The following is a 144,179-nucleotide window of genomic DNA, read 5'->3' on the forward strand; positions in this document are numbered from 1 at the left end:
AAACTTGATGTTAAAATGTTTCATAATAACAGCCTAGTGTGTTTTACCACAGGCTGATGATATGGGGTCATCTTTGAGTCTGGGTACTGCAGGGATGGGTATCCTCCACATCCTGAGAGGAATAAGTCTGCTGGTGGATACACGGCCTGTTTGTACATCGGTGAATGCCGAGGGACAAGTGCATCTTGCACAGATCCTGAATTGCAAAGGTAAACACAAAGAAATGCACCTCTGGCTTCACAAATACCCTGCAGTATAAGCTGAAAAGTTTCATAATCATATATTTTTTTAGGTAACATGAAAATGTCATATCTGCTCTGGGAGCGTCATCCGTTTATGTTGATCCAAAATCTAGACAAGTCCAGGCATGTGTGAGAGCAGGAGCAGTGTGTTTTTTGGACATGTCTCAGTATTAGAAATACTACTATTATCAGCTGCCTTATTGTAGCTGATGCAAAAGCAAGACAAGGTGATATCCACTAAAAACTTCTTCACCGAATGTCTCATCCTTCATTTTATACATAAATACAAAGATCTTGTTCATTAGATATGTAGCTGACTTTCCTGTTGTTAGGCAGCTCATCCAAGGCAAGTCCTACTAGAGAAGTACATAAGAATATTATGAATAAATAACAACACACATTTAATCGAAAATTTAATATTCCCTCTTAATGCCCTGCAGCTAGTCAGAATAAATGCAAATGAGGGAAAAATCTGCATTATAATAATAATAATAATGACAGCTTTTTATTTTTTAACCAAAAGCACAGAAAAAACATCAGTAATGATCTTTTGTGTTAAAGGTATTAACATAACCAAAGGAGGAATACTTTTAAATAATAGAAAGGCAACTACAACAGGTAGAGGGGAACTATGCAAAGCTCAGACTTTATTATGGAGTAATAAGAGCAACATATAGAATTATCTATAGCGCTTTCTTGTTTGATGTCAAGCACAGCTGTTCATTGATTGAGAAGCTTTCCTACTGGGCGTGAAACAACCAGAAGGGAAACATATATGTATTTCTAGTTGGGAGTGGTTCCTGGACGTTGTGGGTTTCTTAGTTTTTTGCACACTTATGGGTGCACATCTAATTTTAATAATAGACAAAAGTAAGCTGAGTAAATACAAATTTCATGTGTCTTTTACATTACTGTGAAGGAGTTTTGGCCAACTGGTCTTTGCAGGATTGTTTTAATTCTGTCATGCTCTATACTGATTGAACTGATTCATGATCAGTTAAACTTTCCTTATCCACTATTGTTTTTCCTGTTATAAATTGTTGAAATGCAAGCACTGTCAAATATTATCAAAATGTTGCAATTTTATACCCTTAAAAAGCATCCGGCAACACTACAGTCTTTTAGTCTTGTTTAAACACTTGTGACAGATCAGTCATGCTGAGGTTGGAAGGTTTTCATATGTTTTGGCTCACAGCAGGGTCCGAGTTAACATTTGAGATCTACTAGGTTAAAGACATTCTTCCTCTCCCTCATGTCTCGACTGAGCTCTGGATACAGAGACGTTCTGCGTCTGCAAGAGAAGGACCCAACTGTTGTCTGTGAAGCGCCGGATCACTGTCGTTGCTCTGGCTTCTTAGACAGCAGATCAGCAGTTTGTATCTGGACTCTCTCATACCTCTCTAAGGTATTCCTGACCTTTTGGCAGCCCGCTTAAAACTTTAAGACAAGGGCCTTATTGACTGTCAGCAATGATTTATGTTAGTAACGACTGAGGGCGGGAGGAGAGTGAATAAGAGTCATGGAAAGAAGGTAACAGAGCAAAAACAAGCAAATTGGCAACAACTACCATCTTTCCCTTTATGTATAAAAATTCACACAGGGAGGGCAAGATGGAATGGATTACAGCAAAGTTACTTGTTGCTTTGCTCATTTTTTTTTTACTTGATCCACAAACCTTCTGTTAACCAGAACTAAGTGGCCAGTGGATTGGAGTGTTTTCTTATTACCCTTCATTTGAAAAGGCCAACTCAAAGGGTGCCTAAGTTACTAATTACACTAGTTTAGCTATTGGTGTTAAATGTTGCAATTATACCAATGACATTTCCCAGAAATAACACGCAATCAGCCATTTAAGACCTGCAGAAAACTTAAAAACACCTTGTTTGCTCTCTCACCTCTAACGTGATTTCAGATTTTGCAGTCTTCCTGCTTTTCTTGCCCAGTACACATATCTGTGCTTCTGTGCATTTCAGTTCACCACAAATATATATATATATGTGTGTGTGTGTGTGTGTGTGTGTGTGTGTGTGTATTGTGTGTGTGTATTTCTCTACTCCTTAGATGTTCTGACTGTTGCAACATACCACACATCAGGGCTTTTCTTAGATGTCTTTTCTTAATTTCAGAATACAAGATGTCAGGAATTCTGAAGCATGTTTTTTAGGCAATACACTTGTAGGCACAACTTTTCAAGCTCTTTATTTTTCCAGTTTTTCTCAAGATCTTTAGCCTGCTTTTTAACACAAGATACCACCTTTCCATCCAGATTTAGCATAAATACAAGGATGCAGGAAAAAGAAAATGTTGAATTAATATTAATGAATTAATATCCATCTACTGCTGTGGTCAAAGTATTACACATGGTTGGTCAAGATAAACAGTTTCCCAATTCGGTGCCTGTAATTGAATGCAGAAGTAGAAAGCATGAAACATGGGTTTAAAAAGGGCAAGGCACATCCCTAAGAGTGAAGAAAAAAAAAACATAAAGAAAAAATGGTATTGATGTTTTGCCCATTACTTTTTTTCTTTGGTCTATTGATTTGACAATGTTTTCATCTCCCGCTAGTTTTCATCTCTTCAGGGGAGCAAAAGCTTCAGTGAATGCTTAAAACACAAGTCTCCCTCAAATTGAAAAATGCCCACAAAGACAGGCAGATCATAACCATTTTATGCCAATCCTTTTAATGATCATACACACACAGACAAGTGGTCTCTCCTCAGGGTGAAAGTGTCCAAAGTCTGAGGCTAGACTCTGACCTCGGACTTTCAGTCTTTTGATCATCACCTGCTTATATACAGGATTGGGTGACTAGACGAATATACTGGCTTTCTGCAACGGACAGACTCAATCAGAAATTGTTTTTAGGGACCAGTGTTATTAAAGGGATTTCTATTATTTCAGTTTGCTAATTCAGTTGCCTCCTTAATAATGTATTCGATAAATAACTTGTAAAGCACAACAGATCAGCAACTTTTTTCCGCGATATATCTTGTAAAATTCTTGAAAGAACATTAATATTGGATTGCATTTATATAGCGCTTTCCAAGGCCCTCAAAGCACTTTACAATTCCACTACTCATTCACACACTGGTGGAGGCAAGCTACAGTTGTAGCCACAGCTGCCCTGGGGCAGACTGACAGAAGCAAGGCTGCCATATTGCACCATCGGCCCCCTCTGGCCATCACCAGTAGGTGGTAGGTGAAGTGTCTTGCCCAAGAACACAACGACCAAGCCAGACAGAGCAGGGGATCAAACCAGCAACCTTCCTGTTACAAGATGAGCTTCGCAACCCCCTGAACCACGGTCGCCCCTTAATCTCAAGGTTAGAATTTTTTTCAGTGAAGCATGTCACTGTGTTTAAAGTTATTTAATGCACCATAAAGAAAGGCAACAACGCAGTTAGCAGTGGTAACTGCTCCAGATGAAGTCAGATGAACTCTATGAAGTGTTGCTGACTTCAGATGTGCTACTAAAACGGTATGGCCCCTGATCTGTTCAGTGCCACATTGAACTCAGTGGTAAACACCACTTTAGATTTAAGTCAAACAATCAACATGTGATTCACTTACAGATTGTCAGCTTTTAATTCAAATGGTTTAACAAAAGTATTGTATTAACTTTTTAGGAATTACATCAATTTTTATACAGCATACACCCCCTCGTCTACAGGGCTCAAAGTAAGTGGATAATTAACTGACGATTGTTTCATGGCCAAATGAGGCCTCTCCCCTTGTTCTTTTATAACAGCATAAGCAGAGAGAAGATCTGCAGTTGATTGAAATTGTTTACTTTGGAAGCAGAATAGCTATCCCTTTATTATTTAATAGCTTTTCAACTGAATTGTCGATTTAATTCAAAAGAGAGGTCAATGCACCTGAAGGAAGCTGGAAAAAACAGAGAAATGGCAGAAAAATTGTCTCCAAATCAACAATCTGGTACATTCTTAAGGAGGCATGCACTGACCAGCTCAGCAATGCAAGAGTCTGAAAAATTTGTGCCATTTTCTAATACAGATGGTTCTGACTGTAAATGAAATACAGCCATACTTACTATGCACATGGTAAGCCAGACTTACCATGTGTAGTCTTGAATTTACAAAGGTTTTTCATCATAATACCTCGGGGAAATTAATATCAAGCACCACACAAAAGCATTGCTATACTCTACAGTTTGCTATGATCAAAGAAAAAAAAGATAAGGAAAATAAATAACTGAGAGTACTGACTAGCATGAACTGTATGGAATGACAGTTAAAAGGGATGCTGTGGACAAGTATCTTCCCGTGTGTTTTATGTCTCAAACACACCTTTTTTTATGTCAGTTGCTAACATTCCCATTGTTTGCCTCTTGTCTGAATTGATGTTTTTCAATTTCTTTAATCCTTTTTATTTTTCGACTCTATCCTATTCGCCTTTTCTTCCTTTTTTGCCATCTTTGTCTCCATTGAGATTTCACTTCTCTCGCCATGTTCACTTCATTCTGTGTGCTGATTGTTTCTACACTGAACCTTATCTGAAACTCCCTGCAGGATTGGTGCTGGGTAGAAGTGCACACACAGACACAGACACACACACACACACACACATATCCAACTCCTTTCTTTCTTACTACATACAGCTATTACACACAAAAACAGACGTGCAAAAACAAACTGAACAAACTGTCATGAAGCAACACACAAATAGCTTAGCAGAATTTCCTCTCTTGGTTTAGAAGAATTGAAATGTCACTGCAGTCATGATCACAAATCAATAAACCATTCTCAGCGCTGCCATTTTAGTGTGTGTGTGTTTGTACATGCTTTCAGGCCAAAACTCATGAAAATTTGGACATACCTCCCCAGTTTTCATTCAGTTTGTTTTAATCCCCTTAAACATCCCTTAACCAAGATGACATGAACTTCACTCATCTGCAGGAAAAGAAAAAAAACTTTGGCAGAAAAGAAAAAGATCTAAAAACAAGAAGCTCGTGCTCTCTGCAGTATTTCCTTTACAGGGAGTAGGTAGGCATTAGATAATATGTATTAATTTTTACATAACGGTACCTGATTAACACAAGCATACTGTATTATATTATCCTATGACATCTCTAACTAACTAACTAGACAGCTCACTCTCTTGATAATACATCAATGGACCTTGACGAAGAGGTCAGAGGGCCAAAATAATCTGATATTTAGATTGTCCATATATATATTCCCATATGCCATGTCAATAAAAACAATCACAGTATGAAACAGTTTAAAAGCTTCAGATCAGTCTATTGGCACTGAAAGACATGTCAGAGGTTAAACGGGACATTTATGTGATATTTTAAATATTTTAAAGGATGCTTCTCACCTATATTTTTTTCATCTGTAGTGTGTCTAGTCATCTTCTCATTGCGAGCAGGTCAGATTAAAATTTAAAAAAAATAATTTTGAGAATTCAGAAAGATTGGTAATGATATGGTGAAAATGTGCAGAGGGATATGTGGATCACGATACAAATCTGATTCATTCACAATTAATCCACGCTGACTTTGCTACGATTTCCTTCGTAAATATGGGATCCTCTTAGTTTCCACATGCTGAAGCACTTTGTGAATTAAGTATTTAGTTCTGGATTTTCCTTTGATCGGTGCTACAGACTGGTATCCTCCTCAATCTCCTGCTGGCTGAGTTCAATGTGTCACTGAACTCCAACATAGCAACGAACACCCTAATTTCCCTTGGGAGTGTTTCGCGTGCCCCAGTAATGGTGCATTGCCTTTTGTAAGGCCTAAGTGAAAGCATGAATAATTCTGGCACTATATTACACTTGATATGTTGTTGGAAAAGGCACGGAAGGTGATACGGGCAATGCAGGGCAGAATAAATTTATTAGTTATGCCACCTCAGCAGGGATCTTCTGCTGCAGCCGTTGAGATGCTCTTAATGGTTACTTTCAGCACAGCTTTGTATATTTAAAAACTTGATGGCAACAATAGACAAAAGTAACCAACATTAAAGAGTTCTTCCTGTATTGTTATTTTTGAAATAACCAATGATATAAAACAATAAAAATGACAATGCTAGTAGTAAAACAGTTTTAAAACCCTTTTTGTTAATTGGGGTTGACTCAAACATAATAATTTCTTGTTAATCAAATATTAAAAACTAACATAAAAATGCATTTTATTGTACAATGACCAGTAATATACTGCTGTGCCCCCCATCCTCCGCACAGGCCTGTTCTAAGCCATGGGAAAATCTTGCATTCCAGCTGCTCCAGCTCCGTTTCCTCTTGGCTGGATGTCCTGAGCAGTGTCTGCTGCTTGTACATCAGCATTTAAAAATGATTGATGGTTCCCATATCCTGTGAGATCAAGTCACTCTGGCCGATGTCAGACTTTTATATTTGGGAAAATGGTCTAGACGCTTTTCTGTCCGTGCACTTAAGATATGAGACCTGACATGCACTTAACTTTATGTACTGCAGACAAATAATAGTGAATAATTCCTGCAGAAGTTAGGTCTTAATAAATCAAACAATGTAAGTCTCTAATGCATTATCTTGTCATATTTGTGACACTATTTCGTATGGTGGCCTCATCCGGCGGTAAGCTGAGAGATCACAGACAAAGCCAGACACTAGAACATTTTAGAGGAGTTCAGATAAAGTCAATGATGTTCAAAAAAGTAGAAGAAATAACAGAAACACCTCTGTGAATACTGCAGTGCAGTTCAATAATACCACAAATCACACCCTCAATAAGCTCTATGGACACCTCTATCATAGAGTTTCAGCAATAAATAGCCATTATTATATACAGTACAGGCACTAGCTATTTGTTCAGTGCACCTGTTCAATTACTCTTTAACTCATATATCTAATCGGCCAATCACATGGCAGAAACTCAAAGCATTTAGGCACATAGACATGGTTGAGACAACCTAAGTTTAAACTGAGCATCAGAATGGGGAGGAAAACTGATTTAAGTGACCTTAAACGGGCTTGGATGTAGTTGGCAATGTGAGCGTTGGCATATAACTGTCTCCAGAGTATCCCTGTGACACACTGGAGATCTGTCTTGGTTGCACCCCACCTCTCGCCCTATGGTAGCTTGGATAAGCTCCAGCCGCCCCATGACCCTGATAAGGATAAGCGGTAAATCTCTGGGTTTTAATGGTCCAGAAAAGCAAAAATATCACGTGAGTGGCAGTTTTCTGGTAGAAAATTCCTTGTTGATGTCAGAAGACAATGAACAGACTCCTTCAGGCTGGTTGGATGTAACTCAAATAACCACTCATTGTAAACAAGGTATGCAGAAGAACATCTCAGCTTGCACAACATGTTGAACCTTGAAGCAGATGAGCTACAGTAGCAGAAAACCACACCACGTGGTCCTTCTGCCAGCTGAGAACAGGAAACTGAGGCTACACAAGCTCACCAAAATTGGACAAGAGAAGATTGGAAAAAGCTGCCTGGTCTTATGAGTAAACATTAAAACAAGGATCCACAGTGCTTTGTATCAGTGGTTTAAGCTGGTGGTGTAGGTTTGTGCTTGACTTTTCTCGGCACTCTTTGGGTCCCTTGATCTTCATTTAAACTCTGTCTTCATGACCACAGTGTATCCATCTCCAGAAGGACACACCATGCCAAAAACAAAAATCACTTAAACTTTACTTGTACAACACAATGAGTTCATTGTGCTCAAATTGCCTCCACGGTCACCAGATATACACTTTGGATGTAATGAGATGAGATTTGCGCAGCCAACAAATCTTCAGCAATTGTGTGGTGCCATCATGTAAATAGGGAAAGAAAATCTCAGAGAAATGTTTCCTTGTTGAACCTATGCCATGAAGAATTAAGGCAATTCAGAAGGCACAAAAAGGGCCATACTCAGTATTGGCAAGGCATCTAACAAAGTAGCCAATGAGTGCAGATAAAATGTATAAAACCGCATTTGTGCTTTATTCATTAGTGGTTAATAAACCATCAGCTATGTATAATAGTCCAGGTAGATGGCAGAAAAACAAATTACTTGGCACTTCCTAACCAAGTAACAGACACAGCTAAAAGAACCAGCAGGCAGCACAAACAAAAAAACAACACACACAGACAAAGGCAAGAAATATTAATTGTTAAAAGCCGTCTACTTAAAAGAACTAAGGGATTGGCAATGTGGCCAAATTACCACACATCAACAACACATCTGGCAGGAGCAGCTATATCTTCCATTCGCATGAACATCTGTATACTTCGTTCTTCCCAATTTAGAAAAAGTTTACATAAACAATATACTGTATGCTTCAAAGCTAGCTTCAATTCACTTAAAATTAATGCCAACAACAGCAGTCAGACAGAACAGACAGAAGCTAGAGAAATATGTCCGCCGTGTGTGTTTCATCCAGGCAAACAAAGCTTGAAGTCCCTGTCCTATTATTTATGCATTAGACACAAACAACGTCGGCAGGAGGTTGTAGGGCTAAATTAGCAGCCATGAATTGTGCAGGTAGTCTTTTCATTTAGATACAAGCCACAGAACTGTGACTTTGAATTGTTTGTCACTTTCAATTGTGTAGAAAACCTTAAATAACCCTTTCCATTTATAAGGTTAGCTAACTCTCTTTGAATAAGCTAGCTAGTCTCACGCACCTTTTGTGACCTTTCATGTATGACATAAAGTTTCTGCAAATTTGTTTTGCATTTTGCAAGATTCACCTAAACACTACAAATAAGGCTGAAATATAGTGATTAGAGAGCAAACATCTATAGGGAAGCAATTGCATCAGTTTGTTGCAACTCAATTTCTTTCTGTTGGTCTCTCGACGCTGGTTGAATGTCAGCGCTGCCAAACATCTGCCCAGATGACTTTGGTGCACAGGTGGTGTAGGAGTGACAGGTTGTGGATTCTCTGCTGACAGAATTTGGCACACATTAGCTTCTGTTATTTTTTATGTATTTTTTATGTATTTATTTTGAAAGTGAAGCGGGTGAGTGGATGTAATGCATCAATCCTTTTGAACAAATGGCAACAAAACTATGGTAAAGAAGAGCTCTGGGCTTGTGTATTCAAAAACGTGGCTCTGTGAGTAACATCTCAAGAAAAACAGAGTAGACTCAAGAGAAGAGAAACAATCAATTAGGAAAGAAGAACAAGAATAATCTCTCTCTGAATGAGATCAGCGACTGCATGTGTAACACAATTGGAATTCATAACCAAAACTTGGAAAGAGTGATTCACATATGCTGCTAATACTTTCCCCAGAGCAGTTCACGCTTTAACACACACCTCACCAAACCTATTTTACCCCATAGTGAGAAAACTAATCATGTCCAACAACTATTCAGCTGTCAAGCCCTTCCTCTGGCAGTACCACAAATGTCGCCCTGTTCGTCTCTTATGTTCAGCCATCTGCTGGAAGTCCCTGAGTCACCTCAACACAGGATCATCACCTATTCTTCTCCTTTTAAATCAAACAGACTCCACTGAGGATTTTTCAGTGCAAACCTAATCCATCATCAATGCCTGACATTACTTCGCTGCATCAGAGCCAAAGAAATTCATCATCTTCACCTCTCTTCACACAAACAATGCAAAACTTTAATAGATTTGGCAGCCTAATATTGGAGACTATCCTTCTATTCCAATGCATGCCAAAGTTTTTTGAAGTGCCTAGCCTCATCACGCTGTTTTTGACTGCTGCTTCTTTTTAGATTCTTAACGTTGCCAGCGTGACATGCGCTTCTCTACAGACACCCAGAGCTGACAGCACAGATATGTGTTTCAGTGTTGAGGCCACGATACAGGATTCACGGTTTAGAAAAAAAAAAAGGTGAGTTCTCAAAAAGTGAAACTGAGCTTGAGAACTACACCTACGCTTTACGTTTACATTTTAAAGCAGCTTTAAAATGATATCTGTCCATAATCTGTATTGTCTTGTAAACACATCATGTCTCCAAGAATCATGTCTCAACGGAAGTAAAGTAAATGAGACTGCATCAACACTGGAAACAATTTTCTCGTTGTAAATCTCCAAGGCCGAGGGCTCAAATGTTGCTTGCAGACTCTCCAGTTGCCTCCAGTTCACATGCCAATTAGGCACAGTCATCGGCTATCTAAAGATTCCAAAAAAAAATTATTGGGATGGATTGGTTTCACAGTCATGTAGTAAACGTGGGCGTATCTTTGCATTTTCAAGCTAAAGCTAGGGAAACGGTCTTTCTAATTATCTCAATTTTAGGAATTCTAAAGGACCGTTCTAGAGTTCTGGGACATTTTTTGGCCCACCAATGAAGTTGAACATAATCTGTGCCCTACATACATTTGTTCTCTAAATGACACCTGTCCTAAGACAAGTGTCATTTACACTACTTGCTGAAAAAGTTCCTCCAAAATATTACTTGAAAATCAGACCCCCCCCCGACCACAGTTCAGTCCTCTTTCATATATTTTGTGTCATCCCAATGTTTCCTGATTAGGCAGCAACACCCTCATTGGTGTGACCCTGTAAACCATATTAGCAAAAAAACAAACAAAAATAAATTAATCGCCAAACTTCCTTCTTTTAATTTATGTATTTGTTCTTGACTTTCAAATAAACATGTGTTAAAACATAGAAAATACTATTAAACAACAATTCTGTGGTCCTGAATATTTATTTTTCAGATGTATGGCATAACATAGAAAAATGAGTCATACATTCCTTTGGCCCTGTTATCTTGTGCACACTGTTTCTCTAAGTTTAACCTTTTTACTATATAACAAAATAAAATCATAATTGTTAATATTATAACCTTAAATAGTTTTCTTGGTTTGCAAGGATTTAATCTGTTTAATCTGTCTTTGTAATTATTTTATGAATAGTACATTTTATCAAAGATAAAATAAAAACTTATATCAGTATTAAAAAAAACATCAGTGACTATTAATAGATACCTTGGGCAAAGTAGAAAGTTGGTTAAATTTATATAAGCCTTTTCTGGCACTGAGACTGATTATCTTTAACTTAAAGGTCAAAGATTTGGTAAACGGTAGTTTTAAAATCTACTTTGAGGTGCCAGAGTATTAACATTAGCAGTATAAATGCTCACGAATGGACCATATATGTCACGGCGGGGTGCGCCGGTGTGAAGAATGAGGTAGACCCAAGAGCAGACATGGTGGAGACAGAACTAGGCTTCCAAAATAAGGCAAACCTTTATTGTGGCTGAAGGCATGACAAAAAACACTAGAGAACACTGAAACTGGGAAAACTAAAAAAAACTGAGAACACTGTGTAAACTAAAAAGGCTAAGACACTCTGTGAAAGAACTATGGAAAAACTATAAACACAGTAACTAAGCAGGCTATGAAACACATTGTCACAATAAGGGAAACTACGAAAATATGAGGTGAGGATAACAGACGATCTGACACTAACTGAGCGGAAACACACAGACTAAATACACATAAGGAATGATCAAAGGAAGTAGAATCACATGGGGAAAACAGCTGACAACAATTAACATAATGACAGGACACGTGAAACTAAATACAATAAACACAAAACTCTTTCAAAATAAAACAGGGAACATAAGGAGACACAGACATGACTTGAACTTGACAAACAAAGAAAACTTGGACATGAAACATGGCAGAATGTAACTAGATAAACTGAAATGAAACTAGACTAAAAAGAATAACAAAAACACCAAGAAACTCAGAATACTGGGTCACATGACCCAGGACCATGACACATATACACTAATCTTTTATTTTACATATAAAATTGTGGATAGTAAAGCACAAGCATAGTGGTTTTAAAGAAAATATATCAAAAGTGTCAAATAAAACTAAAAAATACAAGCTATCCCAAGTCTTTACCAACACATTTTGTTTCATATAACTACTTGTTTCACATTAGAGAATTTTGGTTGAATATGTGTCATATTTTTGTTCTTCCACCCATTTAACTTCCCGGTGTAGACTGTGTCACAACAAAACATTTAATAGACATTCAAGGAAAGAGTTTTGTTATTCGATTTTGTGCCCTGACAGTGTCTCTCAGCCCACTTAAATTGAATTCTAAAGACTTTTTTTATTACAAGAAGTAAATTTCAATTCTGAGAAGTGACTGTAGAGTTTATAAAGATTTTAGCTGAACTGAATCAGCAAAGATACTGAAGTACAATTTGAGTTTCAACTAAATTCAGTTCTGTAAATTTGCTTTTGGCAGACATTCGAATGAGACGTCGCCGCCACGGAGGGCCAGCGATCGGCTCGAGGTTATCTAGAGTCACCAAAGCGGCCGGGGCGTCCTCTCGGGGGCGCGCCGGCCGCATGGGTTTTGGGTCTGATAAATGCACGCATACCCGGAGGGTCAGCGCTCGTTTGCATGTATTAGCTCTGCCACAGTTATCCAAGTAACGGATGAGCGATCAAATAAACCATAACTGATTTAATGAGCCATTCGCAGTTTCACTGTACCGGCCGCATGTACTTAGACCTGCATGGCTTAATCTTTGAGACAAGCATATGTCTCTGTTTGCATGTTCTCCCCGTGTTTGCGTGGGTTCCCTCCGGGTACTCCGGCTTCCTCCCACCGTCCAAAGACATGCAGCTTGTGGGGATAGGTTAATTGGATAATCCAAAAATTGCCACTAGGTGTGAATGTGCGAGTGAATGTGAGTGTGAATGGTTGTCTGTCTCTGTGTGTTGGCCCTGCGACAGACTGGCGACCTGTCCAGGGTGTACCCCGCCTTTCGCCCTATGACAGCTGGGATAGGCTCCAGCGCCCCCTGCGACCCTGAAAAAGGAAGCGACTGGATGGATGGAAATTTGCTTTTGGATGCTTTTATAAGGTATTGTGAGTGCGCTCACCACAAAATGGACCATTTTAGCCCCTTGCTAGGTGGTTGCCCGGCAACATGATAATATTAAAATATATAATGTATAATTGAGCTTTTGTAGATATAAATATGATGTTATTATCATGAAATTAAAACAACAGGATGGATTGTTTGGTGTTGCAGGTGCAGAAAGTCAGAAAAAGTCATTTTAGAGTGTTGCTAGGTGGTTGCTAGGCAACATGATGGCATTATAACATATGTAAATTTGTATATAGGTTTTGTGAATATAAATTACTTGATGACATCAAATCTAAATGATGCAAAGCATTTACAAATGTTAAAGATACTAATGCTAAAAACAGGCAATTTTGGTTCCTTGCTAGGTGGTTGGCAATATGGTGATGTCATAATATCGGGGGCCTAATATGTACGCATATGCCAAGTTTGGTTGCTCAGCTCCTGATTGTGTAAAAGAAGCCTGTGCACAAAGAAACAAACCAACACACAGACAGAGATTTTGTGTATTATATAGTGCTATCAGCGTTAATCTCGTTAAAATGACATTAACGTTAGCGAGTTAACGCGGCTCGCTCCGTGCGAGGGCTGCACGTGTTAACTCACTAACGGAGATTTACCTCGTTAATGCAGTTATGGCGTTAACGTCATTTTAACGAGATTAACGCAGACAGCACTAGTATTATAGCAAGATTCTATTTCAAATGATTCAATTCCTGAAATTCAAATTTTTAGTGCACTTCTTCAGGTAAAACAATTCAAAACATTAAACTCTTAAATTTAACTGCATTTAGTCAAGTTGAGGAATTCAAATATTAAAGATTCAAATTCAGTATTTTTGGCCTCATATTTCAACCAACAGATCAGATTTAGCAATGTGTGTCTTTCAAGAGACACAAATGTAAAGTGCGGAATAAAAATACATTTATTACAGAAACACTTGACATCAAACAGATAAGAGATGAGCATGTGTCTGAAGTTCCCAAGCCTGAAGTTAATCCATCCACAGAGAGTTTTCTTTATAATAGCTCCCCTACAAATAAGACAAGCAGTGAAAGTCTCTCAAACAACACCCAGACAACAAGCAGCACTGTCCACGAGGCCTCCATAGCTGCAGAACAGACCACGCCAGTCAGTCTCCACCAGTCCTGACCTTTCCAGGCCTCTCTGTAGTATTAGCAACTCACCAAACAGAGGGAGCAACTCTGTTTGGTTTCTAAAGTCCAAATTAATTATGGCTGCCAGAGGGCTTTGGTACTCCATAAATGTAAGTTGCTGACATAATTGATATTCTTTTCTCTTGGGAGCGCTGTCTCTGCCTGTCCCTGACTTGCTGTCTGCTCTCTTGGTACTTGCTGAGAGTGACTGAAGGTCTTGTAGGCTAGCCAGAGCTATTGCTTTTTTGTTTTGATAGTTCAGGATGAATCACCCTCATCACCCTTCAGACAGGTGCCAACAGTCATGGCATCAGCTCATGAGTGCAATGCAACGTAGGCACCTGGGTAATTGGGATTTTTTGTTTGTTTGCGTTTGTTGCGCATTCAGGCGCAGAGAGCTTTATCAAAATGATGCAATTTTCACCCACGTTTATTAAATCAGCACCAACACTTTTCTTCCGGCTACAAGAGAATGCATCATCCCGTTGCAGGGTAGACGACTGTGTGACAGTCATACAGTATTAGAAAAGCATAAATATGTACAGTGTTTCCCCCAAGAAATGTGTTCTCGTACAGATTCATCATGACTCAGTTTGCACTGCCTGGAGCAAACCTGTGCCTGCTCACATCTTTTCTTTGACTTTATATGCAAAAGTGCTTTTCTTGAAATTCATCTCGCATTCACCATGAACATACCTTAAGGCTCTAAGAATCTCTTCTACCCGGTCTCGTGTGCTTCACCCTGTCATGAGTGCAATGGATTTAATGGGCAAGGTCGTTTGGGGAGCATTGCTATGACCTGGATTCACACAATAATGGTTCTATTGCACAGAAAGTGGGACATGTGACATTCGAAGAAAGAAAAATATCAGTTTCAAATCCCTCTGCTTTCGTCTCAAGAGCTGAAAGTCTCAAACAGGGAAGCACTGTAAACAGGTTTTTCTCTCACTGTGTTTTTCTTGTCTGTTTCTCAAGCATGACTATATACCTCTGAGTATGGATATACGCGTGTGTATTTGTATTACTCGTGTCTTGGGGACTTTGGTGTGTTTACACAGTCACAAAAATTAGAAAATTGTTCCATTTTAAAGTGAAAACCTAGTTGAATCCTGGGGTGAAGTATAAGACGAGGTGTGGGAATATCTACGCCACATGTTCTCAAGTGATGGAAAGAAAACTGTGATTCTATGAATGCCTGGTTCTTGCTTTTTGCTACCTGGACTGACATATTGCCAGAGTGCATGGGCAAATTGCAATGTCAACCATTCCTGTTGATATCAATCTTCTCAGAAATGTGAGTTCATGTGTGTGAAAGCGTATAAACTGCATATGTGTGCCTTTTGGCACATTCAGCCCTCAGCAAAGATATTTGCACTATACCATCAGTGGGGTGTCTGATTGAATTCATTCTGCGGTGTGACAGCGACTCTAATAATGGTATAGCTCCCTTAAAGTCCTGATCTTGAAATCGTTAAGCTAGTGTGAGATAACATAAAGAGACAATGAGACATCCTGAAGCCACAGGAGAACTCTCGCAGGTAATTTGATTTTCTTTTTTCAATCAACTGAAATTTTCATGAAGTTAATTGATAGAAACTGCTCACAACATTGTTTCTGAAGTCATCCTCACTTCCCTTATAGTGCCTGAAATTTTTTGCCTGGTACTGTGTGTTTGATGTTATTTTATTTCGTCCTTCCCATACATTTTTCTGTATTCTCGATACGCTGGTGCGGATGTCGTTGCGTATGTGTGTAAAGCTTACCCAAATGCATGCTGTCTCATCATGTTGTTGTACTGCTCCTCCATATAGTGTTTGTGCTGAATAAATCAGCTAGGAGCAGGGAAGAAGTCAATGATCCCATCGCCTCTCAGTAAGAGGTTATTACAGGAGAATATCTCTGCCACTGCCACAAAACCTTCACCTCCAGTGTTTGAGGTATTTCTTCTTTTTAAACTTCACAAGGTCCTATATTCATGCTGTTATGAACCATAAAAAACTGTTCTTATCCAGCTGTTAAGTACACAATCGAATTGTTACTGTAAAATTTGACCCCTATTTAACATCAATATTATTAATAGTAATTATTATTTTTAATCATTAGGTTGTCTTGTCCCATCGTCCTCCCTTCACCCCCAACCAGACGCTTGTCTCCTCCTCCCTGAGCTTGGTTCTGCAAGAAGTTTCTTCCTGTTAAAAGGGAGTTCTTCCTTCTTGCTGTCACCAAAGCGCTTGCTCATAGTGGGGTTATCTGATTGTTGGGGTTTTCTCTGTAATTAATGCTCTGTTATTAAACCTTTTCATTAATAAACTTGAGATCTCGTTATTTTTGAAATGGTTGCTTTGTAGACAAGGACAGGTCTGCAAGCACTCGCAGTCAATTGTTATTATCAGAACAATAAAGTAATAAGATGGCAATAAAACAGCAAAAAGACAGTTTGTCTGCTCTCAGTTCTGGACTGAATGGTTTCAATCACAAATCTTTTGCCCTCTGCTGGAAATCTGTCGTCATTCATATGCACATTAAACATAAATTCCTATTAACTACTTACATTCAGACCCCAGCTGGAACCTCATGGATTTGAAATAAAAATCCCTCAACAGTTTGTGATGTAGTTGCTGCAGGAACTTGCTTTTACTTAGGAATAAAAACCAGTATACTGTACAGCCAGTTCACTGGAGTCTCATATTGCAAAGAGATGTGCCACAGATGAGTTGCATTCATCAGACTCAGACTGTTGTCTCTATGTTTATAAATTAGATGATAATTATTTGCAAATCTTTGCCAGTCTCTCTGAGAATGATTGCAGTCAGTCCAAGTCAGACTGCAATTGTTTGGGGACAGGTTGCCTACCACCATCTGGCCTGGCAGCTTCACAGTGGAAATTTGAAATTATTTAATGCAATCACCATTTGATAGATGTAAAAAAAAAAAAAAAAAAAAAAAAGTCCCAATAAAATGGAAAGAATATTTCAATCTCAGGTGACAGTGTTGTTTTTTTTAATTACCAAATATTCATGATAATATGAATGTAGTGGTTTGACGCTATTCCTGTGTATTCTTGTTGTAATATCTCAAGATTCATAAAAAAGAGAGACTTTAAGGTGAAAAAAACCTGACTGATTATTATCTTAAGCAGTCATTTCTTTGATAAGTGTCCGAACATTCAGTCCTTCTTTTGCGCTGCACGTTGTGCAGCAGAATGTTGCTTAGCCAGAGTTGAAAAAGTTAAACCTGGCTCGGAGATTTATGCAAGCTTCCCTTTTCCCTCTAAAATAATGTCTGAATATCACATCCTCATTGTTACGCCAATGGATTCATTCACTCACGTCATGCCAATCCCTCTGTCTCTGCCAGAGAGGCAACCAAGCATTGCCAGTCCCTTGTGCTAGTCCTGGCTCAGGATACAAGATCCCTGCATGTACATGCACAGACTGCATATGTGAGTGCCGATGAAGGTCCGGTACCTGTGTGCATGCATAGAAATGCATGTTTCTGTCTATGCATACACTTATGTGCATCCCATTTTATTCCCTGAGAATTCCATCCATTTTTTTCCCCATATTCCTGCCTTTTGTTAAGGCGATGGCTGTGACACCTGGACTTAGCTTGTCAGGCGATCAGTTGAAATGTTTTGTTTGTTCGCAAATTAATGAAGAGTTTGCTCCTAAAATGTGTCTCAGAAATGCCAATGACCTGGTTGACATTTGTTTTTGTGCCACTAGCAAGTGGTAATATTCACTTAATGACACTTCAGCTCATGAGAGAACACACGCAGCAAAACAATAACCATCTTTCCATTACATTTGCAGTCTGTTTATTCCACTCTCAAGGTGACTCGGGTGGATTCTGGTCACCCCCTGACCTTGCCATTAACATAATGGCTGATTTTCACCATGACATACATAAAGTGGATTATGCTTACCTACTCTAAATAGATCTGTGCGCCCCAGGGGATTCATCCTTTGGATTTTTAACAACCTCTCTCTGAGCACCATCTGCAGGGAAACCATTTTTACCCATTGTATCTAAAATTCTAAAGGTTAGATTGTCATAAGCAATTTCCTGCCTCCTGCAGAAAGAACCACTTTACTATTGACAGCACCCTGACCTTCTCACAAGCACCTCATTCAAGTTATAATTTACACTTATATACAAAACAGTAGATTCAATTAAAAAATCAGTGCAATACTTAATACATTACAGATATGCTTATGCCAATATTGATTAAATAAAGAGAAGATTGCAAGTGGATTCTGGCTCCACTGCACCATAAAGGGGCCATTGAAACTCTGTGAGAAGGATTATTAATGAACATATGCCTGGTTGAAAGGCATATATCGCATTCAAACATGCTAAGTGTTGTTTCTTATTCCTATTGCGCTCTTCCCAGGGTTTCCTTCCTCCTTAGCAGCTGTGCAGACAATGTTGCTTCCATAAAAGAGCCTGGTTGCATCCTAATAAACAGTTAGCAACCAAGGTGTCTTTGAGTGCACCACTCCTTCAGAAGGTCTTTCTAAAATATATATATATATATCAAACATCCATAATCCTGCATGAAAAAAACTTTCTAGGCAAGAGAAGGCATATTTAGCTTGTCAGCTACAGCAGTTTTATGAAAAATACCTACTCAGACTTGAAGAACTGTTTTAAATCCAGGCCATTGCTTTCTACCAAGGATTGTAGCCTGAAGCACACTACAGCATCTTAATATTAATATGCATTGTTAATATACACTGCCAAGCCCAAAAATGAAATACTTGGTTATAACTAAGCAAGCCGTTGCATCCATCAGATTATTACATCAGTGGTTAAAATATTCTGCTGGAAACAGTTATTAGACTGCGTCAAGCTAAGAAAACAACTAAAGAGAGTGCTAAAACTAACACCTGATTAAGAAATGTGTAGTATCATCGTTGAGGAGGAAACTTTGCTCAGGAAAAAATTGTGCATCTTCATGATCTTTTAAATGTAGAAATGAAGAGATGGCCCTGACCAGCTCCCTTAGAGTAACTCTCTGTCTCCTGGAATCTCCTCCACGCTCTTCAGACTGTGCTGAAAGACAACCAACATTATTGATGTGCCATCCAGGAGCTGGACTACCTGTGCAACCGGTGCAGGGTCATCATGCTACCAGTAGTTACACTGACTTCAGTCAAATGCAAAACTAGTGAAAAACAGTCAGAAAAGATGATGAGGAAAAAATGTCAGTGACCTCAACCTGTTCCAGGGGTTCTCTCATTGTTGTCGCTCTAGTGCACTTTTTGTGTCAATTTCGTTAATACCAAAGCAGCTGAATCTGATCAACTGATTAAATACCTCAGGCAGCAGAAACCCAAAGAAGAAGAGGCGGTAGAAGAGGAACCATCATGGAAGGACAGGCCCCTGCATGGCATGTACCACCAGCAAATAGAAGAAGTGGCTGATATTGAAAAATCCTACCAATGGCTGGACTGAAAGGTAACACAGAGGCACTAATTATGGCAGCACAGGAAAAAGCTCTGAGTATAAGATTGACAAAGGCTGAGGTTTACCACACCAGGCAAGACCCCAGGTACAGACTGTGCAAAGATGCCCCTGAGAAAAACTGGCACATAACAGCAGGCTGCAAGATGCTAGCAGGCAGGGCATACTTGGAGCAGATCCCAGCAACAACATGTGTCCAGAGGAGGGCGGTCCTAGAAATAGCAAAGATACTGTGCAGGATCCTCAAGCTCCCAGACCTCTGGTAGAGGATCTGAGGTTGAAGGATAGAGACCGTCCACAGTGTTTGATTCAGGTTTAATGCTATGAATGCATTCCTAAACTCGTTGAATAGACAAATATTAATAACAGTAACAACAGTGTTGCTTGAGTCATTTTCTGTGTTTGTGCAGTATGATATCAGTTCTCTCGTGCTGTGTTTTGTTGACCTTCATGTCAAATTTGGAGAGCAGTGAGTAGCTAGTTTGACCATCCCTCGGATAAGTGCAGAAGAAGTGAGGGAGTGCTCTGCTTGCTGATAAAAAAGAACCACTGAGTGTACACAGCATTATTTGCAGGTGGTATTTGCAGCTGCCAAAACGTTGTCTCAATAATCCAAATATTTAAATATCAGTGGTTCTGAAAGACATTAGTCCATATCTTTGACCATTTTTTAACTGACCCACTTTTTTCCCTCTATTTTTCTAAGTAAAAGATGCAACTTGAAAGGATTTTTTTCACCCCTTTCTTTTACACCCTCCATTTTCCCTTTTGTCCCTCTGCTTAAGGAAAAACTCCTCTTTCCTGTTCAGTTACTCTTGGTCCGTCTGTCAGTTTTTACTGATGTCAAAAATAGACCTTTTCATTCCTGTTCCTGCCTCTTTCCCCTCCTTTTTGCTCTCGCTCACCTCTCTGTTCCACTCTCCCTCTGTCTTTCATAGGTGTCAGAAAGACGTCTGTGTGCTCTGAATGTGGAGTGGAGGTGATGTTTGGATGTTTTGAAGCAGAACTGTCTGTCTAACCGTCTGAATACAGAGACCTATTGATTTCTAGTTTACGAAGGGATCAGAAGCTAATCTGTATGGCCTACTCACATACACAGAGATACACGCATACACGCCTGTGCGTGGACCAAGCGCTCACTGTCAGTGAGCTTTTCTTAATAACTGTCCATGCAGAGATAAACAGTAAAAACAGATTAATTTCTGATGGCTTTCATGGGGAGTCATGACCTTCACGTGGATATATAAGCAGCTGAATATGCTCAAATGCACAGGTACATGTACGCGGAGTAGGAGTGGGAGTTTACTGTAGGGCATAAGAAAGATAAAATGTAAAACCCAGCAGAGTACCAATAAATTAGAGTTTCTGAATATATGAGAATCAAATTTATCATCTATTTTATTTATGATTTTATGGTTGGTTCATTCACAATGAAATACACGAAAATGTGTGCATGGTGCTGAATGTGCTCACACTTTAACGTGTGATACACACAAAACCAAGGCAGTGACATGAATTGTCTCATCATTTTCCATGCTAAGTGATTTGGGAGGCTCCCAGGATGAGTCACTCACAGCCTGACACTCCCAATAACACAGCTCTGCTTCATGAATTCTGCACTGTCTCGCTCTCTTCTAATCACTACTCCATTCATTCATCCACTTCATCCGTATGTTCCGCCTGTTGTCATGATGATTTGGGGTGAACCTCACGTGGAAGAATAAAGCAATCTGCACTAAACCAGACCTATATCCTCATCTGAAACCAACTTCTGACCCTGAAGATTTTTATCTAATCATACTTGGAGTATAAATTGAATCTGAATTTGACGTAATAGCAGAAGTTGTCCAGTAATGCATCGATAGGATTACAGTAAACCTTTAAAAGAAGGGGATTGATTGCAGTGATCTGCGGAGTGTCCCGGCTTTTGAGCTGAAGCTGAGAAGATAGCACTAATAGGGAATAACTGGTATGTCTAAGTGTTGCGTCGTCTGTCATGATGATTTGTGATGAAATTTAGATGTAATAGTGTCCCAAATGGAGCCAAACTGTTTCCTGAACTTAAGCAGCATTATCTGCCTGACCCTAAGGCATCTGCTGCTGCTCCCGCTGTCGGAGTGAGAGTTGTTTCTCTTACAGCTTTAACTTTTCAGCCTTTGCACGCCTCAAAAACTGGTGCAGCATCCAAAGTTAGGTCACTAGCTTATTTAAATTGGGTACAAATTGTTCTGGAGATGTTTCTGTCAGAAAATGGATTTATAAACTTCTTTGCATGAAAAGGCTGTTGACAAGAATGGATGGATGTCTATTTTCGCATTCTTACATATATCTCACACTGCATACAGTCGACATGGGGTTTGACAATACGAGCCAACAGCCAGTAAATGCTGGTAAATTTTGACTGCTGTTGTTTAGCTGTGTGTATTCTGCCACCATGGCAAGTGTCCAAACTGGCATATGGTGGTTCACTTAAAGCACAAAATTACTTTGGCTGCTAGAATAATAGAAGTGACTGACGAATTTTGGGATGCAGAAACCACTATGGCCGACATCCAAGAGAAGATTTGTTTTCTGCTTAGAATATAATCGAGTAGGACAGGAAGTTTATAGTTGCTTGAATAGACAAAGCACATACATGCTTGATTAGTCCTGAAAGTTAGCGATGACAAGTTTCATGGAGAAAGACAAGTTGTTCCTCTAAGGGAAAAGGTCACATGGAATTTGCTACAATGAAACTGGAAAAATAAAGGCTCAATCATCTAAGAAGCAACACCATAGGTTATTTCTGGAAGATGATAAAGCAGCCTGATGATATAAGGATGACCTTATAAGTAAATGCACATAGATTCTGTGGTTGTAAGGGACCAGATGGAAGAGGATTCAAATAAACACCAGGAGGCAGATCCAAAATCCAAATCTTTAATCCGCACAAGCAGTGGTCATACACAGGTGAACAAGTAAACAACTCTTTTGAAGGGCGGGAAAAAGTCACACACGAAGGGATCAATTATGAACACAAGGAAGATGCGAAGAACACTGAGCCAAGAACCAAGAAACAATGGACAGAAAGCCTAAATAAAATCAATCTTGGAACTGGGGAGTGACATGTAGAAGGTGGGGTCAATATCTCTAAATTTTGAATGATATATTTCAAAATTTCCACTCAGAAAGTATCTTGACATTTTCATTTACCTCTGAGTAACTCACAATTTTGAGATATGAAACTTGAAATTTCAAGTTATGTTGAAATTTGGAGATTTTAACCCAAAATGAACAAATGAAGTTCATTCTGAATATCTCTAGGTCTGGTATATTAAGTAAAAGTTCTTGAAGTGAATATGTTGGATGCTGAGAAGTGGGAAGGTGCAAAAATATAAGAGTAACTCTGATAAGAAGCTAATCGTAGCATGCCTGAGATGATAAAGCCTGTTTCGAACTCCTAGTGTCAGCAATGTTAAATACCCACAAACAGTGATCTGACAATAGACAAACCACTGACTTGCTACAGAGTACAAGCGATCTGCACAAACAAATCTCCTGGCAGAGAGGCAGCTCCTTCAACTCCTAAAGGCTTTAAGAGATCTGCTGCTAATATCTAAGGGCAATGGGCACCATCAAATATCTTTTACTCTACCTAAGACTGCATAAGTAAGACAGACACAGGGAAATTCAGTGATTAAGAATTCATCATCAATTTCGATATCACTTATTGATTCTCGCAGTTGCTAAGCAAAGACATTACATTTTTGTGAATTAATTGCCTGCTGCGTGGTCAAATGTTTGTGCATAGATGTATTTCCCCTCTTTGTTATGATCATTGTTATTCAAACAAAATGAATGCATTACACATATTACACAGATCACTGTTCTTAAAGGTAATACATTACTTTAATGCCAGGAGAAAAATAACTTGTTGCACTACTCGTTACTGTATATTACTTTGGCGTTTCTCTGTAAAATTACCTGAAATGCATTGTCTCATGATTTCCATTAAACAATATAAACCTACAGGCTACAGTCCCACACACCAACACAAGAATCCTTATCCTAATGAGGACACACATATCTCTTGGTACTTATGTATAAAAACAAAGCTGAAAGCATTTAGCAAAGATGAAAACCAGCACAAAGAGACTTTAAAGCGACCGCCACACTGATTCTACTTTAGAAAAATGAAAAGGTAGAAATGGAAGCTGCAGCCTGACTGCTCATCACTGCCTTTGTTACCTGTTAAGGTTCAGGGTCTGGCTGCAGGGCTGGGGTTGTCATTCACTCAGGTTTAATATCACTCTGGTTTCTTGGCTAGCTTAGCATTGCTGTCTGCACAGGTGCTTGCAAAGAGCAGTTATGCTATGTTACTGCAAATATTTCTGTCCTGGATGCAGTTTGTAAATAAATAAAAAAATAAAAGTGATGTTGTAAACCAACCACTATTTTTCTCCTCTGGCACTCAAACTCAAATCAGTTGATTGCAGCAAAAAGTGGAACCAAGCCAAAATGATTGGCTAACAATTCCAAGAAAGTGAACTACAGGGAACCAGTTCTCTACAAGAATTAGTTCTTTACTCCTATCCCTACCACCAAGTACATAAAAAAACAATTATTTTTCGAAGGATACTTATGAAACAAAAAAGGTTGCTTTTCATAGTGTCTGTAGGTATTTAGCTTAGAAAAACTCCGAACTGCACACCCGAAGCTCTCTGACAAAGGGCACTTCATGAAGTCACTGTGAAAACATGTTGGATTTTTTGCACCTAACAAAGTTAATAGTTGTTATTTAAGTTAGCTAAACATACCAAAGAGGTAGGCAGGTCCTTCAACCCTCTGCAAAAAATGGATAAATAAATGAATGACACCATAGTGTTCAACTAAAATAGAGCCTGACCGTTCAACTTGTGGACTGATGTTATTGACCAATTTCAGCTATTTGCCAGTGTATCGGTATCAGCATTAATAATGGTGATTTTTTTTAAAATTAGAAAGTAAACAATAGGTGAGACAAAAACCCACTGACTGTGTTATTTGTGTTGAAATTGCACAATTTGTCCACCAGAGGGACAAATTGGTGAACCAGAGGGACTTGCTGCAACCTTCCTGTTGGCAGCAAGTTTGGATTTCCAGTTGGCTAACTTGTGACAATCAAGTTATTTTTTTGTTTGTTTGGGTTTTTTTGACTGCATCATCACATTATCTTAGTACGGATTCATAAATAACGTTTAATCTGTCTGAAAGAAAACAGTTTTGCCAGATGTATCCAATTTTATATTCCTAAATTTCAATATTGATCTTTGTTATTATTTTGAATTAAAATGTGTATAAAAATTTGCTTTGGTTTGGTTATAAAGTTAAAATTATTCTCCAGTTTTAAAAATGACTTTAAAAAGGACCCTGTTTAGCTGAGAAGGTTGAGCGGGCAACCTGCGAGGCTAATGCAGAGACCTAGGTTCAAATCAACCCTCAGGCTATTTACTGTGAGTCTTTCTCCTACTGTTTCAGTCTTCTTTTCACTGTCTCACCAAATAAAGGCTTGAATCACACAATCGCACTATTTTATATTCAAACTACACTTGTCTTACCCTTTTTTTTCTTTAGTGCTTGACAAGTGTGGATCTAGAAAAAGTAGAAACCACATATTCATTCACTTTACAAACACAATGTTTTGTCCTCTGATTTATTGTGGCTTCATACTTGCCAACGATTTTTTGGAAAAAGATGTATGCTGGTTATTTTGTGTCTGTCAGGGATGGAGAGCCAGAGGGTTTTAAAGTGATGAGTCGTGTAAGAGAATATAAATACAGGACACCAACAACAAAGCTCAGTCGGTGCTCTGCCACATGGTGAGATGAAATCATATGATGCCAGAAGACTGTCCTATTTCAAAGTTTTTCATCTGTTTTAACAGGAAACCATCTTCATTAGCGTACCAGACTTGCGAAGCACACTGACAACGCCCATTATGATGAAAGTACATTGTTGGAGTCCAAAACAAGTACAAGCTGGGCTTTCACGTTATTTGCTAGCTTATTTGATTATTTAAAGTGTGTCGACTCTACAACTTGATGTATACTTTTCATGGTTTGTGCAGCATTTATGTTATTGTGTACACTCAGTGGCCACTTTATTGGCTACACCCACTTTTGCCTTCAGAAATGAATCTTACGCGTAAGTTCAACAACTCCTCACGCAAGTCACTCCATCCAGTCCTCCACCATATCTGCACCACCAGCTAGACTCTGGAGGGTCTTGCCCTAATTCCTGTGACTGCTGGGATTTCATTGTGCCATCAGAGTCTAGCATCCAAATAGCATAATTAAATTCTCTATATCAATAAATCAGATTCAATTCAGTCTAATGATCTGTCCTTATTGAACTAAAATGATAGCATCACACAGCCACTGCAGATTTGTCAGCTGCAGATCTATGATGTGAATCTCCTGCTCTACCACATCCCAAATGTGCACTACTGGATTGATGTTTGGTGACTGTGAAGGCCATTTAAGATTACACTGAACTCATTGTCATGTTCAAAAAAACAGTCTGAGATGAATGTGTGCTATCCATCTGTTCTTCATACCTTGGTTGTAACAAGTGGTTATTTGCCTTCCCATCATCTCGAAGTGGTCTGGCCATTATCCTCTGACCCCTGCCATCAAAAAGACATTTTCACCCAGAGAACTGCGGCTCACTGGACGTTTTCTCTGTTTCACATCATTCTCAGTAAATCCTAAAGATGGTTGTGTGTGAAAATCCCAGCAGATCAGCAGGTTCTAAATTCCCCGGACCAGCTCGTCTGGGACCAACAACCATACCACATTCAAAGTCACTTACATCACCAGCAGGTTGCATTAACCAAGTTTGCATACATAAATAAATTGAGTTCGAGCCCTGTGTTTGGCTGATTAAATGCTTGCATTAATGAGCAGCTAAACAGGTGTACCTAATAAAGTGTCCAGTGTATATGTCACAAATACTTTATACTTATATACAACATATTTTGTGTTCATTTGGCAGTTAAGTGGATGATGTTTTTATTGAATTTCTCTATCATGTCAAATGATATAATGTGGGATTTATAATGCACAAGAGATTGCCTACTGTAGACTGAATATCGCGCCAGGCCAGAAATAATGAAACGGCTGCTTTGAATCGAAGCCAAATACCCATATTTAGGAGGACTCTGCATCATTCACTCGAGACTTACAGTAGTACTTGAATTGTTAAAGTATAACAATAATAGAATAAAAATAATCAAGGCCTTGGCACAGAGCGTACCCTTAATCTCAGTTTGAAATCAGCGTTCAAAACCAGGTTTTAATCTTAAATTGTGATGTTTTTGCTTGAAAATGCAATCCACAGTCTTATGGACACACACAAAGTAGTACAGATGTTTTTTAATGACTTCATTATCATCATAACAGAAAAATACCTGCAGTAGTCTTTATAGTAAATGGTTTCTTTGGGTATGGGGAGAGTCTGGGTGTACTCAAATAAATTTCAGAAAGGTGCAGACCCAGACAGGTGATGTGTGGTTTTGCCCCATTTTCTGTTTCATTTCTTTGCCAGAATAGATAATGGGATTGCAGAGTGATACAGAAAGAAAAGGTGAGGTGAAGGTTGCCAATAGTAATAGTCATTATTGGAAAATCAACATTTCAATCTCAGACCATGGGGATTTTCTCAATTATCTGCCATGCCCTTGAACAAGACACTCAACATTTCTTGTCACTTTTAGTTACTTTTACTCATCAACTTGTAAGTTGGAGAAACACCCCCAGAAAAGATCCCCAACGCTCCTGCCATGAACTCTCCTGACTGACTGAGAAAGAGAAAGCCAACGATACTGAGCTCAGAGCTGATTTTGAATGCAGATACTTTTGTCCAGTTCTTTCATCAAGTGTGGCAACATGGCCAAATAACAATAACAATGCCTTTGATTGCCTGACTTACGAGGGAGGACACTCCAATCAGTGCAAAACAAGCTTTTCATTTTCTGAGTTGTTGGCAACATGAGAGACGCGTCATGGACTCCTTGATGAAAAGCTCCTGTTTTGGAGCCAAAATTGGGCTGGTAGTAATTTCACACTGACAGGAAAGACACAACCTCTGCCTTCTCGAGTTTAATGAGATAATTTGACCAAGAAGTTTGGTTCAATGGCTAACCCCATGAAAAGTTTGAACTTTCAGATTTTGTGCAAAACTCTTGAACAATCACTCATTTCTTTATATTTTGTTAGAAAAATGTGAAATAGTTGCCTTGGTTTAATGAAAAATCTGCAAATATATCTGGAAATACAGTCGATTAGGCAAAAACAGAGTTTGTACAACTCTGACGAACTTGAAAGTGAATATTTGGTATGAACAACTTCATTCTTCAGCACAGCCTTAGGCAAGGTTTCTTGTAATTTTTGTGAGTAGTCTTCAGGAATAGTTCTCCAGGCTTCTTGAAGGACATTCAAAGCTCTTCTTTGGATGTTGGCTGTGTTTTGTTCTGTTCTCTGTAAAGATGAACCAATACTACTTCAGATCTGGTGTTACTTTTATGCATTTGTAATTATTCAATTTTGACAACATCCCCAACAAAACTGGCTCAAATGCAGCACCAGACCGTGAGTCTCCACCGTAGTGACTGCCGACACTCACTGCTCTACCTCTCTCCTGACCTTCTCCATACACAATGACGACAATTTCAAATTTGGATTCATCACTACATATGACTGTGCTCACTTTTAGTTCAGTTCTTTTGGCATATTTCAACCTGATGTAGCATATCTCAGCTTTTTCTTATTGTTTCCATTCCTTAAGAATGGCTTCATGACAGCCACCCTTCCACTCAGACCATTCCTGATGAGGCTTCAGTAAACAGAACAAAAATGCCAGATGTGTCTCTCAGGTCCTAAGTCAGGTCATTTTCCTATTTCTTATTTATTTCTGACTTTGCTGCTTTGAATTGGGTTTTGGGTGAGGGTTTAGGTCTGCCATTTCTTCCTTTGTCTGCCACTTATCCAGTCCATGCTAAGATATGCCAGGTTTTCAGCTAATAGCTCTTTAGGAATCACCTTCTTGGGGCAAAATACTATTTCATGCTTGTCAAACTGTGTTAACTTTGGCATTTTTCATAGATTCAAAAAAAGAAATTGGAACAAATTCTGTGTTTTTGCAACACTCTGCTTGTCAGGTACTGAAAATGAATGAAAACACAATGTAGAAAAACTTTGAAAGGCATTCAGAAAGCCTGCAAAACAACTGCTCAAGATCACTTGAAAAAAAATTACAAGAAAGTCTGGCTCCTTGAAAGCCAGACTTGTATAGTATAACCAGACACTATACTACTGCCACAATGCAAATGTTTTACTGTTACCAATTAGGCAAACTCAACTATTGAGGAACCATCCTGCAAAAAGATGTATTGCACTGTTTGATGATATTTGTGAAATATTAAAACAATTGGGCAACTTAAGGCCATTTTAGGTACTGGTGGACAAACTGGTTTGATGCCCCATCAGTGGCAGTATGAAAAAGTACAACAATAATACCGTAAAAAACATCAGGAAATCATCTTTGATTTGATCATCTTTGCAGGGTGACCTCAGTCACCTGGTGTGTCCTCATTTGTAGTTGGAGAGAAACTCCCTGGAAATCTAGAAAACTGAACTTTTTAACACTATTTAACCTTTTTAAAGGGTGTATTTTGACTCTAGACCTTGACATTTACCTATCCCAAACCAAGTAGTACCTCCTAACAATGGCCATGTCATTCCTTAAGTGACACGGCCCTATATGCTGTGTCAGGAACTTTGTATAAGGAATTTCAGACAAATGTTTCAAAAAACTGTTTGACAGCTGATCACATGATATTAACAAGAAAATCTGACATACCAGTAACATCTCAAGATCAATTTGTAGCATTAATCAAGGGATAAATGTACAATTTGAACTACTTACACTTTGCTGCACAGCCCAACATAACAGGATTGGGCATCCGTAGCAAAATTCTCAATTTTCCACTCATTTTTGTGAATACTAGCTTTTATTGTGAGGGGAATATCCAAACCTCATACCAGGTGTAAAGCTTGGTGGTGGAAATGTTTGGAGCTACTTTACTGCCTTGGAAACTCAGCAGCTTGCGGTCCTTGATTCAACTATAAATATTCTATTCTGCATCATATCAAAGAGTATTTGAAGGTAATGTGTGGCCATCTGTCCAAAAGTTGAATCTGAAATGGAAGTGGAGTGTTCAACAGAATGATGATACTAAATACAAAGCAGAAAGAAGAAAGAGAAGGCTGTGGAGTTAAAACACAGAATTAAAGACATATTTAGTTAAAAAATTACAATAATTACAGAGCTGAGGAAGAAGGGTGATATTATAAGAAATATTCTAATAAATTTTAAGGAAAAAAAGCATTCCTGAGATTATAGTCAAGAAATCTGTAATGGGGCGTTATTATGACAACAGATTGGTCCAGTTAAGTGAAATAACTAAACAGACATCTTTAAAAAGTGCATGCAAGAAAACCTTTAAACACCACTGATGACTATGAACTTTGGAATGGGAAAAAATAATGAAAAATATCTGTGAGCCGATATCAGAGGCTGGTAGACAATTATGCCAAACGCCTACAACAATTCGTTTTTCCTTAAGGAGGCAAAAAGATAATTACCACCTCCCACCTTTATCTACACGCACTGTTTCAAAGAGGATCAAAAGTTTTCTTGTCCAAATAAGTCTAAAAAAAACCCCCAATAATTTCTATTAAATTCATGTCTGTATCTTTATCTTGTCAAAATGACAATGGGGGAACCACATATGGGAAAGAGAGTAAGAAAGAAAGTGGCAAGTGAACAAATAAGAAAGCAAAGATAAGCCAGTCCAGTTATTATTTAGGCTGAATGCAGAAAAAAAGATAAACAGATGTTTAATGGAGTAATTACTCCTGTGCACTTTTTTAGAAATATCTAAGATATATCTGGAGATCGTCATGATTCATTTGACAGCCGCGGCTGACAAAAAGAATTGAGCTGAGATAAAGAAATGCATAAGCGAGAGGGAGAAAGAATAAGACGAGGGCAGAACAACAAGCTGAAAAATAAATCTGAGCGACAGTGAGTGAGAGAAACTGAAAGACAAGAGTCAGCAGAGAGAAAGGGAGACGCTGAGATTGTTGCTCATTCATCCAGACTTGCAAACAACAGAGTTACAGAGTCTGAGACAGACGAGGGAGATGGGGAAGAAGAAGAGAAAGCGAGGCAAAGAGAGGAGGATCTTGTTCGGCAGAGAGATCACAGCAATACAGATCTATTTACAGATTAGTAATGGTTCTGACTTTGTGTGTGTGCGTGTGTGTGTGTGTGTGTGTGCGCGCGTGTGTGTGTGTGTGTGCGTGCGCGCGTGTGTGTGTACAGCAGGTACCAACACCTATAATGTCAAACTCAGAGACACACACACACACACATGGCAAACATACCTTTGGCAGGTTATCTTCATATCCCCCGAGTAGAAAGCAAAACCTTCCTGCTCTTGCATTGTGTTTATTATCAGTTGTAATGGGCTGCAGGTGTTTTTGCGCCATCTAGAGAGTGTAAATATAAAGCTTTTCATTTTTATCTCTGGGATTGTGATGCAGGAATTAATTGCAAAACTAGAAACATGGAGTCATTCTGTAAAATTTGATACTTAATACTTGAAACAGAATGCCTTCCCAGTCATGTTTGACCAGGTCTGCCATTCTATGTCTGGAGAATTCCACCTGTTTTCTGCTGCTCATCTGTGTTCGGGTCATGGGGGCAACAGTCTAAGCAGCGATATCAGACCTCCCTTTCACCTGGCCATCTTTTTAAGTGTAATTTATGGTTCTGCAAACGTGCACCCGCTGCAGACACACTCCTGTGGAGTCTTTCAAAATCCTGACTGTCTATCTGCAGAATGCTGATTGGTTGTCAAGTTCACAGAGAACTGTGAAAAAAAATTCAAAGATCAGAAAATACAATTTGAAAAGCACTGACAGTGGCTGCAGTGATCAGTCTTCATTGTTATTAATGCTCAGTTTCAATTCAGCTCTTTGAATGTTATAATTCTGCTGGGTGACAGACCAACAACAACAAGACTACCCACTGATCGGTTGTAACACCAACTTTGTACACTGTCTCTATCTGACAACAGAGCTCTCCGCATTTAGACGGGCCAATTCCAGATGACCAGCAGACTGAGAATATGCTACTCCTGCTGGACCATCAGTTCCTCTTCTGCTCCTTTGTGGAAACACCAAGGTATTCCAAGCCAATCAATAGACATAATCTTTCAACAATGTCCTGGGTCTCCCCCCATTAGGGTATACACAATTTTATTACCTAGGAGGTGTCAAGGAGTTATCGTATGCAGATGGCCAACCAACCTCAATTGGTTCCTTTCACCACTTCGCAGCAGATAGAAATTCTTTTCATAAAAATTATTCACAGAATTGGTGACAAATGACAGCGCTGGCAGAGTCCAACACCCACCAGCAACAGATCTGACAAACGGGCAGCTCTTCTCCTGGTCCACTAAACACATGTAGACTGCCTGGGCAAACTCAGATATCCTTGAGAGGATAAAGAGCTGGTATGCTGTTCCATCACCAGGATGGAAAACTCTGAGTATCCGAGGCTCGACTAACAGACTCGCTCTCCTCTTCAATAGCTTAACCTCCAGACCTCCTCGCTGTTGACAAGATATCTCAACCACAACAGCCACACAGCAGATCCTCAAACAGATCTCGTCCAACCCAGGAGCCCGCAACCTCACCGACCACTGACGTTGTCGTCTCCTTTGTCCCCAGAATGTGCTTCCGTTAAGAAGGCACACCAGTGGATTCTCAAAGTACTTAACCTTCATTCTCAGGATTCAACAGCACCTCCCTGCTGTACACGTGTGAGCAGAGCATTGGTTCCCCTTCCAGAGTCACATGTCAGTTTGTCAGAATTGCTCCAAGGCCGTTTTCTGCAAGTTAACTAAGCTTGATATGACTCCTTCCGCAGATTTATGACTCCATTTAGCTTGGGTGTCCACCATTTAGGTCAAGAGTTACAGCTACAGCTGGCACTGACCACCTTACCGCAAGGACCGCAGGATCCAGGATGGGGTGTATGTAGCCTAAACAGGGAAACTTGGCCTGTCTTACTTTTCAGCCAAACTGCCAAAATAAAAATGTTACTCTGTACTTTCATCATACCAAACATAAAAAACCCAAACAAACATGGGCAAAATTTAATTAGATCAATCGCAATCAGTGACAATGAAGAGATTTATTTTGCTGTTGTCTTACCAGACGCAGTAAAAACACAGAAAATGAAACAGATAAAGAAACACCGCAGACTGTAACAGGTCTGCCTCACAGGAGCTTGGCCTCCTCATCAGTTGTTTCCTAATATTCCCTTTCATGAATATGATGGTGTGGGGCTGAACATTCCAGTTTTATCTAACTGCAAATCTTATCCTTTTCATGCTGGCTTCATAACAGCACTCGATGGTCACCAGGCACATGCTGATTTTGAACACTATCATCTTGAGCAAGAAACTGCACCGGCAAATGTACCGGCAAATGCATCTGATGTCAGTTTATGACAGAAACCATCACAGACACATTCAATTTATTAGTTCATCGAGCTTTACCTATTCTTGTCATAACTGGTAAATTGTTTTCCGCATGTGGGTGTACCCCTTCAGAGTCCTTCCGACAGGACTACAACTCCGTTAGAAGATTAAATTTTAATGTCTTCTGGGGGAAACTTCAGCTTTATAAGAGAAATGGGATTCAACTAGAAAAAAGTATGCTAGTATGAAGATGAACATAAATATAAAATTTATTAAAAAGCTGTTTCAGCTCACTAGAAATTCATTGTGTGGCTATCAGTTGGAAATGTCATCAACTCGTCTTCCTCCCTTTCCACTGGCGCCTTCAGATTGCGCAGCTGAGCTAGCTGTGCCACCAGTTACCACCGGCTGTCTCTACCATGTTTTGCAGCTGCAGTGCAGTGGCCTTGAGTAATTTGTAATTGTGGAGTGTTACATTATGTTAAAGCACCTGAAACTCAAGATGAGCATGCTCCAGTGCCCACTCTTGCCCGCTGTCTCTTTGTTGTCACATCAGAAGTTTTGTCTGAGGTAACTCCACTGCCTCACCCTGAAAGATGACAGGTGTTATGAGCATCCTTCTGTTGGCATTTAGCTTTGAGTGGCAGGATAATAACACAGCAGAACCAAGAAGTATAGACAAAAATAGCTCCAGGGTGCACATTTAAAAAAATAAAATAAATAAAAGATGCAGGCTGCATCTATTTTACATGTATATTTTGGTTAAAAAACACTCGGATCAAAGCGGAGTGGACCATTTATAGCACAAATCGTTATGCAGATGAATTGAGCTCAGTACTCCGGAGGATGCACGCAAGACGAATCCAAGAAAGTATGCAACAGACTCCTCAGGGACCGCAATAAACCTCCCCTGGGGTATAACGGAAGAGAATATTTGTCATGCACAATGCAAGAGATGTCAGAATTATCATTATTATTAGCAAAAGTGGCAGCAGGGAGAAAGCATGGCCAAAAGCAGCTGATTAGTTTGAATCTAACTGGAGATCAGCTATTATGAAACAAAAAGAAAATGCCTAAACTTAAGACCAGAGAGCACAAATATTTGTGTCATAACACATTTTGCAGTCAACAAACTGTTATTCCCCTTAAGGGATTTTGCCAAAATTACTGTAGCGGGGGAGAAGTTCTGAGCTTTGTATTTTATTCAATAAAAAAGCAAGTTGTCCCCAAATTATTAATACTTTCCAGGCATAGCAAAATGTTATTCCAGCCACTCTGTGTTTTCACATACAGAGCTGCATAATAAAGAGTATAACAGCTCTTTGAGAAGTCTGCAGCTGCTGATGGACCGCATTGTTCATGCACTATGACATGAACAAAAGCCATAATTTTATGTAACTATTTGATCTTTTATTTATTTAAAAAACTCAAGCGTAAGAATGACATATTAGATTAATCTTTTTTGAAGTTACAAACCCCTTTTTCTGCTCTCTTACAAAACAATTAAGACTTCCCTTCTCTTTAAAGAAAAAAGGAATATCTCTTCGTCTTTCCTGCATTAGAGCAATCGGTACCTTAATATTTTGTTCTCTGCTGATCTTATATGCAGAGCACAGATCTCTTGATGTGTGTGTTGATGAACATTGTGGTATTTCTAAATTAAATATCAATGATGTGTCAATAATACACACAGTAGGATAATATTATAAATATACCCGTGAAGTCTTGTGTTGCCTACGAAAAAACACAGAGTTCTAGATGAATCTGACGATAGCCTTAAAAAATTAATTATTAATTAAAATAAATCTGTAGATATTGTGATATTATCATTATTGGAAATTGTTCTGTCAGCCCGGATCAATAGGCTGCATGGATGATTATATAAAAGTTTGCTTATTCATCCCAGAAACTGTTCCTATGCCGGGATTCGTGTTTTATTCAGTTTCATTCAATTCAGCTTTATTTACAGAGCGCCAAATCACAGCAACAGATGCCTCAAGGCACTTTTTCTTATAAGGTAAAAACTCAGTAACAACAACAATAACATTCCTTACCACAACACTTCCTTTCATTTAAGGACATTTATTATTCTGATAAACAATTTTTGATAATCAAGTTAATTCCATAGAGTCTCTACTCTGAACTGCAAGACAGAATATGTACATTCACTGGTTACTTTATTAGGTACACCTTGTTAGTACTGGTTTGGACACCTTCAAAAGTGCCTTAATTCTTCCTGGCACATATTTAACAAGATTCATAAACATAGATTTCGGTCCATGTTGACATGATAGCTTCACACATTTGCTGCAGATTATTCAGATACACATTTGACATCTGCTCTTTTGCTGCTGCAGCTCATATGCATCGAGGTTGGATGTGCTGTGCATTCAGAGACAATCTTCTGCAGACCTTGGTTGTAACAAGTGGTTATTTGAGTAACTGCTGCCTTCCTATCAGCGCAAAGGAGTCTGGTCTGGACCTCCGGCATCAACAAAAGAACTGCCGCTCACTAGTTATTCACTTCAACGACCTTTCTTCCCCATGCTGATGCTCAGTTTAGACTTCAACAGGTCATTGAGATCATGCTTGCAGGCCTAGATGCACTAAGTTGCATCCATTTGATTGGCTGATAGACATTTGAGTTACAAGCAGTCCAACAGGTATACCTAATTAATTGGCAAGTGAATGTATTTCAGCCACACTGAGCTCTTATTACTCCCTAGTACTTTAAACTGTAAACTGATGTTACTTTAATATTTTGGTAATATTTGAATTCAATCGCTATCATTTGCTTGTGTGCAGAAAAATCCTCAGTGAGATTATATGGTCAAATTAGCCGTGTTTTCTTACATTGTGCTGAAAAAGCACAAAGATTGTCAAGTCCACAGGAGATATAAAGTTCTGGAAAAGTGCTGAATTTTAAAAGGGCGCCTGTATGGGAACTCTGCAATTAGACAGCCCCAACCAATTAAAACCTCTACCTGGATCAAGCTGCTATAAGCTTTAATCTACCAGAGGACTCTATTTAGCAGCAGTCTGACATATGAAGACCGTGAGAAGTCATATGTAATTGTCCGTATTGTTCTCGGTTATCTATCCACTGGGTGGGAGCTGGGTTGGGTAACTGAGGCGTCCGCCCTCCTCCCCTCACTGCTTGCAGAGATAAGAGATGAAAAAACCACAAAACACCACCAGTCACCCTCAGCTTAAGGGAGTCACACTTGCTTACAATGGCTGAGTCAAAGTAGTAAGTACAGCAATAAATTCTGTTTTCCATTAACTGAACATCTAAAGTTTCAATATTGAGTACAGAGGAATATACGGGAACTTTAGGGCATTAAAAATGTCTTTCAGTGACGAGAAGCTGCCAGATGACAAGAATGGCAGCTTTAAGAAGAGCAAAAAGAAGAAAAAGGGGGACGATGCCTGGAGACCACAGGGGCCAAGAGACCCATTCGCCATGGTTTGTTTTTTTGTGCATGGTTGACTGTGATATTCAATATGTTTTGTTTGTGGACTATGAATATTTGGCTGCTGGAAACATTTCGTTTTCAGTGCATTTGTATTCTAGCTGTAGCTGATTTTTCTTTTCTTTTTGACGGTCAAACTTTTACTTCCTTAGGTGGGATATTTGCACAATGACCTGTCCTTTCAATGTCCTGTTCTGTACTAGCTGGATGCTTTGCCAGAGAACAAGCAGCAGGAGATCCAGAGAGCCCTTCACCTCTTCTCCTTGGAGCCAGGTCTGCCAAAGACCCTGCAGCAGGCCAAAAAACACACCTACTGCTTTTGGGACACGCAACCTGTCCCTAAACTGGGTAATTCGTCTTTTAGAAAAAGTCTACCTAAGAAAGCACTAATAAAAACACTAAACTTTTTCTTTCGTCTGTCTGCTATAATTCTGGCGGCTGTGGGTTAGCTTAGCTTAGCACAAATACAAAATTTAAACAAGCTTGTCCAAGTGTCCAAAGATAGCAAAATCTTTATAAACTTTGGTTTTAGCAGACTAGACAAACAAGGCATTATAAGAAAGGTGGTTTAATAGTCAAGGTAATTATGGAGCTTTAGCTATCCCAATATGATTAGGTTACTTGTTTCTGTGTCCAGTTTCTATGCTAATCTGTAAAATAACTGGCTATATACAATTAATGACATAGTGGAGTCAGAGTCTTGTTCACCAACAGGAAACTCCCGTGGTTGCAAAAATAACTCCAGTTACAAAGGACTCAATAGGAAAACAATAATTCCATGTACATGAAAGTATAGTGACTGTCTTCTGTTGAGTTCACAGTCACACTTGTAGTTTCAATCCTTACTGAATAGACTGAAATGTTGATTTTTCAAATTATGGCCCATAGCTGAGTCAAAAACAGAGCTATAAGTAAATGAAACTGGCTATACAGAAGGAAGCCTTGCTAATGGTTTCTAGCCCAGCACAGTAAACTGTGCAGTGGTTGTGACATCTGATTGTAATACTGGTTTAATTCCTTTCGGTTTGTTTTAAATTAACATTTAAAATGTGTATGTTTGAATGACCACCAAACCCATCTTAAAACAGCCAAAGACTTATTTACTCGTCCAATCTGGCTACACTTTCACTCACTCACATTCACTACAGCATTAGTGCGCAGTGTCATTGGGGTTTTCAGTAAGTTCCACCCTTCACTCATGAGATCTGGATTTGAAACAAAGATGGAGGGAGCCATGAGCAAGGTTTCATAATGGGGTTTTGCTAACCAATATGGGGGGGGGGGGGGGGGGAGCTAAGTCTATCTTTTACATACAGCCTGGACTGGCTGCTTACTAAAGTCTGTATACAAAGAAAGAAGTAGTTTTGGTCCTCTCAGTTTGTCAGAACACTGTAGGAAATATTTCATTTTGCAATTCTGTCAATATTTCATATATAATCTTTTGCACTGTATTGGTGCATTCTTACATTTTACAGCAAAACGTATCACAGCTACACGTATGGATTATTAGTCGGCAAGATACAGGACCTCTTCTGGAAAACAGTTTTTTTTCTTTTCTTCCACTGTTTCTGGCATCTGTATGATACTGCACTCTCATTATGTATATATATATATATATATATATATATATATATATATATATATATATAAAATTTTATGCTCAGCTGACCTTCCTTTTGCTTTTACATATGATAAGAAGTCCTGAAACACTGACTTTGTGTTGACCTTTTGAAAATATATTGTAAGTTTATAGTAGATAGTATAAAAAGTGCATTTGTACATCACTCCTTCATTCACTTGTACTGAGAATAGTGTTATCTGAATGTCATTTCTAGTTCTATTTCTCTGCCCTCAGGTGACAGCATTACAACTCATGGCCCAATAGTAGAGGGTGAGGCAAGTATCCGGAAGGAGCCCTACTCACTACCTCAGGGCTTCTCCTGGGACACTCTGGACCTGAGCAGCCCTCCAGTGGTAAGTTATTTATTGTAGGTTGTTGTATGCAATAACAGAAAATATATGGCAGTCTTTTTCTAGCATTTCAGAAGTAAAGGACCAACTTCTTAGTGTATGGCTCAGGAAAATCAAATGCTATTTAAAATAAAATGAATCCAATTCAGCGGTTTTCCATCATTTCAGTTGAGAGAACTATGCAGTCTACTAAATGAGAACTACATGGAAGAAGATGATAACACGACCAGATTTGACTTCTCTCTGGAATATCTGCAGTGGTAAGCTCCAAAAAGATGTAGTGCCTTTTGATGTCTACTTTTTAGCATTAATACCTTTTAAAACCTCTTATCTAATAGAGAAACACACAGACATACACACACATACGGCTCAGGCATACTTCATAGATTTTTACAGATTCACAGCTGGACTCTGCTCTGTGTAATCACAGTGCTTTGCTTTCAGCCTCTGCGTTACACCGGATTAAAACACTAAATGTCTTTAAAGGACATTTTTTCCCCAACCTGACCTAACACATCATATCTTTAACAAGCCTCTGCTTTAATGTCGTCACTGCTGTTTTGGTTTTTTTGTTTGGGTTTTTTTTGGCAGTGATCTCCATAAAGCAGTACCTTCGGGGCTACTTGCATCAAAATATAATAACATTTACTTTGAAATGAATAATTAGCGCTATCTTTCCAGGAATTGGCACAAGTGTTTGGCCCTGAGGTTGAAAAAACTGCTGCATTCATTCATCCTCTGAATTCACATCATGCTGAGTTCTTTCTTTTTTTTTTCAGGGTGTCGTGAACTATGTCTATATGAAATGAGTGTTGTGCTGCAAACAGCATTATTTGTTTTCTCTTAAGGGCTCTACAGCCTCCTAACTGGGTGGCTCACTGGCACTGCGGTGTGAGAGTAGACGCCAATAAGAAGTTAGTCGGCTTCATCGCTGCTGTTCCTGCAGATGTTCGCATTTATGAGATGTGAGTAGCTCATAAATATATGCAAAGATGTGTGTTTGTGTGAAGTCTGATGAGTGATGTCCGCATTCAGAGCACGTAACCGTGGCAATTTCCTCGTGAACATCTCAAAGCTGAGACTCAAAATGTTTCTGCAGGGAGAGGCGGGTGGTACAGGTCAAATTCTTGTGTGTTCATAAGAAGCTCCGCCTCAAGCGAATGACTCCAGTGCTGATCCGAGAGCTCGCCAGACGGGTCAACCAGCAGGGGCTCTGCCAGGCTGTCTACACCACTGGCATAGTACTGCCCACACCAATAAGCTCCTGCAGGTAGTAGCTGCCACACGTAGTTGAGTCACAATTTAAAGGCACGGTGCAAAAGGGAATAAAATCAGCACGTTTTTGTCACGTTGCCATGGATGCCAGACTCTTCTGCCTTTATCTACAATAACTAATTATACATTTAGGTGTTTGTGTATGCTTCACTTAGGTTACATTTCGTGTTTTATTTATGAAGGAACGTCTCTGTCAAATAAATCCGTTTAGACTTTGGCATCGCCCACTGAATCCTCGTAAGCTGATGGAGGTCAACCACCCAGCACTGAGACAGAGCATGAACCTGCAGAGAGCTCTGAAGTTCAACCGCTTACCTGAGGTTAGTCTGTGCCGCCATCTAGAGACAGAAGTTTACTGCTGCATGTTGCTACTGCAGCACTTCTCGAAAGCATTTCTCCTGTTTTCATTCACCTCGCTTGAATTATTTCCAAGGTGACAAAAGTGCAAGGTCTGCGCCCTATGACCAGAGAAGATATCCTGGGGATACATTCACTACTCCAGACAAACTTCTGCAAGTTTCACCTCAGCCCCATCTTATCCCTGCAAGATGTAGAGCATCTGTTGCTGCCGAGGGAGAATGTGATCGACACCTATGTGGTCGAGGTCTGACCTCACTGTATCTCTACTTTAAATTATATCGAAGAAGGAAAAAAAAGTTTTTCGCTGGGGTTCTTTTATGGGAGGAATTTAAAATGATATTATACTGTAGTCATTAAAAATGTATTTGCCTCCTCTCCTCCCACACAGGGTGATAATGGTGCCCTGACAGATATAGTGAGTTTCTATGGCTACTCCTCGAGAGTGCTGAATCACCCGGTCCACACAAGCCTCAGAGGAGTTCGCCTCCTTTATGTTGTCTCTACTAGAACGAAGCTGGTCGACCTGATGGAGGACACCCTGGTCCTGGCAAAGTCTGTGAGTGTGTCACTGTAAAAACTTAGTTCATATAAAGCATGGGAGCCAGGGATCCTTTACAGAGGCCAAAGTACATCCTCATATTCGTTACCCTAGTCTCTGGTCTCTGGTTGGGTGGTGGCTGGAGCCTATCCCAGCTGTCGTAGGGCAAAATGTGGAGTAATGCCTAGATAGGTTGCTAGTGTGTTGCAGGGTAACTATTCACACTCCCATTCACACCTATGACCACTTTATAAAACCATTTATCATCTAAAAACTGAATAATGTGCCATTATGTGTCACTCCACTTCATATGCTGTAAGCTATGAAGCTGTGTATAATTGATTTTGTGCATATAATGGTCACGTTATTGTTTTTCATCCTCTCGCTTACAGAAAGGTTTTGACATCTTCTCTGCCATCGATGTGATGGACAACAAGAGTTTCCTGGAGAAGCTCAAGTTCAGTGTCAGTGACCAGAGTGTTCATTACTACTTGTACAACTGGATGTGTCCTAATATGAGCCCAGACAAGGTATTCAGTGCATTAATGTTGCAATCAGTTAAGAGCTATTACTGTCATTCTTTACATTTACATGCAATGGTCCACCACTTTATTGTCTAATCTTGGGTCAAAGCACTGATGAGTTTTGTTTTGGGTCAGATTGTGGGTTCAGTGCATCGACTGTAAAGAAAAGTGGGACAGAAGTCCTCCACAGTGATGTGGAGAAAACCACTACTGGAGGTTATTGCTGCTCAAAGTAGTTCCACATGCTATTTAATCATTGGGTATACATAGTTTTTAACAGGACCCAATGGATTCCTGTGCTTGCAAATGCCTTAAATGCACATTTTTTAGATGACTAAGATTATAGTGAGGACAACGAGAAAATTATGCTACGTCTCACTTGATTTAACACCTTGTTGTATACTTTTTGAATTAGTTCATGGCCTCAAATCAAGTTTCAAGACAGGTTTATTATAACATGATGTTTATTTTATAAAGTATAATCCCATTTAGATTAAAATAGACAATAAATGGAAGTATGATTCTGGATGTGAATGCTTTGTGTTTGACAAGTTGCTACATTATGAGTTGACAGCATTACCGTTTTTTCACCCGTTTTGTCTTGTCAGGTATAAAAAGTAAATAAATAAAATGGCAGTGTCAGGAACTGCTTAAAAATGTTTGCGAGTCCACCCTGTAAGGTTCAGTGTAGGTGTCTCCTGTCCTTGATAACTGTTGCTCATCAGTAATTCATATAATGGACGTGTGCTTCACAGGTTGGCCTTGTGTTCCCAAACTGACCTGCTACTGGACGAGGGGAGAGTGGCAGAGCGGTGAAGCGAGTGAAAGGACTTTCAGGAGACTGGACGTCAAACTGCATCAGTATCAGCAAAGGGGAATTTGGGGTTTTGGGGGGGAAAACTGTAAAACACATGTTTTCAAAAAATCAAGAAGAGGAATAAAGGCTGAATTAAATTTCCAGATGCATTTCTGATTTTTATGGCAGTTATTCATTGGGTCCAGTTTTTTAGTAACAGGGACAAATTGTTTTTGACGTAAAGGAGAATTTGTGCTGTTCAGTAGATAGACCCTGCACATCCTAACACCAGTGTGTGTGTGTGTGTGTGTGTGTGTGTGTGTGTGTGTGTGTGTGTGTGTGTGTGTGCGCGCGCGCACTCGCAGAAGGGCATGTCACTGTATTAGTCTATTACCCTCTGACTAATAGAGGAAACTCATATAACCTGTGATGGCATGACTCTTGTTAGAGTGCAACCAGCACAAAAACATGATTGGAAGACAAAGGCATTAGAGTCACACTCACACACACACACAGTCGTGTTTTCATATCTTTGTGGGGACATCTAATTAACATAATGATATCCCTAGCCACTTACCCTAACACCCTAACCATAAAAAATCCTTACCCTAACCATAACCTATTTGTAACACTGACACTAAAACCACATTTGAGTCTCAAAAATACTTTCAAACTCATGGGGATGTGGACTTTGGCCCCATAAGGGATGTTGGTCCTGTCAAGTACAGTAAATTTCCAATTTTTGGTCCCCGCAAAGATATGTAAACACAGTACACACACGCACGCACACAAACCAGTCTGTCTTCTTATCTGCTCTTGCTATTCCCTTTTAGTTTCCAAGTACACCATGACAGGAATGAAGCCATTCAAGTTAAATCTCAACTAGGCATGATTTGTTCCAGAAGTGTGAAAGTGAAACATTAATGAGCATTTCTGGGGGGTTTTCTCTGTAGGGCTAACAGTCAGCAAAGAAACCAAAGGAAAATGCTGTAAAGTGAACAATGCTCTCACAATCTATAAATCTGTATCTATCACACAGCAGGAAGTTTAGTTTTTTTCTACATCTTAGACATTCTGGAAATCAAGAGCTGACCGCATTGCTTCAGAATAACCTGTTTGTAACCTGTTTGTTATGTTTGATGAAAAAAAAAATACAAATTAGACGTATTAAATTTTTTGTTTTACTTTCATTCCTGAATGCAGCACAGTGTAAAAGCTGTTCATTGTACATAGGTTTTAAGCATTCCCACATTTTTTAAAATGTTTTCTGCCTTTACTTGAGAACTACTGCTCAGGTGGCCTTGAATGAAGGAACTGAATTTTTTGTTCTTGCTTTCTGTTTGTTTGTTTGTTAAGCCTCGTAACTCCAACCTATGAATCATTTAAGCATGAAGACATACCTAACTCAAGGGACAAACCACAGTTGTGTCTGCACAAAACAACTTAGCAAAGACTTTATTTTAAATTGTGTCTTCAGGCACTTTGCTACTAGGAGCCTGTTGCAAAACACATAATTTGTTCCCAGTTCTTTAGTTGAATCTATGAAAAATGCCAATTTTTGCACCAACAAGGTCAGCGCTGTTAGCTGTAAACTTGGCATAAACCGGACAAATGGAGGACAAAGGAAGAAACTGCAGGCCTTATAAACCTACATTTCCTTAAGAAAGAGGGAAAAAATCCAGGAAAGACCAGACACAGGACCTGAGAGATGCATCTGGCTCTGCAGCTGTTCAGTCAACTATTCACTGAAATCTCATTAGAAATGGTCTCAGTGGAAGGGTGGCTGTCAAGAAGCCAGTCTTAAGAAAGAGAAACAGGAAGAAAAAGCTAAGATATGGCACATTACACGATAACTGCACTGAAAATCAGGGGCAAAAGGTCTTACGTGCTCAATCCAAATGAAAAGTTGCCTATGATAGTTCGGTGTGTGGTTAGAATAAAGGTGTTCATTCCAAATTCTGATTTTCAAGCTCTTAGAGTTTTCAAACTAAGTTGTTACCTTAGATGCTGTATTGCGATGTGTATTTGCACATGGTTTTGCACCTATTTCTCATTTTCCTTGCAAAATATAAAGAAATGAAGGGTTGGCTCAAGACTATTTCACGGTGCTGTACCTACAGTGCCTTTCAATGAACAGCAGGGTGCGCTGCAAGATATCAAAGCGGGCCTTCGCTTAATGAGCAACCAAAGTGCCAGATATAGAACTCACCTGCTTTGCATTATGTGCTTGCATGTGTAAGAACATCTGTAACATATAAGAAGCAGCGACAGTGACACACAAAGAGAAAGAGGGGAGAGTGTGTTTTTAAAGTGTTGGGTTTGTATCCGCCCCCCCATTTTTTAGTTTATGTATCGATAAATAGTGTTAAAGCTTTCAGTCCCTCACTAACAGATCATAGACTTTGCCACTGGCTCAATTATTGTTTTTATTTTAATCAGTGCGGTACAATGCAGTGTATCAAGCAGCACAAACAAGAAATGCACATAATGTAGTTATGTAAAGCTTTTGGCATTTACTAAATTTAACTTCTTGGTATATAATTACTTTTATTTTCTTACTGTACACACACACACACACACACACAGTCGTAATTTATACATTACAGCTAGGAAAAGGGGCGTTTACTGGAAAGACGCGAACGCACCGCCGTTTGGTTCCAACCAATCAGAGAAGAGATAGCATTTTAAGTTTGAAGTCACTCGACCTGCTTCCAGTACCCGCTATCACAGCTTTTTCTCTCTCTGCATACTGACCAGGCAGGACTCCGCCGTGCTGACCCCTCAGTTTCGGTGAAGGGTGGTATGGAGAGTCTATCTGTCTTCTGAAGAAGGCAAGTGCTGACTCATTGCTCACTTTGCTTTCATGCCGTCTGTAGTGGAGGACTCGCTCTTGCCGGTGAAACGCTATCTGACGGCTTGAACTACGTGCTCAGGTTAACGTTAGTGGTGCCACCAAACTTTCCAAAACAGAGCGAGTGTTTGAACAGCTGTATCACAGAGGGTCTCTTTAATATCTCGGCGTGTATGTGGTTGTTTGCTGGCGCGTAAGGAGACCTCCACGGTGGGTCGCAGGTATGTTTACAAGTTAGGGGGTTATTTTTGCCCCCTTTTTTTGTGTTGACCGTGTTGTTATGGTGTAACTAACTCCGGTGCTGTCACGCTGGATGTTTGAAGGCATTAGCACAAACTGTGCACTTCCTGTGAACAATTTGAAGCATTTAATGGCTGTTTGAGGAAATGCTCATCTCTGATAGTCGTGCATTTTTGTATATGGAAAAAAATGTTGCGCACAAGGATATGATGCATGCATTGGGTCGAAACACTCATTGTAAATCGGCTGTCATCGCCTTTTTCATGTTTAGCTTCGTATTTTACTCAGTGTGAGTAAAATGTTGCTTTTTATAACACCAGTTTAAACCTTTCTGGTTAATATTGCACTTGAATACGCCTACTACCGGCTTGTTCCCTTTAACTGTATTCATTGAGCAAAACGACTCCAAACGCTCCTTTCCATCTATAGGTTTTTTCCCCCCTGTTAAGGCAGTTCAAGTGTGACATATCAAATTGCATGTTAAAGTTAGCTGGTTTTATTCGTCCCCTCGCTCTTTTACTTAGGTTTCGGCAAATTAGTCAGAGAGTTGTTGAGCTCACTCTCCACAGAGGGGAACTAACCCTGGGCGCAGTGAGTGAACATTTGAGGCCTGTTCTGCAAAACCACCTGTGAAAACAAAGTGATAAAATAAAAAAAAGACAGAGAGAGAGCGATAAAAATGAAAAGGCTTCAGGGCCCACTGCTGTTACAGTAATGTCACTCCAGCTGGCACATAATAGTTTGGAGTCAGAGTCGTGTTTATCTGTGTCAGACTACCATGGCTGTGCAAATACTGGCAGACTGCTGGGGAGGTGTGTATGATTGTCTTTGAAGTATGTTTTTCTTTTTTTGATCATATGATTGGGTCTGGTTCTTGTCACATGCCACGAAGCATATTTAAATTCAAAATGTTGTCCTTTTTTTTTTTTTGGTTTTTAAGGGAAAGGTGACCCTAGAGTTGATTACAGTCTGTTTACTTGTTTTTCATCTGTCAAAAAAGGGTTTGATGTATGATTTCAAGAGTCGCTGTTATTTTTTCTGAAATTATGAATAGAACTAAAGTTTGTTTTTGTTTTTTTGAATCCCAGGGGTACTGTGTTTAAGGCTTGACTGTAATTTTCCCATTGTAAGGCATTTCAGTGGCTTGTGTCACAACAGGCTTCCCAGGACCATCATGAGCCAGCTGGTGTTGAGCAACTCAGGGGAAAAAAAACCCCCTGTTGCATGCCTTGATAAGATGTGCTGTGTGTCAGGCGCAGAACAGGATGGCACATGTTAAAGCATTGTTCTTAATCGCTCTTGTAATGAGGCCTGTTTCTCTGTGGGAATAAACCCAACACTGAAAAGGTTGAAATGCTTAGCAGAATCTAAATAAAAGCAAAATGTTTTTCAAATCCCATGAACCCATATCTTATTCACCATAGAACATAGGAAACACATCAAATGTTTATATTGATAAAATGTACTTTTTGATTTTGAGTCCTATGTTTTGCCAGGTTTACCAGGTACGTCTGATATAGGATTTTACTGGCCTGTTGCTATTTAACCTAATTAGCTGCAAAGTGTTCCTCTAGCTATTTTCTTTATAGCTCCAATTACTTGTCCAGCCGTTTGCTGCCTCAATTCTAACTTTTTTGAGACATGTTGATGCAATCAAATTCAAAATGAGCAAATTTCTTTTTTGTAAAATAGCAAAAATGTCTCACATTAAACATGTGATTTTTTTCTGTTTTTTATTGTGAATAAAATATGGGTTTATGAGACCAGCAAACAATGCATCCTGCTTTTATTTACAGTTCCTCTCTCTCATCTGCATAGTGCTGCTGCACATTACCTGCCTTTTCTTTGAGCCATGCAAAGAGAGACAGAGACTCCATTGTTGTCAAGCAAAAGTAAGTGTTTTGCGGTGGCATTGGGAGGTATTATCATTCAAACACCTCCTGTCAGTCTTGGGGTGGTAACGGATTGTCCCTGCAGGGATCTTGTTACTCAGCACTAGTGGAGAAGTGTACCGCGGATGAGGGCTTTTGCTGCACAGACTTGTTTTGTTTTCTTCTAGAAAACTCAATTCCTGGATCATTGCCATCACAAGAAAACAATAACAAGGTATATGAGGCTCTTAATCACGGGCCAGTTCCCTGGAATAATCCCGCAGAATCAAAGACCGTGGGACATTGCCCTGCTACTTGGTGGCTGCGCATTTCTTTCCTTGTTCTTTTTTTTTTCTGCTATCAGAGAAATTTCCCACTTGTTTGTTGTTTGTTGCAAGCAACAGATGGGTTGAAGACCTGTCATTAAGGCTTGTTCTGCATTTTTGTGAACACTGTCAAAATGTGTTTGTGTTTTTGTTTTTTTTTTTTGGTGTGTGCACCTCCGATAGAGTGTTGCTTCGCTCAAAAGTAATTACGGGATGTTTATTTTATAAAAAAAAAAAAAAAAAAATCTGTAAAGTTAGAGCTGTCAGTTGGGCAATGACTGTTTTAACAAGACTCTAAAGGCAAAGTACCAAAACAAGTACACCAAGATTTCCACATTAATTAAAAAAAAAAAAAAAGAAACAACCGACTAAAATCACATTGCTTTGTATTTCAGTTCTCCAAGGAGTCTTTCTTTCTTGTAATTCTTTAAAGTGATCTTGAGCAATAGTTCTCCAGGTTTTCTGAAGGTCTTCTTGACATTGACTGCTTTTTCACTTATTTTCGGTCCAGTCCTTTCACAGAAATGTTTTCAGAGAAATGTTTTCCTGTTTTTCTTGTTTGCTGTGAATCATTCAAGCATAAAAAAGGCAAAAAAACTCAAGATATGAACCAGTGTTGTGTCTACTCATAGCAGACACCTTAGTAGAGTTTTAAATTATATCTTTTGGTATTTAGTTTCACTTCAAAGAAGATCGATGTTTTAATAATTTATTTTTTTTTTTTTATTTAATCTGTGAAAAATGTCAAAGTTGACACCGTTTAAAATGCATAAAATAGTAATTTTGGAGGCAGCCGACATCCAAAGCAGAACTTTCAATGTCCTTAAACAATGCTGGCAAACTGTTCCTGAAGACTACTGAAAGAAATTACAGGAAAACTTGTCTAAGAGTTCAGATTCACTCTGTTTTGCTTTATCTACTGTATTTCCATTTGAGTATTTCCAAATCATTGCACCTACTTCTTATTTCCCAAGCAAAATATAAGGGAATGACGGGGTGGCTCAAGGCTTTTGCATAATACGGTATGTGTGCAGGTCCTACAAAAAGAAAACCTCACATAGCCTGACAGTGGTAAAACACTGACTGACTGAAGCATTGTTTTGAACAATGACAAGGACATCAGGAAAGAGGAGGAAGTGTGGAAGAAAACATCAAAAATCAACAAAGCACAAATAGGAAGAAGAGTTAAATTACTTCTTTAGACAGTTTTTGTAACCCTGGCTTCGTTTTATTATCTCTATTTTCATACTATCACTTCTGGGTTTTTTTCTGTGGTAGAGGCTTAGCTAACGGGACAACCGGTTATTCCACATACTTATGACAGTGCCCCCAGGTGACTGTCACTACAACTACAACTTGCTGACATGTGTCTCGCTGTACCACCCACAGACTAGCAGTGCAGTGCTATGTTGGGACCTTAAAACCCACACAGGAAACCACTAGCAGAAAAGTGGTCAATCATATTCAGTGATTTCAAGACAATGTCCCTGACCTTTATGAATTGGAAAGGTCCCGAATTAAACTTTTAACTTTGAGTCGAGTGAAGTGACAACTACTGAGAGCCCAGGATCCCGATGATTGTCATATGACAGGGTTTTGATACGTTAGTGGAATTTCCGAGATGTCTGGTCGTGACAGAAGCAATGCGTGGCAGGTATGGACACTCCTTGAGTTTGTTGCCACATTGTAATCACAATCATATGACTGAAGAAGGCTTTACTCACTTCACAATAATATCCCTTTTGACAGAATAAAGTGTACATGTACAGACGGGCACAAACCTCCAGGGCTGAAAAAATTAAGCTGAATGGTGCAGAACAACTGCAGTTCCTCAGGTGGCCACTTGGGGCTGACTCCCACAAGCCAATCAGTCCTCAGATTCCTGTATTAAACATAATATAACTTGTTTCCAGCCTACTATATAAACGTTTTTTGGTCTCTGTAGCTAATTCGCCCTTTCACACCAGTTGTGCAAACTCGTTGGTTTTTATTCTAACTTAAATTAAATCAACTTGACAGGTACTCGCTGGTATAGGTGGTTTTTATCACACTTTAAGTAACAGTCTGTCCAAAAAGTCCCCTCAGTTATGGTGAGGGGAATTCTAGCATTTAATTGTGTGGTACTTAATTAAGTAATAGATGGGTATCTCTGGCTGTAGTGTGCATACATAGTGCATGGACACAGCTGGCTAACCATGTCAGAAACCAATAACTTCGGGCTCAGGAATAAAATGAAAACAAAACAATGTTCCAGCATCCAAAAGGCTAAAACTAAGAGTTTAAAAGATGACTCTGCCATCTAATTTGAGTGCTAATGTTTTATATGTAAAAGGGAGGGTACCCACTCTGGGCAAGGGACAAGTTGCTCCCCCAAGTGGGGGAATTTAAGTATCTTGGAGCAGTAATGAGGATGTTGTACTAGTCTGCTGTGATGAAGACAGAACTGAGTATAAGATGCTATGTCCAAGTGCTTTGGGTAGCATGAGACTGTGGATATGAGTGGCTAAAATAAGGTTCCTCCATAGTGGGTCTGGGTTCTCCCATAAATATAGGGTGAGGAGTTTGGTCATTCTGGGATTCATTGAAAGGAGCCACTTGAAGTGGTCCGGGCACTAGGATGCCTTCTGGATGAGATATTCTGGACAAGTCCTATGAGGGGAGGCCCTAGGACAGACCCAAGACATGCCGGAGAGATTATAACTCTCAGCTGTCTTGGGAACGTGTACAGTGTAAATAAGACAGTTATTAGAGTAGATATTGTTTCACCTGGTCAGTGGAATTTAAGTATACTGATAATTTCTCAGTCTTTAGCTATAGTGTACTTGAGAAAGTCAGGCACAATTCCACTCAGCCCTGTTGCTCCCCTCTTTCTTGTTCTGACCCATCTTTTCTTCCTCAGCCCTCAGTAGGATTTGATGTCAATTGCACAGCCAAAAAGTTCAGCAGTACAAATATTTATATAAACCAGACGGGATGTGACAGTGTGAGGAATAGGAACTCCACTGGGAAGATGCTAGAGGGTTATCCTTGGGCTAATCTCCACTAAGACATATTTATAAACCTCGCTAGCAGTTAGAGTGGACCGCTTCCAGCTTCAGCGCTAAGATGCAAACTGTATTTGGTCAGCAGCACCACCACCGGGACCAACTTCAATAACGACGTCTGTTTAACCAGTTTAATATTTGCATGGCACATAAACATATGGTTATACTTCAGGGTTTCGTTTGATTTGCACAAACGCGTAATAGTTTCCATGCGTTGAGGGAGCACAGGGGATTTCTCCGTACTGCCTTTCGCTTTGTTTTTTTTAGCTGTCAGAGCCGAATTTCATCTGACACCACCGTCAACTGACAACAAAGCCTCAGAGTAAAATATAAGTGAGGTAGTTAGTGTATCTGCGGTGCTCTTTTTTTCTGTGCTTGTCAGCCAGCGTTTTTATTGCCTTCAAACCCATATGAGTGGCAGATGTTACCATGAAATACCCATGAATAAAACATGCACAGTTATTGGTAAACCATATTTGGGGGGAGTGTTTAAAGGCAGCAATACTTCCTGTTCTGAGCCAAAGTGTGCATGGAAGTTTTTCAAGCTTACAGAGCAAATCCAAATAAGGCCTCTTGTTCATCATATATGCACATCATATGTGGGGCAGTAGACTTTATGTAAAACTTTGGAATGACCTGGAAAACAGCATTTTTGGAAAATTCGGAGGGGGTCTTCAATTTTTCATGAGCGTTTAATGTTGTATTTCTGCTTTTTCTCCTTACTTGACACATTTTAGTTTGTCTGGCATTAAGTGGTTAATACCACTACTGTTAATACTCTATTTCTCAGCCATGACCCATCCCCCTGCAAGATACTACACCCCCTTTAACCCTCCACTCACCCCCTGCTCAGTAGCATTCCAGCTGGCCAGATGGTGTCTGCCCTGCACAGTGGACACCACAGAGCTGAGAGGGAGAAACCCCACTGGCAGGATGAGACATTCTACCCCACTAATTCCCCCCCCCCCCCAGTCCTCATTTTGCGTCCTCTTTCTCTCTGTTCTTCTTCTCGGTATCTCAGAGGCTGCTATTCTGTGGAAGAACTCTATGCTGATAAGTTGTTGCCAAGCGGAAAAATCTCATTATGGTTTGTCAGGGTCTTCAACTCAGCTGTGAGGAAGAACAACAGCAGAGATAGTTGCATGCTCTTATTTCACATACAGCTATCGAACAGCTGTCTGAAAAGAGAGAGTGGATTAATTCTCATGTAGTTGAGGTCATGTCATTTTTAGCTACTGAAGTTGCTACTTTAACATGTGCAAACCCATTTATTTGTCAAATGTCCTGCCTCTGGGCAGTTTTTGAATTTAGTTTTGGTTGTGCAACAATATTTGCATTCGATCAAAAGTGGCATCACAGCAGGAACTACTGATATAAATCGTGGAAGTGCATGCAGAAGAGAAGGAACAATGGATGCAAACATCAGTTCTCCCTCGCTTAACTGACCCAGTAGAGGTTTTTGTAAAATTGAAATGGCTTTTAGTCATTTACTTTTCACATTTTCCATCGTAAGTTGGCAAAACCGATGTGCTGGAAGTGTTGCTGGAGCACTAAAATTCTTTCTGTGTGCCTGCTCTGGGGGTAGTGGCTTTAATTGCAGCTACTATGCTAGATGTATCCCATTTAACAAAAAAACCCCAACATCTGTCTGGGTGTTTGCTTCTGCTGTGCGTGTGTGTGGGTGTGTTTGTGTGTGTGCATGTATATGATCTCCTGGCTAGATAAAGTACCATAAACCCCACCCTTCCTTCTCACCGCTGCAGCTTCCATGATTGCAGTATTTTGTTGGAGAGGCAGTGTGTGCGTTTCTCCTCGCCTGTCGTCTTCTTCTTTTTTTTTTTTTTCTTGTGTTCCCCTCTTTGCATGTGCACAGTGCATTTGTGTGAGTGTGTTTGCTTGTTCGTTTTTCCCCATATGCAATGCTTAATGGCTTCTCTGAATGGAGGAAAATGGAAAGCTGGAAGGCTTGGACAAAAACGTAGTCTGTAAATAGACAAAAAAAACGCACACTCGCGCTGTCCAGTGTAACTTTGAGGCTTGATTGTGTTTGAATGACATGTAGCCAAATTAAATATTTCCAGGAGGGGAAGCTGCACGCTTTCTTTGTCTTTCTGGTGACATAAGTAGTGCTGCCTGAAGCGGGTCAGTGCATTTCTACAGCACGAGTACCCACAGGGTTGTTATGTCAACTGCTTTTCGGGCTACTGGCTCCAGTCAGCAGACTTCTGGTAAAAGGGATTTAAGGGACTTTGTGTCTGTGAGAAAGAGAGGGGGGGAGAGGGGGAGATGGATTAGTCTCAGACCCTGTGTTTTTTTTTTTTTTGTGTGTTTTTTTGTGTGTTGTTTTTTTTTTTTTTTTTTTTTGTTTTTTTTTTTGCAGTAGCAGATTTTGTCCTCCTCCCTCTGCTCCTCACCCCCATATCACCAGACTGAGGCCTCTCGGCACCCTGGAAACACATGCCCCACAAAGCCATCACATCCATCCCCCCCTTCCCCACAAAAGCCCGTTCTGTCCAGCTTTCTTCCCATCTCCCGTCCTCTTTCCCCACACGTTTTCCTGTTGGACCCTCTTGTCTCCGTTCACAATCCCTTTTTTGTATCGTCCTCTCCCCTCCGTACTCTTCTTCTGTCTACAGCTGCTTTTCCTTCCTCTGTCACTTTAACTCCATTTCCCTCTTTTCCCTCACAGATCAAAGGGATAGTTTAGTCATGTGATTGAAGACCCCATTGCCAAGATAGACAAACGCACCCTGCTGTCAGATTCAAACTCTGAAGCGGACTCTATTAGCGGCGACGGGGATGCGAGCAGTTGGAGTTGTGATTAAAATTTGCCAGTTGTTGCAGGCAGGGCACTTAAACCACCTTAAGTGCTGAAAGATTGCTTTTTAATGAGACACGCATTGAACACTCACTATGTGGTTAATTGTTATGTGAGGGTTGCTTAAAAAAAAAAAAAAAAAGCGACACACCCTCCATCTACCGTCCTCCCGGGCCACATCATGATGCATTTTTTTCCCAGTTGAAAAACATTGGTTTGATTGCTTGCATGGATCGATATACGTATAAAACATGGGGTTATTGCATTAGGGCTAGTGACCTGTGTCTGCTTTCAGTGGAAAGGCACATGACCTGGTTGTAGTCATACACACCCATTGCAACATATTGTATACCAAACAAATCACAGGACTTCTTGTGCTTCCTGTCATTTTTCTGTTGTCGACAGCGGTAGGATGACATGTTGCTTTCTCTGGACATAAAAAGAACACAATAATGGTAAGATTTGATATTAATATATTACTTCTATGAGTAAGAATATTTTGTGGACTAACTGTTTTTGTGCCAGTGACTTTTTGACTGCTTTTGAAGTGCAGTGAAGGTGGAAGTTTGTCCTCTCGGGTGTTTGACCTGTGACTCTGCAGCAGAGCTCCTGGTGGGCTAACCAGGGCTAGGGCTTCCTTTACAGATGTTTGTTGGACTTAACTGGGCTAAGGATTTAATATTATTACATGTCTCTCATCTGTTTCTATGTGTGCATGTATCACTTTAACCCTACCCCCCTCATGTTAACACCTGTGGAGAGGAAGTACGATAGAAACTATTGCACAACATACATGAGTCCAAAATGCAGTAGAGACTTGCACACTGAGCTGAGACGTGCATAAATTGGGTACATTTTCTTGAGGGCTGGATGGGTGATGTCACAGTCTCCCTCAGAGGCAGTAAACACTGATCTTTTCTTACTTTTACTGGAATTCATCAGTAAAATTTGGGGATTCACATTAGATGGCCAAATCTCAAAGGAAGGAATACTTTTGGAAGTTGCTCGCATATGCTTCCTTCCTCTGCACTAAAGAGCACACTTTTTTACTTCCATCTTTTGTTTTGTTCCTTCATGGCTCCTGATGCTGGCTGAGGATTTCTCAGCACACCACCAGCTGTAAATCCTTTTTTTCTTCTTTATTTCAAAAATGGAAGGCCAGTTTGTTTTTGCACTGGCACCTGGTTTTCTTAGTGGAGCAGAGTTTCCACTCTCCACCCTCTTCCCTCAGGAAGAGACTGTGTCAGCAACTGGCTGGCTCTGTCTTCAGCAGCTTCCCCCGATTTTGTACGATTAGGAAAAGAACATTTCTCTGATGGTCTACTGTTTATGTGAATTTGTGAAGTGGCTAAAATGTTGTCATGATGATACAAAACAACATGTATATCCTGTGTACTAATGGCCATAAAACAACTTGGCAGATTTGAAACCTGAGAGCTGTCACAGTCTAGCGCTGTCAGGTGTAAATGTCTGTGGTGTTTAGGGTTTCAATGAGAAAAAACAGAAGACTTGTGGGAGTTCTGGCAAAGCTGAACTGAAACAACACTGAAAGGTTGGACACGAGTTCATATCGGTCTTTGGTTGCGAGCTCAATATGTTTCATTGGTCCTGTGACTTCTCTCATTAAGTTGATGACTTACAGAGCTGTGGGCTTTGTGGTGAAAGGCTGACTGACTGTCTGTCATAACACCTTAAATGTTTGCTAAACAGTGCTTACATGCACTTTGGTTCATTCTTTACCAGTGATGTAGTGATGTTTGTTTTTTTTGTATATATACACAGTTAAAAGCCTTTTCCATACAAATCTACTATTCTTTGGACATGTGATTTCTGACAAAATCTAGTCTGGTAGACTACAGGTCAATATCTGCCTCTAGGGCAGCATTCTGTCTGTCCCTTATCTCAGAGTAGTTTCTGTGTATGCTGTTCTTATGAATATGTCAACAGGTGTTCATTTCCTGTAACTCAAATCATCAGTGACCAACAGTGACATGGTGAAAATTAACTGGGTTTTCTCATTTGAGCTGCTTATACCAGCCAGTAAAACACTTGACAGTTTAACTGCAGGCAGCATAATTGTTTTATCCAGTGAGTTTAAGTGTTGTAACTTCTGCATTTGTGATATATTGCATTTCTTACAGACGTTATGTAATCTCAAGTAACTCCTTACTTGAGAGGAGTAAACATTTTAAGATGGCCCTGTCATGCAGTACTTAGACTTACAAGAGGAAATGATTTGAAGATATTTTGAGTCCAAAATAGATGCTGCCTGAAACAATTCAAAGTTTTTCTCACTACCCATCCCTTCTATTTAAGAGAGCACTGGACATTTGCCAGGGTTGAGAAAAAGCTTTTAGGGAGAAGGATATGGGGCACGGCCAGGAAGTGACATACTTGGCCTCTGTTGAGACAGATCTTCCTCTTGTAGACAGTAACCGCTCCCAATGGGCAACAAAAGGTCAGAGAACACTCTAGTGATTGGAAGTCGATGATTCAGTTTGTTTGCGTGCCCTAGAGGAGCAGAAATATTATTGCCCACAGAAATTAGTCGGTAGGACTGGTATAACTACATAGTGAACAAGACAGACACATTGTCACCAGTGACACAAAACAAAAGAACAAGATGTTTTTTTTCTTTTTGTCTTTGTTAACAAGCTGCTCTCAAATATGTGATGTGATCCCCTTTCAGGGACAATCATACTGAACCAGATGACTTAGCTGCTGTGATGGAAACAGATGTTTTGTTCTGTTGGGAGCTTTGGCCCTTTTTTATTGTTATGTCGACTGCTATTACTCCTTTCACTTATGCAGGCCTGTCTTACTGCTGTTTTGATCCTGGTAGCTGCGCTTGTCTTCATTACTCAAGAAATAACCATAAATAGGTAAAGGCACCATGCAGTGTTTTGGTGTTGTAAATCACCTAACAAAACAAATATTCTGGGTGAGTCCACATGTGCTGATAGAGGGGGTGATGATTTTTAAAGTATGACTCACAACTGCATTTTGAGTCCCCTTGTTGCTTAAAATAACAGAGGCGGCTTCCAAACAAAGCAGCCTCGACGTTCTGGGTCTCCACGGATAAGCTTTAGTGCACTGTGGAGCTCTCCTTTTATAGGTAGTGACCTAGGTGAATTACGTAAGCGCGCACACACACACACGCACGCGCGCGTGCAGTCCTGAAATCAACATCTAAACGAAGGATCCTTTTTGCCTTCATAAGGCTTTGTTTTGGTGTAGCATTGAGTTCAAACCTAAAGGTTAAGTCAAATTAAAGATTTCTGTTTTAGTATTTGTTGCGAAAATGGCTCTTTGCTTAAAACAGGTCAGGGAACGTCACAATTTAGGGTTGCCTTGGTTCTACTTTGATTTTGGTGGTTTTACCATATTATAAGAATGTAAATTGTGAAATACCCTAAAAAAATTAGGCTTGATGAGAAATCTAATACACTCTAAACATAAATATCTGTTTCTTATTGAGCTCTGTAACCCAGGAAAGCTTCAGTCTTGGAAGCGGTGTTCCCAGTTGATTAGGCGTGTGTGTTTAATTTCTCATTTGGTTTTCGTATTGTGTTGTGAACTCTGTTTTAAAAGCGTTTGCTTAGTCTAAGCTGGGATGTGTACCCAGAGTCTGTTCTAGTTTAGTTGCAGTTTTTCCCACAGAGCTAGGTTCCAGTTGTGGTCAGAAGTTTACATACACTCATCATGGGCATAAATGTCATGGTAATTTTGGGCTTTTAATGATTTCTTCGAGCCGTTTTTCTTCTAGGGTGGATATGATTGTACAACATATATCTTCAATGACTTTAAAAAACAAATTGGGTGCACAAGTTTAGAGAAAATCCAGAATAAATCCAATCCACACAAGAAAAGAAGTATACGTACAGCCTCAAATACATACAAACACCCCCAACTAATATTTGGCTAAATGTCCCTTAGTAATTTGTACCACAACCAGATGGTTTTGATGCCATCAACAAGCTTCTGGTATAATTCTGGCTGAAGATTTCACCACTCACATACGTCTTTTCATTTGGGACCAAATAGCTCAAGCTTAGTGCAGATCGAAGAAGGGGAAACTGAGTTTCTTGGACATTTTCCTGAGTATTGGTCAATCCAACGAGTCCTGTCAAACAAATCCTTTTTATGGCAGCAAAGAGAAATTAGCAGTTGTAGTCAATCATGATGACTAATGAGAACTTAATAGGCCTTATTTGTCAATCCTTGGCACTTGTGAAAAGATTTGCGTGAATTCATTTGAGCCTGTATGTGTAATCTTGACCCAGTGTGCCCCAACTCGTGTGTTTTGAAGTACTTGAAGATGTATGCAGCACAATTATTCCACCATGGAAAACCGCTTGAAAAACCCCCAAATTACCATGACAGGATGATGAGTGTATGTGAACTTCAAACCACAACCTCTGGCGCTTACATCATTTGTTGTTAAGTAATACATGTATAAGGAGCTAGCCTTTAAATACCTTAATACCCATGCACTTTGTGACATTGAATTTTTTTCTTTCTTTCTTTCTTTTTCTTTGTCTCATGCAGTGGGACAAGAAACCAGTTTCAGCCAAGACTGCACTGTCTTGGTTGCAACTGTAGTCCTGATTCAGCTCTGCAGTTCTGGTTACAGCGGCCCTCCAGCTTGGAGCTGCTCCTCAGAACAAGAGCAGGAATGCAGTACACAAAAGTTATTATTGTCAAGTAGGGCTGCCACAAACGATTATTTTGATAGTCGACTAGTCACCGATTATTTTTGCGATTAGTCGACTAATCAGATCATGCATCCATTGGATGTACAGCGTACAGCTTATTGCACCAGCAGCATCTGCTCTTATATAACTATCATTAGCTTACAGCTTTAAGTGTTTAAGGTATGTGCTCACTAAAAATAAAGACAAGATGATAGTTTATTAACTTTTAATGAAATTTGCAGATTGTTTCGGTGAAGTTTAATAAACTCCTTGCTATCTAAAATATAACAGGACACCGGAGTATATTCTCGAGCATCTCACACTTCTGATAATCAGCTGTCTGCTTGACGTTTATTCAGCTGTGTAAAAGCTATAACTTTAATCTCAGCCAAACCGATTTACTCAGGAACAAATAAAATACTAAAAAAAAGCCAAACAATAACATTTTTAAGTTATCTAAGTGACTTGTATATGTTTAACCTGAGTAGCGAAAGACGGCGGTGGGTTTGAAAACGATTTGCCGGGAGTCCAGTGTTCTCACTGGCTCTAGTGAGCCTTGCCCCCGGTTAGCTATCGAGCTAGTGGGTAACAGACGTCTCCGAAAACGTCGGAGTGCTTTTGAAAATATGTGGTGTCTTGATAAACTGAGCAGATATTTGAGATTTATACAGTTACATTCGCGCCTAAAAATATGTTAAACGTTTATTTTGTGACCTAGAAAGAATAATAAGAGTAATATTAAAACTAACTAGCTGCCGCCATTGTTGGAAACTGAGCTGGGCTGAGCTATGAATTCTGGGACACAGCTTCTTCTTCGGGGTTTAACGGCAGCTGGCATCCTTGTACATGCAGTGCTGCCATCTTCTGTTTCAGTCCGTTATTACACTCTTAAGTCCTACTACTTATTCCTGCGTCTTTTGTGATCTTACAAAGCTTCAAACGACCCGTCGACTATTAAATCAGTCGTCGACGATTTTGATAGTCGACGTAATCGTGACTAGTCGACTAATCGTGGCAGCCCTATTGTCAAGGCATAAGGCAAAACACTAATTGGAGAGGCAGCTAAAAGTTACCAAAGACCACCAAAACAGCGACTTAGTCTGTGATCCAAAAACGCAAAGACAGGAAGAGCTGGGACCAGCATGCGGGCAGTCACTGAACTTTTAAAATAGATGTAGGGGACTTTTCTATGTGTAATTTGATTGTCGATGGCACATTTTCTTGAAGGGGTGACAGAATGAAAACTAAAGCACTAACATAAGTTGCCAAGCATAGTTTGTGGCACTTAATATACCTGGGCATCTGCAGGAGAAACGGTGAAATGAGCACAGATGCTTGACATCAGACTAACTGGAATCAATGTGAACTGTACTCATTGACTAATTTTTAGGATTGTTGGGATCTTTTCTACACAAAGCAGATTAATAGTAGGTGTCTAGGACATCTGCAGGCTTGTAAGAAGGCTCAGACAGCATGGAGTCGTCCAGCACAGTCGCAAAGTAAACTAAGGGAGACACTGTGGTCGCTCAGTGTTTAGAAAATCTCTTATTTTAGGTTGAGCAGGAATGGGGGAGGCCAAGGTGAAGACCAACAGACACATTTTCTCTTACCGAATGGCACTCGTACACATTAGGGCTGCCACGATTAGTCGACTAGTCACGATTACGTGGACGACTAATTTAATAGTCGACGCGTCGAAGCTTTGTAAGATCCCAAAAGACGCAGGAATAAGTAGTAGGATTTAAGAGTGTAATAACGGACTGAAACAGAAGATGGCAGCACTGCATGTACAAGGATGCCAGCTGCCGTTAAACCCCGAAGAAGAAGAAACTGTGTCCCAGAATTCATAGCGCAGCCCTGCTCAGTTTCCAACAATGGCGGCAGCTAGTTAGTTTTAATGTTACTCTTATTATTCTTTCTGGGTCACAAAATAAACGTTTAACATATTTTCAGGCGAGAATGTAGCTGTGTAAACCTCAAATATCTGCTCAGTTTATCAAGACGCCACATATTTTCAAAAGCGCTCCGACGTTTTCGGAGACGTCTGTTACCCACTAGCTCGATAGCTAGCCGGGGTTCAAGGCTCACTAGAGCGGGTGAGAACACCGGAGTCCTGGCAAATCGTTTTCAAACCCACCTCGTCTTTCGCTACTCAGGTTAAACATGATATATAAGTCACTTAGATAACTTAAAAATGTTATTGTTTGGTTTTTTTTCAGTATTTTATTTGTTCCTGAGTAAATCGGTTTGGCTGAGATTAAAGTTATAGTTTTTACACAGCTGAATAAACGTCAAGCAGACAGCTGATTATCAGAAGTGTGAGATGCTCGAGAATATACTCCAGTGTCCTGTTATATTTTAGATAGCAAGGAGCAGACGGCTGAGTTTATTAAACGCCACCGAAACAATCTGCAAATTTCATTTAAATTTAATAAACTATCATCTTGTCTTTATTTTTAGTTAGCACATACCTTAAACATTTAAAGCTGTAAGCTAATGATAGTTATATAAGAGCAGATGCATGCTGGTGCAATAAGCTGTACGATTTACGTCCAATGGATGCATGATCTGATTAGTCGACTAATTGCAAAAATAATCGGTGACTAGTCGACTATCAAAATAATCGTTTGTGGCAACCTAGTACACATACACATTCTGTATAATATACACCAGTTTCCTATGTAATATTTCAAAGCTGTATTCTCTTTTAAAGGGAGTCATTTATTAACTAAAAGGTGGTCAGAGATTGTAAGCACTCAACATTTGTTCTAGCTTATCACTGTTACAGAATAGGCTCTTAGAGTCAGAGCATTTATTCTACCTTATGATCAGACACACCTTTGTTTTTCCTGTTGCCTTGACCCATTCCTCAGTTTTCCTCTTTCTTTTTGCCTCTCACATTACTAACATTGCCCAGATGCGGAACACTTATTTTCCCATATCCCTGAAGTGTGAGAACTGATGTTCTTAATTAACTCATGCTCTGTATTTATAGGGAATTCGGGGGGCTATGTTTAACATGTGCCCCTCTATGGTATATGCATCTGTGATTAATGTATGGATATGTATACTGGTCATGCACGTGCATTGGCTAAAATGACCTGTGGTGTTGTTGCTTTTGGCTTATCGGCAAATATGAAGATGTTTGTCTAACGTTTATCTGTGGTGTCACATCGACTTTGCTCTGGTTAAATGTTTAGAGATGGTGTGACGAGCCTCTAAAAGACTTTGTTTTTTTTGTATAATGACGGTTTCTTTGTTTCCCTAATAAAAATACCTCACGCCCCTCTCTGTCTTCTCTGTGACTTTTCCAAAGCATCGTGAGCATACTTGTGCTGTGAGAAACGTCTGTGGAAAAGCCCCAGTGCTTTTGGTCCAGCGGTCAGAAACGGTGCCTAATTATTATTGCTGTTGTCAGCTGGCAGTGCCGTTTTCAGAGCTCTGCGTTCAGACCGTGTGTGGCTTTTTTTTCCTCCTCTGTGAATACTTACTGGAACAAAGTGAGTTGAACTTAACAGTCTTATTGTTTTTTCTTTCTCCCTAAATCATTGTGACTCACTTGGTATTGAAAAGTCAAGTTATTTTATAGTGCTTTTTTGGGGTGCTGAAGGATGTGGAAAGGAGATGATTAAAAGATGATCCTTTTCACAGACACGGGTAGCTGAAGCCTGTCTCAGCATGCACAGACATGTAGAGATGAAAATAAACATTTACTGATTCACACTAATGGACAACATAGAGATTTCAATGCACTGTAAAGACAGTCATTACTCCGGATAATAATTCTGAGAGCGGATAAGCTAGGTGCAAAGCTGTAAGAAATAACATGGGATTAAGATAATATTGCATGTTCATTTACCACTCTATACCACCACCTCAACTTTCCAACCACCTCAAAGTCGGTCGATGTAATAGAGATTCAAATCGGAGCCTCACAGCGGTGGTTGGGCGTCTTTGATCTGGCTGACATCATTTTCATGAGGTGGGGGCCAGATGTGATACGGCAGGGCTTGGCTGAGAGAGATGCAATTTGCTTAGTTTCTTATGAAAGCTGCACCAACGTGCAGTTTTGTTTAAATATGATAATATGGAAGGTTGTATCAGTTTCAAGTAACTGCTTTATTTCTAAGTTAAACATTTAGGGCATTTGCGGTTTTAGATTTAGAGTCTAGGAAATATAGCCTAGACAGGAGAAGATCAATGCTTTTTAACAGTCATTATATCTTAAATTACTGAGACTCAGTCTAAAGCTGTGTCTGAACATGGATCATACTAGTGTTGTACAAGTTTCAATCGTTCTTTGCTAATGCTCGGGGCAATCAGTTAACATACTTGGGCAGGTCACAGTTTTCGGTTCCTTCTTTAGAAACTAACGTTTGCTTGTTTGTTTGCTTTGGATTCAGGTCATGCTGGAATTTTTGTTTCTGATTCCTGAGTTTGTCTTGTCAGTCAGTATTTTCGATATTTCCACAGGCTAGCATCCACCTCTGTGCATACTACACGTTCAAAAAACAAATGTAATTTATCTTCGTCTTATCTCAGGGTTCACAATCCTTCTTTGATGTGCTTTAGCAACGTTTATTATTTTTCTGGATGCAGTCTATTGAGGTCAAGGTTGTGCAAAATGTCCACCGCAGTGTCTGAGCTGTTACTGATATGCACTGATGCCTCTTGTGCCAAGTCTGAAGCATTTACCCATCTGTTTTGCATTGGACGTCTAAGTGATGTTGTACAGGAGTGCCCTCACTTCTCTTGTTTACTGTATGTGTTGGTACATCCGGTTTTAACCAGCTTTAATGGGCCAGTTGTCTGAAATTGTATCTGCAGGATGCACTAATGATGTCTTCCTTCCTTGTTTGCAGCGCTGGAATGATTTTGATGGAGTGAGACATTGCTGTCACGGGAGATTTTAAAGAAAAAAGTTGGATCACATATCAAGAAACTAGTCTCTTAAACCGAGTCGAACAGCGTAATGGATGGAATAGACACCCTGCAGAGCTCTGCGCCAGAGACCAAGGCTGAGCGAATTGCTCGCTACAAGGCAGAAAGAAGGCGGGAGTTGGCTGAGCGCTATGGCAACACAGAGGAGCTCACCTCAAAGTACGTGCGTAAGGACAGGAAAACTCCAGGCACATCTGAAACAGTGTCTTCAACAACAAAGGAGAAAGAGAAATGTGAGGATAATGGAGCAGAGCAAATATGCACCAGGAGGGGCTTTAGGAGTAAAGTAGCAGAACCTGTGGAGCCTGCTAATGAAGAGCCCACAAAGAGAACAGCTTACCCCAAAACAGAAACGACTACATCCTCAAAATCAGAAGCTGTGCCCTCCATAAAGATGTCCTCCCATTCCAGGTGAGTTTATCCACATTGTCATAATATTAGATATTAAACACACACTAACCCGTTGTTTGTGCAAGACCAGTCTCATTGTTGTTTTCATGGTGACATAAAATTGGCCAGGGGCATGAAACAGAGCTGCACAGACTTGTGCAAGCAGATCCTCCAAGAACAGATAACTGATGCACATGTAAATCTCTTGAAACTAATTTCAGGAGAAGAAAACGTAGTGTATTGCTTTTCTGAGGTTTCTTTGATTTAGAGAACATTTGCAGCAATTGGGCCATTTTTATTCAGCTATTAAATAACTTTAAATGGGCTTGCTGGCTCCCAGTACGTGAAAAGGAGGTAACAAATCGGCGCATTTGGAGAACACTTTGTGCTATCTTCTGTTTGAGGTAAACACAAGTGCTAGCATTTCCAAAATTGGCCATGTGTGCAAAGAACAGGACTACCTTGTTTATTTTGCCATGGTGTGTTTTGCTGTGATTACGTACATGCTGCTTGCTTTGGTTCACTTCAGTTATATGAGTGGCTCACAAAACCAGCGAATAATGAACCTCTATTGTCAGCTTGACTGGATGAAGAACCTGGAGGTTTCTCAGAGGAATGCTTGTTTCTGAGAATTGTACACAGACGGAGTAAAACATGTCCAGTCGTGGGTCTGGGGCTGTAATCATGCTGCGGATTCTGCTGCATGCACATAACTGGACTTGTCTGTTCCTGAACAAAGCTGCCTGAGGGAGTGATGCTGGTGAGGAGAAGAACAGAGATGGATAAGAGTGCTGAGATAAAATCAGAGTTGGAAGGGAATGAGTGTAGAGCTGTTGAGCTCTGCCAACTTTTCATGCTTTGCGCTTAATTAAGCATATTGTAGACAAGCTATTTTATACATTGGAAAAGACATGCCTTGGGTTATGGCCTTAAAATTAAAATAGAGCACAAGCAGCATGGCATGTTTCAGTGTTCTACGTTATCATATTTTATGGCAAGTTTGGCTAGTTTGATTACGTTTTAAAATAAATATGTAAGTCTTTTTTATTTCTACATGCATATTTTAACAGTGATCATCGTTCTGCTTTTGTGGCTTTATTTGGATTAGAACTTTCTCTCTCTTTTTTTGTAAACAGGTTATGAAATGTGAAAGGAACTTCTCTCAGTGCGTCGGCTTACCACTGCAGAAAGAGTGTTTGGGAAAGTACAGAGTGCAGTTTATGGACTGTTTTTAATTACAGAGAGCAGAAAGGCAGGTTGACAGGTTAAAGTCTTTGTGTCACATACTTGTCATGTTATCTACTATTTTTGTAAGTTCTGTTATGATGTTCACTACCAGAGATGGGCAGTAACGCGTAACGCGTTACTGTAATCCGATTACTTTTTTCAAGTAACGAGTAAAGTAAGGGATTACTATTGCAAAAACGGTAATTAGATTACCGTTACTTTCCCGCTGCGTTACTGCTTTACTAAAACCGTGATTTTTTTTTTTTTTTTTTTTTTGCAAGAATGTCTCATGACAGTGATGTAAGCGAGTGCGACGTCCGTGACAACAGCTGTGTGCAGATCAACAATGGATAATATATCGAGTGCGGGAGAGAGTATGAGCATGCAGCGTTTAAAGCGTGGAAGTACTGACCTTACTTTGAGTTTGATTCCATAAAAAGTGACAAAAACATTAGCGTCCGTTGTGCGTGGGAAGAAAACTTCTTTTTACAGCGAAAAAAAGCCCTAAGCTTCCAAGCAAGCACCGAGTGCGCTATGACGTAATGGGAAATTCACAGAGAAACTCGCGGATTCTTCCACTGACCGCTGCGGCACACCTGCACCAGGGTAAACCTCCGCCTACCCTGCTCCTGTTTTACAGGTGAAAATAGAGCAACAGGACCGCTAGTCTGTGACTTTATTTATTTTCTGCTGTGTTTTACTTGCATCTATTTGAAAGAGTGAGTGTAAACACACACAAAAAAATATTTTATGTGCTGGAATGTGCAGAAAATAGGTTTAAATGTTAAACTAATTTATTCAAGTCAGAGAATGTTGCATATAATTAAATTTTTGCTTGATGCATAAAGTTAAAAGATTAAAACTAATAAAACAAGTTTTAAAAAGGGACTTTTCCATTTGATTACATTTTGTGATGGATTATGCAGAAAAAGTAGAATTGGCCTGACAGATCTATCGCTTTATTACCTATTCAGGTTGTAAATCGTGTTTTTAAAAAGTAACTAAGTAATTAATTACTTTTGAAAATAAGTAATCAGTAAAGTAACGGGATTACTTTTTCGGGTAAGTAATCAGTAATTAGTTACTGATTACTTTTTTCAAGTAACTTGACCAACACTGTTCACTACACATCACAGCCCAGCTGTGCAGGCTTACACAACATACATAAGTATGGTACTGTCTAGGTATTCCCATATATTAATGGTTTTTAGTATTTCATATATTTTCCTTTATTTTAAGACATCTGCGTTCAGCATTGACTCTCATGTCTTTAGTGGGTCACACATATTTACTGAAACTTGAGCAACATTTTTGTGTAGTCTTTTACAGAAAGAGCGTACAGGAAACTGGAGCTTGGCTGTCTCGGTGATAATGAAAGCTGTCAACAGGCGTTTATCTGCAACAGACACGAATCTTTTCCTCGTGAAGTTGCAGTTGAAGGGTGACATTCCAAAAGTCTGCTTTTTGACGTTAACCTGTTACATTGCACCCTTAGCAATTTAAGAAGAATCCGTTTGGTAATGCTTTGTCATCCAACATCTGATGCGTTTGTGTGCATGAAAGCTCACTCTTTGGCTTCTTTCTCCCTTTATTATGCTTTGTTTTTAAATTTTATGTTAAAGACTCCTGGTTTTTAATAGAGGTAGGAATCGGAACGTTCGCTTCAGCTATTATTTTGATGCAAAATGTGATTGTCAACACTGTAACTAAAACCTGCTATTGAGACAGAGTCAGTCTAATATCAGTCTGACTGCAGACAAATGAGCTCAAGTTGCCAACTTCATGCAATCTGTTTCTGATAAAATAGCAATGACCTGTGCTAAATGCAAATGTAACCACTACATTTGCCCTCAGCACCCTTCTCATTCTATAGGAATATAACCAGAATACAACCAGCTTGCTGCCAATTGAGTCCAGTCCCCTTGAATTGTGCTCATTGACAAAGACTCGTTCAGACTGATGGCAACATGCTGGCAATCTGTCTGAATTGATAAATTAGACAGCAGTTATTTGCAAACCTTTGATCTCTCTGAGATCGATTGCTCTCAGTCCAGACTGTGACTGTTTCCAGAAAGTTTGCCTCCTATCAGGTAAACTGTGCAATCAAACATGATGGTGAGTGTGCAACACTCTGGGCAACCATTTAGTTACCACAAGTTATATTCAGTTACAGAAGGTTAAAAGCCAACAGTATTGTGTGTGTGTGTGTGTGTGTGTGTGTGTGTGTGTGTGATCATATGAGTTTGGGATAGTATACATGGAATTTCCAGGACAAGTTGCTGCATAGGTCATAGTAATCTTGGTTTGAAAGTGATCTATGCTATCAAGCATGTGTAACAAACCACAACTATTAATGCTACTGACATGATGGGGTTGGTATAAACAAAACAGAATTGGGATTAAGGCTAAGGACTGTTTACAGTACTGAGCCACAGCAAAGACAAATGGCTTAAAAAGTTAAGCACACAAATCAGATGTAATAAAATTACAGCTTTTAACAACGCTGCAGCCACAGGTGTTGTTTTTATGCTCTTATTTCATTTTCTCTCATGATATAATTTAATATGACGCACACAAAGCTAAACATAAATTTATGTGAACAATTTTACTGTGAGTGTTTGTTTGATTACACGAGTGCCCGGCTGGATTGGAAAGCTCCCCTCTGTTTTGCTTTTCGCCCACTCCTAAACTGCATTCCAGTTTTCTTCATCTACTTTCAGCTGACCGTCAACGTGTGGGTAGCAAAGGTGATGTGTTTCTGAGACCTGTTATAAGGTTGGTTGTTAAAAATGGGCTGTCCGAGATCAAACAATGAGGTTTACAAGGTCTACAAATACATTTAAGTCAGAGCAATGACCGATTTGGACTTCTGCAGCAAATCATTGTAGAGTCTACAACATAATCTATGCAAGTTGCCGTCACCATTACCGGCATTCATACTTGTGTGAGGTGCATTATGTGTTAATTACCTTGTGGTCCTGTCCTGATGTTTTATGTGCTGCCAGCCACAGCAGAAACAAAGTGCTGGGACTTTTTTCCTCCTGCGTTCCCACTCTTTGTTGTGGTCAGGTTTTTCTTTTTTTTTTTTTTTTTCGTTTTCAAGAAACAAACATCTTCGTCCCTCAAGTTTTTCCATTTCTTTGTACAATCCATTGTCTCCATTCCAATAGTTTTGACAATCTCCTTCCACAAATGAGCTGACATCTGTGAGTCCTTACATTATAATGTTATGATCATTCTCTCATTGATCCAATCAAAAACTGGGGCCCCAAAAAAGAAAATATAGCTGGGAATGCGTAGGAGGAATCAACGGTACTGAACAGGCCACTCAAAATAGTTTGGAGCTGTGTTGACTTGACGTATGGTTGCAGATCTACGAAGGCGCACGTCATGTTGTGACGAAGAATAGTTTCAGAGGGGTTCGTGGTTTGCTTACACACAACATAGATTTAACACAGACGTATAAAACCTAAATCTCTGCAGCCAGACATTTTTGAGTATTGCATCACTTCAATTTATTGTTAACTACATAAATACAGGCCAAAGAATATATTGGCCAGTGTAGCATGATGTCTTCACAAAACTATCAGGAGGCGTGGCCGTTAAGAACTGACAAAAGTTTGTGTAGTAAACAAATCCAAGCCAAGAATTACTCATAAGAAACTGCAATAAAAAACACTTCTGTAGTAGTTTTAGGCTCACAAATTACAGCAGTACAAGGAAAAGCGAAGTAATACGGAGTCCAAGCCAACGTTTAAATGTTTTGTTCCCTTTTGCAGCTGCATAGTGTAGTTGTAGCTCCTATGCATGTAAACGGTTAACATTAAGAGTCAGCTAAGAAGATATACTGCTTACTTAATAAGAAAAAGGAGGAAACAAACATCCTTTATGCCTGGGTGTGGCATGCGATCAATTTTGGACTGATGGGCATAGGCAGCTTTCATAAACTGACATTTGATTATAGTATGGTACCTGGCAATTGCTCATCTGTAGCCATATTTGCTCAAAATATCTTTAGGAAGATTATCAAATCCTGATAATAATCCAACTGTGTCAAGTCTGCCTTTGAGGAAAAGAGGGCTGGAAGAAATCAGCCAATTAATCAGCTTTATTTGCTTAAAACTACTACTACTACTTTTGCTTATCTCAGATTCCTTTTATTTCCACTATGCAGAAAGTATTTGGTGACAAATGTACACTGAAGGAACAACTGAACTTAAGAGGTTAGACTCTTAAAGTAGAGGCTAAACCCACACTCCCTCGTTCTCAAGAAGCACTCTGTGATGCAGTTAATTGTAAGCGCTTGCTGCTGCTTGTTTATAGTGTGAACTTTGAGGTTCACTTTCTCACAACAGTGTGTGGTTGCGGGCTTTTAATGAAGCACTGTGGGATGTACTTAAATGAAGCATCTGAAATGAACTAGGGTTTGTGTAGCTTCTGCCTTCCCTCTCTCCAATAACCTTTGACCCGTTGCAGATGTCCTCTATTGTATTAAAGCATTTCTCCCCTCCTCCTGTTACATCACTGCTGCTACCCCACAGGCAGCTGCTGTCCCCATCCATTTTTAACGCCCATTACTTGGAAATGAATGACCATATCTTCAGATGCAAGAAAGGCTTTGCTGTTATATCATAGCTGACACGGGAGTGGAAGAGCAGCATGAGTAAATGGATTTATGTCATATGAGACGCAGTAAGTTGCTTGCTGCAGTTCTTGCAATTTTTTTAGACTTAAGTGTGCATTTGTGGGCTATAATAGTGTATTTAAGAGTGATGTACATATATTTTGTGCTGTTTGCCAGCATCACTTATGAAAAACGTGTAACTTCTGTCATCTCTTTATTGCATTAGAGAATGACCTCATTTCTCTCTGTCTCCCAGGCTGCTGGAAACTGATGACACAGAGGAGCCAAAGGGTAAGATGAACTCGTACTTTCACTGCGCTCTGATCCTCTATTGTTCCACACACTGCCTTATCACTAAGCTCATTCAAGTTCTATTACTCGGTGTGAAGGGAATACTGAGCTCATTGCTGATGTCAGATTACCTTCCTGATTTATAGACGTTGGCTTTTTAATACTCTTTTATCGAGAAGTGAAGAAAAATACATCTGAAATGTTCTTTGCTCAGTTTGTAGTTGATGTATAATTTAAAAAAGCATTGCTTTAGGTTTTCTAAACTGATATTTTTTTCCAATAAATAAATAAAATAGAGAAGCTGTTTGTCATTTACTTGATGAGACAGCTAACCAGCTAGCTTTACAAACTAAAGCTGTGTCCAAGCTGTGTAGATAAAACACAGAAACATATCTTACATACAAGTATAGTTACAAGGATTATTATTTGTGTCCACTGTGGAAAAGAAGCTATGGAGAAGTAATTTTTTATCTTCTGTTTACTTATTATCCTCCTCTAAATATTACTAACTGATATAATTGACAATATAAACAAGTTTATTATTTGATAACCCTTTTTATACTTATATCATCCAGTGGTTTTGTACTTTGAATTATACACTTTATTGTTAGCATTTGGGCTGCTGCCATCTGGAACTGTTGAAACATGAAGCTTCTATATTAGAATGAGAGGGTGGAGTGCTAAGTCATCAGCTAAATCAGCTAATGCCAGCAAACTTGGTTAGCAAGGAATTCATAAACCATTTATGTGCCTTAGCAGTGCACAGGCACATATACAGTCTTTGCTTTGATGCTAAGTATCAGACTGATAAAATACTATAATTTTACTTATTAAAACTGAAGCATAAACCTTTTTAGATGGTCTGTACCAAGCAGCACATTGTTTGTTTCTTTTAAGATGTTTTGTTAAAATGGTACAAAAGGCATCAACAGCATAAACACGGTCTGTAGGTCCAGTTTAGTGACTGTTGTTAGTAGATGTGAAAGACATACAGGGAGTAGGATGCTAGCCATAAATGTAGTATAAATGCCACATTTTAAACAAAAACGCTTTTTTTTTCAAGTCTAGTCAAGTGGCTTTGTTATTTCAAGCATGTGCAGTTGTACAATACACAGTGAAACGAGACAGCGTTTCTCCAAGAACATGCTGCTACACATAACAGACAATCAAGGCAGGACTACATAAAGTGCAAAGTGTGCAAAAATTGCAAATAACTTGTGCAACACCAGACAGAACAGAATGATACAGACACAAGATAAAGAAATAGAAAAGTGCAAAAATCACAGTGGGTTGTGCAAAAGACAGAAATGTTGTGCAAAAGGTAACATGATGTTTAAAGGTGTGTTTGTATGACATTGTGCAGATAAGTGCTTGAGGTGTTTTAGTGTGGATGCATGCAACAATCTGTGACCATGCCTTTCTTTGTCCACTGGTTGGCCCACTTACCCATGTATTTCTCTGCTTACATGTTTGTTGTCCCTTCCGTTTGGTTTCCTTGTATTTAGAGATAAGTGTAAGTGCTGGGTTAGACAAAGAAAGTAGAAGGTGAAAATTTTCAGAATCGTGCAGTGGGCAAAACAGTTACTTTAGTGTTTCACAGCAGAGTAATGTTGTGTAGCGTCTTATTGGCACACACAATGATCATGTTTCCTTGTTTTTTTTTTTTAATGCTTGAATTCTGGAAGTTAGCTTTAGATTTAATTAAAAGTTGTTATTTAATCATGAAAATCATATGTTAGAGAAGAGAAATGGGGCTAAATATATTCTTGCCATGATTGTTTTCATTTTAACATATAACAAATTTTAACCTGGACTTGCTCAGTGTAAAAGGTGCACTGCAGGCATAAATTATAAATGATAGCACTATTGTGTCCATAGTGTATTTGACTGAGGTGCACACACACACTGGCTATCACTGGTGTTGCTTTTATTCACTGCACCAGCTGTAACTTCTCCCCAGTGAACTCGGTCTGATCTGTAATGAGAGGGTTTGAAATTTAAAACCCAGCATGAGGACAGAAACGAGCTGCAGGCAGTATTCTGCTGACTGTCTCAAACTGCCATATTCTTCAGTATTGAGTGACTTTTCTTTTCTGTCAACACCAACAGGACACTGAATCACTGTGTTTCCCAGCTAAATGTACCCCAGCTCGGAAACAACAGGATTACATGACCATTACTTATGTTATTTTAGTTAAACCATGTTATAGCTTTAAACAGCTCATTTCAATCTTGATTTTGGGAACAAAATATTCACAGAATAACATTAAAAAATGATATGTTGGCAGAAGAGTCGATTCTCAGGCAGAACACCTCCCGTGTTTACATCAAAGGTTTCTCTGACCTCTCATCAAGTCAGTAATGCATGTATGCAAACAGCTACCTGGTTCAAATTTAATACCTAACCAAGATGCAGCAGTGTTATACCACACATAATTATTAAACTCTACAAAATAGGTGATGCCCACCACAGTAAATACACTCCATTTGATGTTTGCTGATACTGGCTAAACATCACCTCTGCTGCGAGTTTCATTTTACAAATCTGATGTTTTGATGTTCCCTGGTATTGTAGTGTGATTGTTTACACTTGTCAAGCAGAAGGTTGCTGGTTTAATTCCAGACAGTGACAGAAATTTGTTTGGAGTTGTGTCAGAGAGGCCATCTGGTGTCAAACATCTGGAGCTATGTGCTGTGGCGACCCCCAATAACAAGGGAGCAGCTAAAAGTAGTAGTGCCTGGCTGTTATTTACATTTGACCTGAGCCTTTGACCTGGGCATCAACAGTAAAACAAAGATCGCAGTCTTGTAAGAAACTCTACCTGACGAGTCTTTAAACTTCAGTGGAAGGTTTTTTTTTTTCTCTCTCTAGTTTGGATCTTGGATGGGTGATGATGTTAAAGACTGGACTAAAGTCAAAGCTATAAGAGTACAGTCTGAGTGGAGTCACTAGTCTGCAATGCTTAGCATGATTTAATTCAGATGATGAAACACTATGTTCTCGACAGCAGGGGAGCTCGGAAACATAAATTAAAAGTGGAGCTTTCTTTTTCTTTTTTCTTTCATTGGAAACAGTGAGTTTGTCAGAGACGTGCTGTTATTTTGGCGTAAAAATGTCACATTGTCGGGGCGATAAAAACAGATTTAGAGCGCGGGAATGAATTTAAGTGCGTTGACTTAAGAAGTGTGTGTTGTTTTGGAGTATCATAAAATTTAATGATTTCCTTTTGTTAAGATTAGAAGATTATATTCTCGGGGCTGTTCTTGATTAGGGAGTTCACATGAGACCCAATTCTATTTCTCTCTAACGCATATGCACAAGTAAACGTATTCCTCTCATCAGATGTTGAACTGTTGCATTATTGAAAGACTCGCTGAATTCACTGTGGCGCTCCCCACTGACTTTTCAGGCTCCCCCTGAAGCCAGTGGAGCTCATGAGCCCTTTGACATGAGTATTTTTTTTCTTGACCAAGAGAGAGATTGGTGTGTAGTGCATTAAATTACCTGTTATGTCTACTTTTGTACAAGCTTTAAAAATGCATTGTTTTCTGTGCCAAACACACTGTCCTGAATCATTTTCCCTTGCATACACTCCCACTGATCGTTTTTTACTGCACTGGCAGAAAGAAAGACACTTGTGGAGCAATTAATTCTCACTCTTTTATTCGCTGTGCTCATTTTAGTTGATAAAAAGCCTGTGGACTCCAAGAGAAGTGCAACTTCCAGCGTGTCTCTTTTTAAGGTACGGTATTTTGGTTTGCCATCTGTCTCTCTTCATGCATTTGTCTGTTTGTATATATTTGCACTTGTTGTGGACACATAAATCTGTTTCTACTGCCTCGTTGTAAGGACCTGGCACCTTTTTTAGGGAACAAACATCAAATCCATTCATGAAAATAAAAGGCTATGAGCTTTAGATGACAGATTAGAAATCAAGGTTAGGCAATCAGCTGTTCGTTTAGTGGTAGAACAGTTGCCGTATGTACATATTTTATTTTATTTTTTATTTTTTTTGGGGTGCGTTTGTCTTTGGTTTATCCCTTTCAGCCCCCTTGCTGATTTACTCACAGCAGCTTTCCAGTGCAGCTGGTGTGCACTCTAACTCCCCTCTGGAGGTTTGCACCATTAATAACAAATTGAGCCTTTCCATACAGCACAGAGATGTCCTGCACCTGGATGCATGCTTGGCCAAAGTCATGACTTCAGTTCACACAGGCAGTGGAATTGGTGGTGGAAAAATAAAAAGATGCACTCAAACAAAAATGTCGATAATGTCCTCAATCCTATGGGAGAGCTTCACATGTGTTCTTAAAATGAACTGAGTGTTGGTCTTTCCCAGGCTGCTAAAGTTTCAGAAGTGGTTAGGTTTCATGATGTTTGATGTAAATAGCTGTTCTAACTGGGCCTGCAAACTAGGGACGGTGCCAAGACTGGCCAAGTGAACCCAGATGGCAGCAAGTTGCTTGAACCAAAAAATTGCTGGGAAAGTAGCCTCTCTTTGGGAGCCCAACTGAAAATCGCAGTACACCCCCACCCCCACCTCCATCCGTTCTTCTGACCTAGATCTGTTATTTTAAGATGCCTCACTCGACTGTCAGCAGCAGTGACAGATGCCCATTTTCTGTCTTCACGTTTCCGTTATCACTCATTTCTCCTCCTGTTGAAAAAAGCAGGTGAGTCAGTGTCTCCATCAGAAGAGACAGAGTAGGAGTGAGGTTACAGCATGTCTTCCAGCTCGGATGGAAGCAATAAAAGAGAGATTCAGCTCATTTATACTTAGAATTTCCTGAATGTATAAAAATCTGTTCTGCAGAAGGCAGCACATCCTCCCCGGTGGAAAAATGTGTTCCTTCTTTGTAATCAGTGAGCATCGCCTAGGTTGTAAGGAGCCTCTAATTCGATGGAGTTTAATTTCCTCACTGCTGGAGATCCACTTATCTTCACCAGGTCACCTCAGGGCTCAGTAAAGTGTTTACTGACAAAGGTCCCACACAGCTGCAGTGTGCAGGTTTAAAGAAAAAAAAATCTGGCAATTAGACAGAAATATAAAGGAAGACATGTAAATCCTTTCACTTTTGCTTTTGATGAGTAAATTGATGCTATTATGTTACAACACAAGATATACAACCTGTTAGTTTACGAGCTTGGGTGAACAGTTACCATAGTTCAGTCTAAAGGTAGTCATAATTTCTTAATGCTGTTTTATTAGCATTTAAAATAAGCACACAAGCAGAATTGTAAACGACCTGGCAGGAAACAACAAAAACAAGAAACCTGCCTCAACGGTTCCCTTGCATTAACATGAAAAATATAGCCCAGCTAATCCCTTTCTAATTCTTACACTGCAAGTACACAGGGTGGATGAATATGTCATACCTGCTCTTTGACATCACATACTTCCTTTTATCTTTTTTTCCTGGAACACCCTGTTTGCGTTGCAGGGGTTAACTGCTTTTCTCAAGTAGAGGGAGGTGGAGCCACATTCATTTATTTACTTCCCATATCAAGAAATCCTTTACAGCTGCCGTAGGACTTCAGAAGTATGTGTTAAAAACTTAAACCTAGCCTTTAAGATACTACTCCCTCCATTTTTTCTTTACCTGTAGGAGGTGGAGGGGATGGAAGATGGAAGCAGCGGCCGACAAGTTGATGTTAAAGGAAAGCATCAGGTAATCGACAGTGAGGAAAAGGAAACCTCTACGAGGTAAGCAATTCCAGCCAGGTCGAACGCTTTTATTAGATGAACTATATTAACCGTTTAAATGCTGTAGTGTCTTTTTTGTGGGCTGTGATACATTGTACAGCACAACATTAATAGTTAGATATACCTTGAAACACGGTGACATGCAGGGCGAGCAGACTGAATGGAGCACAGAGGTAATTACAGGCTGTCTAATGTTGTAAACAGCTGCAGAGATAAACCAGATAAACCTGCAGGGCTTGCCTTTAATACTGCTCTGTCTTGCACGCACGCTTGTGCACATGCATCAACACACAAGCACTCAGGTGTCAGTGGTAGCCACAGTGATTCAAACCAGATTGAAGTTAATAGCTGCTGCAGTGAGAGCCACACTGTACTTAGCACTGTAACCACCGTGTGGATCAGTTTAAGGTATAACTGAAACCATTCCTGGCCCTTCTGGTCCATGTGGAGTTTGAATGAATCCCACAAACTGTTCTCAGCTTCTCCCCAAGTCAGGAATTGTTTCAGTGTGTATGTGTGTGCATCACCATTTCCAACTAAACCTCATCACTGCCTGCAACATGTATAGTGAATAATGGTTAGATTCCTATGTACACCTGCATCTATATTTGTATTCTTCTTGAGTAGCTTTGCATGATTCAGATGATTTCAGGATATTTTTTTCTCTTATACTGAACCTTGGTGTTGCCCCTCAGATTAGCTGCTGTCTGAAACAAGTCAATTTAGGTCCTCACCTCTTTTCTGATTGGCTGCCCCTCACAAATAAAAGGTTTGAACAGTCCGGGGGCAAGCCTGCTGTGCTAACATATCTTCTGTATGTAATCTTATATCTTCTGTATACATTATACTCATACATGCACATATTAAACATGGCTGAAGTTTCAAAGACATCAGACTACTGTTTCAAGAGCTTCTGAAGTTATAAATCAATAAAATACAAACAGTGAGAGTATCATCAGCTCCTTTTTATTACTGTGGATTCACCATGTAAGCTGTCACAGTGGCAGCCTTATGTTATAGTAAGCTTAAAGTCATATCAGTGTTGCCAGTTTAGTCCAGCAACTTGATATAATGTTTAATTTTGTTCTAAGGTCTTTGTGATTTCTGTTTTTTCTGATATATTATAGGCTCCATAAACCTGATCCAGGCAAAGTCATGGAAGAGAAGGAGTCCGCGGACGAACCTTCATGGAAACAGCAACATGAGGACACTGCCACTACAGAGGAAAAGGTCAGCTTACCTAAATGAAAAATAATGCACTCATAAAACTGTGAAGGTATATAAAAATAAGAAGTGATTCTCATGAGTCAATAGGCAAACCTATAAAAGGAAAATTCTGTGAATTCTTTTCTGAAATGTCCTATTTCTAGACATCTGCTATTTCTAGTTCCAAAACTCTTTACTTGGTTTTGTTTTGTTTTTTCCTGGTCTGGTTTAGTTTAGTTTAGTTTAGGTTTTTTTCTGTAAACTTGATTTATAACTCCCTCATCTGGACAAAATATTATAACGTGACCCAAACCGATTCTCGAAAGTAATCAGATGAAGTACACACACATACTTCTTCGTGTAAATGCCCACACACGTATCGAACTCTGGAGTTCATTAAAGGAGGCCACCGAGTTAGCGCTGGACTTTACTCTTACACCCAGCTGGCCTTGCAGTCTTACTTCTTTGTGCGTCTCTTCCTAAACCAGCACCCTCTCATCACCTTTGACCTCTTAGTGTCTGCTGTCACAGCTGCTTTTGCTAAGTTATAGCATATTAAAGACATGATCATGCCTCCTCTTTTTGCAGGGAAGAAATTCATGGTCTGGCCTTGGAATTTCTAATATTTTCAAAAAGCTTTGCTTTCTGACACCGGTTTCTCTATCTGAATTTTTTCCTTATATTGCAAAAGACAAAAAAGTCTTTCAGATTTGTTTACAATATCCGTATTTGATATGTTGACATTCTTAGAGGGGGGGGGGGGGAGTGAGACTAAGTCATCATCATATTTAATGTGACTCACTAACCTTAACGTGGGAGTAGGTCACTGAAAGCAGTGAGTAAGCACTTGAATCTGTCTTTGTGTTGATTGTATTAGGTTGTACAAATATGGAGAAGAGAGGGAGAAAGAAAAATAGATTTTTCACTCTAAATGCCGAAAAACTGAGAAAGCTGTTAGATTTAAAAGTTGTATTGCAGGGTTTCTTTTCATATTATAATGGCTGCTAATAATAAAATAAATTAAAAAAAACCCTTCTGTGTTGTTTCCCCTCTACAGTCTTCCAGTCTCCACTCTGACAGAGCTCTCCCACTCAGCAGAAACAGAGACGCCTCTCCCCCTCCCAGTCCTCCCTGCCAGTCTGCCGCTGTGCTGAAGCGCCAAGACTCGGGGCCTCAAGGCATCAAGGGAATCCTAAAGAAAAGCCGCTCTACTAGTGTGGAGTCAGACCACAGCGACGGCTCCATGCCTGACCGTTTTCCAGCACAACAAAGTAGTGTCACCCTAAGCCACCCTCAGAGTGAAGACAACGAGGAGGAGGTGGAGGTAGAAGAAGAAGAAGAGCGGGAAGAGGTGGAGCAGCAGGAGGAGGAGGAAGAAGAGATGGAAGAAGAGGTTAATGGGGAAAATGGCAAAGAGGATGAGTCATTAACAGATGACATCCCAGACGGAGGGTGCATCAGTGTCAACAGATATCAGAGGGGGAGCAGCAGCAGTAGCGGTGGAGGGAGCTATGAGGAGATGCGGAGTCCCTCCCCTGATGAGAGCCTGGAGAAGTCCTCCACAATGTCAGAAGATGTCGAGGAGCTCGAGAGCAGTTTGGATGGAAGTCAGAGCTCGTCATTCAAACAGAGGTCAGCATGTGGAGAAACATGATCAGACACTCAGGTTGAGACAAAAAAAAATCGATATCATGCATAAGATGGAAATTTAAACTTCTTTAAAATTACTGAAAGGTTCAGACTTTTAAAGAGAAGCAAAAAGGATTCATGTGTCTTGTTTTCTTTTTAGATTGACTGAGCTCGGTAGAGAAGGTGAGAAGGACACACCGAAGAAGGCGAGGCCATCTCAGGTGATCCAGACGTCACTGGCTGACCGCTTCAACCAGCTCCAAGATGCTGAAGGTGCCTGGAAGAAAAAGGTGAGTTTTTACTTACTGAACAAATATGTGATTGCTGGTCGCAAGCTTGTTCACTTTGTAAAATTGCACCTCTACAAAACTTTATATTGGTCATTTTTGCTGGAGGCTATTGTGTTGGCAGGGTTGCAGGGCTTTTTCTTCACTGGGAAAAGGGTGGTAATGAGCAAAAAACAGCCATATGTTGCAGATTACCATCAGTTTTGTGTAAAGGCAAAGAAAAGACTTGGCTGTGGACACATTTATTCCTTTGCTGAATCAGCTTGTTTGCCTGAATTGCTGCCAAAGAGGTGTGAGGTCAGAAAGGGCTTGGCGGTGCAGCGGATATAGGAGTGGCGATGCTAAAGCCAGAGATCCAGGGCATAGCTAGCCTGCCAGAGAGAATGAAGGACACACCTTTTACCCCTTGTAAAAATAAAATCCTACACCATGGCCAAACACCTGCAAGCCTTCCAAGCTTATGCTTCCTTCCTTTGTTGGCTTTTGCACTCTTTCTTCTTCACTTCTCTAAGTTAAAACAATAATTTCCTCCACAGGGTTAGCTTTTTTGTTCTTAACAGACTTTCATTTCTCAGAAATATATATAAACATCCAGATCATACGGTTTTGCACAGGTCAGTGTAAACGGTCTAGTAGATACATGCTAAAGCAACTGTCGTACTTGGCGGTGATGCAAGTTTATGCAGGTTTCTACACGCTCTTCTTTTCTACAAAAACATGACCACCCACACAAAGCAAGTATTCAAGTGGAAACACAAGACTACACCATACAAAAACCAGTCCACTGAAAGTGCTTGTACTGGATGGTACTGCACAAGTGAAAAAAATCCAGTGTGTTCTGCATGGACATCCCCAAAACAGTTAAATGGACTCTTAAGATTGAAATGATGTCATATTTATTTATATATTTTTATTTTTTATTTTTGGCTGGGTGTCTGTCAAGATCAGTGATTTTTCTCAGGGGATTACTGGTTTGGGTTCATCCAAATATGAGCTAACGTTAGAACAAATCCAGGTCTGGAAAAAGCCACTTTATGAGTGAGTGCAAGCAGCCAAAATTTGAGCAAATCCCCAAATACTGAAGCATGATGTCATTTCATATTTGTGTGGTCTTTATTCGTTCTGATAAATCCATGCTAAAGCCATAAAAAATTTTTTTAGTGTATTTCCAGTGATGGCACAAAAACTGCATCCTCAACACTCGCACGCATGAACGGGTGCCAAGCTGGTGTCTGAAATGTCTCTGGATCGCTTCCTTTACTTCTGTCTGAGGCTTGTGAATTGGAACCTACTGTTTATTGTGGCTGCTACTGTAGAGGTCTGGGAAACCAACTTATGTCACGGATGCAGCTAATACAGGGTTTGACTAAATTACCGGCATTAGTGCCATGTCTGCATTAGCCATGGGGCATTTACTTCCATGGGGAACATGTCTCTCTCATGTGGAAAGGCCATTGGTTTTCATTAGAGCCAGACAAATATTACCAAATGATATTGGCCTATTGCAGATATATCTACGCTGTGGTATGAGTTGTCTGAAATGTAGCAGATGCACATGCAGTTGTCAGACACTCCATTAGTTATACCTTGCCTGTACTGGGTTGGACGCACTTTTTGCCTTCAGAACTGCGTTAATTCTTCTTGGGATTGATTCAAGAAGATGCTTCAAAATTCCTCTGGGATTTTCATTCTTGGCATCACATATTTGCTGCAAGTTCATTGCATCCATGATGCAAATCTCATGTTACACTACATCCCTAAGGTACTCTATCAGTTTGCGATCTGTTGACTTCATACCATTGCTCCACCAGCTCCACCCTGAACCTTTGAGCCAGGATGGATTCATGTTTCCATGGTTTTTACACCGTATTCTGACCCTACCGTCCGAATGTCACAGTAGAAATTGAAACTCATGAGACCAAGCATCTAGTGTCCAGTATTGGTGAGTCCCTCTGAATGCAGCCTCAGTTTCCTTTTCTTCACTAACAGATGCCAACAGCAGAGAACCCCACCCAGTATGGTCTTCTGCTGCTGTAGCCCATCTGTTTCAAGGTGTGATGTGTTGTATGTTTAGAGATGCGCTTCTGCATCCTATAACATGTGGTTATTTTAGAAACTATCAGCTCAGAGCAGTCTGACAATTCACCTCTGACCTCTGACATAAACAGAGCATTTTCACACAGAGAACTGCCACTAACTGGATATTTTTTCCTTTTCATGTCATTCCCTGAGCCTTGAGATGACTGTTTGGAGAAAATCCCAGCAAATCCCTGTCTGGCACCAACAACCATGCTTTGTCCAGATTCACTGAAATCACCTTTCTTCTCCTTTCTGATACTCAGTTTAAACTTACACACGTCATCTTAAGCATGTATGCATATATAAATGAATTGAGTTGCTGCCATGTGATTGGCTGGTTATTTACATGAACAAGCAGTTGAACATATGTATCTAATAAAGTGTCTAGTGATTCGATTTCAGACAGAGGAAAGCTTTGAGTAAATGGACATGTGTGTTCACATAGTTTGTCCAGAGAATCCTGTCTAATAGATCTGTTTTTTCTTACAGCCTCAAAAATCCAGAATCAGTCAGACTCGAGTTTTCATGTTAAACATTTTCTCTTATCTCATACGCTGCCAAGTTATTTGAGATGTTTTTACTCTTCGGTTACTATGTGGAAGAGCAGAAAATGTAACACGCATGGTACAGGCCATGATCGGCTCCAGATGTTTCCTGTTAAGCCTGCTAAGCTGATCTGTACACCATGGTGCTGTAAAGTGATGCTTTGTTGTAAATTTAATTTAAAGAGGGTCTATTGTGCCTGTTAGTCATAAATTGCAATGAGTGATGGCTACACGTTTTGAGCTAATGGTTAATAACATTAAAAACCAAGCTGTTTTAGGTGTCCTTTACAAAAACATACTGACTCTTGAAGATTGTTTAAAATTGTTTGCTGTAAAATCCTTGAAGGCTTGCTAAGTTTTTGGGTTTCATGTTTCAGAGATGACTTAACAAAGAACAGTCTGGCATCCCTCCACAAGCTAACACACTGACAGTGCAGGCCCCACACAGAAACTTAAGTGCATTAACTAGTCATTAGACGTATGTGTGTTGTTCCCAGAAAGTCTATTAGAGAGTCTATTAGCGATCGACAGAGACTCGTATGTGCTATCTCTTAATGCAGCTTTTAAAACGGTCTCAGCTTCACCCACTTTATGCTATATAAATAATCCTTGTCTTTACTGTTGCCCTTCTTCTTTTCTAATTCTTCTTCTGTTATATTTTTCCTTTCTTCTTCTCCTCTTATATTTTCCCTCCCCTAGTTTCCTCTGTCTTGCTGTGCTCTTATGGCCTCTGTCCTCACATGCAGACTCTTCCCCTTTCTTTGACTTTGGCATCTACCTGTCATCCTTTTCCCCACCCCTTCAGGTGAGTGTGTTTGTGTGTGTGTGTGCGCGCACATACATACAATGCATGGACTTACCTGCTTAACATTCGCTCGTATTTCTCAACTTGTGTCCCGGACAGCCTCTCACCCTCATCGAGTCCCACTGAGAACTCAGAGCTGTCGACACCCTTTCTTTTGCTACATGAATGCGGTCTGCTGAACTACAGGTGGTCGATATCTGTGTTAGTGGTTTGCCCAAAAAGCTGCCCACACTGTACGGTAAAGCGGGGGTAGAAAAGTGGTTTCCTGTGGGGCTTTGAGGTCTTTTCCTCTCCTCCACTCTCTCCGGGGTCCTGTCAGGCCAAGGTATTTCCCTTTTCTGATTGACTCCAGAGGAGCGTGCTAGCTTGAGGGGCTATCGCAATGTGCAAGTTTGTGAGAGTTGTTCCAAGACTTTGTGATTAGGGAGATATTGTTTGTATTATAGCAGGCATGAAATATAATATGGAAAGGGTTGAAGTTGTAGTTTTTGACTGCAAGAAGCAGACTTTACTTAGTCCTGTAGTCCAAAAGTGTGTTATTGGTATGCAGAAATGTTTATTCGGGCTTTCTTGCTCTTGAAGTGATTTTAAGAAAAACACAGAGTGCCTTGTAGAGTAACTCTCACCCTTTAGTGTGTGAGATGAGCAAAAGAGCAGGAATGTTTTAGAGGGATTTGTCTGTTAGAGTAGAAAAGCTCTTTATTAGCCTATTCATGTGTCTGTGCATTCCAGCATGGTTCAGTCTTAATTCTTTGAGCTTTTGTCTCATGTAAGGCAAATATTTGAGCACATATGGCAGCACATTCGATATGAAAGCACAAAATAAAGTTCAGGTTGAAATGGCGAGACGCGGAAGGAGAGAGAGAGAACGTGCGATTTGATTTGGTGGATAATTGTTTGAGCATGTCAGCATGCTTTTTTTCCCTCTTCGTTTTTCCATTTTCTCATACACAGTAAAAAAAAGCACATTTATTATATTTCAGTGTGCTAAATATAGCAGAGGCCAAAGATATGTTTTATCTCTAATATTGTTAAATATGAGACTGGATGTGCTCTATAGATGTGCGATTTATTGGCTGATCAAAAATGATTTTCTTGATTCACAAAAGGATTATTTTTTCCTACTAAGTGATGTCTGAAGGTAATGAGGTAATGCCCGATGGACTGTTTTTGGAGTGTGCTGATCTGACCTTGGGTCTCCAACTTTGTGCCTGTTGGAGCGTCAACAAAAGTCTGTTATCTCATATGAAACACTGAACAGGACCCCGCTGTCTTATCTACATGGGAGAGAAGCTGTAAATCCAAGTATTTAAAAAAAATAAATAAATAAAAATGGAGGATTAACTGGATGACTGCACTTTGTTGATCTCTGATTTCTGTTTTATATTACCTAAAAATATAATTGTCTCTTAACTGACTGGCTTGACGTGGTGTTTGAGTGTAAACCTGCCCTCACAGAGATTTGTGTCTGCATACGTTTTCTTTTAACTGTGCTTAGCATTTTGCAACAACAACTGTAGAGAGACCTAATGGTACATTTATAATAAAGTGTAAATTGCTATTAGACGTTTACTCATGGATGCCATGAAGGAGGATATGAGTTGGTGTGATTAAGGAGGATGCGAGGGATAGGAACAGATGGAGGAAGATGATCTGCTTTGGCGAAACAGCTGAAAGAAGAAGATGGTAGTTTTGCCAAATGATTTCGTGTCACTTCAGTGTTAGAAAAATAATGAAAACAACAACAATAAACTGCACCGACAGCTTCTTTTGAACCTCTGTTAATCCCAAATTTAGCTAAATATGTTTTTCTCTTTAAAGCTGCCTCTAGCATCTGTAAGAGTTTAAGGTTTCTGAGCTTACAGTAAAGATGAGGCGATGAGTTATAGAGTAAGAGTCAACAGATCACACAGATAGTTACTCATCTGCCGAGAACATTCCAGCTGTTTGGTGCGGGGAATCCCAAACATTTGTTTGTCGTTTAGCCAGTTTAGCTTTCATCTTGCGCTGCTTAAATGCCGTACGTACAGCTTGCATGCATAAATAAATGTAAAATCTAATCGTGTAGACATTTTTTATGACCTTTCATGCTTGGTTAGCAGTTAATTCTGTTATTTTTTTTTTTTAAATCTGTGCAGTCACTGACTAAGCTGTGTGTAATCAACTACAAAAAAAGGCACACATTGCGCACGATGTGAATTACTAATTAGACAGCAAAGGGAAAAGTGTGACAGAAACAACCTAAATATTTCAGACTGGAAAATCATTAATTACCGCAACACAGTTCCCGGGCTGTAGGGAGGCCAGTAAACTACTACCGATTCCCTTTTAATGGTCGAGTTCAGGTGCAAAAATGGCAGCAGGAGTAAATCACAGAAGGAACGGTGTGCTGAATAATGGGTGAGAGATGGATTTGAAAAAGAAAAAAAGGTCTTGGTTTTTATTGCCAGTATTAAATTTTCCTAACTCGCCGACAGAGTAATTTTTGCCTGTATGAGTGTTTCACTCTCCTTCCTTCACCCTCATCAGAGTCTCTGTTTTCCTGATGCAACACTTTTTCCTCTCTCATAGTTACTGCACCACGTTTTCATGTGTGTCTGCTCTTGTGTACACAGTTTATCAGAGTGTAAGCCTTAACAGATTTGCATTCAAACACACACACAAACAAATACAAAGCTGAAAGTGTTTGAATGTTTCAACAGAAATCCAACGTAGATGTGGAGCCCAAAATGTCGCTGGCAGACAGGATGAAAATTCTCAAGGAGAAGGAGGAGCAGTGGAAGAGCAAAGGCAAAGGAGCGGCCAACGACTCAAACCAGTTCACTGTGGCTGGACGCATGGCCAAGAAAGGTGAAACTATACTCTGGGCTTTAGTTGGCCTGAATAAGCTCATTGTTTTCCACTGACAACAACCCTAATAACTGCAGCCCTTATAACATTATACACAGAAATCCAACCCTCCCAACAGACGCAGACGACCTATATTTGATTACACAAAGCGTACTACTTTGAATAGGACGTTTCCAAGCCATCGGGTTGAATGCACTCGTTGTAAAGTAGATACAAATATCTCTGTAGTCCAGACAGTCACAAAAAACCAAACATTTGAATTTAAAGACCAAAAAACAAACAAACAAATAACCAATACTGAAACGTTTTATTTTTTTTGCAAGGTCTCGTGTCAGGAATAGAAGAGTCACCCATTCGAGCTCTGAAGAAGGCTAATGCAACACCCGTCAAACCTCTTGAAGGTCTGTAAATCTTTCTAATACCTCACTCAAAGGTCTTTTAAAAATATATTCATGATTAAATATGGCTCAAACTGCCACTTGAACAGATGAAAAAGATAGTTGGAAAATCCACTGAAAAGTAAATGAGTTTTTCTCTGCTGTACAGAAATCTCCACTCGATCTGATGTCAAGGTGGAAGGAGATAAACGGCTCGACAAGCTGGAGTCCTTCCTAGACAAGCTCCACAATAAAGGTACACTTCCTCTGCTTCTGATTATTGTACACAGTATTGAATTTGATGATGTATTGCACAATCGTATAGTACACGATTATACCGAGTCTGTAAAAATGTGTCATTCCAAAGTTAAAATCTAGAGCTGTGTCTGACTTAATCTGTTGAAAAACACCGTTTTTGTCATTTTGCCTCTGTACATCACGGGTCTGTATGAAAATGTCTGTGATTCCTTAACAGTTAATGCAAAACTGTAGTTAAACCCACTGAAATAAAGCTGAAAGTCTGCATTTCAATCACATCTTGAATGTTTGATTTAAAATCCACTGCTGATCGTTTGCTGAGGCAAATCTACAAAAATTGTGTCTTTGCCAAAAAACAAACAAACATGATTTTGACCACTTCAACATGTGGAGGCAACAGACAGGAACATATTTTTAAGCGTTTAAGAATCACGCAGCGCAACTGCCAACACAAATGTTTGGGCCACCATGTGGATTAGTGGAAACGATGAGATTGGCAGAACATTTGTTTTTCAGATTAAATTAAGCTTTTGGAGCTTTTTTTTTTTACTTTAAGGAGTTTAAGCAAAAATAAATAAATGCACAAGTAAAATTGCAGAATTGTTATTTTTCCTCCTATTCATTTATTTTTTGTCCTGTTTATTATTTTTTTTAAGTAAATCTTTATCCCTGTGCAGTTTAGTAAGCTCTTCTCTGTTTCATCCTATTAATATAATACACACTAATTTAATAACATTAAAAAAAGATGTTGACTTTCAATTAGTGTAAGCAGTTGAGCTATAAACATCACAGGACATCCATCACCACATGTGACCTTTGACCTGTAAAATGCCAGAAATGTTATGCACAAAAAGTCTTTGTAGCACTTCCTTTTCCATCTTTTCTTCTTGCCGATGTTATGGCTGGTGGGCGCAGGCGTGAGCAAAAGCAAGACATCCACCATCGAGGTGACAGCAGAGATGGAGAAAGAAGTGATGAAGCTGGACGACGAAGAGACGTTCGGCAACTTCTACAGATCCGTCTCGCCCTCAACAATCCAGGACACCGGCGTGGTGGTGACTGAGGAAGACCTAAGCCAGATCCCGACTGAGTCGCCAAAGTAAGTTTGTAATAACCATAAATGGGGTTTTTTGTCCTTTGTTTTTTAGTATTATAATATTTTTAAGTTCTTAAACTTTGTCATCAGGCTCACTTCAGCAGTAGCAGAGCACAAGCGAGCGGTGCGACCAGCCAGAAGGAACCAAGGCTCCAGGAACCCTCTGCGAGCTTTAGCTGCCCGCAATGACATCAGGCAGGTCTACACCGAGCAGAGGCTTAACGTAGCCACTGTGGAGACCAAGAGGATCCAAGTGGAGAGGAGTAAGTGCTCAAACTTTCCTATTGTAGCAGTGCTTACAGTATATTCTCACCCAGGATAGCCAGAAAGTCTTGGATAGCTTTAAAGGAGCACAAAAAGGGTTATTTCTAAAAAAGAAAAAAAATCACATTAAAGTCAGTGAATTATTTTATACAGGAAATATGTCTGGAGAGTGAATTTCTTGTTTATGTTGTGAATCAGCCATAACGTAAACACACTGTATGTAAGAAGAAAATATGAAAATGATGTTCAGGTAAAGCTGTGGGGCTGTTGCCAGCCAGTTATTGCATAATCATATTAGTGTGATGTTTGCTTGAACAAGTATTCTACTCTGCTGACTGACCACAGTGACGTCTTCACGGATTACAAAAGAGGAAGTGAGCACCACAGCTACGTGTGCTGTGTGCTAGTATAGCTCACATGAAAGAAATAATTAAAGTGTGTCTCGTCTCTTTGTTTATGAAGAATTAGAAAAAGGAACAGAAAATCATCAAAACCTCAAAACAGTTAAATATTTCAAGAGCTGATGTGTAACTGAGTCCCTGTTCTTGTTTTCTCACCTGTCCAGTGGCAAAACACTCGAACCTGGCTGACGTTGCCTTGGCCGGTCTGGCCAGCAAGGAAAACTTTCGCAAGGTGAACCTGCGAAGTGTGAAGTCCACTGATGTTGTGACCAATAACAGTGCAGTTCCTTTCAATAAGCTCATGCTTATCCGCATCAAAGGTGAGGAAACACGAGGGGATTAACTCTTTCTATGATTATGTGTTGAATATTGAAGCGATCAAAGGTTCAGTAAAATGTTTCTTGTTTCATTTCTTAAAAATATTTGGTAAATCAAATTCTTTTTTTCCACAGTTTAAATCCTTTTAATGTTTCAAATAAGTAAAAGGTCTTTTTTTGTTACTTTGTGAAGGGCGGAGGCACGTCCAGGTTCGGTTGGTGGAGCCCACAGCTCAGTCTCTAAACAGTGGTGACTGCTTTCTTCTGATAACACCAAAGCACTGCTACATGTGGAGTGGAGAGTTCGCCAATGTCATTGAGAAAGCAAAGGTAGTGAACCTCACACACTGAATCAGCACCCTAATGACCACATTTGAAAAAACAAAGAGATTCAGAGCAGATAATGTTGTGCATTGACGGGCTGTTTCCATCATGAACTGCAGGATCAAGTTTGATGTTTGATATATTCAGAGTTTAAACAAACGGATTATAAAAGGCTTTAACTGTACCTACCAAAGGGACACTGTCCTGTGGGAGGTGATCTCTGCTGCTCTCGTGTTTATCGCATTGTGTAATGTATGAAAGCTTGTTTCTGCCACTGAAATCAAAAAAGGTTGTCAGACGTTCATGTTATGTGAACTTTTTCAGTTATTATATGTCAGTATCTTCACGTGAAAAGTGAGTTTTAACAAATTTCTCTCTGAAGATCCTGAGGTCTCAACCAAAAATCTTAAAATCCATGAAACCAAAATAAGGTCTCTGACATAAAGACGTCTTTACACTGTTTGATCTGTGACTCAAACAATCATCACACTAAAGAGATGCAACAGAGAACCACTTTGGTTTTAGGAGTTCAACCTAAAACATGTTTGTTTCCAAATGTAAAATATTGAACATAAAAACATAAAATATATAAACAGGGATACGTTGAACCCTCAAACATATACAGGTAAGTAGACAATGGTGTCAGTGTTTATATCAGCTGAATTTCATCAGTAGATCAAAGGCTGTGCCTGAGCTGGAGAGCTGACACTACAGGGTGGCGGATTCTTGTGGTTACCAAACAGAATTGCTGAATTAATAAGACCCAACCCGGCTGAGACAGGTTCAGATGATTCCTCCACCTCTATTTCATCATTTATTTTCTCACTACTCGGAATACTTGATTTGGTTGGGTGAGGGCCCTGTCTGAGTAGGGCCTGCAGGATGTGGGGCAGCCATAAGTGTTGCCTGTGCTATTCTCACACAAGTTAGCATAGTGTAACTGCTTTGTGTTCTCATTTTCACAAAGTCCGATCACTACAGATGGATTAAATGAGCTAATATGTGTCTGCTCTTACACATATAGAAAAAAATGTGATTGCTGTGTATTTGCTGTAACGTGTGCTTTGTGTGGACAGGCGTCGGAGATGGCGGCGTTCGTTCAGGCTAAGAGGGACCTCGGCTGTAAGGCCCCTCAGGTGACGGTGCTGGAGGAGGGCATCAACACTGAGAGCAGATGGGCCAAAGAGTTCTGGACCCTGCTGGGTGGAAAGACCAAATACAGAGGTACGTGCACACATTTTCATAAGTAAACACCAACACAGTCTCTGACCTCTGTATCTCTAATAATACTGACTAGTACCAGTAGATATTCTGTCAAACTCTCCTTAGAGCACTTCTCTTATCCTCTTGAAGGATTATCTGTTTAAACACTGAGCCCCCACACCACCGCACACATGTGCTTACCCTGTTTTTGATTGTAGGGGCGGGAGAGCCAGAGGAGGATGAGCTGTACGAGAGTGGCGTGGTGGACTCTAATGGCGTGTACAGACTCCAGGGAGACAAGCTGGTGCCTCACGAAGACGCCTGGGCCTCTATCCCAAGTGTGTCCTTGCTCGACTCTAAAGAGGTGATGTCACTCATATGTCTGGGAAGTTCTGATAAGTGGAATAGAAACTCAGTCCATTTCATTCTCCGACAAGCCTTTAAGTCTTTAAAGGCTTACAGGAAGCTGAAGATCTTTAGGACGCGTCCATAAAAGTCAAGACAGAGATTTCAGTAAACACTTAACCAACGTCTCTCTCTCCTCCTTCCTCTTGCTGCTGTTGTCTCACACCAGGTGTTGGTGTTTGATTTTGGCAGCGAAGTGTACGTGTGGCACGGGAAAGATGTGCCCTTGAGCGACAGAAAAGTGGCCGTCAAACTAGGCAAACAGCTCTACAGCGGCAGCTACGATTACAGCAACTCCAGAGTCAACCCGCTGGATGCTTCCTGCACAAACCAGGACACGCCTCAGTGAGTGTGACATGTTAATCCTGTATTCTGTCCTCTCTGGGGTGCTTTTTAAATGCATGATGTGGTCATCTCACATTTAAAGCAGCTATAAATGGTTTAAGAAGTTTGGAGCTTCAGCAGCACATGTAGTTTAAAGAACAGCTTTATTGTTTGGTTAAGTAATAAAGCTGTTCTTTAAACTGCATGCGCTGCTGGAGCTTCAACCTCCTCAGACTCTTGTTCTTCTCTATGCACTTTGGAAGTAGGTGAAGTTGTGCCAGAAACCTCTATTGTCTGTTCAAGCTGAGAGCTATGTTAGATTTTTAGTTATATTGCAGCCCCTAGTGGTCTCACTGTGCATGTACAGCCACACAGAGAAGACACTAAAAATACTAAAGGTAACTTTCATGTGTGTGACATGTAGGAAAGGGGAAGGTCGTCCGAGCTGGGCTCTGTTTGGTCGTTTGTCAGAGCACAATGAGACGTCCCTGTTCAGAGAGAAGTTCCTGGACTGGGCTGAGAGGAAGAAAGAGGAAGCGGCTCAAGCTGAGGAAGTTAAGGTAGAGGAGATTTGTTTTGTTTGTTGGGGTTTGGGTTTTTTTTTTTTTTTTAAAGTAACAAATTTAAAGCTAATTAAAAGTGTCCTGGTTTGCTCAGAGCCCAGTCCACTCCACTGTGCGCTCCCCACTTGACTTGGAGCTCCACCCATGTGACGCTAAAGATCTGCTGAACAATGAGCCGGAGCCGGTGAAGACCATTCTGGAGGGGATCGATGTCCAGCGGGGTCACGGCCTGGTGAGGACGGAGGATGGGAGGCAGGCAGAGTTAGCAACTGTGGCCGTAGAGGCGTGGCACATAAGAGAGCACGGAGAGGAGGAAGTGCCTGAGGAAAGCCTGGGCCAGCTGCACGAGGGCGACGCCTACATCATCCGCTGGAAGTACTCTGTCACCACGCTCGGTGAGTCACATTTTGGCACAGCCTCAGAATAAATAGTGGAAGAAGATGCGTGTGGGGAGCAAAAATAATAATAATAAATTTGTGTTTGTGTGGCTTCACTTGCTTGCCATGTTGGCACACATTCGTCAGAACAGCATGTGAAGAAAAGCTGACTGTTATGTCACTGAAAGCCTGAACCGAATAAGCAGAAGGTTTTCTGTGCTCTGTTCTTCCAGTGGGGAAGCGGCAGAAACCCGGGGAGCTGAGCACTGGAGGTCCTGGGAGAGAGAGGGCTGCATATTTTTTCTGGCAGGGCCGCCACTCCAGCGCCAGCGAGAAGGGAACCTCCGCTCTCATGACAGTGGAGCTCGGAAGCCACAGGGGGTCACAGGTGAGTCACAGATGCACCAAAAATAGCCATAATAAGTGTTAGAATCACAATCCCTGCTTGTTGAAAGTAAATTTAGATCCAGCTTTGTTCACCTTTTTCTTTGTGGGTGGCTCTCCAGGTGTTGGTGACTCAGGGAAAAGAACCTCCTTGCTTCCTGCAGCTCTTCCAGGGAGGTCTGATCATCCATAAGGGCAGCAGAGAGAACAACACCAACAACACAGGTAACCAAAAAAATCTCATGTTGAAACTTTGACTTGTTGTAAAAGATTAAAGCCTCACAATATTTCATAAACCGAATGAATTATTTAGGTGGTTCTGGTAGAAAACATGAAAGCATGCCACGTCTGTTTCACCTCTGCAGAAGCCTGGAGGTTGTTTTGTGTCCGTGGTGAGGCAGAGTCAGAGGCCTTGCTGGTGGAGGTGGACTGCCAGCCTAGCAGTCTGCGCTCTCGTGGCAGCCTGGTGTTGCTTAATGCTGAGAAAGGCCAGCTCTACTTGTGGCACGGCTGCAAAGCTCATGCAAGCGCCAAGCAGGTGGCCAAAAGAGCAGTGGACAAACTAACCCAGAGGTAAGGCACAGGATGTGTAAATGTATGAATGGATGTTTGGCTGCGGCTGCAGATCAACACGTGTCTGTGTCTTCAAGGCATCCGTCAGAGTTAGGCCTGAGCCTCAGCAGCAGTGTGAAAGTGGAGGAGGTGGAGGAAGGATCTGAACCTGCGGAGTTTGTGAAGGCTCTGGGTCTGAAAGACAAGAAGGCCTACGACTGTATGCTGGATGGTACGGCCCAACATGCGCTGCTTAGCAACTATCCAGGTGTTTAGCAGAATGTAGATATGTAGATAGAGAAATAATATGTGTGTGTGTGTGTGTGTTGCAGATCCAGGAAAGTACAACCACACACCGCGGCTCTTCAGCTTAAGTGCGAGCTCCGGGGTGTTTGAAGGGGAGGAGGTGCTGTATCCCGCCAGGGTAGCAGAAGGAGTCATGGCGATGCCTTTCCTGCAGGAGAACCTCTACGCAGCACAACAGCCAGGTAACACAAGTTGCGAGCAATGTCACATTTCAGTTATTTCTACATTTCAGTTCTTAAAGAATTTAAAGTTAGCGAAGCAAGTTCAGGTTTATCTTCAGCAAACATCTACAGATATGAAGAAAGATGGAATCAAGAGGAACGCCTGCTAATGCCACATGCATCACAAATATTTTGCAACAGTTCAAACGCAACACAAAAGTTCAGTGTAATCATTTTATGGCTTGCTATCTTATCACATCACTATTTCTTCTTCAGCCTTGTTTCTGCTCGACAACCGTATGGAGGTGTATCTGTGGCAGGGCTGGCAGCCTGAAGACACACAGTGCACCGGATCTGCGAAAATGCGCTGGGACAGCGAGAGGAAGTGCGCCATGGAAACTGTGCTGCAGTACTGCAAAGGTCAGAGGTCACACACAAGCATTTTGAACATTTTATTTAAAGTCTTGCAATATTCTTCACAAATACTTCATCATCATTTTTTTTAATATAAGAAAAGAAGAGAAATCAAAGAGAGAGGCCATAAAAATCTTCAGATCACAGATTTCACTTTAACAGTTGAGTCATGCAGGGATGATTTTCATAGTAACGTGTGTGTCTGAGTAATGTTGTTCTTATGTAAAGTCTCTAATATTCTGTACTTAAATGTCCGGTCTCTTTTTTGGCTTATGTTTTCCTTCTGTTTTTCAATACAACATTGACCTACAGAGAAGAATCCTCGGCGCCCCCCTCTGGCCTATTTGATCCTAGCAGGCTGTGAACCCCTGACCTTCACCAACATCTTCCCATACTGGGAAAAGGACCCTAATATCGCTTCAAAGGTGGGTGATGGCTTGTCTTTTACTGCAGTCTCTGTCTTATGAAGTGTTGGTGTCAGGGAGCTGTCACAGCTTGAACTGGAAATTATTTTGTCCCACGCATCACAGCAATAGTGCAGTGCTTTTTTCTATCCTTTTATTCAGGTGTTATGTTTGATTAAATGTGTTGCAAAAAGACAGAGTTTGAGCTTAAATGTGAAAAAAATAGAAAGTAGAGTATTTCTGCCTCTGTGTTCGCAGGCTGGGCTCTCCAAAAAAGTGATCTTGGTGAAAGAGGCCCTGTCCAAGCTCAGTAAGCAGCAGTACTCCATCGAGGAGCTGACCAGGAAACCGCTGCCAGAGGGAGTGGACCCTCTGCGTCTGGAGGATTACCTCTCAGACCAGGACTTCAAGGTAGGACGCGCTCTGTGGCCATTAGAATTATTTGTTACATTTAAATTCAGTAAATAAAGAAAAATGTTATAAGTGCCGACATTCATTTTTCCGCTCACTTTTAATGTTTTATAGAAACTTCTTGAGATGAGTCGCGTTGAGTTCAACGCTCTGCCAAACTGGAAGCAAAAGAATCTGAAGAAAAGCAAGGGTCTGTTTTAAAACCGCATCGTTTTCTTCACGCATCTGTTGGGTCTTTTTTATTTTTAACGTGTTTTATTAAAAACAAACAGGCCTCATTTTGTAGAAAGACTTAGGAAAAGCAAATGTACAATTTTGTTCAAATGTTGATCTATTTTTAAAAAACAGTGCCATTTTCCCCCTTCAGTGAAATATTCTAGCCTATGTGCAATTGCTAACCTTTTTTTTTTTTTTTTTAATAGAAATGTTTTGTTTTACATTTATCCTCATATTATAAATATGTAATATACCATAAATGTTTTTTATCAGTTTTATTTCTCATTTAAAACTGTGTTTGTTTATGAAAAAATGCCTGTGGTCTTTATACTTTGGGAATTTTATTTACTCCTTTTTTAAAAAATTTTTGAAATGCGTCATGGAAAAAGCCACCTCTGTGTTAAGAAAAACAATTGCACAGCAGAAATATGAAATATCGACATGTTTTGAGAACAGAGGAAGAAAAATTGGAGGTCTGTGCACAATTCCTGTAATCTATGATTCTCTGATGCTCTTTAACCAGAGTGTTGATACAGACGTCTGATTCACACACAGAAAAATATTCAGTTTTTAGCATTTTTAAATGTGTGCAGAGGCATGAGCAACAAAGCAATCTGCAAAACTCTCCCCCCAAAAATTCCCTCGTTCATCATTAATATCGATTAGTTTGTTCTTATAATTAACTGCTCTTCTGGTTATTTTTTGTGAGCAAGGGTGCAACTTTTAAAAGTATTAGGTGTGTGTTGTGGAGAGAGACTGAGAGAAACTGTGCTGCATAACTGCCTTTAATGCAAACGTACTCCCTGTAATGATATGATGGTATATACAGCATGCTGGTAGTAAAGCTGCCTGTCACGTCTGAACGAGAACACTCTCTGCATGGTGTTCACAATCATGCATTCATTTTGTTGCAATATGCATCTTTTTTGTGATTAAATAAGATCTGTATGATTTGTTTGGGGCCAGCTTTTATTTTTTTTTAGCACATAAAATAAAAGGTTGGTGGTTTGGAAATGAGATGCTCAGTATTCCCTTTTCAAATAAAATGTATTAAAAAAATTATGTATTCTGATGTAATTATTCAAAGAGTATTGGGAATAATTTCATCATCACTCTCATTGTTAGCCTCATAAACAAAAGTGTGTATAGATAGATAGATATAGAGGGGAAACTGCACAATCCAGTGATAATACGATGAGACGCTTCGAGCAGAGGCTCCAGCCGTCCATTCCAACACAAACACATCAAAGTATCACTCATAATCCAACAATAAAATAGCTTCATATTGTGGCCATCACATAGTGATTCAGGATCTGAAAGTGAACAGATTTAACGTACATCATGCTTTGATAGGTTTATCATTTTCATTTCACACGTAAAACAGATTCATTCCAACCAGCTCTCATTCCCAACGTGTAAAATATCGACTTGTCACAATTGTCTGTATTTTACGCGTCAGGATGAGAACGTGTCGTAGGTAAACCTGTTCATCTGCTAGTCAGGAAATCACATGGCAGCAACTCAGTGCTTCTAGGTATGTAGATGTGATGTGGTCAGGATGATCTGTTGACTTTAAAATGTTTGTTGGTGCCAAAGAGGCTCCTCTGAGTATTTCAGAAACTGCTGATCTACTGATCACATAATCTCTGTAGTTTACAGAGAACGGTCCGAGAAAGAGAAAATATCCAGTGAGTGGCAGTTCTCTGGGCCAAAATGGGTTCCAATGAGGGCAACAGTAACTAACCAGTTGTTACAACCAAGGTGTGCAGAAGAGCATCTCTGAAGCCTTAACATGTCAAACCATGAAGCAGATGAGCTGCAGCAGCAGAAGACCAGACTGTCAGCTAAGAACAGGAAAGTGAGACTAAACACTCAAGGTCACCACATTTGGACAATATATGGTTGGGAAAACATTGCCGGGTTTGGTGAGTCTCAATTTCTGCTGCAACATTTGGATTGTAGGGTCAGAATGGAGCCATCCTGCCATATATCAGTGGTTGAGGCTGGTGGTGGTGGTGTAATGATATTGGGAATATGTTCTTGGCACTTTTTGGGGTATTGTTGCTGACCATTTCCATCTCTGACCACAATATATCCAGTATCTGATGGCTGCCTACAGCAGGATAACTCACCATCTTACAAAGCTTATATAATCTCAGACTGTTTTCTTGAACATGACCATGAGTTCACTGTACTCAAATGGCCTCCACAGTCACCAAATCTCAATCTAATAGAGCACCTTTGGGATGTCGTGGAAGAGAAGAGTGAGGTCATGGATGTGCAGTCAACAAATTTGCAGCAACTGTGTGATGCTATCATGTCAATATGTTAGTCATTTCAAGTCACACTATTAAACAAAAATGTTAATTTGATAGATTCTTATTTTCAAAAACACTATACTGATGTCCAGAGACCTGCCTGTTCTGACACGCCTTTACAATCTGCAGTTTTTAGAAGTGACCAGAAGAGGGTGCTGTCTGTCTGGCCAACCTTCACTCCTGTTTAAACACTGTTTTTTCTCCCCCCCTACAAATCTCTCCAGCCTTTTCGTTCATAAATATTTAAAAACTAACGAGCAGAACAAGAAACTTTAAAAACAAACTTGCCAGATGAGAAAGTTTCATTTGTAGGCGGATGTTCTGGAAATTTCTTCAACACCATGTCAACAGCAGTCATGAATATTTGTCAGGCCTGCCTGCCTGACTCATGCATCAGAATAGCTGTTTTGGACAACACCTGCTCATTTAGGATGCAGTACATCTGTGCCTCACACTCTCAGGGTCACTGACAAGAAAAACAAACCCAGATAGATGTGCACCATATGGATTACACACTCACCTCCTCATCGCTTATCTACATTCTCATTTCATATAGAGGCCAACAAGAATGCGGCAGTAAAGCTTTCTCTACAACAGATTACAGAATGCTGTCATTGCTCCTCCAACAGCAGAGAAATGAGAGGCCGGTGGGTTTATTTATCATAAACTCTGGCTTGCATTAATCACCTGCATCGTTCTGCCTTCTGGCTCAGGTGCCACAGCAGCCCACGATGTGGCTGACATGCAGACAAACAAAGCCGATGCTAATACAAAGCAGATTAGCTTGACTAATGATGTCCTGGATGTTAGATGACGGAGCTGGGCCTCAGCTGGAAAAACATGAACTAAACTCAGTCTGAAGAAGAAATTAAGAATTAAGAAAATTTAAGAGTTCTTACTTCACACCCTGAGTTTGTACATATACAATGTGCAAGTGACTAGAAACAAATACTCCCGTCGACGTTTGTTGCCCATCCAGTTCATAAGGACACACCCAGCTAGGTTATGCAAGAAGATGCAGCTAGTACATGTTTAACTTAGCTTAGCTTATCTTAGCTCAAACACTTGTTTAAAGTGTTATAGCCTACCTCCAATTAAAGATATTGTAATTTTCCTACAAGCACTTGTAAGCTCACTGGATAGCAATAAGTTCTAAACTAAACTTAAGTGCAGGAATGAAACATTCCCAGATTATATCTTGGGCCTGGATGAGGAACGCCCTGGAGTTTTAGCAAATTGCCGTCAGCTGCTTCCAACCAAGAAACTGCTCTAATCTCAGTTTATAATTTTTTTTAAAATCTGATAAATGTCATATTTAACCAAATTACTGACAAACAGTTGAACTATGTTAAATAACTGGCTGTTGGACAGAGCCTTAAAATATATGCTTACTTTCATTGTTTTGTTGTTATATTTTTGTAAAGTAGCTTTGAATCAAAAATTCAAACCAATCCTATTTTAATTTTTTGTCTTAAAAGGTAGATAAATAAAGACAGTTGAGACTTTTAATATGTGTAACACTACAATTTTACCAGTATTTTTTTTTTTACTTTTGCCACTGTCAGACTAGATTTTTTTTTTGTTATTTGTTGCATTTTACCTCAGCCATTCAAATTTCCAAATCTGTCCTTGTGATCAGTTCCCAAGTGAACGCAGAGCTCTCCATGTTCCAATTTCAAGACTTTAAAAGGATACAAAAATAGCCTCAGCGTATTTTTTTTTCTCATTTTAGTTTGTTTACCTTTTATGCTGAAAGATGGGACGAAGTCATAATTGCTCTGCACAAGCAGAGAACATCAATATAACAGGCTATCAAAAGAAAAAACACTCCACCAAAAGTCTTCCCAGGAGACATTTTAGAAGAACTGATTGTGCGTGATGAGCCAATCAATCCTCATATGCTGTGGACTGTATGTTTACACTCTGGCTTTTTAGAGGCTTTCTTATACTATCATGCATATCATTTGAAGCATCAGATAGCAGCCCTTTATGGACAAGACAAGTGAGTTCTTCAGATTTTAATAACTCACAAAACAGTTCTATCTGGCTCATTTGAAAGGAAAAAAAATCTTGTTTATATGTGAGAAATCCAAGGCTTTGAAAAATTCATTGTCACTCTGAGTGCAGCAGCCAATATCAAAGTGAAAGAAACCTGCAATAACCTTGGAAGTGCCTGTGTGTGTGTGTGTGTCGATGTGTGTGCGCACAAGTGGTAGGAATAGAGGTGATAATGCTGCTAATCAATGTTGCTCCCTGGCTTCTCTCCCAGCAGTGCTCTGTCTTTGGATTTCTGCTACTGAGATGAAATTTAGAAACTTCTCTGAGACTGCTGGAGAGCTGCAGGATTAACGTACGGAGCTGTCTAATTCATTCTCCTCACAATATGCTTTGATCTATGAGGTATGACTCATATTAAAAACACCTCGAACCATTTCAGATTAGTCTGAAAGTTTTTCAAGACATTGAATTTTATCTTACAGTGATTGTTATGCATCACATTTCTATTAAAGGGAATATTAGCAAAAGAAATATGAATAAAAATCTGCTGTCTCTTTTCTAGTCAGTGTCATCAGAGTAGTTTCTTTTAGTTTCCATGAAACTGCTGAAAGGAGAATCAGAAGCCACTGATCCCCTGAAAACCTTCAGTTCCTCTGGAATCTCGGGTATAACCCAAACAGTTGGCGAAAAATGTGTTGTTGGTTGCTCAGTGGAATCACAAAGAGGGTGTTGCACCAAAAATCTCCTTGTGATTACAGTCACACTGATACAGAGACTAGTCTGCAACTGTCTGGCAACCACTTGGCAACCACTGGTCAGTAAAAAATTTGTATTCCCCCCCTCCGGCAACTATGTTCTACGACCAGTTGCTGGCAGTCAGTACCACAAACCCAATTGCAAAATGGAATTTCTTTATGCACTGAAAAACTACAGGGTTTGTCGTCACTGCTTCGTTTTTGGTTTTTTGGGTTGTTTTTTTTTTCAGACTCGTACCCAGAGGTCAGACCAGGCATTTCAGCCTTGGGTAATACAGACACCTGCTCAACCAGTGAACTAAACTGGTGCCCTCATGGCCACCAGTTTGCATGGAAGATGGCGATTTGTCTGCAAACATCAAATACATGCCAAGCAATAGTAAAAATGTGAAATGCACCATGCAAATTGGAAATAAAGAACTTTTACTTTGAAGGTGAACTTTATTCGTTTCCTGTTTGCAGCACATTTTTTCAATCTTAAATGGTAAGTATAGCGCTTTTACTTAGTCCCCAAGGACCCCAGAGCCTTACACTACACAATCTTCAATACAGCTCAGAGATTAAATGCGTTCGCAGATAAGTTGGCTATGGGCAACCATGGAAATCTGCTAGTGACTAAAACAATCACAAGGAGGGTTTTTTGCACCTTGTGATAGCTAGCAGTGTGTTGCAACCACTTGCCAACCAGTTGAGGATTGCATATTTTTGCCAGCGTGTCACTGACCAGCTTGCTTAAATGTTGCTTTATAGCAATCATTTTTCCAGCAACTGCCATTACAGCAACCACTTGGGTACTGGCTGCAACTACTCAGTTTTCCCTCCTGATTGTTGATTGCCAGATGGTCACAGACCAGCTGTGTTATGAGACCTTATTCATATTATCATATACTGCCACCATAGTTGTCACACATGCAAAATAGCAGAGGAAGTTAACGTCACGTAATAAGTGGTCACGTGTCCGCAAAATATCTAAAGATGCTCAGACTTACTTAAATGATGTGCAAGAATTTCAGTGAAAAGCCCAGTTAATCCAAAAGAGTCAGTCTTCTTAAACTTGCTTGTAGCTACTGAATCATTTTGCATATGTTTGCCTGCAGAGTTGCAGCGTAGGTGTTTCATTTCTGTCATCTCCAAAAGTCTGTCTGTGTTGATCCGTGCAGTTGCTCATAATGGTGACATTACAACAGAGATAAGTGTGATACAGAAGTTAGAGCTTCGCCTCACATATATACATACGGTATATTGTACCTTCTTTGCATTATAAAATTTTTCTCCATTTCTCTCGTTTTTTTCTAAACATATTGCCAAGGTGAATAGATTTTAAAAAAGAATCCAAACTTCCAAACATTTCAGAGGAGCTCAGACAAATCCCTCCACGACTTGAGATTAAATTTTAGGCTTCTCCCAACCTCTCAAAAGTACAGAACTTTTGGCATTAGATTATCAAGCAGCTCAAACTTCACAAGGCTAATAACATTCAGTCGTTTCCATCGTCAGGAGGAGGGCAAAGTAGAATTAAAGGAGAAGAAATCATGGCTGTCTTGCTTTGGATATGACGCATAAAGCTGCTCTGGTGGTCAGGGCTGGCCTAAATGGAATTCTCTTCTCTTTCCAGCAGATGGATTGAGCAGCAAGACGATGATAAAGAGGCCAGAGTGATGTATGAGAGAGAGAGGAAGATCTTTTCAATCAATCTGTCATCTGCAGTTCCTGTATCATCTGTGGGAAACGGCACTGATGTCATGGTCGATAGAGGCAGGCTTTTGTCGCTGGTAAATGTGTGTGTGCGCGTGCGTTTGGGTGTTTGCATTTAAATGGCATGCAGTACCTGCTATTTTCAGATGGGAATATGGGACTGAGAACGTATAGGGGTTTTTTGTTTTGTTTTTATGGTGAAAGTTGGAGTTTGGGTCCCTGTGCTTACGTGTGTGTGTAAGTGTGTTCAGATGCATTGTGTTAAAGTTAAGTAGGCAAACTGTCACCATCTGCTGCCTGGAAGTACCCGCTGACATTTTACATCACACAATATAAATGCTCACTTCAGCGGTTGGCTCAGTGGAAGCAGCTCTACTAATCCCAAACATGTGAGTGTGTGTGTGTGAGAGAGAGATGTGCAAGTTGTTGTTTTTTTTGTCTTCTTTCTGTTTAAACGACTAAGATTTGAATAAACCAAAGCAGCACTTTTAACATCTCTTTTTTAAACAGTTTTTAGATCCTGTTTTCAGCCAACGAGCTGACGTTATAAAAATGAACTTTAATATTATGCTCTGAATTGAAAACAGTACAGGCACTTTTAAATGCTAAAATATTTCAGTTCTTTATTTTGTTTTTGTCCATCCTACACACATTTCAGGCAGAAATCAAACATCTGGTGCTCTTGTTTCTGATTTGGTGTGTCAGTTTTAAGGATTTAAAAGCATACGTGACCTTATTGTCTATGCTGATTTAAAAGGCCCTTATTCAGAGACACTAGCACAAGAAAAACTTGCAGGTCACTAAAAGATGTCCAGTAGAAGAAGTGGCAGGGTCGAGGCTGTACAGCTTTCTGTTCCAGCCTTGAAAATAATGGAGCTCACAAAAAGAACCTAAAATCACATATGCACTGCAGAAGGGTTTAAAAAAACATTTCTTTCTCTGGTTGGCATATTATTTCCTTCATTGAGGACAACAAAGCCATAGAGCCTTAGTGGAAAATTACTGGTGTGACGTGCATATTGCTAAAAGACTGCTGAAAGAACAGCTTTCTGTGGTTTACAGTGGAATGAGTAGAAAATGTGAACAGATTATGTGGGTGACTGACTCAGTAGAGAAGAAAGCAGCCTGCTGCGTTTTAATATCCATGATCATGCTTAGTGGAAGTCATAGTTTATCCATTTAGGGATGGTAGTGTTCGTCAGACAGACGCCACTTTTCTTCATCCTGAAACATCACAGGATTTTAGCTGGATTGGGAAAATGTCCCCAGAGGAATGGGGAGCCTCTGATCCCAAATCATCAACACATGATATGATGTTAGAACCACCAGGGATCAAAATTTACTGTTTACTGTGTGAAGCCCTGACTTTCCCTCAAGAATTACCATAAAATTACTGGTTTGTTTGTTACTGTTGCCTGTGGTCTTGTCCTCCTCCAGGATCAGGATGCAGTTTGTGACAGGGGCGACTGCCAGGTGCTGCTTACATCAACTTTATTCCTTGGCTTTCAAATATTTTGGATCATTTTGGAACAAAAACAGGTAAATGATCTGCTGACACCAGCTCTAAAAAGGAAACACGGGTGCATTCTTTCACATCCCGCTGAAGGCAGCATTTGGCACTCTTCACTTTGATTTAGCAGCTGTAATTACATTATGGTGCTCGTTTCATTTTTCTAAAGTGGAGAAATGATGAAAACAGTCAAAGTTCTGGGACGAGTTCAACCAGCTCCTAAACCTTCAACCCCTCAATCTCCCATCTTGTGGCATCCCCCACAGCGTTGTTTTTTGTAGCCGTTTCCTTCGTTGCGAAGTTTCTAAAACAGCGGTTTTGATTTTGATGAAGGAGTAACACCACCGACCAGCCAATCAGTGGCATGCAGTCTGCTGATGTCACATTTTTGGATCTCCTCGGATCGCTTGGAAGACGGGTGGAGTAGGTACCAAAACAGTAGCTGGTACCAGGAACTTACTTCATGCTTAATACTAGCATGATAACATTCTAAACATAGTTATACTTGTAAAGTAACATTGTTTAGCTTTGATATTATTAGCACTGTGGCAAAGAGCTGCTTATCTTTTTGACTGACAATGACAACAACCATTGTCATCAACATGCACATATTTAAGGGTTAATTCCCCTACAAATGTATTTGTATTTTATCTGAAATTACTATATTTAACTACAAAGCCTTACCAATAGGTACATTCAAAAAATGGGGTAACAATTCAGCCTTTTATAGGAAAAAAAAGTAATATTTTATAGAAAAAATGACGCAGGAAGTAACTTAAATAAGTGTGTAACTGTGGGTAATTTAGCAGCAATTCCTGAAGTTATGCGGTACTTCAAATTACACAGTACTATTATTTATGCAGTTCTTAAAATTACTTACAATCTATTTTTTTCTTCCTTTTTGTGAAAACCTGAATTGTTATTATAGTGTATCTGCTGGGAAATATGTAGGAAAATGCATGATTACATGATGTCATTCATTTCTGTTCATTTCAGGTAACATTCCTTGAAATTCCCTTTAATTCTCTGAGATTTCTACAGGAGTCCTGGGCTATATAATAAAGTTCTATCAAACATTCCAACACAGTAAATGTAGGCTAATGCAAGAATAAGTAAAAGCACTGTCTAAAAACAATCCTGTGACTGTAACTATGGAAAATCACAAGGGTGACAATCAAAACCTCAGTTACTATAATGTAAGACGTGTTACTATAATGTATGTCTGACACCAATAGAAACAGACAGTCTGCTGTCACTGAGCTTTGCTAATCTCAGAGGTTCAAAGCAGACTGAGAAAAATGTGAAATTAATACAGTTCTTCCCAGGCCAACACGTCTCTGTGGGGTTTTAATATGAAAAGACGGCTTTGTAATTAAACCACAACCTCTGTACAATGTTGGGTCTCGCCTATCCTTGTTCTGTCTGTAGATTTATGTGCTTGATATTTCTAATTCTCACTAAGCACACCTGGGTCTTTGGCACAGCTAAACGGGGTTGTCCACTGTTTCTTACTGAGTGACCTTCAGCGTGGCAGAGGAAACTGAATTATTTCTGCGAGGGCGCAGTCGCTGTCCTGCTATCATTTCGTCTTTCTTACTCACTGTCACTCCTCTCATCCTGAAGTGCCTCTCTGCTTGCTGTTTATTACATGAACTGATTTACTGCAAAATAACAGTTTTCTGCACCCGCTCCTCAACCCGAGCAAACGCTCTCAGAAGCAATCATGTAAAATTAAAAGTGTTTAATTTTTGTGCATGGCAGCATCATCCACTTTGCTCATCATCCCTCTGTCTGTTTTGTGCCTGTGATGTCCACTTTATCCTGCAGTTTTCATTTATACGTATCTTAAAATTTGGGATAAAAAAACTAATTAAAATGATAATTACAGCCTGCACTGCTTATCTTAGCTTAACTTAAAAACTGAAAACAGCAAGCCTGACTGTTCGGTGCCAAGGTGTGTGTCAGACTGCTTCTTGAGCAGAGGTGGCGATAACCTGTTATCAGGTGGGTCACAGCACTTGCAATTATTGCAAATAGGTGAATTTTCTTAACCTGTTTTCAGTCTAATGCTAAGTTGAATGATTTATTTAGGCTATCAGCTAACTCACAACAAGAAGTAGTGTTGAAGTATACTAAATAGTATAGCCTAATTGACTGATTTGTATACATGACTGACTTAAATGAGCATATCATTTAATCTGATCTGCACTTCAAAACACTCTAAACTTTTTCCCTCTTTCATGGATTTTTACACACAAACAAAAATTGTGTGTTTCTCATGTGAAGCTGCTGAGGGTTTGGTGACAGCTTGTTTATGAAATATAATAAAATCAGTGTAAAATGAGGACAGATGCATATAAAATCTGTGTGTGTGTTTAGTATGTAGTCATCTGTTTTGTAGGTAAGTGCTTTGATGTTTTTTCCTACAGTAGCCTGATTTTCCAGTCTCTCTTACAGCAGACTTCCTAATTATCTGTTTCAACAGTTGCACACCTTTATATCCCTCCTGTGGTTTTATACAAATGCCCAGGCAGATGCTGTGAAATTGCCTTTACAGTTCTGTTTACCTTCGCCTGTGTGGTTCACTACCTACACACAGTTACACTAGTGTACTGAAACAGAAACTTTCATGCTGCTACAACTCAACCCAGTCGCATCTAACATTTTACATATCAGGAAATAATAAAACATTTTCTGGTCTTTACCAGGTGCTAAAATGATTTAAGTCCAAGCTCGGATGAACAGCAACACATGAGATATTACACAGTGTCATTATTTATTTATTAAAAGCCAAGTAGTGTGTGTAAACACAAGCACACCTCATAGTAGCTTGTAGAACTGCTCTTTTCAGGTCCCGCCACAGACTGAGGGCTGTACTTTGACCGGGCTGTTGCAGCACATTGATTCTTTTCTTTTTCAGCCATTCTGTTGTAGATTTGTTGCTGTGCTCGGGATCATTGTCCTGTTGCATGACCCACTTTGTGCCAAGCTTCAGCTGTCAGACAGATGGCCTCACATTTGACTCTAGAAGGACAGACGAGAAGTCTTGCAGTTTGTTCGGATGCAACTTTGTAAACCTAAGCTGTGCTGCCATGTTGTTTTTTTAGAGAGAAGATGCTTTCTCCTGGCGGCCCTTCCAAACAAGCCACACTTGTTCAGTGTTTTTCTAAATGTGATTCAGATTCTCTGAATATTGCATGGGCTTAACTTGTGTGAGTGAACAGGAACACCTGCCTTGAATGTTTTCAGCTTGTGAATAATGTTTCTCGCTGTAGAATGATGGAATTGGATTATTTGGAAATGTCCTTGTAACCTTTTACAGATTGGCATGCAGCAGCAGTTTCTTCTCTACGATCATTTGTGATGTCTTTCCTTTTTGGCATTGTGTTAACACTGCATGCTCCAAACCAGCAAACTGCCCAAAAAAATCTCCTTTCACAGAGGTGTTCACGTCTCCCTCATCTTAACTCCTATGGAGGCAGTAAGGATGCATGATTTTAAAATAAGTAAAGACTCGGTGTCTGAGCTTGTGCTGGAATAATTGTAAGACCTGCTGAGAATAAGATGATTTTTTATTGATATGTAAAACATTAGAAATGGAATAGGGCGTATTTTCTTTTATCAGAGCTATATGAGTTTCAGCATCCCTGCAGGTGTTTCACAGTGCATCAGCCAGATTATGTGTATCATTTCCAAAAGTGTTTTTCTTTGGTATCCTTTCTTCCTCCCTCTCATTTCCCCACCACCTCATCTTCCCCAACCGATCCATTTTTCTATCTTTGTGTATCTATTCTCTCTCTCTTTGCCTCTCACTTTCTCTCTCAATCTGTCAGCCTCCATCTTCTTTTCTTTTGCCCTCCATGCTCGCCTTCTCCATCTCCTCTGAATCTTTAACAATCAGCGGCAGCAACAGTTGAAAACTATTTTCCATGCCAAACTCCAGCATCTGAACTTTAAGATCAGAGAAAAAAACATAATGTAGCCTTGATTTCTTGATTTCTTACACCTCTGACAGAGAGTCTTTCCCTGGATAGGAGGACTTTAGTCTCATTTGTGCAGCATAAAGGCCTCGGGTTTCTCTTGAGACACTGGATTTTGTTAACTGGGTGCATGAGTTCTTTGTTGCTTGATTAATCTGATTTAGCATCAAAAACTGCTCTATAATTGCCTCGAATGGGTTCCCTTAACAGACTTTTCCCATTTGTGAAAAATGTGTTTGAAAGTGTCACAGGCTGTAGAAGTGGGGGTGAAAAAAAAGAAGAAATCATTGTTTAATTGCAGGCTTCTGATGAGGATCACAGCGCGATTTAAAATGATAGTAGCTCTGTAATTGTGATGAATGGGGTGTCACAGTGTGTAACAGTGAAGCATTAAGCTCTGTGTTAATTGGCACAACTGACATTACCCGACTGAAGGATAATGGATCCTTTCTGAGCTCGTGAGGAAGTGTTGAGCTCAAGCAATCAACTCAAATCCCCCAACATATCAGTGCACACGGGTAGCAGGCGAAATCGCAAAATATTTAACACACTGTACACACACACAGAAGCCAGCTGAATGCATTCTTTCCTAATCTTTGTTCATCTTCACATATCTGCAGAACATGGATACAGTAAAGTGTTTCCTCAGACAAGCACATCCCAAACTTTAATGACATCAAAGAGCCAGCCCTTGCTCTCAGCTCAAAACCTTTTGTTTATTTCCTCTGCTGAACTTCAGCTTTCCCCTGAGTGTAATTTTCTGCAAGCGGCGTGACGTCTTGCCTCTCGCGTCTCTGCTTTTATTTGTAACGCCGACTACTCGTGTTTAAGCAGGGAATGTGAAGGTGAGACGTCTGCAAGATGATTTAGATTTTTCATTATTTGCTCTTTAATATCTCTTTAATATCTACAAATGTTTGGGGAGATTTGCTTTGGCAGAATCCTCTATTGCGTTATATATCAGAGTGATGTAGTAAATGTGATACAACGGCGACAATTTGGTACGAGAAAAAACTCAATTTCAGCTCTGGCGAGCAAGTTGGTATTCTCTGTGGTGCTGCTGTGTTTCCTCTTCCTCACTTTATCCCACCCTCGCGGTGTTCATTACAACCCTTTGCTATTGTAACCCTGGTTAGATTCACAGCACTCAAAAGTACAGGGTTCTTTGAATGCATCATAAAGAAATTTCCTGTTCATCAGCGTGTGGTCCTGTGTGTTGTGTGGGCTGGAGGCCTTATTTGCTTCCATTTAGTCGGCTACGGCCAATCTCCTTTCGGAACCTAGTGGGTTAGTGCGTGCGAATCGGAGTAGCCTTGTGGTGATTCTACACTGGAAGGCCCTAGACCCATACATTGTAAGTGTTACACTCCACGGAAAGTTTTCCTTCCCCACGAATTGGACAACCGTGCTTCCCTTCGCTCTCTCTGCTCGTACTCCTGTTTTTCGGCCCCACCTGAGCTGCAGGTGATGCCTCCAGGGCAAACCCGGAAATTAAACTACCAGCTGAGGGCTGTAAGTATTACACTTGGGGCCAGTAGGGTGGATCACTTTATTGGGATAGAGGGACACACGTCCAGGTTACACTATCGAAGAAGTTTATTGCAGGCAAATATATTACAGTCATACCTCTGTTTCCACCTGCCAGCGTACATTTCCCATAATAGCACCTCCTTACTTTGACACGTTTGTGAAATAATCTGTGCTGTGACCTCTCCTGACAAGAGGTTATGAACTAAACCATTTTCCTGCTGTTTCACAGCCTCCCTGGTGATTTCTACTCCTGCTGCCTGGGTGCATTTTTTCGTTACACATGGCCCTGATCCATCTCAGCCTGACCCCAAGGTCGACCTGCAATTCTGGGGCAGAGATTTCACGATGTGGGAAGAAGGCTAATCTGTGAGTTTGTGACATGTCAGTGCAAAGGGTTAAAACATAAGTCTGTTTGATCCTGGACACAAACCCCACCCATCTTACTCCACGTCCTGTTTTCATTTACATCAACAAAACACATTTCATTGGATTGTTCTTGTAATTACTGATTCCTGCCCATGTGCAAACAACCGAAGGTTGGAAAAGTCCATCTGAATCACTTTGCTGGTCACATTTGAAACACAGATTTAATCCCACAATGACTCATGAGTCATTGTGGGATGAGTCACTGAGTCACTGCTGCAGCAGCACTTTATAATACGACCTGTATATAGGGTTGCAAGACCCCTGAATTTAAATTAAATTACAATGTAATTATATTTATCTACAATTAGTTAAAGATATATGCACTAGAATAAGGGGGTAACAAGTTTTGACAGGGAAAAATCATTATACTATAAGTAAAATTAAACAGTTTGCAGGTAATTTTGAATAAATCACAAGTAATTTTAAGTATTGTAGAACCTCATTTAATTTACAGGAAAGTACACATATATTATTATGTAAGTATTTTAGGTATTTCCTTTTGAAACTCATGTTTGAACAGTAATTGTGAAAGAAAATTTAAGTTAGACTTTGCTCCATTGTTATAAAATCACATAGACCTGAGAATTTTGATGGTGTTTATTTTTTCTTGTAAGTTAGTAAGAGAGAACAGTATACATACACATCAACATAATTAATATTAAATAAAAATGCAAAAAGGCTAGATAAATCCACTCAATAATATGGCCCGCCCCCCGAAATGTACAGCGTCTTTATCATGTAAGATTATATATAAGTTAACATGAAACTGCACACTAATTAAACATTTTTGAACAGTACTTAAATCTACTCACGGCATAAACATTTCTGTTTCCTGTAAAAAACAGAGTTGTTACCCCCTTATTCTTGTGTGTCTACCTTTTATTATTTATAGGCAACTATAATTTAATCACAGTTTTGAATGAAATACATTGAAATACGGCCTGTTAACCTTCTTAACACATCTGCCAAAACCAGCTCCATACTGACAGCAGGAGCTAAATAAATTATGTACATAAAACAAGAGTATGTACAAATTTGTGCCTTGTTAAAATAGTCAGTAGTTAGTATAGTTAGTATACACTGCCATCAATTTGAATTCAAATGAATAAAGTCCAGCCCGGAGCACTCCTGCACAGACCCTGGAAGCCAAAGACAGCAAGGTCTGAAACAATGAAATGTATGGTCTCAGCAAGTGGAGCCCCATCATCCATCTTTTATATACATTATAGGGCGCACACATGCATGCATATGGGCATTTATCTATTATGAATACATGTATCCAACCTTTTTCCTAAGAGCAGTGCAGCAACAAAAAAAAGTTTTCCTGTTATTAAATTATTGGCTGTATTGGAAATTCCTTAGAGTCATTCTTGAAGTTTCTTATAAATAGAAATTTAAATAAAAACTTCAATGAGGAGCTTTGAACTTCTTGTATGGACGTCTGAATGCATTTAGAAGTGCATGCTTCACATTCACAAAGCCTCATGAGACCTTCAGCATTAAATGCTTTTTGAAGCTGTCTCATTTATGACATTCAGTGGTCAACAAAAATGCTAATAACTTGCCTTTTCATTAAAGAAATACTTGTGTTGATTTCCTTTCATGCCAATGTTTATATTAAATGAAGTATGAAGATGACAGTCAGGACTTTTTTTTATGACAGTTTCTTGGTCTGGAGCAGTGAGTCTCTGCTGAGCAGGAAAAACCTTCAGCAGAACCAGGCTCAGGGAGGGGCAGCCAATCACTGCAATTGGTTAGAGGTCGGGGAAAGAGCGCAGAGGGAGAACGGACAAAGTGCAAACTATTGAAGAGACAGCCGGACTTTTTTTCCTTCCTGTCACCTCTGGCATTGCCATATTACACTGTGGATGATGATAAAAATGAATAAACAGACAAAATAAAAGAAAAAGACATTTTAATGTCCACTAAATCACATAACAGCATTGGTATTGATACTATTGCTATTTGGTTCTATCTGCCCACCTTTAAAATACAAACAGGAGGAGCCTATAGATTTTAAAGAGCTTGTATGGGAGTTTAATGATGAAGCCTTCCCACTTGTAGCACACTGAGCAATGACAAACTGACGCTGACATTATCACTGTCAGTTGTGTCCTTTGGTTTTTGTAGAGATTAGATAAATGGAACAGAGCCTGTTAATTTGTTACCTGTAAGATTTCGTAACCTCATAACAGGTATAACATATATCCAATTCAGTCCGTCCAAATCTGGTTTTGAAATCTCCTCAAACAGTTAATGTGATTTCTGTCAAGGTATAAATTTTACTTACTTAGTCTTGAACAAATGTGTTATATTTGGCAACTGTGTAAATAGAGTTGATCCAATAAATGTCACCTGCTCATGCGTCAAATGCGCTCGTGCTGGATAAAACTGACAGCTCTCCTGGACACCTCGTCCCCTGCGGTTAGCTACTGATCCAGCCATGGGAGGTTCACTCCTCCATTAATACTGTACATGTAACACATGCACACCACATGCTCCACACTTCACTGCACACTTCACGTCCTGTGTGGTTCTCAACCTACCCACTCCGTGCTGAGATGTACACACATGACACACATGCACACCCCCACATTCACTTACACTACTTACTAACACACTTGGTTATACATGCAGAGATGCTGGTTGACACAACACATGTGTTTACTGCCCTGAAATAGAGAATGGCTTCAGCATTCATGCAGCAGGTGCTGCAGAATTCACTGTCTGAAGATTCACTGCTGTACACTTCTGGGACTCAGTGCTGCTATGCTACAGTGGCTCTGCAGTGCGGCTGGGATAGTTGGAGTCTAAAATACAACCCTGTTCATTCCATCTGCATATGACATGGAAGATAAATACACACCTTTAATGGAAATCTAACAAAATAAGGTATTGAGGTGTTGTTTCCAAATTAAATATATGATCTTGGCAGGTATTAAAACTTGGTAAAAACACATGTTACATCCTTTCTTGTTTTCTATTTAGCATTTCATCTGCCTTTGTTCATTTGAGGTTGTGTTTACCTAATTCTAAGACGTGCTTAGGGCCAGATAATTTTTCATTATAGCCTCATGTGCAAAACCTTAGAACTGAACAGATAATAGGTTCTTTTTATTATGTATTTTATGCTTTGATTATTTCCTCACTATCACAGTACTCCATACAAACTGGGGGCTACTGGAGATCAGTTATTAGTGTCACATAGCTAGAATTAATCAAACCCTTTTTTATTGTTGCATTTCTTTCCACTTTTTCCTATTCCTATATTTACTATTTAATTTTTATCTATTGAGCAGACAGCTGTATCCTCTTTATGAATGGCATGGTTTTTGAGATATGTATTGTTTATTGTTGGTTAGTAGATGCTAAATGTTAGATGAACTAACAGTGTCTTTATCAGTACTGTGTTGGGCATTTTTCCCCATAAATGATCTTTTAGATATGTATGAGGAACATTAAAAACACAGATAGACACACACATACACATACATATATATATATATATATATATATATATATATATATATATATATGTGTGTATATATATGTGTGTGTGTGTGTGTGTGTGTGTGTGTATCTATCTATCTATCTATCTATCTATCTATCTATATATATATATATACATATATATATTAGGGGTGCAACAATACTTGTATCGATATTGAACCGTTCGATACAGTGCTTTCAGTTCGGTACGCATATGTATCGAACAATACAAAATTTTTAATTTATTTTATCAACTTTCCTTCTGACGATGCTGTCTGTGTTGAGCGCTCAGTGGATCTGCGCTCGACAGTGCAGCCTAGGCGGAGTAGTCGAACGCAGATTCACTGAGCGCAGGGCAAGCTAGCAAGACAGAAGTTAAGCTCTCCTTGCAACATGGCAAATTGAACCTCCCCCACCCTAATTCAGATCTGACGTTTGGAACTATTTTGGTTTTCATGTGACGTATGACCCTGAAGGTAAGCGCGTCATGGACAAAAGTAAAACAGTATGTTGGATGTGCCACGCAATGCTCAATTACATTGGTGGGAACTAGTGCGTTAGCGCAGTTAGCTCGTTAACGTGTTGGCCGTCCAGCCCCATGCACGGGCGATCCGCGGTAGCTCGTTAACGGAGATTTGCCGTGTTGTGGCGTTAACGTCATTTCAACGAGATTAATGCTGACAGCACTAGTGGGAACACAACGAATATGACTGCACATTTACGCCGACATCATCCTAGTGCAAAGACAAGTGGAAGCAGACAAAAACAACAAGCACGCATGCTACAAACTTTACCCGACTCATTTAGACAGCCGTTAGCACATGATTCTCCTTATGGGGATCTGATATGTTTAATATGCTGCTGAGAATATACCCCAGAAGAAGCGTATAGTATAGCTGTTATTTTGGAAAGAGCCATTTCTCTGTAATAAACTCTCTTTTCCAAAGATGAGTGATTTCTCGATCAGATAGATTTCTTTTTTTTATTACTTTGTTGTTTCAGCAACATTAAATTTAAAAACTGTACTTTTGAGTTAAAATATATATTTATAATTTTAACACATGACAAATTAAAAAGGCATGAACATTTTTTTTGTATCGAAAAAATATCGAACCGTGACACCAAAGTATCGAACTAAACCGTGAATTTTGTGTATCGTTGCACCCCTAATATATATATATAGATGTGTGTGTGTGTATATGTATATATATACATATACATATACATATATATTCCCCGCTCGCCCCTGCAGGCGGTCTATCCTTCAAGCTCGGGTCCCGCGAGAGAGCTTGAGGGTCCTGTGCAGTATCTTAGCTGTTCCTAGGACTGCGCTCTTCTGGACAGAGATCTCCGATGTTGTTCCTGTTGTTCTGCTGGAGCCACTCGCCTAGCTTGGGAGTTACTGCACCTAGTGCTCCGATTACCACTGGGACCACCGTTACCTTCACCCTCCACATCTTCTCGAGCTCTTCTCTGAGCCCTTGGTATTTCTCGAGCTTCTGGTGTTCCTTCTTCCTGATTTTGCCGTCATTCAGGACCGCTACATCGAACACTACGGCCGTCTTCTTCTGTTTGTCTACCACCACTATGTCTGTTTTTTTAGCCACCACCATTTTGTCCGTCGGTATCTGGAAGTCCCACAGGATCTTAGCTCTGTCATTCTCCACCACCCTTGGGGGCGTCTCCCATTTTGACCTCAGGACTTCCAGGTTATACTCGGCACAGATGTTCCTGTACGCTATGCCGGCCACTTGGTTATGGCATTCCTTGCCTGCTAGCATCTTGCACCCTGCTGTTATGTGCTGGATTGTCTCAGGGGCATCTTTACACAGCCTGTACCTGGGGTCTTGCCTGGTGTGATAGACCCCAGCCTCTATGGATCTTGTGCTCAGAGCTTGTTCCTGTGCTGCCATGATTAGTGCCTCTGTGCTGTCTTTCAGTCCAGCTTTGTCCAGCCACTGGTAGGATTTCTGGATATCAGTCACCTCCTCTATCTGCCGGTGGTACATACCATGCAGGGGCCTGTCCTTCCATGATGGTTCCTCCTCTTTCTCGTCATTCTTGGGTTTCTGCTGCCTGATGTATTCACTGAGCACGCTGTCAGTTGGGGCCATCTTCATGATGTATTCGTGGATGTTCATTGGCTCATCCTGGACTGTGGTGCTGACACTCACCAGTCCCCGGCCTCCTTCCTTCTGCTTAGCATACAGCCTCAGGGTGCTGGACTTGGGGTGAAACCCTCCATGCATGGTCAGGAGCTTGTCTTGATGTCAGTGGCTTCTATCTCCTCCTTATTATCCCAGCCGTGTACCTGATCACGGGCAGGGCATAGGTGTTGATAGTCCGGATCTTGTTCTTACCGTTCAGCTGACTTCTCAGGACTTGCCTGACCCTCTGCAGGTACTTGGTGGTTGCAGCTTTTCTAGCAGCCTCTTCATGGATTCCATTTGCCTGCGGGATCCCTAGGTACTTGTAGCTGTCCTCTATACGGAGATTTGCCGCCTTAATGCGGTCATGGCGTTAACGTCATTTTAATGAGATTAACGCGGACTGTACTAATATATATATAAATTTATATATAGATATAAATTTGTTTGATCAGGCATTAACAAACTTCACTTTACTTAAGCCTGTGACTAAATGTCAAAGCAAGTTAAGAACTAAAAATGATAATAATTTAGTCTTTTTAAACCACAGCTAAAATGATAATAATTTTTTAAAAAGTGAATAAGTTACTGTGCTGCACATGCATTGGCAGGAAGACAGGAGAAAGCACCTGGTCTCCATAAAGAGCTTTGTTCAGAGTTTGTTGAAGGTCACTTGGACGAACTGGAAGACCATTTGAACAATGTTTTGTGGATGGATGAGAATTTGTTTCGTTGTATCATGGTTTATACATTTGGTACTAAGGAAAAAAGAACCTCAGTTCAACCCTAAGAGCAGACAAAAATCTTTCTAGGGTTGCGCCAGGAAGAGCATCCAGCATAAAACTCTGCCATATCAAAACACGCTGTGACCCCTTGCAAATAACGTAGCAGTCAAAAGTATCTGTACTTTATGTCTGGAGAGAAGTGAACACTGAATTCCACCATTAGTACCTCATTCAACCTGTGAACCATGGTGGTGTTGATGCCATGGTCTGAGCCTGTTTTGCTTCATATATAGGGTGACCATTTCTGATGACGCAATGAATTATACCAGCAAATGGGTGCGTGTTGTCACAAAGGTGTTAAAGTGTTGACCCAGAAAACCCCAAACTGCTCCCAATACATCCATCAGAGTGTGAATATGTGCATGTGTGATAGCTGGAAAGCACTTAAAGGCGTAGAGTAAAACTTGTGTAGTAAAGTGCTTTGAGTGCTCAGTTTGAGCAGAAACTCACTACACTGTACAAGCACTAGTCCATTTACCAAATTCTATGGGAAAATGTCAGAGCTCCTATCAGTGAACTGAGTCCTGAAGAAATTGTCATGTGGTGGAATATCAGGGGACAAAACAAATGAGCTTAAACTACTTTAGGTTGATGTCCAGGACTGGCAACAATTATTTATTAAATCTTATTTAATTAATTGCTGAAAAAAAGGGTTAAAATGTTTTGAACACAGATATGTATCTTTACATCATTTTTCCAATAAATAAGTGACCAGACTTATTATTTTCACTTTCAGCTTTCACGATCTAACTTATCATCACCAAAAAAATTCATTACTAATGTGTCATATGTTTTATTAAAGGTGCAGCTGTAGCTCAGTAGGCAGAGCAGGTTGCCTGCTAATTGGAAGGTTGGTGTTTTGATCAAGTCCATGTGACAAAGTGTTCTGGGGCAAGATGCTAACCCCCCAGTATTACGAAGTGGCTGATCAACTCTGTCATGTCTGTCATGCATTGGGTGTGCAGACTTACAAGAACATTATCAGTATAAGACTCCATTCCCATATTGATCCATGAGACATTCTCATAGTCCTGCATCTTGCATGAATGTGTCACTTGTGTCACTTACAGTCCTGGCTTTATGAACCCCTCCATGAACAGGGACATGGGTTAAAAATCAGACTGTGTGGTGGGAGTGAAACCCATGATGAATAGCTCGGATGTGAAACGCAGAAGCTTTCTTTTTTTTCTTTTTTGAACTACTGACTCAGTGAAGAGGAGCACGCAGAGTATCAGAACATGAGTCTGTCCATGTGAATATACGTGTGGACGTGAATGTGTGTGTGCGTCATGTGTCTACCAGATGGAGCTCTTGACAGTGAACAGTTTGGGGGTGAGGGGGGGAGAGCAACAGAGGCGACATTGAAATGATGTCACTCAGTTCTCTTCCTGTGTCTCTATAATTAAATAAACTCTCTCTCCCTGTCTGCTCCATAGCCCGCTCTCTCCCTCTGTCTCACTCTAATTCCATCAGATCCGGATCCCTTTGCGTACATTGCAGGGGCAGGAGATGTGTGTGTGTGTGTGTGTGTGTGTGTGTGTTAGGAGCACATGGGGTTAAACATGCGGATAAGACAGCGGGTGCAGTAAATTCATGGCCTTCTCCGTTTGACAAATGACTCTGTCAGCCTCTGGAAGGGCAGCGGCCACTCCATCGACCCTCAAGGTGCCCTTCCACACATTCATCTGCCACTGCCAGGATCTAAAGCGCAAGTGCAATAAAGTTTGCGAGAGGATCTGCGGCCTCTGGGGAACACGGTTAACACATTTCATTGTATCCTGCAATGCAGTGCATCCACCTTCCTCAGGGTTAGCTGCAGTGGGAATTAAACTATCAAAAGGGCTAATTTTATGCTGACTTATACAAGATGATTCGTTAAGAGGGAGCACTGAGTCGACAGAGGTTGTGCAAATTCGCCAGGCGTTAAAGCTCTGAGCAGCACTGTTTAAGGTTTGTCCACATACAACCTTCAGTGTTTAGGCTAGAGAAAATGTATTTTATATATCATCCAGGGTAGCAATGTGCAGAAATATTCACACAATGACGTCTAGAAACAGAAGCAGAGGTGAAGGGTGATGCTGAAGATAGATAGTGACGTGAAGCTGATTGGACGGACACATGGACATCACTGGTGATGAAAACTGGAGGTGAAAGGGGGGAGCACTGCATCAATATGACACTGAAATGGCAGCTGACAGCAGCAGAGAAAGCAACCTAATGACTGGGTGTGAGACACGGGTTATGGTAAAATCTGACAGTAGTCCCCTGCTTGGGTGATGTGATGAGATGGACACAAAGGGAGAGGCAGAAGAAGGGCATAGCTAACAGGAGAACACAATTATCTTCCTTACTGTAATTTTTACTTAGATTTATGTTACAGAAGAGGAGATGATGCCCACACCTTCTGATAATTTTATTTGTAGTGACTCAGGATCACTTAAAGTCAGGCAAGAGTGTGCAGTTGCATAAGGTCACTTTACCCTTGAGTCTTTATGAGCTATATCTTTATAGCCCCTTTTAGACATAGGATACATAACATTGTTAGCATCATCGGCACAGGTCACTTTTCTGTTACTGTCTCTCACAGCTCCTGATTCAACCAAGCTGCTGTCCTGAAATTAACATTTGTATGATTCAGTGTTATTAATGTCATCACAGAGAGTCCCTGCTGTCATTAAACTAAAACTACAGAAACTTAAGGACAGCATGAGGGTTTAGGATTTACTTATTGGTTTACACCTCTCTGCTACTGCAGCTTTGTTGTTATTATCATCATTATCATCATCATCAACTTTATTTATAAAGCACTTTAAAACAACCACAGCTGACACAAAGTGCTGTACATTGGAACTGTAAAATAAAATTACATGAGATATAAGTAAAAACCAAATAAAAGAAGAGTGAAATCATTAATTAAATAACTACTTCAATTAAAAGAGAAACTAAGTCTCACTGAGGTTAAAAGCCAAGGAATAAAAGTGGGTTTTAAGACGTGATTTAAAAGTGGACAGTGAAGGGGCCTCTCTAACGTGCATGGGCAAATTATTCCATAATTTAGGGCCACAATAGAGAAGGCCCTGTCCCCTCTGAGCTTCCTCCTGGATCTCGGTACCTCCAGGAGCAGCTGGTCAGCTGACCTGAGAGACCGACAGGGTATGTGGGGATGAAGAAGCTCAGAGAGGTAAGGCGGGGCAAGACTGTGAAGGCATTTAAAAACAAACATAAGAATTTTAAAATTAACTCTAAAAGACACAGGCAGCCAGTGCAGAGAGGCTAGCACGGGGGTTATATGCTCTCTTTTTTGAGTTCCTGTTAGGAGTCGTGCAGCCGCATTTTGAACCAGCTGCAGACGTGAGAGCAATGACTGACTGACCCCCACATAAAGTGAGTTACAGTAGTCCAGGCGGGAAGAAATAAAAGCATGGATCACTGTTTCAAGGTGCTGCCTCGAAAGAAAAGATTTTACTCTTGCCAGTCGCCTTAAATGATAAAAACTGGACTTCACCACTGCTCTGATTTGGTTGTCCAATTTAAAATCACTGTCCAACTTAAAACCAAGGTCAGTAACAACAGGTTTAAAATAGACTTCCAGGGATCCTAAAACAACAGAGGAGGACTCACAGGGACGACTGGATCCAAACACCAACACTTCTGTTTTCTTTTCATTAAAATTTAAAAAGTTTAGAGCCAACCAAGCTTTAATGTCATCTAGACATGTCAAGAGAGGTTTTATGGAGATGCTATCCTTGTGTTTTAGTGGCAAATAAATTTGGCAGTCATCGGCATAACAATGAAATGAGATCCCATGCCTTCTAAGGATGGAACCCAGAGGCAGTAGATACAGTGAAAAGAGCAGTGGCCCTAAAATTGAGCCCTGTGGGACGTCGCATGACAGAGGAGCAGAAGACGATTCGTAACCGAGAAGGCTGACAGAGAAAGTTCTATCTGACAAATAAGACCTAAACCAATTAAGTGCAGTGCCACCAATACCCACTACATCATGTAATCGAGAAATTAGAATATTGTGGTCTACGGTGTCAAAGGCAGCAGTTAGGTCAAGCAAGACAAGAACAACATGGTTTCCAGAAATACATTCCAGAAGGATGTCATTAAAAACCCTTAATAATGCAGATTCTGTGCTGTGAAGGGTTTTAAAACCTGATTGAAAAACCTCAAAGATCCCATTTTCATCTAGAAAATCTTTCAGTTGACTAAAAACAATTTTCTCTAAAACCTTGGAGACTAAAGGCAGCTTGGAAATAGGCCTATAGTTCGCTAAAACTGTGTGATCAAGGCCAGGTTTCTTAAGCAGTGGCTGTACTACTGCATGTTTGAAATTTGCAGGAACCATACCAGAAGACAGACTGCTGTTAATAAGTTCAAGGACATACTGTTGTATACTAGGAAAAATTTCTTTAAAGAATTGTGGAGGGACAGGATCCCGTGGGGAACCTGTGGGCTTAATATGGCGAACCACATCCTCTAAAGTGGAGAGCGTCACAAGCTCAAACTGAGTGAAAACAGCAGCGCAAGGGACAGAGTCAGAGGGGTCAGAGTCAGGAGCTGTGATAAGAGCCCTGGTGGTGACAACCTTTTCAATAAAAAAGTTCAGAAAATCATTGCAAATCTCAGGAGAAACTTCCAAACAGACATTCAATGGAGTATTAAGAACAGTGTCAATGGTCCTAAATAACACACGTATCATCATGACATGATGATATTAAAATGTCCTTAGGCCCAGTAATATCAATGAACCTCTCCGTTTTGAAACATAGTACGAGCAGGATTTACAAAATGGACTTAATGCTTTTTATTTAATTTCACCCAAAACAAATGACTAAGCCTATGAGCTCAGTAGGAAAGTGTTTGCAGAGGACTAGTCACAAAAACTGCTTTGCCAGTATAACATCAGGCCAGTTAAAATTCCGAGACATTGATCTCATCGGTCAGGTAGCAGATGGGGGTGCTGATCAGTTTCAGCTGCTTCAGTGTTGATGACAGTGATAGTGACAGTGAGACAACCCCCCCCAAACAGGAAACATTTTACAGGTGGAGGCCACTGAGTTGGGCCAGTGTCCTTACTCGTAGTGTGAGGCGATACATGGACCCTACAGAGGTTGCACAGGTATCCAGAATGGTACATTGTGCATGCCTTTGTGAGAAGGTTTGCTGTGTCTCCCAACAGTCTCAAGAACATGCAGCAGATTCAAGGAGACAGGCAGTTGCTCTAGGAGGGCTGGAGAAGGCCGTGGAAGGTACTCAACTCATCTGGAGGACCAGTCTCTGCTCTTTTGTACAAGGATCCTGATTGCTAGAGCTACCAAAGGACTTCCAGCAGCCCAATGGTGTAAATGTCTATGGTCAAACAATCAGAAACAGACTTCACTAGGGGCTGCTGTCCTCTAGTGTGCCCTGTGCTCACTACCTGGCACCATGGAGTCTGATTGGCATGTGGCAGGTGTGAAAGAGTCTGGAAAAGCCAAGGAGAAAATGATGCTGCCTGTAGCATCGTTCACCATGACCGATTTGGCAGGGGTTCAGTGATGGTCTGTGGAGGCATATCCATGGGGAGCACCATCAGGCCTCCACAGGCAACAGCAACATGACTGCCATTAGTTATCAGAATGAAATCCTTGATCCCACTGCCAAATTCTAGGCTGGATTTTGGGTTCCTGCACACAATGCCTGGCCTTAAGTGGTGAGAATATGCAGTAAGTTCCTGCATGACGAATGAACTGATACCATTTTCTGGCCCCTAGCACACCTGACAAAAATCCAGCAGGACACCTTTGACATTTTGATTCAATCTATCTAATGCCGACCATGTCAGTTTTTCACTTTGACTCTCGGGATGTCTTTAAATTCGTCCCTCTGCAAGTTGATAGTTTTCCTTTCCTTCATACTGTCTGTAAAGGTTCTCAGTCATCCAGGTTATCGTAGTCTAAGGAGCTTGGAAAGAAAATGACTTCTTTAAGTTGCTTGAAGACGTTTCACCTCTCATCCATGAAGCTTCTTCAATTCTAAGGTAAATGGTGGACAGTCCCAGATTTAAGCCGTATGGGAGTTTCCTCCAAGAGGGACATGGACGTCCTACCTAATCACACGAGCCAAGGTGTGAAAACGGGTGTAGGTGACAATCAGCCAAGGTTTCGGGTGAATCCGTTGTGATACCTAGCCCCACCATATAGCCCACCAAGTCTTGTCTTCTATGTTGTGCCATGCGTTTATGAAGTGGCTGATTGGTCTCTCCAATGTAGAGGTCTGAGCATTCTTCGCTACACTGTACAGCATACACTATGTTGCTGAGGTTGTGTTTTGGAGTTCTGTCTGACTGACTGTCAGATGTAGCATACTGTTACTAAAAGCTTACTGTCGTTCAGCCTGAAATGACAGTGTAGCAAAAAATATAAAATTACAGTCAAGTTACTGTAAATAGTTTTTTGCAGTAACTTTATTGGCAGCTAGCAGCCAGTGAATACTCTAAAATTGACAGTAACCCGTTTACAGTGTTTCTGTGATGTTAACAAGTCATCTGTGGTGCTGGACACACTGCTGCTCTGCTAGGTTGGATAACTTAGGCTAACTACCTTAACTTAGCTAACCTATGTTTGATGCTGACCATCAAAGTAAACAGAAGAAGTAATGTGATGCTCTTGGAACTTACATTACTCAACTATCTGTCACTTAGCCTTAACAGTTAAAGCTGGACTAGAAGCATTTAGTTAGTTAGTTTTATCTTTACACCCAGACTCTTTCTCTTTTTATCCTTTCTCTTATCACTCTGAGAAAGATAATACCCTTCGTTTTCATTGAGTGGCTTTCCTCATTGAAATTGGGTTTGTTTAAACAGAATCATGCAGGCCACTTGCAGCTGAAGTGAGTGCGGTCAAGTGGGGCCCCCATAGGGAGGTCAGGTCTCTCCGACTGTCACTGCAAATGTTGCATATTGCTCACTGCTGTAGTTTGAAGTTTTGCAGCCATCAAAAGCTCCCTCCACTGCAGCTCTGTACATTCAGACATAAAGCCGACATGTTCAGATCCTGTCAGATTAATGGGAAGGAGCTCATGTCTGCAAGGGGCTTATGCAATACATAAAATCAATCAAGTTTTTGTACCATCGATGCATCCCAGGTTTGTCATCCTCCTTTTGCGGTGGTTACACCTATAGTTTTAAGAGTCTTCAGACTAGCCTTAATAATTTCTGTGAAGTGTCTAAACACGCCTGAGGGCAGAACTGTTTATAGCTGAAGGTGGGAGAGAAACTGCCATAACTGAGCAGTGAGATGAGTCATCAAAATGGGGACAATAGGGGACACTTTCAGGCACACTGTCCTCCAGTGTCTTCATGCTACTGCACTTTTCTGAATGCATGAAAAGTGACTGGAGGGAGCATTTAATTTTAACCTCTGCACATGTAGTGGATCACTGTCTAATAACTGTGCAAATGAGGAAAACAGAGCAGTTTAAGGCAGGCTGACACTTTTATTAAGGGATATAAAATTGTACTTGGTTAGTTGTATTTTTAAGGTAAATGTAATTGTCTACCTACATAGACAATTACTGCCTACATTTAAAATTGCTTATTGACATTTCAGAGATAAGAAACAGTTTTTCAGGAGGAGTCATTTTATCTCGTCTCACTACAAATGCTGGGAAGAAAATTAAAAAACAAACAAACAAACAAAAAGTTGTTTAAATGATGCTTTACATTTTAAAGAGTGAATTTTAAATTCACTGAATGATTGGCCCATTCTTCCTCAGGCTAAATTAAACACTTTCCTTTCCAAAACCTTATTAAAACATGTTTTCAGTGATGACATTTGGAAATGAAAATCTAATCAAAACCATCAAACAGCTCAGCTCTCAAATATTGACTTTCTGCACCCATTAAGGGAAAAAAAGAAAAGCGAATTAGATTTTCAAAGTAAATTTGAACTGCTCCATAACACGAGGTGGTTTAGCTGAATCCGAGTGAATCACAGGAGAGGGAGGGGGGAGCACTTCCATTAGGTTGGATGCTGTGTGACAGCGGGGGGAAATGAGTTAGTTTGGAGTGGGCGGTCGGGATGTGACTCCCTGCATTGGAGAGGGATAAGGGGCTCTGGTTGATAGAGTTTGGTCAAAGTGGACTGGTAGAGTTGAGCTTTGCTGTTATGAAAGCAGCTCTGAAATGGAAGCATGTGGGCGCCAAGTGCCTCATCGAACACTTGCTTATCTAATTGCACATCAACAAGTGGGGAAGGGGATGGGGTGGGGTGGGTGGGAGTATAACAGGGAATTAGCTCTCACTCCGTGTCTGCATTCATTCATCCCCTGCCTATTGCAATTCCTTCATATGAAATCCATATTATTGCTTGTGTGTTTTGTGGTTTCCTGTGCCAGCCTTTGTCGTCATTTGCTCTGAGGACATAATTAAGGTTATTTACTCATCTGAGTCACTGAGTGTCTGTTTTCGTTCAGCTCATACTGTACTTTCATGTGCGTGAACTGGGTCTCCCTTCGCTCATAAATGCTGCCGCAGTGACTCAGATTTAAGATCTAGATAACTAGTGTGAAGATTCAATGCAACAGCTCCCCTGATGGACAATCACAACAGTTCACTTGAGTTTTAGGCATTTGCGAGATTGCTTTGGTCTTTCACTGCCATACTCTTGCAGTAGATGTTGAGAAAAAGTGTTGCCAACGATGAGAGATCTCAGGACCCATATGTAGTGTTTATATAGTTGTAGTAAAAACTTTGATGGACTTTGGAGGACTTTTATTGGTTGGCACCAAAGATTAGTGGCCATTATCCAAGAAAATGTGAAATATGGCCACAATCTCCCCTTCTGTTCCTGGAGTATTTTTTTTAAATAACAGCTTGAAAAAGCCTGTAATTGCTTCATCATATTATCCTCTTAGATATCTGTGTGACATTTTATCATCATAAGAGGAATTTATTCTTGAGTTTTGGTTAAAAAGGTTTTTTTTTTTTGAAGTCATAATGACCTTTACTTTTGACCAACAAACTTTTAATACTTCATCCTTGAGTCACAATGAAGGTTTGTACTGAATTTAAAGAACTTTGAACAAACACAAGGGCAAGGATTTTCTTTTAAATCTATGAAAAGAATAATAGTCAACTAAATTCTGGAAAAGCATAAACGAGAATACAGCATCTGGCGCCGTATGGTAGTGTCACGTATCAGCAGATTATACCAGCCTCCACTTTATTTTTCATGATTTTTATTTAACTGACATTTGATTTTCATGTTTGTCTTTGTAAAGGAGGATTAGCTGTCCCAGGTGAAATGCAGCTGCTGCACAAATTCCATAATACTGCCTCAAAGAGCACAGAGTACTTTAGCACTGCTGCCTCACAGGAACAAGGTGCAGAGTCCAAAGATATGCTTGTTAAGTTAACTAGCGACTCTAAATTGACAGTAGGTGTGAATGTGAGGATAAATGCTTGTCTGCCGCTCTGTGTTAGTCCTGTGTTGGTGTGTGTAAGGTGTACCACCATCTCCCACTGGACTGGAAAGTGATTTGCTTTCAGTGTGTTTACTCGTTGATTTTAGTGGTGAAAAATGTCCTTTAACATCCATGTTAAAAGTGCTGCATTGCTAATGTACAAAAGCATCAAAATAAATAATATTCCTCATTCATCTTATCTTAGTAATCCAGTGCACAAGAAAAATTTAAAAAAAATACACACACATTTTAAATACTGTACCAGAAAAATCTTGAGCAAAAGGGCACTGCTTGCATCTTTTCACTGTGCTACAGTTTTGTTAATTTAAACAAAATCATAAAAAAATCAGGTCTTTAGTCCCCTGACTTGAGTTTACCTGGTAGAAGCAGAATAGTCTTTCACTCCATTCACTGCTGGATGTGACTAAATCTTGGATCACTGTGATGTTTTGCATACAGTGTGGATATTGCAATTATTTAGAAAAATAATTGCCTCAGGAGATAATAATAAATAATAATAATAATGGATTGCATTTATATAGCGCTTTTCGGGACCCCTCAAAGCGCTTTACAATACCACTATTCATTCACTTTCACATTCATACACTGGTGAAGGCAAGCTACAGTTGTAGCTACAGCTGCCCTGGGGCAGACTGACAGAGGCGAGGCTGCCATATCGCGCCATCGGCCCCTCTGGCCATCACCAGTAGGCGGTAGGTGAAGTGTCTTGCCCAAGGACACAACAACCTTCCGATTACAAGACGAACACCCAACTCTTGAGCCACACAGCTGCTGTCCACTGTGCTGAGCATTTTCCTGAAGCCTTCATTACTGACCGTGTCCACTGAACACGGTAATGAAGGGCATGTAGACCTATTTGTGATTTCAGTGTGTCTTTGAGAGCCGATAAACACACTGACAGCTGGGTGAATAAGACATAACTCTACATCACTCTTTGCATTGGATTTGCTCTTGTTAAACAAAGCTTGTAGTAAATCCAACAGTATTTTCAAACAGTGGATAATGAACTGCTTTGAAGGACGAGCTCTTCGCCTTCTGCTGCGCCAGACATTTGAATTTTGTTGTATATCTGCCTTTTAACATAGTGTTACACATCTAGACTTGTCCAGGATATTTCAAGCTGCACGGTGCAGGGAACAGCTGTGATTTAGGGAGTGCTCGCTTTCTATTGGTGGAGCATACATTTTCAATATTGTTCAGTTTCTTTCCTTTAAATGTGGGAAGCCAAAATTATGATTCAGATCTGAAATGTGATTAATTGTGGTGCCCTACAAGGATAGTCTCTCTCTCCGCTGTACTCGACTTCTGTGGAGAATCCACAGATTACAGAAAACTGTATATAATCAAGAACAGAAATATTAGTATGTAGTGAAACAAACATACAACAACTTCATGGATTAGGGCTTTAATGTCTGTGACAAACAATACTAAACAGTTGTGACAAGCATGAACAGGGAAGATGTACGATCTCCAGATTATTCGGTGTGTGTGTGCATGTGTATTTTATATATTTGTAAGGCCGTACATAGTGGACTTTGAGGGTAAAAATGGTTTTTGGAAAGACTTTTTAAAGGTTGGGATTAGACAGACATACATAGAGAGGCTCACAAAGCCAGAAATCCCAACATGAACATGGAGAGGGCTTCATCTGTGCAATATTGACAGTTTGGTATAAGCCCTCAGCTAAGCCAGGCACACTGTGCACCTGCTACATTATTAATGAGCACTGTGTTTATGGATGAGTAACACACGAAGAAGACAACAGAGAGACATCATCACTTTGCCTCCAACCTTCAGCAGGTAAACATCAAGGTTCAAAGGTCAGCTTGAGTCCTAAACTCCATTTAGCCGCTCACTTCTCAGACACAGCGAATCTCTCAGTAAGAGATGATGAATTTCACTGTTTTCTTTGTGAGGCCAAATGAAGTAATGAGGCATGCTTCACTCAGAAATGAACAGTGAGCTTGGAAACTGTAGAATTCATGTTTCATTCATTGCGGCTTCCAGCAGCAAACGGGAAGAGTGTGAGATCAGGTGTGGATCTGTATGAACTATAAGTGTTTACAGTTAAAGATGGTGCATGGGCACTGTTCCTTGATAAACAATATGTTTCATACATGCATGAATGAACAGTGGTTGCGAGTTAACCTCTGAGAGCAAAGCTTGTGTGCATGTACAGTATGTGTTCTGGATGAGAGAGCATGTGTGTATGTAGCTATTCGGGGGTGTATGCTTTGCATATAAGACCAGACCTCTGTGCTTACTTTCAATACACTCCTGCTGTGCAGCAGCAGCACTGCTAAGCCCAGCCTCCTCCAATAATGCGTCTTATAAAGACACAGGCCTTGATTCTTTTGTTTAATTAATCACTGATGCATTCGGAACAAATCCTTATCTGCCCGAGCTTCAAAATATTCCTCTGAGTAAGAGCAAAACATTAAATTTAAAGCGATACTCCTCATTAGGTTGTTTAAGCTCATGTGGTGAAGAATTTTGGGATCTGGTGGTATCTAAACAAATTACATGCCTCTTGAGCTCCCATCACTGGACTGTAATCTTATATAATTTACCCTCGATGCTCATACTACTTAATAATAAATGAAGAACTGGCTGAATACATATATCAGCTGGGAATGCTTTGTGCACTCCATTTTCATTTTGGCAGCATTATTAACTGTAGGCTATTCAGTGTCAACATTCATCTCATTATTAAACCGCAGGTCTGTGGCTCATTTTGTTTAGTTGACTACTTAACTAATGGATCTCCTAAATTCTAGTAAATTGCTTCAGACCTGTATTGTGTGACGGTGCCCCCAGGCTGATTACTATGTTCTCTTTGGACAATACGCTGTCCAGTTAGCTTGAAGGACCAGGTCCTTCACATGACCCCAAAGAGCATAATGTTTTATAATTACTGGATAATTGCACCTCTCTGCTGCTCTGTTCAAATAAACCAATAGTCTGAACATGTCCAAAGAGCTGAGAGGTCCCATGAAGGCAGCTTCATTTAAAATTTGAAAGTAACCTCAGTATTAGGCTAAAATGTCAATCACCCATTCACTGGACATTTATTTTCATAACAACGTGTTATGTATTTGTTATATTTTATCATTAGATGTCTGTCTACTGTTCATTAAGAGCTTAATTTTGCATGGAGAGCAAACAGTCAAGCCTAAGCGTTTTCCATGTTGAGGTTTTCCTGCCTTGCAGCATTTAGAATAGAATAGAATAGAATAATCCTTTAATTGTCCCACAAGGGGAAATTTGGTTGTAACAGCAGCCAAAAAGACACATATACAAACAAACAGTACACAGGACACGGAACAGAAACATACACAATTTTTCTTACATATTTACATTAAGGACAATGGTTACTATAAACAGAGAGTACTGTACAGTTATTAAATTAAATAAAAATAATTACAGGTAAGAGGCAAACCAGGTTGTAGTGCGAATTGGTTAATTAACTTATTGCAGTTACAGCATTGATGTAAACATCTATGTTTGTTGGGAGCAGTTCTGATTGTACAGTCTGACAGCTGCAGGGAGGAAGGACCTGCGGAAACGCTCCTTCATGCATCTAGGATGCAGCAGTCTGTCACTGAAGGAGCTCTGCAGTTCAGCAACATCTACATGCATGGGGTGGGAGACTCTGTCCATCAGAGATGTTATTTTGGCCAGAGTCCTACTGGGTCCAGGGTGCATCCCAGAACAGAGCTGGCCTTCCTGATGAGTTTATCAACCATGCAATGTTAACTCATTCGTCATTTTCCATGTGTGACAATCTTGTGTATCAGTGTAGGATCAAAAGAATGAGGCCCCAGTGACACAGAGACTGCTCCGCCCACTATCTGATAATTACCAGTTGTCGAATGTGCGTGGTTGCTGGAGGTTGATGGCTGTTAGTAAAAACCTCTTTGCGTTTACTTTGTTTGCTAGCATATTGCTACAGTCAGGTAATCTCCCAGCTGTAGTAAAAAGTGAAAAGCTGCTGCTGCCAACATGTTTCAAAAGGCATCACTTTTAATTTAAAGTTTAAGCGACTTTAGCTAACCTTCACCATTTCTGGTTTGTGCTGCACTTTTCGACTTTTACTAATGTTGAACTGGTAGCTAGTTAGTATGAAAAACCATAGCAGTCTGCCAACAACCATAACAATCACAAGGAGGTTTTTGGTCCAGCACCATCTTTGCAACCAATTTCACCAAGTCAAGAAGGCTCCTGGTTTAAGTGGCGTTTGCACGTTTTCCCTCAACCTGAGCAGATCTGGGTGCTCTGGTTTCCTACCACAGTCCGAAGATTTGCTTGTTTGGTTAACATCTAAAATGTTACCTCTATGCAGAGCCCATGACATAGCCCATGCAACTGTGTGACGCCTTTGCAAGCATTTATGGCCCATTCATGCTCATCACATTGGTTGCTTTGTGCAGCAATGTGACGTTATCACATGATCACATTCTTTTATACTCTATGTGACCGTGGTGCTTTTGTCTATTTGTCTATCTTCTCCAGCACTATTTCAGAAATCTCCCTGAGGGCCTATCTGGGAATCCGTGTTCTCTGTCATGAAATGTCTGTGCAAGCAGACTTGCTCACACAGCCATGCCTCAAACCCGTTCTTTGTCCAATTGCAGTGGCAATGGCTAAATTGTATAGTTACAAAAGTCGAGAGGTGCACGACTGGCCGAAACAACAAGCCCCATAAACATAGCACCAAACCAATTATGTGAAGGAGTACATTCTTCTTTCTTTTGCTTTCCGTAGTACAACAGACACTGCAGTTGCACTTCAGCGCTGGTAGTTGACTCGTGTTGTTTCAGTTCAAGTCACTCGCTTTATCAGATGGGAGTATTAGAGCTTCTCAAAGGCAGTGACCCCGACTACACCGACACATCCTACTCTACACCTCACCTTAGGACCTCGCAGAAATCTGGCAATGAGCTTACAAATAGATTTTCTTGACAGAAAGAGACAAAACCAGTGTCAGCTGAAATAGTGCTGTACCCGCTGATTCGCCTGAGCAATCTTCTGTTATCTCCTACAGGGCCAGAGCAGCACCGCTGGCTTTAAGCTCTCAGCAAAACACGTTTTCTTTCTCGGGGCCAAAGCTACAAAGAAACATGTCTTACTTTTATGGGTAATCCATTTTTAAACAGCACTTCTTGTATTTAGTATAAATGTCTCCATTTTTAATATCTCTGGTTTAATCTGTTTCCCGTGTCCTCAGCTGTTTCAGGCCTTAAGGGTAGAAGAGTGGAGACGTCTTGTGTTACACCTCTCACCCAGCGTTGTGTAAGAAGCATATATGTGCCTTTTTAAATATTCATATGCTACAGCACATGCACTGTGCTTATGCTGTTTCTCTTATTGTTTGGTTTTCCAGCTTCTTGGGTATATGAATACCTCACCTTTAAAGAGGATAAATTGCTGTGCATCTATACTTAAGGAATTAATCAGTAAAATCTAATATTTTAATATGCTGATCGCAAATAAGCCAGTACAAACCTGAGGTTAAGCATGCTAGCTTCTTGGCTCAAGGGGATGCAGAAATTTGTAACTGAAATACTGCTAGGATTTCTAACAATCCAACAAATTAATTTTGAAAGCATTAAGTGTTTCTAGTCTTCCCCGTCTGTGCCTCTGCTTCTTGTTTTTTAATTCTCGTAATAGCAATTACCTCATCACTTCTAAACATGTTCCCAAACTAAATCTTACCCTACAAAGGAATCAGCAACTCTCTGAAACTCTCTGTTTCAAATCTAATAAATAAATTAAAAATCTATAAATGAAATAAAATATATATATATAATTACATTGTCTTTATATTTCAGAGTCTTCCGATCTTCTCCTGCCTTGTCCTGTCTGCCAAAGCAGCTTTTCTAAAGGATGTCATAAGGTCTGCTTGCTCCCTGGTATAACGATGAAGTTATTAGCATGCTGCAGCATATCAGCTTATGGGACATGAATATTGGCCAGAAATCACCAACTGTCTCCGAGCCTATGGGTAAGACGACCTTTCATTCTTTTCGCTGAACCGGGGGATTTTTACCTTGAAATACTAATGGAAATATGCTATGTGAGCACATCTAGAAGGTCAAGCTGAGGCACAAATTCACTGCAAGCAAAATTCTAGAAATTTCCCCAGACGATCGGCAGATTGTGGTTTTTATTTAGCAAAGGCTGTTTGTGCAATGAGACAGTAAAGAAGTGTTTAATGTTTTGGCTGCTGTGACAGCATAATCTCCCTATTTTTGCAATAAATAAAAGATATCTTTAAATCTTATCTCACATTCGCTCCACAAGAAAACAGATGGGTTTTTGCATCACAAAAAACATACAAAAGCCTTTGGAACTGTGGCTAAATCAGTCAAATCATGTGTGACTCGCCGACCTTGAAGAAGAGTGCTTGAATGAGTCAAGATTAAGTAGTGCTCCTTCAGTTTTAGGTGCAAGTCGTGCTTTTTCTTCGGAAAACTACTTCCAGACTGGCCTCCGAGTCTGACCCCATGTTATTCATTAAGTCTCTCAGATTCTCATTTTTCCTGGGTTGTGGCTTCATTTGACCCGTTCTCACATCTCTGTAAAAAACAAAGTTGTTGTGAAAAGATTGTTATAGCTTACCCAGCATAGGAAAAAAAACCCATCTGAATAAAGGTGGAAATCACAAATAACTTTGGACTGTTTCAGTTCACTTAATATGTGTAATCACTCATTTCTGTCCCTCTGGCATGAACTTTCTCAACTTCTAGATGGATTGAAACCCTGGCATCATCTCCCTGGTCAAAACTATGAGACTATAAAAGCTGCAATATAGACGGATGCACATCAGCGCTGTTTCTACCTACAATAGAAGTCTAGTCAGACTGTCTCTTACCACCTGAGAAGTACAGCTCAGTCTTTGTTTCTTTTTTCTTTTAAAGAATGTGGTTAGACATGCTTATGAACAGATGGCCCTGCAACATCTTCCCCTCATACAAAGACTTATTTTACAGTTGTTTTTTTGTTTTGTTGTTTTTTTTTATTGAAAATACACAACACTTTTGTCATGTTCCCAGGTTTTTATGGATTGTTTGTTGTTGTTTCTCCTTTAATCCTCACCGCCAGGGCAGAGTCTGGCCCTGGTCCCCACCTCAGTGTTCACCTGTGCAGCCTCCTCACCTGTCACCTATCACGAATAATTACTCACCTGCTGTCCATTATCAGTGACTGCTCCCACACTACTTAAGGCCACTGAGGCCTTAAGTAGCATGGCCTGAGTGAGAGTGAGTTTGGACTGGATTAGTGTGTCGGTTGTCGTGAGTCACAGACTGTGTGAAGGGGAGTTTGGACCTTCCCCTGGTTGCCCTGGACCCCGTTTCCTCCCCCCAGCACTGTATATATGTATATATATCTCACCTGCTGACACCTGTGTAAATAAACCACCTTTTGACTTTTCATTCAGAGTGAGTCCTGCGTTTGAGTCCTGCACTTGTAATCGTGATAACTTTCATCAAACCGGAATATTTTACCAGTAAAGATGATGACAGACATATAACTGCCAGAAGAAAAAAAGCTTTTAACACTTTAACAAAGGCTTAAAGGGTTAATGCAATGTTTCAAGGCCAATATTTTAAGTGATTATTGCATTTAGATTTCTCTTCAAATAACTTTTGAACTAAGTGCCCAGAAATAGCAGGACCTGGAGGAATCAGTTTGTATGTAGGCTGATGATCTCCTATGGTAACATCCTTATACTAGTTGAATCCTGGCTAGTTGTTGCAGAGCAGTCCTTATATATCATCTCATATATCACATAATGTTGTTGGCTTAATGCACAGGGAGCAGTAACCTCAGAAGCAACATAGGAGAGCTATGTGACTTATTACTAAATGAGCAAATTCCCCATGATGCACTGCTATCTTAAGAATCTCGCTTTTGTGCACTGCATGTTGTGTTTGATTTTCAATAATGCTACACTACCATAATTCATTTTTTCTATACATGATTAACCATGCTGCATCACGCTGTCTCAAATAATGACTTGCTCATTGTGTCTGTAATCTTCTCATATTCTTTTGTTCACACATGAAATAATTACATAAAATTTAACACTTCTTACTGATTAAGAAAACAAAACATACAAAAAACATGCACCAGATTTTTATTTATTTTTAATTTTTTTTAGCAGGCATAATTTTCTAATGCAGCGATTTATTGGAATGTGTATATGTATAGTATGTGATGCAAAATAGAGTTTGTATAGTCAATATTTAACATGGCCATCCTTATTCTTCTAGACAACTTGAACTCTTAGTTACGCGTTCTTGTCCGTTCTTTAAGCGGCCTTCAGGAATGGCTCTCCAGGCTTCTTGAAAAACGTTCAAAGCCCTCCTTTTTCTGATCTCACACTGATCCAATAATGTTGAAGTCCTCACTCTGGGGAGGCCAATCCATGACTAAGAGTGTTTTTCTATCCAGGCACTGGCAGTGTGATTGGGATCGCTATTATGCTCAAAAATGAAGTTGTTCCCAATCACATGCTTTCCAGATGGTACTGCATTGTTGATCAAAATCTGCCGGTAATTCTGTGCCTTTATGATTTCATTAATTTTAAGATTTTCAACACCACTGGCAGAAATGCAGCCCCCACAATATGCAGAAATGACATTTTTTCATCCCTTGATTAGAGTTGGCTTTTTATGAGGGTTTGACTAAAAATGAGTCTGAAGAACTATTTATCGAAACCACTTTTGAAATATGACGGGAAAGTCTTGCTGCTTGGAAACCAAATTTAAAGAAACTTTTGCACAGTACTGTATTACTATGAATCTGTGATTCTGAGGTTGATTTCAGGTCATCATAGAAATGTAATTTTTGATCAGATTTGAAACACACACAAAAAACTTGTGTCTTTGAACAGTTTTACAGTAAATAGGCTCGAGGTCACCTGAGGACAAGACGATCAACAACAGTCAAATTATCCCACTCATGAAAACATCCTTAAATCTCTCCTGCTGCTTTTCACTTTGTGAACAGTTCATTGTCAAATAATTTTAATAAATCTGTTTAGTTTTTGGTCTTTGAAGGTGATCAAATATCAAGAATTGGCAATAAATATGAAAAGACTGATTTTTTTTTTTGCTTTTTAAAAAAATCACTTTCATAAATTTCCTTCTGTTACCTGCCCTAGTCAAGGACAGTCTTAACAAGCTGCAGCAATTTTCTTAGTAGTTACTCTGTTGATTAAATCAGAGTAATCAAATCAATCAAGTAATCAAATCTAAAAATTTCACCCAGCTGATGGAACACAAGGTTGTATAAGAAACCACAGACTTCCACAGAACACACAATCTGATTAAGTCCCTCCCAAACACAATTTGTCCGTTCTTAATGAAAATGAATGTAACCTGTCTACACACACAGTCTCAGCAGTCAGAAAGTGAGGATGCAGAGCGGTGTAGTTGGTCTGGTCGCTTTTACTTCCATTTAAACGCATATCTTTACTCTCAGCAAAGTGCTTCAAGTGTCAGTATGAATTTATTTTCATTTTTGTCTTTAAGACTTAAGCATCTCATCTTGACATGCAGTTGGACTTAGGTAGGAGACAGAGTGCAACACATCTGGAAACAAAATAAAAACCTCTGGTTGTTGTAGAGACGTTTGATATTAGACTTATATGATTTTTAATGTAAAGTTTCCCTTAAATAGTTTAATTTTAGTGTGTTAGAACTGGAGGCACCAAAAAACCCCAAAAAGGTTCATCCTTAATGTGTGCAAACCAGGGACTCACAAAACTGTCACAATGTTGATGACACACTTGCTAAACACGAGTAACAACACCACAGGAAGAAGTCATAGACTTAGCAAACTGTGATGTTTGCTAAGGCTACGTCCACACTAGCCCAGATAGATTTGAAAACGGCGTTTTCGTTTGAAAAAGCTCCGCGTCCACACTAGCGTTTTCAGTCATTTTCACAGAGTTGCGCGTCCACATTGAAATGGTTACACTCCAGTACTGCGCATGCGTGAAACGCAAGAAGATTGAACCCGCCTCATTTCTGTCTGCCGTTTATTTACAAAATGTCGAGGAAAAGCACTGAGTTTTTTAAATGGACTAACAATGAGGTGGAGTTGTTGCTGCGAGTAACCCAAAAGTACAAAGTTGCAAAAGTGAGTGAGAATTAAAGAATTTGAAGAAAAGCTATCTGGAGCATATACAGACTGATATTAATCTTTAATAGGACTGTCATAAATCAGAGCAAACAAAACAACTGCTGCATAATGCCCTCCGCTATCCTAGTTTAATTGGTCACATGACTGCATCACATGACTAACATGCGTCATCGTTTTAGAAGGTCTGCGTTTTCGCTGTCCACACTGCGACACGTAAGCACCGTTTTCAGATGTATGCGTTTTCGAGAGCGTTTTGAAAATGCTGTGTTTTCAATGAGTGAAAACGCCGTCTCAGTGTGGACGGGAGGCCAAAACGGAGAGAAAACGAAATTTTTTATATTTGTGTGGATGTAGATAAGTCAGTCAGCAAACATCACAGGTCTTGACTGTCACAGATTTCGCTGACACTGAAGGAACCTTTGACATGAGTGATTACCTCAGTCGTGAAAGGCGGCCTGAAATATGAGTTGAGAACACAAACCAATAAAAAACATGATACTCATTCAATCTTCTTTTTTGTACAGCTTGCACTCTCTGTGAAACAACACTTTACACCCTTAAGCGAGGACAAAGGTGTAAAAACACGGCTTATTTCATGCATATACTATAATGTTTCTGCAGTGGCTTTATCACAGAGAAGGATGCTATGGATTTCATAAAAAGCACTGTGAATTCAGCAATTATGTAGATGTGATCTTTCATTATTATTTTTTGTTAGAGGAAATACTTGCTATAAACTAAAGTCATAAGCTGCTTTGTGGAACAAATTAAACACAACCCTAAAACCAAAAGGCTCTTTAAAACTGCAGCAATTTCTGAATTAAACACTGAAAAACTCGTAAACAGCCTCTTAGCCAGTGTGCTGCACTTGAGCACTTTATTTCTTTGTGCATCCAAACAGGTTTCACATCTTTTTTGTTAAAAGTTCAAAAGGTCAATCTTGGAAAGAAAGAAAAAAATCAAAGTACCAGGCTTTTTCTTGGAATATTGATTTGCCATGGGAATGATATTCTGAGGAGCAATTTCGTTTGCCTGTTTCCCCTCTATGGTAAATTAGAGCGTGGCAAGTCTTATCAAGTGCATTTCAGGACACAGGAGATGCTGTGAATACTGATGAGAGCGAAGGAGTTGCAGCGTCTCCGTGCAAAACTGGAAGTGAGTCAGTTAAAGAGTAAATCCACTTAGTGTTGGAAATCATCAAATGACAGCGAATGTCTGCTTAGTATCTCCTGTGTAGATATTTCGTGTCACATTAGCCACTGTTTTCACTTCCTGTGCCTCTGTTGGATCTCATTTTGAGATTAATGCATTTAAAAGTTCTTCTCTTGCTTACATGTACCTATAAATATGTACCTATTAAAGCACAATAACTTTTGATCCTAAAAGTATCCATAGATGGGCGCTATATTTGGGTTTTCTAATGAGTTTGTGTGTGTGGAGCGGTGTTGGAGAGTTTTCAGAGCCCACCCATCATCAAACTTGTTTTTTATTTTGATGTCAGCCCTAAACCTGCCAGGTTTTGTGACAGTTGGTGTCTCTAGGACTGGGTTTTGCAATTGTGATACACAGAGAGACTCGGGTTAAAGGGGAAACCAACACCAGGTGGTAGAAATCTGAAGTACAGTCCGCAGGTAATGAACAAGAGCTCATTGTGCCACTTAAAAGCCTGTCTGTGTAATGCACAAAAATGCTTGACTGTTGAGGGGATTTCATTCTAAAGTAAATTAGTGCTTTAGCCTTCCCTGTCAGGCAATGCTTCTTTCAAACAAGCACACATGACATTAAAGTCAAGTTTTATGTTCGTATCTCCATGGTGATGAGAGTGGTTATGAAAGATTTGTGTTTTATGAGTTGTACCTTGAATGTTTGCTTGTATATGGTTGCAAAAGTCACATTTTATAGCCTAAAAACATCACATCTGCCATTCTGTCATAGCATAAACCGTAAATGCATGCTGTGCATTTTAACATGAGCCATCCATGTCCACTGTGAATGACCCTCTTTGAACAGAGGCGGTGGCTTACAACACCAACTGTCTGCCATCTATAATGCAGTGTAGAGATCCCTTCCCAGACACCTTAATGCCCATTCACATCCTGGGACTTTTGACCTCAGGACATCACATGATAGGGTGGGGCAAAGCCTCACAATGGGGTCACCCGAAACCTTGGCTGATTGTGACCTACACCCGTTTTCACTAGGGCTGCCACAAACGATTATTTTGATAGTCGACTAGTCACCGATTATTTTTGCGATTAGTCGACTAATCAGATCATCATCCATTGGAAGTAAAACGTACAGCTTATTGCACCGGCAGCATCTGCTCTTATATAACTATCATTAGCTTGCAGCTGTAAGTGTTTAAGGTATGTGCTAACTAAAAATAAAGACAAGATGATAGTTTATTAAATTTTAATGAAATCTGCAGATTGTTTCGGTGAAGTTTAATAAACTCCTTGCTATCTAAAATATAACAGGACACCGGAGTAAATTCTCGAGCATCTCACACTTCTGATAATCAGCTGTCTGCTTGACGTTTATTCAGCTGTGTAAAAACTATAACTTTAATCTCAGCCAAACCGATTTACTCAGGAACAAATAAAATACTAAAAAAAAAAAGTCAAACAATAACATTTTTAAGTTATCTAAGTGACTCATATATGTTTAACCTGAGTAGCGAAAGACGGCGGTGGGTTTGAAAACGATTTGCCGGGAGTCCGGTGTTCTCACGGCTCTAGTGACCTTGCCCCCGGCTAGCTATCGAGCTAGTGGGTAACAGACGTCTCCGAAAACGTCGGAGCGCTTTTGAAAATATGTGGTGTCTTGATAAACTGAGCAGATATTTGAGGTTTACACAGCTACATTAATCGCCTGAAAATATATTAAACGTGTATTTTGTGACCCAGAAAGAATAATAAGAGTAATATTAAAACTAACTAGCTGCCGCCATTGTTGGAAACTGAGCTGGGCTGCGCTATGAATTCTGGGACAGGGCTACTTCTTCTTCTTCGGGTTTAACGGCAGCTGGCATCCTTGTACATGCAGTGCTGCCATCTTCTGTTTCAGTCCGTTATTACACTCTTAAATCCTACTACTTATTCCTGCGTCTCTGGGGATCTTACAAAGCTTCAAACGACTCGTCGACCATTAAATCAGTCGTCGACGATTTTAATAGTCGACGTAATCGTGACTAGTCGACTAATCGTGGCAGCCCTAGTTTTCACACCTTGGCTCGTGGGATTAGGTTGAGGATCATTAGGGGGTCCATGTCCCTCTTGGGGGCACACTCCCATAGAGCTTATATTAGGTAAAAGAAATAAAAAGGAGGTATTTGGGTTATTTAGTTATCTTTGACAGTATTTGGAAATAGATCTTGTCACGACTACAATCTTTTGATTGCAAAACTGGGAACAGATTTGCTATTTGTTCTGCAGAATAATAACCAATACAACACTGTCTCACACATTTGCCAGTTTCAAGGGAAAAAATCCCCAAAAAGCAGCTGAGCAAACAGGCTCTCCAGTCTGCCAAACGCATAAATGTTGAGTGCACTTGTCCCAGACTGGCCACAATGCCAGTCTGTCTTCTGGGAAATGATGCAGCACTAGCCAGGACACAAGTTGTACAGAAGCTGCATACGTATGCACCCTGAGCCTTAAACGCCTGCCAGTCTGATTTACAGCCTCTGGGTGAGGTTAATCACTGCATGGTTTGGGGACAAATTGGTGAGGCAGGAAAATGAGTCACTTGCACCATGAATGCTGACCTCACCTCTCACCATACTTCACAAGCAGATTATTCTGGTTTCAGGGTAATAGCTGCGAGCAGAGCAGCAGCACTGCACAGCCAGCAGCATTTGAGGGGGAAAAAAACCTCATATGAATCTGGACCACAGTCACGGTTAAAATTAACCTGAGAGAGAATGGCACATTAGGCCTATATATATGTCTAATATAGTTTTTGAAAAGATGCAACAGCTTAAATGTCTTCTTCTAACATGGCAATGGCAGTGACCTCTGCAGTGTTTTACACTGGCACTGGCATCCTCAATCAGTTGGGAGTAGCTCAGTCAATTAGTTCTGCATTATTTACCTTGCAAGTCCCTGTGGTGATCACTCAGAAAACAGCAGATACAGTAGTACTTATTGACTCTCCAGTGCTCTGGCTGGAAAGCTGATTTCAAGCTAATAGATACTGTACATGACTCCCACTAGTTACAACTGATTTATATAATTATTATGGCATCACTTTATAATACAGCCCATGACTAAGGGTGTAACTCCACTATTTACTGACTGATATTTCTTATAATACTAATATGAAGAGATAATGAGTTTTTATTGGACAGAAGAAATTATAAATTATGCATACTAAGTAATGAGTAATTTCCAGGTAAAACCAAATGTCCCCGTCTTAAGCGGCATACATGCTGTAGTTTTAGGGGTGCAGGCTTATCCTTGTCTTTTCCATTTTTATTATGCATTATATAAGTGTGCATCATTCATCCACTATTGAACTCTCCTCTTAGATTATTATATAAAGCACTGTTCTTCTTTTCTTACTTAGAAGAAAAAATAAACAGCAAACAGTGCAGCAGAATTTTACTCCTTTTGTCCAGATGCAGATGTTAAACTAAAAAAAATGAATTACATTGCCTCCTTTAAAAAAAATGTTAAAAATTTTATTGAATATATTTCCTTTAATTTTGATTCTTACCTTTTATCATTTACATAATCCTCCTCTACACTTTACATTGACCATCTGTGACTAGAGTGCCAGCAGCTGATGGGCATGCTAAAACAGCTAATGCACTGACAAGACTTGCACTTGGGGGAATATCATTAGTCTCCAGTTAGTGAGGGAGATGGCCATCTGTGATTACAAAGCAAACCCGAGTGTTCCTTGTCTTCTGGTGTAAAGGAACATTTGTTACAAAATTATTTGTGGGCATAATTTGGAGTATTTTTTGCTCTTCACTTTTTACTTTTATGAAAACTATGGCACAAAAGAGTGACTTCTTACCTCTCCAATTAGCACAACTACTGCATTTGGTCAGTATACTTCAAACTATTCACAGAGCCATGACAGATAATAAGATCGAAAAACAGTGTAATAATATTGGGAAATCTACAGCGTATGCCATTTTCCTTCACCATGTACCTACCACCGAGGTCAAGCAAAGTCTCTTACAGGGCTTAAATGAAATGAAATGAGCATTAAAGGTATCCACCGTGGGAGGTTTGGTGACCTAGTGCAGTGTCTCAAATCGTGTGCCTTTGATATGGGTCAAGAGACCTGTTCACACCAGGATTTGTCAAAAAGTCTTTTCTCTCCTCCTTTCTTTTGTCAGTGTTACATCAACGTAGACGTTCAAGGTAACTATCATTCGAGTAGAAGGGTGGCTCCTAGTCTAAGGATCTTGGAAAGACAAGCATCTGGACTTTAAATTGCTTGAAGACGTTTCACCTCTCATCCGAGAAGCTTCTTCAGTTCTAAGGTCAAATGGTGGAGAGTCCCAGATTTAATCTTCCTGTCGTGATCCGGTCAAATCGCCCCGATTTACAACTTATAACACTCATAAATATTGTGTTTTACATCTGATTGCCTCAAGGCCTTATGGGATCCTCCACACTATGCACTTGAACATATAAAAGTGATGAGCATCTCTTTCATTGAACTTTGAGTATTTTAATCAACCTTGTTACATCTGTGGTGTGGTGTTCCCGCCATAGGAAATGAATGGGAATTCACTCAACCCACGACCCACTGAACAATCCACTGATCGACCCACTGAATTATGTGCCTATCCCCCATGTGAACCACACCTTCCATCATCTTCACACAGACCCCATATATATAGGGGTCTGTTTGGAGTGTTTGCCTTGCACTCCTTTTACTCTGACCACAATGAGTAGGCGACTGACCAAGTGGTTATCTGTCAAAGAGGTTCTGGTCCGGTTTCTGGACATGAAGAGGGCCCTGAAATTAAAGTAGAGATAGAGAAGGATGTTTCAGAAGTGGAAGACAACATAGATTTTGATCCAGACTTTGGGGAGACTGACCAGTCAACAGATGGAGAGGGAGAGGCACCTGAAAAACAGGCACCTGAGGAGACATTCCAGTCCAACAGTGGACACTTGCTCTGGTCTTCATCCCCCCAGGGCAGAGGAAATAGAGCGAGAGTGGAAAACATCAAGATGACACCAGGGCCAACACAGTATGCAATATCTCGTGTGGATGACATCAAGCCCAGCTTCCAACTCTTTTTACCAGAGTCCATTGAGGAAATTCCACTGAAGATGACAAACCTGGAGGGGAAGCGTGTGTTTGGGGACATCTGGAGAGAAATCAACCTGGTAGACCTACAAACCTACATAAGTCTGTTGATTTTAGCAGGAGTATATCGCCCAAACAATGAGGCTGCAAAAAGTCTGTGGGATGAAGAGTCTGGCAGGCCTATATTCCGGGCAACTATGTCCTTAGAACAGTTTCATGTCCTTTCAAGAATTATTTGATTTGATAACAGAGATACACAAACCGTCCGCTGGCGAAATGACAAACTGGCTGCTATCAGGAACATTTGTGACAGGTGGGCAGAGCACCTACCACTTATGTACAATCCAGGCCCTGAGGTGACAGTTGATGAGCGACTGGTTCCTTTCAGAGGTCGCTGTTCCTTCAAGGTGTACAATCCAGGTAAACCAGGGAAATGTAGAATAAAGATTTGGGTAGCATGTGACACCAGGAGCAGCTATGCCTGGAATATGCAGGTATACATGGGGAAACCCAACACTGAAAGGGCTGAAGAAGACCAGGGCATGCATGTTGTGTTGGACATGACAACTGGTCTCCGAGGTCATAATATCAAATCTGACAACTTCTTCACATCATATGCTCTTGGTCAGGAGCTACTGAAAAGAAAGCTCACCATGGTAGGGACAGTGAAGAAGAACAAGCTTGAACTTCCCCCTGTACTGGTATCGACCAGAGGAAGAGAGGCAAGCTCATCAAAATTTGCTTTCACTGACACACACGCTCTTGTGTCATATGTTCCCAAGAAGAATACAACTGTCATCCTGATGAGCACGCTAAACAAACGCCGCTGTCAGCACCACAGAGGACAGGAAGCCCCTTATGATCCAGGACTACAACAAGAACAAAGGAGCCGTTGACTGCCTTGATAAGGTAATGTAAAGTTTGATCCATCAGTCATTTTATTTTATTTTTATTTATGTGAATCGTAGCATTTTTTGTACAACAGATTCAATATTGTTCCCAATCTCTTATTTATTGTGCCTTTTATTGCAGCTTACTGGTACATACACCTGTAAGCAAATGACAGCCCGCTGGCCTGTGGCACTGTTCCACAACATCCTTGATGTGTTTGCTTTCAACGCATATGTGGTGTGGACAGCCATCGACCCAACCTGGAATCAGGGATAGAGTTTCAAGAGGAGACTTTTCCTAGCAGAGCTGGGGAAAGCTTTGGTGACTCCTCTTATTCAACGGCGCCAGCACATTCCCCCCACACCAGCCTCTGCTAGTCTGGTTAAAAGGGTGCAAGCCCCAGCCTCTGCTCTGGCTCTCCCCCAACAAGGACATGAACAGAAAAGGAAGTGGTGTGAGCTCTGTGCCCATAGAGACAACAAAACAAGCCTGAGATGCTGCAAATGTGATGCCTATGTTTGCAAAGGCCACTCTCATCTGAGTGTCACATGCCACTCATGTAGATGAACACACACACATGTTGAGTTTGGTCTTTGGTTTTCCATTTATTTCCATTTATTTTTTTACACTACATGTTCATTTTGTAATACATTCTCAGTGCCTATATGTATTTTCACTGCAGTTATTTTATGTCTAATTCTATTAATTCATGTGAAACACCACTTTGAGACATTGTTCACAGCTAAAGAATATTGAATAAAAATTTGGTGGTGAGAAATGGGTTTTGTGCTAATTTAAGAGCAGTTAAAACGGACTGGTCAGTTATCACTGGAATAATGATGCTCCTCACACTGCAACAGTGCCTGTCATGAATGTCCACAGAAACATGACGACTTCAAGCCTCAGTCACACAGATTTAATGAATAGTCAGTGAACCCCCAGTAGGTATATGGCGCTGGACTGGTTTGCACCAAATGTATGTGATTGCTTTAGTCACTAGCAAACTGCTGTGGGTGGCTGTAGTTTGCATGCCAAGTTGTCTGCAAATACCCTCTATCTACTTTCTAAGTTGTTAACTTTTAAAAATAAAAGTTGCACCTTTTGAAAGATGCTGATTTCCGCAGTAATGGACAAATTTCCCTTGAAGGTGAGCAGTCGGTTTCTGGTTTGCATTACAGTATTTTCAAGTGTCACTACTGCTCGGTGATTACTTTGCAAGTTTTTGGACACAAGTCGATTTCTTCCATGCAAACTTCGGGAGACCAGGATAATCTGATTTTGACCAAAGCAATCAGAAGGAGGATTTTAGTGCACAACCTTTTTTCCAACTGATTTCTCCTAGCAACTGCCAGCAACTCCAGGAACTGCAGACCAATTACCAATACATATTTTTCCCCTTGCAGCTGGAGGTTCCCAACCAATCTCTAGCCCTCTGTGACAGAGGTACATGTGAGAACACAAATATCAGACACAGCTGAATCAGGCATTAGCCGGTCTTTAACAAGTTCTGTGATTGAACCATTTTGCAAAAAGCACAGCCATTTGTCTGGTGCATTTACAGCTAATGACCTCTGCGTGCTCTAACTAGACAGCTTGAATGCTTTTAAACCATGCAGAGTATGCACATATACTCCTGCTGCTAGTATGCAACTGTGTAAAATTGCACTTAAAAAGCATCAATAGAAAGTTTAGACTATGGCCTGTTTTTAATTACCTTGGTGTAACCCATATCTGCAGTGATCTCAGGAGATTGGGGTTATGTGTAACGGAGAAAAGCAGAAAAACCTCTCGCTTGGATGGTTTTATTTTTTGTTTATAATTTGAATATAAATAAATGACTTTCAACAGCCTGTCAAAACAGTGATAATTTATGCATTTGACTAATTAGTTTTTTGGGAGTTTTTTTGTCAGGTTAGTTCAATAAAATGTGATTTGAATGTATTTCACACAATATCTCCTGTCTTAAAACTGCACAGTGTGTATCTCATAATTATCAGACTAGCAGGGGAGGATGTTGTGTGCTCTTTTTGAACCAAGTCATGCTTCCCAGGGCGCCCCTGACTAAAATCTGCTCGCAGGGAACACTCACCATGTGCCCGACTTATTACCAGTCCTGTCACTCTATCACAGGGTGGCAGAATCTGATTACATGCCCCTTCTTGGCAGTCTAATTGGGTTTTCCCACCAAGACTTTTTCAAACCCTCTGAATTACAATCCCACCACTGTGAATGCAAAATCACTCAGCGCACATTAGCAGATGATGCACCTCAGGAGCAAATACAGTTCTGAATGAATAATTGTCCTTCAGTTTTTTGTGGGGGGGGGGGTTTCCTGTTGAATGAAGGACTATTAAATCTTTTACAAAATTCAGGGAAGAGTTAGTGAAGCAGACAGAATCACTTATGGTCTTTGTAAAACTAGTTCAAGGCTGAAAATTCGTGAGCACTTTCAACTCTCTTGTGTAACATGCGCGCTTGTCTAATAAATATTTGATTGATCTTTTAATAAGTGAGAAGCACTGCTTGGGGAAGACCCTCTTGTTAAATGTGTGACTTCATCCGGATATGAAGAGCACTAAATAAAAAACAATTACCTAAATATTTTAGGTTAAAAGCTACGCCTGGGAGCCATTTCATTACAAGCTTCAGAGGCTTGGTTTTTTATCATGTTTCTTGTGACAAATTCAGTAACTCAGAGGAGCGGATCTTCATTTTCTTTTGATCCATGCAAGGCTGAAAACTCAATTTGTTTCAAGGTGCACATTGTTCTACTGTTATTCAAATCAAATTAAAGTCTTCTGTGCTTCTCCCCCACACACTGCTCCTTCATTTAGATGAGACCTTCAGCGAGTGACAAAGACATCACTGCCTGTCTGTTTTGGCTTTGATATGGGAGAAAAGACACAAAAAAAGCCCACTCCGCCATCCCAATCCGAGGAACACTAAAACCTTTGATCTAAAAAGGCCTTGTACTACTCACACAATTTGCAGTCTTCATCATTATAATTTATCTTCCCCCTCTGGATTACCTAAGTAACACATCCAGTAAATACTATATGGGCTAATTTAGTAATCTTCAAAGAGAGGCTCGAGAAAGATTTGTTCACGACCCAGAAAATTTGCATATTTCCAGAAAAATTTGCATATTTTCTGACGTCTCAGATCCTCTTCTTGATTTCCATCAACCTCACATCTTTTAGATTGGAGGATTATCTCCAAACTGCAACACATGAGATGTGTTCCATGTGAAACGTTTCTTTTCAACTCTAATAATTTCAATCCACTACAGGATGCTGGCTTTATTATTCTCTATTGGGTCAGTATTTTCAAGCTTTGTTCAAGTGGATCATATCAAATGAAACTGCTTCCAACTCAATTAAATCTGATGAG

The 144,179-nt window shown here is 40.1% G+C and overlaps 2 protein-coding genes across 5 annotated transcripts; both read left to right on the top strand.

Annotated features, from left to right (window-relative positions):
- The first annotated feature begins 36,437 nt into the window (after positions 1 to 36,437).
- LOC146381616 (glycylpeptide N-tetradecanoyltransferase 2-like) lies at positions 36,438 to 42,261 on the top strand. The gene is made up of 12 exons (XM_084938679.1): positions 36,438 to 36,499; positions 36,607 to 36,715; positions 36,926 to 37,070; positions 38,578 to 38,696; positions 38,862 to 38,953; positions 39,542 to 39,658; positions 39,793 to 39,963; positions 40,180 to 40,288; positions 40,402 to 40,572; positions 40,717 to 40,884; positions 41,259 to 41,396; positions 42,146 to 42,261. Exons 1-12 carry the CDS (start codon positions 36,483 to 36,485, stop codon positions 42,167 to 42,169), a joined length of 1,380 nt encoding a protein of 459 aa, XP_084794805.1. The 5' UTR covers positions 36,438 to 36,482; the 3' UTR covers positions 42,170 to 42,261.
- Positions 42,262 to 44,882: 2,621 nt separating this feature from the next.
- On the top strand, positions 44,883 to 95,602 carry svild (supervillin d). 4 transcript variants are annotated; one of them, XM_084937709.1, is made up of 29 exons: positions 44,883 to 45,258; positions 62,893 to 63,382; positions 69,469 to 69,503; positions 73,188 to 73,246; positions 75,111 to 75,208; positions 76,336 to 76,438; positions 77,472 to 78,046; positions 78,204 to 78,333; positions 84,462 to 84,609; positions 84,933 to 85,010; positions 85,156 to 85,242; positions 86,160 to 86,343; positions 86,431 to 86,603; positions 87,170 to 87,325; positions 87,516 to 87,652; positions 88,723 to 88,870; positions 89,068 to 89,213; positions 89,424 to 89,599; positions 90,003 to 90,138; positions 90,236 to 90,536; positions 90,752 to 90,906; positions 91,025 to 91,127; positions 91,268 to 91,475; positions 91,553 to 91,686; positions 91,787 to 91,942; positions 92,198 to 92,341; positions 92,648 to 92,760; positions 92,998 to 93,150; positions 93,265 to 95,602. In XM_084937709.1, exons 2-29 carry the CDS (start codon positions 63,003 to 63,005, stop codon positions 93,349 to 93,351), a joined length of 4,503 nt encoding a protein of 1,500 aa, XP_084793835.1. In that variant the 5' UTR covers positions 44,883 to 45,258; positions 62,893 to 63,002; the 3' UTR covers positions 93,352 to 95,602. The 4 variants fall into 4 exon arrangements, with proteins under 4 accessions (XP_084793835.1, XP_084793834.1, XP_084793836.1 ...); XM_084937708.1 differs by having other exon boundaries at positions 44,884 to 45,017; XM_084937710.1 differs by lacking the exon at positions 44,883 to 45,258 and adding an exon at positions 52,942 to 53,791.
- Positions 95,603 to 144,179: the final 48,577 nt, after the last annotated feature.

This window comes from Perissodus microlepis, chromosome 8 (genome assembly GCF_051167445.1).
Source record: "Perissodus microlepis isolate ML-2025 ecotype Zambia chromosome 8, ASM5116744v1, whole genome shotgun sequence".
NCBI classification, from domain to species: Eukaryota; Metazoa; Chordata; class Actinopteri; order Cichliformes; family Cichlidae; genus Perissodus; species Perissodus microlepis.

Bases quoted from the DNA above. Each gene is read 5' to 3' on its own strand.
- LOC146381616 (XM_084938679.1), top strand. The intron at 37,071-38,577 runs GTAATTCGTCTT...CTCTGCCCTCAG, and splicing joins GCAACCTGTCCCTAAACTGG to GTGACAGCATTACAACTCAT. The intron at 40,885-41,258 runs GTGAGTGTGTCA...TCTCGCTTACAG, and splicing joins CCCTGGTCCTGGCAAAGTCT to AAAGGTTTTGACATCTTCTC.
- svild (XM_084937709.1), top strand. From the start codon at position 63,003: ATGGATGGAATAGACACCCTGCAGAGCTCTGCGCCAGAGACCAAGGCT. The intron at 87,653-88,722 runs GTAGTGAACCTC...TTGTGTGGACAG, and splicing joins ATGTCATTGAGAAAGCAAAG to GCGTCGGAGATGGCGGCGTT. The intron at 92,761-92,997 runs GTGGGTGATGGC...CTGTGTTCGCAG, and splicing joins ACCCTAATATCGCTTCAAAG to GCTGGGCTCTCCAAAAAAGT.